The following is a 109,038-nucleotide window of genomic DNA, read 5'->3' on the forward strand; positions in this document are numbered from 1 at the left end:
GACTAGCTAAATGTGATAGATACCCTATATCTAAAAAGTTAATTGAGGGAACCAAATAAAAGTTGTATGAGAATAGAAGACTAAAGCTATACAAAGGGAGCATCACCTTCATTTTAAATTTAATTTAATGGGGTCATAGGGATACTTTGCTGTTTGATCAGATTGGAATAAAGCAAAGTTCTCAAATCAAAGTAAAGGCTTCTTAAAACATATCCCATGTGTGCAAGGAAGATGCAGTTACATTTTCCCTTTTCTTTCTGATAATAACAACTCTGAAAGAATGAAAAAGAAAAGAGACCCAAACAAAAGAAGAAAGAGAAATACAGTAAAAGGAGTAGGAAAAGCTTTTGGATAAGGAAGAGTATCTTGCAAATTTCCATCAATTCATTGTGATTGTCATTTGATTGCTAGACAAAGCTATTACTTCATTAGGTAGTAATTGAATCGATCGATCAATCATATTGCTGAGTTGGTTTTGGATTAGTCGTGGTTAACACAAGCACAATAACAAAATCATCCACAGTACCTAATAGTTGTAATTTTTATATTGTTTATGCCCAAGATGTCTATCAAAAGCTAATCGTTGAGTTCAATTAGATTCAAAAATTATTTCTTTCGGCCCAATAAGGAAATTACAACTAATGACCTTGAAAATTAGTGGTCTTGAATTTTTTACCATCCTTTATCTTTGAGTAACTTTCAAATAAGTCAAATTAACTTATAATTTTCATAATCAGACAGTGGGATCAAAAGTTTAAGATCACTCACCAGGTATAAATCACACCTAAATCAAATTTGTCTTAATATTTGATTTACCTGTTATTGAATCATGATTCAAATATTTAGTCTTTGAATGGGCGTGGGATGCTAGAATTCCACATCAATTTTCTTGATTATGGCCTGGTGGAATTAATTAGTGAAGAAACCGGCGGGAGTAATTTGTAGAGCCGCTTTAATTTGGGAAAGATTCACATGAAGTAGTTGATCATTTGCTAGCATTAATTCTCTAACCACCAATGTAACTTAAAAATTTATCTGCACATTAAAACTTTCAATCCGTTAGTAACTTGACAAATATAAAAACTGGTAACCATTTCAAAACGATGGACTGAAAAATGGTTTGTTTTGTCTGCCACTACATGCAAGTCGCAACATACTTTAATTTGTTTTGACTTTTGCCATGTTTTTTCTACATATTACGTTGAAAAATAAAACATCGGCTGTCATTTCAAAATACTAATGGAAACTATTTTATTTCCATAGTCAATATATATATATTAGTCCCAATTTATGTGGTCGATACATTTTTTTGTTTCTTGAGTCTCTTCTAAAAAAAGAATGCCATTTTTCTATATTTTAAAATAATATTAACTTTAAAATTTTACGTTTAACCTTAATGGGGTTTTGCACCACAAACTTCAAAGTCTTTAACTTTTTCTTAAATTTTATGATTAGTCAAATTATGTTATATAAATTGGGACGAAAAAAAGTAATTTCTTTATCTTCAAGCGACATAGCTAGGAGAATGTAGTTTTTTTTTCATATATTTTTTAATAAATGGAGCAAAAACAAAAAATAGTAATTAAAAATATAGACGATATCCTATTGGCCCTAACAGTAGATTGAAAAACATGACCATAAGTTGTAACAAATTTACGTAAGCACTCATGTATATATACATAAATAAATAAGAAACTCTTTTATTCGGAAGAAGAAGATGATCATCAGGGAGGGATCGGATATATGATAAATAATTTATAGATTCAGCCGAATTTAATAGTTTTGATACAAATGATGTATTTCTGTTGAAAAGTCCACGTAATATATATAAATAATTTATAGCTCGAAATCTAATAAATTGTCATATTTTAAAATTCAGAAACTATAAACTAAAAAATTTCCAATCTGACTTTGGGTGATCCATCTAATGGCCATGCACATTAGGGCAATTTTGTTAGGGTTTTGCCCGATTTTCTTTCTTTGTTGAAGTTTTTTTTTTTTTCTTAAAGAAAAGTCAAAGTATTACCATAAATGCTTGAACTTTTTCTGAAAGGAAAATATAATTTTCTTCCATATTTGGTTTATTCTTTCCTTAGAGGAAAAGTTTAGAGATCTATAAATTGAAGATCCCTATTCTCATAGCATAACACAATAGCATCCACAATGTAGACATTTAAGAGTTTTGTTTATGGAGAGATTTTCTCTCTACAGTTTCTATGATTTTGATTAGTTTTTATTATATAGGTCAATTGGTCATATCATATAATAATATATTTCTTTTAGTATAGTTTTATGTGTCGTCTAATTTATCAACCATATGATTTGTAAATTATAAACTTCCGCATGACGCCCGATCCCAACAGCCATTTAGGGGGTCCACTATATATCACAATTTCTTCGTATATACTATATATTTATATAAATTGCTGACCCTTAACTACCCTATCGAAGATGGCAATTTCTCACTATGTTACGTTATTTTTCTTATTAAATCATTCATTTGAGTTCTGCGGTTGATTAACTCACACGTAAGAACTTCTCATCTAGTAGTGATTGAGTTATGAAAATATGGCCAAATATATTCACCCTTGTCAATTTAGTTCCCAAGATACATCACTTTGTGTACAAATCTTGATCTTAAATTAAGCTTCAAATTTGGGGTGTGGTTAAGGTGGTCATAGAGGGAAATTAAGTATAGATTTTGCTTAATTAGTTTGATCCAATATTGGACTATTAACTTGTTCTTCAGTAAAGATATATACCAACCGATAAAATATAGACGGTTTTAGTGATGGTCACATTTGTAAAATATGAATCATCATTTGGTAGGTATACTTAACACAATCCCAACTTTTTCTTTTAAATCTCAATAAAGAGAGAAATTATTCAGAAAATTCCTACAAAGATTCACATTGCCATGTGCTGCTTATAATTGGAAAAAAAAAATCATCAAGAGAGCTAGGATCTGTAGGAACAAATCTATCATTGAAAATTAAATAATATACGAGAGATATAACAATCAAAGCCTAATATGATTAATAAGAAGTAGGTTTCGGAAAATATGGATCCTCGAGAAATCAATTGCTTGAATATTTAGTAGTTATTTAATGTGACCATATTAGATAGATAACCAGCCTAGATTAATAGGGACATCAAAAAAGCAACTCAACAAAATGATATTTTATCCAGGACAAACGCAAACTTTTTGGATATATATATATAACAAATATAATAACAATGATTACATAAAAGATCAATTAATTAAGGGTGTGTCCAATGGTCAATCAAAGTGATAATTAATTAGTGTGGTACATATCATGCCTTGTGGTTCAAATGTCAGCAGAAATAAAATAATTATGAATCGAATTGTTTAATATCACGATTTGATATAAACTAACAATTAATGATATATAGTAAATAATAGTGTGCTCCCTTAAAAAAAAATTAGATCTGAATAAAAAGAGACATATTATTTACATAATTAAATAATAAACGTGTGTTATCTATATCATGTCTTGTGGTTCAATGATATTTTTTATGACTAAAACATAAAGCACGTAGACATTACATACATATAAATTTTGTTTACAAGACACATGCTCTAGATTAACCAAGCATGTTTCTATGCATGGGTGACAAACTGGTAATTAAACAAAATAATATGGTAACAAAGTGAGGTGAAAACTTGGCATTGGCAGCTACTATATATTTCTAATACTAATGTCTCCAGTCTTCATATGAGAAATATTTTGAATTGAAACAATAATTTGTAGCTAACTGATCTTGACCAAATTTGAATATATTTACTCATGAAACCAAGCTTGATTTTGGTGAAGAGAATTATGATACAACATGTGGATCGATGTGACCTTATTAAACTTAGTTGTTTGACTGAGTTATTATTTTGAGAATTAAGCAGTATTAGGAAGAACAACTTTTTTAATATTTAAGATATAGTTGAAAACAATTTTCAATTTTAATCTTGAATTTTTAAAATGATATGAGTAATTATTTTGAAAGGATTTTTGTGTGCTAAAACGATAGCTCAAATAGTCGGGAGTACTTATATTTGTCGAGAGATCGGTGAAAATAGATATTGACCTTTGTAATTTTTTGAAAGTTGAAATAAGAAACAATTATGTTAAAAAAAAGAGAATGAAATTTAATTTCACATCATTTTCAGTTATTTTACAATAACAATATACTCCCTCCGTCCACTTTTAATTGTCATGTTTTCCTTTCTTAGAGTCAAACGATAAGAATTTTGACTAACATTTTACGATTATTTTTTCATCCTATTGATATGCAAAAATTGCAATTTATTGTACTTTCGTATCGTTTTTGAATATCTAAATTTGTTGTTTGATATATCGAATTGATATAATTTAATTTCACTTTGAAAAAATAGTCAAATTGACTTTTGAAAAGCGCAACATGACAATTAAAAGTGGACGGAGGGAGTACCTAATATAATTTTACAAAGCGGAGTGTGAAGTTGCTAAAGTACTAGTGTAAGTAGGTAGAACTTATCCCAAATGTAGATTTGTTATTTTTAGTAGACTCAAAAAATTGTAATAGAAGTACGAAAGCAACAAATATTAATATAATAACAATGCAAATGGGCTCTCCCTACTTTCTATTTTTTAACTTAAAAGTCACTTAAATTAACCTTAAAAAAAAATACTTTTTAAAAGAGAAAAATTATTGAAATACACGTCTTATGTTTTCCTTATTTCTAATATACCATCTATTTCTAAGAACCTCTAAAATCCCTTATTTTTCTCCTAATTCTAAGCTAGTTTTTAATGTATTCGAGCTACATATTATGTATGCAATTTGTTTTACTTTTTCAGGAATTATTGTAATTACAAATTAAATAGGGATAAATTGTAATTTCATATTAAAACTATGTGATTTCTAAAATTTATACATTTAAAAGTTACTTTTTTAAATCAATACAAACAGACTCTTAATCTAAGTTTCTAGACCCAATGCCAATAAATATGAAGTTTGGGCCGTCATTCTGAAGTTGGGCCTTGATAATCTCGATTTAGACTTGTAGGGATGAGGCATGAAATTCAATATCTGCAATTTTCAATTTCAATCAAACAGGTCTTAACTTGATTATAAAGCGGTTAAATACTTGTATAAATTTTAGGAATCACATAGTTTTAATATGAAATTACAATCTATCCCTATTTAGTTTGTAATTACATTAATCCCTGAAAAAGTAAAACAAACCGGATACATAATATGTAGCTCGGATACATTAAAAACTAGTTCGAATACATTATAAAACTATATTAGAATTAGGAGAGAAATAAGGGATTTTAGAAATAGAAGGGAATATTATAAATAAGGGAAACATACGATGTGTATTTCAGTAATTTTTCCAATACTTCATAACCGACAGAGTTTGTAGCCCAAATAGAGCCCAACCTAGCGATTTCTTGTCATGGGCTAAGAAAATACCCATGAAAACAAAATAATTATAAACATATACCCCTTTATATTTATACCCCACTAAATAATTACACTATTTATCTCAACTAATTTCGTTAACTTATACTAAATCAGTGTGTATATATATATTGTATTAGTATCATTAAGGTTAATAATTTCGCTTAATTGATGTTAAATCAATAAATATATATTGTATTGGTATCATTAAGACTGATAATTTAGTTTAACTAATACTAAATCAGTATATATAAATTGTATTGGTGTCATCAATGATACTATAAGAGTATATGTGTATTTTTGTGGTATCATCAAGGTTTCTTGTTAATAAATTACTCATTAATCAATGATACTAATATATATATATATATATTATTGTAGTAGAAATAATAAAATTGTTACCAAATGGTATCTCTATTAAAGGATGATATAAAAAAAGAATAAATATAATATGTGAGAAAAAAATAAAAGAGAAAATAAAAATAATAAATAAGAAAAGAACAAAAGTAATTTTTTTTTAAATATAGAAAGAAAGAAGAAAAAAATAAGAAGATAAATTAACCAAAAGAAAAGAAGAAGAAACAAATAATAAAAATATTATCAAATGGTATATATAATAAATGATAATATGAAAACAATGAAAAAGAATAAAAGAGAAAATAAAAATAATTAACAAGAAAGAACAAAGGTAATTGATGATAAGATGAAAACAATAGATGAGAAAAAAGAATAAAAATAATTAATAATAGGATAAAAGTTTTGAATTGGGCCTAAATTTTAAAAGGTTAAGACGAAATTGGACCTAATTTTAAGGGCTTAAAGGAAAATTGTGACTTTATTAAACTTAGTGAATTAATTAATTCCTTTCAAATATCACATAGTACCTACATTTTAAGAATTAAATTGAAAACAATTTTCAACTTAATTTTGAAATAATTTTTGTGAGCTCAAACAATAGTTGAAATGGGGAGAGTACTAATATTTGTTGGGAAGCGGATGGACATAAATATTGAGTTTTATATATATATTTTTGAAAGTTTGAAACAAGAAATATTATGTTAAAAGGAGTGAAATTAAATCTCACACCATTTTTAGTTAAATTACAATAACAATGTCTAACATAGTTCTACAAAATGGATTGTGAAGTTGTTAGATTACTAGCTAGTGTATGTAAACCTTATTTGAATTAACAAATAATAACATAAAATAAAATGACCAGAAATTACACGGGTATATGACAATTATTACTAGTAAATCTAGTATAGACGAATAAAAGATAATACACATATTTGTTATTTATTTTTTGATATTGTTAAAATTAGTAATAGGAACAAATTATTTGAATTAAACATTTTATTATGCTCAAATCTTTTAATTTTTTGGGGAGGTACAATTTATTTCTTAAATGGAAATAACTTTACCACTCTGTTTGGATCATTGTTACTCATTGTTTCATAATGTACTGTATTGTATTGTACTGTATGATAGATACAATGTTTGGTTAGACTGTATTGTTTGTTGTTGTTTAATAACATTTTTATTGTTTGATTTGACTGTATTGTAATTTAAAAATTTACTAAAATGTCCTTAATTATTTTAAATACTAAATTTATCAGTAATTACTAATAAAATAACAAAACTATCCGTCAATCATGCATATTCTTTTATGTGATATGAAAATAACATAAAATTATATCATAAATTATAATTATATTATCAAAAATTATTATCACGTTTGTATCTAGATTGATTTAATTAAAAGTTGATAAAATTAAAAAAATTATATTCAATTCTAAAAATTATCACATACCGCAATAATTAAGAAATTTTGAAAAATGATGAAAAGGTGAGAAGATATTGCTTTGTACAAATTAACTAATTAATCTATTTATTCGTTCACCAATTGTAACTCTAAATCGTTAACTATAAATTTTAGTTCGTTCACAAATTGTTAAATCGATTATCCATATCAACTTACAACAATGTAGATGTATAACTATGTATATCACTTGATTCATAACTGAGATTATACTGATAATAATATCGATAATATATGCTATAAATCTTCATAACAAAACAAATAATTCAAATAATCCGTAGCTTAAAATGCATAGTAAAATAATTGTCAAAACTAAAATATTCATATGTTTATAAAATAAAAAATACTTGAAATTTAATAAATTAATCTAAATAATCACGTGCTAGCATCATGGTCAATAAAAGAGACTTGCGTTCTTCCTGTGGACATTCCATCAATGTGCGACGCATATTTGCATCTTGACAAATAAATATATAAGCCTTTGAGTTCATATGAGATTCCAATTTAAGATAAGCATGCATGTTCTATGCAAAAAAACAAAACAAGATAATAATTAAATTTATAATTATTATGCAAACAATAAAAACTATCAACTTAAACCATTGTGGTGTAGCCTAAAAAGTAGTTGAAAAGATTGGTTGTGACAGATAATGAGTCTGGGAAAAGCACGACACAATAATAATCAACGTAAAAAAGATTATGAACAAAAATTAAGTACTTGTAACTTTTGTATTTGTGTAATGTAAAAATCTGCAAAAATAAACATATAAAACAATATGTTGAAAGAGACAAAAGTATAGAAAAAAGGGAAGAACGTATGCTAAAAAAAAAAAAAAAAAAAGAGGAAGAACGACGATCAAACCTAATAGGAACAAAACAACATTGTAGTTGTTGGGTAGGAGATTTGATTGGGATTAAATAATATAGGGTAAAGGGTTAGTATTATGAAATATTAAGGATATGATTGGAAAAAGAAATCAAGTAACAATGTAAACACACCAAATCGGTTGTTTCATAAAATGGGGGTTTTCATTGTTACGTAACAACGAAATTTAACAATACAATACAATACAATACATTTTTAAGTATCAATCAAAACAAACATCGTATGTATTGTAACAATACAATACAATACAATACAATGGGTAACAACGATCCAAACATAGTGTTAGGGGTTCTTTGGAGTTAATTCTAGGATAATTTTTGAGTGGTTTTTTTATCCATTATTTGGTTGCAAAGGCTATGATAACTTATTCAAGGATTATCAATTAATCTTGGGATAAGTTATCCCTCACTGACCACTGGGGTGGAATAGTAATTTCAAAATAACTTATCCTGGAATAGAGTACGTAAAATAACAAAGATATCCCCTTAAACTCTATTTTATGCACCACTTTTATATTCATGTATATTAACATAATTGTTAGCAACATTTATAATAACATTCACAATCTTAATTATTCGTGGTTTTTATGATAATGTATTTTTCTATTAACGAAAATACATTTTATAAATAAATTTTTTATTTATGAATATATTATAAGTTAAATTTATTTGCCTAAATCTCATGTTTATTTATATTTTGATTTCTCTTAAAATATCCACCCAACTACTAAATTGCATATTTTTAATTAAATAGTTCATTACTCACTTAAATATTATATTTATATATCAATTAAAATGTTGATGATTTTAATAATAAAATTTCTTTTACTTTAATTAATAAACTTAAAATGAAAGCTTTATTTTTAAGCTAAATAAGATGAAAATTTTATTTTAAAGCTAAATAAGATGAAAATTTTATTTTTAAGCTAAATAAGATGGAAATTTTATTTTTAAGTTAAAAAAGATGAAAGTTTAATTTAAGAAATGCATGACGCAATCATGAAACTACACACACAAAAATATTTAAGTTAAATAAGATGAAAGTTTAATTTTAAGTAAAAAAATAAAATAAAATAAACTAAATAAGGTGAAATATTTTTGTAAGCAAAGAATTTTTTCTTAAAAATTATGTAATGAATATAAGTTTAAATATGACAAACTAAACGAGTAACAAAAACTAATCTTAACCTATCTAATCTCAGCCTAACTATTCCGGTACGTATAATTTAGCCATCATAACTGAGGGGTCGTTTGGTTTGAATACAAGTTATGATGAGATTAGTTATGCTGAGATTAATTATGCTGGGATAAGTTATGCTGAGATAGTTTTTTATTGATTGTTTGGTTTGTTGTATTAAAACTAATATGCATGACATACTTTTTAAGAATAAGTTATTTGTTTACAAAAATACCTTTCATCTTATTTAGGCTTTTTATATGTATTTTTTATGGAGCTTTATTTATTCACTTTTAAAAATAAATTACGTGAATATGTTTAAATTTGTATTTCATATGAATTGAAATAGGCCCGTGGGAAGCCTCTCCTCTTCACTATCATAAGTAAAATATTAATTAAAAACAAATCAATCATAATTTGAAGTAAAAACTGTATCAAAATAACCAAAAATATTGGATCAAAACTCCAAAAATGCTAAAAAAAAAGCAATAAAGTGACCAAAATACACCAAACCAGCTGCAAAAACTGCACTAAAACAGCTAAAACTGGACAAAATTTGCATAAAAATAACCACAAAAATTGAACCAAATCTGAATTCAGATAGCAGCAAAAAATCCACCAAATCAGTAACAAAAACCGCATTAAAACGTCTATTAAGACTTGAAAAAAAAATAACAGCAAAAATTCCAAAAAATTGATCAAAATTGCACTAAAACACCTGCCAAAACTAGAGCAAGCAGCTATAAATTTGTGTTAAGATTATTTCTTATTGAGTGTTTGGTTTGTTGTATTAAAACAATATATATTGCATAAATTTTAAGAACAAGTTGTTTGTTTACAAAATTACCCTTCGTTTTATTTAGTTAATATTTTCTTTTCAAACTTTAAATATTTATTTTTAAAAGTAAAACATTTATTTTATTTAGCTTAAATATTTTTGTTTATGCATTCTCATGGTAAGTATCATATGTATTTAAAAATATAACTTTTTTCTTATTTAGCTTAAAAATAGAATTTCCCTTTTAAGTTTTATTAAAGTGAAAGAAGATTTATGGGTAATCAAAATATAAATAAACATAAGAATTAGTCAAATAAATTCATAAATAAAAATTATATTTATATAGTGTAATTTTTTAATAGAAAAATATAAATAATTATCCTAAAAATAAGAAGTAATGAATATTAGTATACATGATATAAAAATAATGTAAATATACATAAATGTGAAAAATGATGTATACAGACGGTTTAAAGGGATATAGTTGTCATTTTCCTATTTTATCCCGAGATAAATTATCCCGGGATTACTATACCATCAAATGGGAGGAATAACTTATCACGATACTAATTCTTAATCCTGAATAAGTTATCCCAAACTTTTCAACCAAACAAGAAAATAAAGGATACTTAAAAATATGTCAGGATTAACTCTCCTATCCATCACACCAAACGACCCCTCAGAGTATAACATAACCCATCCCTCAAAAGTTTTCAAAGCAAAATCGCCGTTCAGTTGTTTCTCCCTAACAGAAGAGTGAGAGTATGGCGGACGAAGCGGAAGACGGTATATTGGCATATCTCAAAGACAACGATGAGATTTCAAATTCTGCGAAATTTGCTCAAGATTTTGGTTTTGGCCATGACGAGATCGTCAATGTCATACGCAGACTCCATGGATTTCGATTTGTGGATGCTCAGGTACTTTGTTCGTCTTCTACTAGTTGAACTTTCATTTCTATTCCGTCCGATTTGCCTCTTTTGGTTAGATGCAGCTAGGGATGCTTGTTTGACTCATGATAAACTTCAAATTTGAGGTTTTTCTCTATGCCGTAGATGTGTTATCTTGAGAAGTGAGTTTTAGGCTAAAATCATCACTCAAGTATAGCCTAAACTTAGAGTACATCCTCTTATAGTATAATTGTGCACAAAAAAACATCCTTCAACTATCCCAAAACTTTCATAAACATACTGTTAAAAACAAACAGAAATAAATGACTTCCCCCAAATCCCCATATATTGTACGATATTTTTATTGATATTTCTATTGTTGTTTTTCTTATGTTTTGCCAAAAGTTTGTTGTTTACTAGCGGTTTACCAATTTTTCTATTGTACTGCTGTTTGTTTTTGCTGTTTCATTCTAGTTTGGTGCTGTTTTGCTGATTATATACTGGTTTATCAATTTTTCTGTTGTTTTTTCTATTGTGTTGTTGGTTTTTGCTAGTTTGGTACTATTTTGCTGATTTTTTTTTTGCTGTTTTTGTACTGATTTACCAGTTTTAAATCGTTTTATCAGTTTTTTTCCATTTTTTTAGTTGCCTTGATGTTTTCTTGTGTGTGTGCTTTTTGTGCAAGTTTTGGTCCTATTTTTCAGATGAAATATTAGTTTTTTTGCTGGTTTTAAGTGTTAAAATGCTCAAGGTGGAAAAAAGAAGAAAAAATAAATGTTTTTAGGCAACTCAGAGTACTTTCATTGCGCTTCACTAACGTACAAGATACATTTAATACGAAAAATTCATAGCAAGACTAATACAACATAAAACAACTACTTTTCTACAATTTCATATTCTCATCTTCTCTCTTTTCAAAGTGAGACCAATCCTCCCTCTTGTAGGCTTACTTCTTTTTCAGACGCAATGTAGTTCTATGGGCGTTGTTTATCATTTCTCAACTAGGCACATTAGGCTAGTCTCGCTTCCTCTTTGCTCTCATAAGAGAATGAATTTGTATCACAGGCATTCTAAGAGTTGGTAATATGCCCTCCCTGGAAGTGGGTTGTGCCATTTTCTTGGTGTAGAAAAGTATGGAGTCATTTCTGTGTAACTAGGAATAATAGAGAAATTGTAAATGTCAACAATGTTGCGCATGAGAAGTGTTAATTCTATTGATTTTATCCCGTTACTTTGGTACCTCTGCATAATACGATATCTAGAAACAGAAATTCTGAATTTTCTTTATCATTGCATTGAAGTCTCTATGGATGACACTCTTAATTATAAGCACCTTATCGACTGTTGAGAAATCATGTTTCTAGCGGCACCTCGCACAACTAAGCAAAAATCTCTCTTTAGGCCAACATGCTTGGTGTATTTCTTATTAACATGAGCCTTATTGTCTCATATAAATGCATCTTCATTGCTAATTTCTTCTCCAACTTGCGTCTCAAGAGGTCTCAAGAATTTCCAACCACTGCGCATCTTTTTAAATTATCGAGTGCTATTAGCTTCTTCCGAAAACATGAGTGTAATGATCAGTTATATGAGCAGTTAATTCCAACCCTCGGTTAGGGACACATTGCTGAAGGATAGACTGAAAGTGGGACAATTGGAGAAGATTATTTTTCTGCACAAAAGCATGAAAGAAAGTCCGAACTATGATGTGTGCTATTGTTTATGAAGATGAAGAAATCAATCTATAGCATATGGAGATTTGGGGGGAGTCATGTGCTTAGCACATGTATTTATTTCTGTAAGTTGTTTAACAGTAGTTATCAGAAAGGATGTTTAGGCATGTTTTGGGATAGTTGAAGGATGTTTTTTGTTCACAATTATACTATAAGGATGTACTCTAAGATTGGGTTATACTTGAGGGATGATTTTAGCCTAAAACTCTTGCAACACTTGATTGCAATGGGGGAATGAATGAATAGATAAGACGCTTGCGGATTTTCCCGCAGAGTCAGAGAACTTGATTGATGATGTTTTGGTAGATCACACCCCATTACGTATTATGTGGACTGCATGGCTGGAGAGAAACAAAATATGTTCTCTGAGGGAAAGATAGATCATATTTCTTTTGTAAAGCATAGGCTTTACATAATTTATTCTTTTAGGACAGGTTTTATAAGGTAGAAATATGATTTGTGTTCAAGGTTTTATGGAAGACATGAGGATGTAGTGGAGAAACTGTAATTTTCAGCTAGTTTTTACTCTACGCAGTACCCTACTGGTACTGATTTTGATAAAAAATTCTTTCTGTCTTTTTATATAAAAACATCTGTACAAATTATTGGGAACTAGCTTGAACGAATGTGAAACAATATTTGAATTTGTTGAATTGTGCAGGACATTAGGAGAGAGAGATGGGTGCTTACTGAAGAGGGGAAAACTTATGCTGCTGTAGGTTCTCCAGAATTTCAACTTTTCTCAACAGTGCCACCGGAGGGAATTGCGCGGGAAGAGTTGCAGGTAGCAGCGTATTTGGATTTTAGTGTTTTTACTAAGTTCTTTTTTCATGCGCTATTTCAGATTGCTTTTACATCAAACATTACAAAATTCTTTAATTTGTGAGCTCTCTTTTGACTAATTGCCTATCTGGATGCAGAAAAAATTGGATCCTGCAGTTTATAAAATTGGTTGCCAGCAAGCTATAAAGAACAAGTGGGTGGAGATGGCAAAGACACATGTTTCAAGGAAGGTACAGTAGGCAGTTGCCTAGGAGTATAGTTTTGTTGCTTTTATTTTATTTTATTTTATCGGCTGTGTACTTCTGCTCATTCTCCTCTGTATGTCTAATATATCATTCTTTGTTATGACCACAGTTTTTTAATTGATGAAAAACTGCACCTTCTCCCAATCCTTGCCTAAAACAAAATTTTATAACCTTTGGTACCAAAAGATTATTCCCTTGTTAAGCTTGCTTCTTTGTTGCTTGATCGTCCCTCATTTGGAGTTGCTTATCTCTGCCTCTCAATCACCAAACTCGTCCCGCGTAATTCATTTTGATAGCTAGTAGTAGTATTCCTGTCTTTGCAACTTTAATTTTGTTTCCAACCTCACTCTACTTAAGTTTTTAACACTATCACAATCGACTTTCTTCTCCTATCCCTTCTACTTGAGCTTGTAAGTGCAAAAATATATCTATACAACCATCATGAAGATTAGGACCCAAGTGTCTCCAATACTTTTGAGAGCAAAAGATGTGGAAATCTATGAGTAGCGACCCTTTCGCTGAAAGGTCTTTTTCGTGACCCTCATGCCTCACAAATCACAATGACTATGAAGGTCTGAAAAAGCCTTTATTACTTGCTTAGTACCAGTTCTTTAGCTATAATAACGTGTCATTTCTAGCCTATATTCAGCATTATTAAACAGTAATTGTCCCTCAACTTCCCTTGTGGTGTTTCCAGGATTTTTCTGTTGCTCCTTCTATGTTTTGTTGTTGCTTATTATTTGCCATCTACTTCAGTTTATAGCACGGGGCCTTCTTTTGTTTTACTGTTTCCTTTCCTTATCCATAAATGTTGAATGAGGTTTTTGAGAACTATAATGTAGAGGCAGCAAGGGAAGGTGACATCAACATGTGCTTATTGTAATACTTCTTACAGGGCTATCTTTTAGTCTATTTGTTGACTTCGTGTAGGTCCAACATGCTGATGACATAGTTAAAAATTTGCTGTTGCGGATACAAAATGATGAGGTATATAGTTTGTAGCCAGTGGTTATCTTATTCCCCAACCCTTCACTTTTTGCTCACCTTTCATCTTTACTAATAGCTCTCCTCCCACACAGGAAATTAGTTATGGTTTTGTAGCTAGTTGACTATTATATTAATCAATTTGACTGTAACAAAGCATTGCTTTGCAGGCTGTCAATCAGGAGGATATTGATGCTCTAAAGCGAAGAAAACTAATAATTCAGCAGTAATTATCTATCCTTTAATATCCTTTCTCCAGCACTTGACGTTTACAAGATGTAATCTTACAATTATCCTAATACGTGTTCAAATGCTGGTTCTTAAATATGTTTCTCACTGCTTCTCTTTCTAGGGTTTGGAAAGGAAATTCCGTAAGAAAAGGTCCAGAATATGCCCCAAAAAGGAAAAGAGCAGCGACTGATCTCACTCGGGAAAATTTACAGAGGTAACTTTCTGACTCATTTGGAAAGAAAAAACTGTTAGTTCCTCATAAAAGATAGCTAGGTCATTCAGTTATGCGCACAGCTCCGGGTTAAATTATTGGAAAAACTAGTATTTTGGAATGTGACGGTAGCTTTATGATAATGCCTGAATAGGGAATTTGTATCAATTGCCAAGGCAGTTTGAGCATATTTTTCAGTCCTCGGTTTTGAACTATAAATTGAAGAGTTGGTAAATGCTCTATAATTTAATCAAACGCCAAAAATTGATGGAGTTTGACATTGTTTTTGAGAAGTCCCTACGTGTGGATCTCCAGGAAAGTGTACTTTTTTAGCTTTTTCTTCAGATTTGGACTCTAGCACTTATGCTTCAGAGTTTTGACTGTCCCGGAGTTTCACATGTAGGATTTTCAAACTCCAAGAGAATGTGCTTGAGCTTTTTTGTGTTTTAGCTTTTGGAGTATTTTACTTCCACATTTCTACCAGTTTTCAGATGTGGTCTATTTTTCAATTACTAGTCAAAAAAGTGGTCAGCACTTGCTATTTTTATGTTAAAAAAAAAAAAAAACAAATTCATGGGCCGGGTAAATGGGAGAAGTTGCAATATGCAGTTTTCACAGATGGTTTCGGAGTATTCAATATTTATTTCATACAAATTCACGTGTTTGAATAATTAATCTGTAGGGATCCACTAATTCCATGATGGACGAAGCATTTAGTTTATTTTCTAATCAACATATGTTGCTTGTTCTTTTGAAGGGGTGACTGGAAAGAATTGGAATTTAAAGAGTACAACTTCAGTGCTAAAGGTCTGCCAGTTGAAGGCGGCCATCTTCATCCATTGCTCAAGGCATGTTTTGGTTCCCTTTTTCATTATTGATTGTTGTTGTGGCCTTAAATTGATTTTTTTTTTCTGTTAGCTAACTGAGGCCAAATTGCCTTCGCTCAGTTGATTAAATCTTACCATCTTGTTGCAGGTTAGGCGGCAGGTACAGACGATTTTTCTTAATATGGGGTATGACTAAATGACCTTTTCTCATGTCTATATATGGAGGCTGTATAAATGCATGTGTGTAGATGAATGCGTCTATATATAGTTAGTTATTTATTTGGAAATTCTCTGTAGTGGACTGTAAGTGCAAAATTTCATTTGAATTGTGCAGGTTTGAGGAGATGCCAACAAATAATTATGTCGAAAGCAGGTAAGCTATTATTTATTTTGTTAGTCTTTTCCCCAGTCATAAATACAAGTGAGCCCTTCATAATTGATGGAACATCTTCCCAAAGTAAAAAGTTGTTAGGCTATATGAAATAACTGAACTAGGAAAATGGTGCATCTCCTTGTCTTTTTACTTTTATCTGAATAATTGGAGGGGACATTTTCTTTGCATGGCTTTTAGTTAAGAGGTTGATATGTAAATTTCTTGAATCAAATCCTACTTTATCCTCCATTGAAGATACATGTCTTGGCTGTTGTCATTTTACTTGCTAAAGTTCCTACTTCCTAGTAACAGTTTCAAAGTACCTCTTCTGTAAACCAATTTACTAAATACTATTTTTTCATGTTGAACATTCATGAGCTTCTGATGGTAAACAATCAAATTTATTGAAGATGGATGGTAAAATATAACTATTCAATATTCATGAGCTTTCAAGCTCAAACTGATGGCAAACCATACATTTCACAATGTAATCCATTTAGAAGTCCTCTCTGGTGTATAGCTAATGGTGATTTGTGCACTCTTAGTAACAATTGTTAGGATTAGTATTTGTTTTAATTCTTGTCAAAGAAGTATATTTCAATGTGGCTGGTTATAATTTGCAGTTTTTGGAACTTCGATGCACTTTTCCAGCCCCAACAGCACCCTGCCCGTGATTCACATGATACTTTCTTTTTGAAAGGTTAGTTTGACTTTATATTTTATCTGCCTCATCTGAGTTTCTTCTAATGAATTGTTTGTTTGAATTATAGTGCCTTCCTCTACAAAGATGCTGCCAGAAGATTATGTTGAGCGGGTAAAAGAAATTCATGAATCTGGTGGTTACCAATCTAGGGGGTATGGTATTCAATGTCACTCACACCTGTCAAAGTTTTGACATTTCTATACTCAGTATTTAACAGTTCTTCTTGCTTAGATATGGGTATGATTGGAAAAGAGAGGAAGCGAACAAGAATCTTTTGCGGACACACACTACTGCTGTTTCGTCAAGAATGTTGTATGCATTAGCTCAGGTCTAAATGGTTCACCATATCCAGAATCATAGTTTCATATATTGATTTTACTTCGTGCATTTTAAATCTGTGCTATACATTATTGCAGAAGCCATTCGCCCCCAAGAAATACTATTCTATTGATCGTGTTTTCAGAAATGAAGCAGTTGATCGGACACATCTTGCTGAATTTCATCAGATAGAAGGTTGCTATATAGTTATACAAATTTCGTGTCATTCATGTTTTCCTGTTCCTTGATATATATTTTTCTTCTGTTGTTCTTCTATTTTACCAAACCTTTAGCTCAGAGAGACACTGGTCCTTGAAGTGCCAGCAAAACTGATTTATCATCCCAAGTCCCAACTACTGGTTGAATTCCTCATAGTAGAATTATAATGAGCTGTGCTTTAGATACTTTATGAACATTGGCTTGGTTTCTGTTTTAGGTTGGAAAAGTAGGGAACACTGAGAGTATTTCTGTTGCTTACTATGACAGCACATTATCAAAGAGCCAATACCCCTCTTGACATATGACAATTAGGGTGCAGTTTGGTTCACATACTAATTATACAAGGATCGATACATGAATAATAATGCAAAAATTGTTATATGGTGAATAATAATTACGTGGATTGTTTTGTAGAGATTGTCTACTTTAAGGGGCCTTTAGATATGCTTATTCCATTTTTTCATGCATAAATTTTCGCATGAGTGGTGTTAGCAAAGTATAGTTCGATACAGACTAAACACTGTATTAGTTATCCACTAGTTCTATACTGAAAACCAAATGTTGTGTTTGTTATACAAAGCTTAAATTAGCAATTCAGAGTTTTATGCCGTAAACCAAATGTTACACACTTTCCTTTAACTCAAAAGACTTCTCTATACTATTTATTCTGTACTGTAGGTGATTACAACGCCAATATGTGGCTTTAGATTCTATTCGTTTCATAGCTCTTAGGTGATAGGTACTACTTGTGTTAAACTCTGTGTTAGGTAGTAGTGTAGGTAAATCTTATTCTTTCTTTGCATTTTAATTCTGTTAACAGTTTCATGAACATATTGTCATGGTTTCTTATTCCAGGTTTAATATGTGATCGTGGACTTACTCTTGGTGACCTAATTGGTGTTCTTCATGACTTCTTTTCTCGTCTAGGTGACCAACTAACACTGCTTGTATTCTTGCTTATTTTCTATTTTTAGTACATCAATGTCTGCTCAAGTCTTGGTCTCATAGAAAAGATAAAGCTTGCATTGATATCACGTCCAACTCATTTACACGAGCTCTTAATTTTGAGAGGGCTAATTAGTGGTTTACTTTTCTTTTTCTAATTACAGGAATGTCCAAGCTTCGGTTCAAACCTGCTTATAATCCTTATACTGAGCCTAGCATGGAAATTTTCAGGTTGTAGTAGTATCTTTGACGTGAATGCACAATTGTTCAACTCGGCATTAATTTCATAACCTTTTCGTTTTGTCAGCTACCATGAAGGCTTTAAGAAATGGGTGGAAGTTGGAAATTCTGGTATGTTTAGGCCTGAAATGCTTCTTCCTATGGGTCTGCCAGAAGATGTTCGGGTTATTGCCTGGGGCCTTTCCCTTGAGAGGTATACGATCTGTTAGCAGCAAGATGTTCTTATTTATAAATCAAAATTAACTTCCTTTACCTATGTTGCTGGGCGGTATTGATATAACTGGGAGTTGTTCGCATGTTTGACCTTATTAGTTAATAAACCTGTAAGGAGAACTGATAACCATAGTAAAGCCACACTAGTGTGCATTATTTTCTTCTCTCAAAGTTTAATGTGTACCTGTGAAGCATCTATCTTGTGCAAACATGCGATAATTAAAATGCTAAAGGTTTGAACCCTGGATCATCATGCTTTTTTAGTAGCAAATTGGAGAGATTTGTGGGCATAACAGAAGTAGGTCCCAAGAGTAGTAAAAGGTATTAGTTTGTTTTTGATGTCACTCAAAATTGTTAACTGCTGAAAAGTTGAAATCCTCAACGACTTGGGTTCGCTCTCATGCAATGCTTGCAATAGTTGCTGAACTGATTATTGCAATTCTTGCTATTGACAGAGATTGTAAGTCTTCTGGCTTAGTGTAGCTGTAGTTATTTGCAGGACTTTGAAATGTGACCAAGATAGAAAAGAGGATTAGGGTGCCTGACACATGATAAACTTCAAAAGAGGTGAAGAATTATTGCCTCAAGATGTTATCTTTGTAAAGAGGCTATAGAAACCAACAATCACCTATCACCTGTTCCTCCACTGCGAAGTAACAACACAAGTATGGGCTCTATTCACCAATTTAGCTAGCCTAAATGGGATTATGCCAAAACATACAGCAGACCTACTAAGTTGTTGGGTCAGAAGGGGAGGTAGTAAGAGCCAGAGAAGGTGGTGGAGAACAATACCTGCTTGTATCTAGTGGATCATTTGGAAGGAGAGAAATCAGAGAATTTTTGTAGGGAAAGAATGCATTATAGAGAAGATTAAGTGGAAAGTAATTACCACTTTAGGTTTTTGGTGTAAAGAAATGAACATAGAAGAAGAAATTCAACTAGTGTATTTCATAGGAGCTTTGTAAGTAGTCTTGTTTTCTTTTTTTGTTGTTGTTTTATGTAACTAACACTTTTGGAGGTGGCCAACATAGCCCTTAATGCCGAGGAATACAAAGTTATCAGTTTCTAAAAAAAAGTAAAGAGGATTAAGGGGGTGGGGAGGGAGGGAGAGAGAGAAGGGACTATGGGTTGGTAGTTAATGTGACCTGAGTAGCTGATTGTGGTTGAATTATCACAAGGGAGGGGAGCAGAGGGTAGATATGGTCTCTTTATTGGTTTAGATTGCACTGTGGGTTAATCTGTTGACAAGAATGTATCATGAATCTGTAATTCGAAATACCTGGGGTGTGGTGTAAAATCTATATTGGGCATTTCATGTAATGAAATTATGTTCACATGTTTCGTTGAAGCTTATTTTGCTTGTCTTCGTGCACCAGGCCCACCATGATTCTCTACGGAATTGACAACATCAGAGATCTTTTTGGTCCCAAGGTATAATTGCACTTCAATAATTAACTGTGGTACAGTTTCTCAGCGATGTCAATGTTTGACCTTGTTCTTTTTTCTTTTTGCAGGTGGATCTAGGTCTCATCAAAAGAAATCCAATATGCCGTCTTGGCCTTTAGTAATACAGCATTCTTCACTTGTGGTTCCATTTTATCACATGTGTTGGACACTCTTTATGGTTGAGATAAGATTTTTCGGCTGGGCAATGACGTTGAGATCATTTCTTTACAATGGGAGGATTCTTGCTGGTATTGATCGTAGATGTTTTTTGTTGATACAAATGTGAGGATTAAATATCAGATGGGTGGCGCTGTATTCAAGTTTTTTTATGTTATAACTAGATTTGTGCTCATATAATCCCTTCAATACTTGTTTTGGGTATCTAAGGACAGGTTGATAGGAGGAGTTGCTCCCTTCTTGAATCAATGACTATACTCTAGTCTCTAATGAGTCAAATATATATTTCCCAAAGTCTTCTATTTTAAATGCATTCAAGTTCTCTTAGAATTCTCTGCGTCATAATGAATTGGGATAATAAACCCATTTGTTCCTGTCTAGACAATGTCGACTTCTTGAAATTTATAATATGAAGATATAATTTGCAACTATAACTTTTCCTATATTTTTTATTAAGAGACATTGGAATCTTCATTATTGTCTCATTACTTCTAAGTTACTTCATTATTTTAAATTAATTTGATTACTTTCAAGGTAAAACACTAACTGTAAAATAACTTTTGAAAAATAAAACAATTTGGTAACTTACAAAGACTTACCTATATCTGAGTGACGTTCGTTCATGTCTAGAGAATTTGTTACTAGGAGGAAATGGATTAAAACCATTCACTCACAGAATAGAAGAAAATAAACTGGTAAAGATCTCATACGTAATTTTTTAATCCTCTTATGTTTAAAATAAAGATCTCTTACAAGAAAAATTAATTCAGACTTGTAACGCTTATGAAAGAGGAAAAGTTTGCTTGCTTTGACGCAATAATTTAAGTTAATGGCTCTCTTGTATCACCTGCTACCAGCTTAGGATATATTTAAGATACTTGAATATGTACACACTCGCCCAAACTGGTTTGCTTCCAAGTGAACACGAACGGATGGAGTATTCATGGGTTATGGACATTGGGCATAAGTTCTGGAGTGATACATCATCCTACTAAAAGGAGCTGAAATAATATATAATTGTCACGCTAAATACTCTTCAGGAAGTTCAAAAAGCAACCAAAAACAATAAACACAACACAGGAATAAAAGTTCACACCATCAACCCAAATTCAGCTTCAGCTGTAAGTTTACCAGTACAACAATACATCAGTAATATATACCGCCCACAGCTAACACTCGTTCACCTTGAGCGGGTTTACGCATCCAGTCATGCCTGAAGTATCAGTATCTTGATCGTCTCCTACTGCAATATCAGTCAGCTCATGTAAGCCAATCTAGCACATCAAAACCAAAAGGCAAAACACACGATCGGAACTCACCGAGGTGAACGAGACCGGGAAATGGAACGAGAAAGAGAGCGTGAACTAGAGTGAGAATGCGAAGGCGAATGTGAGCAAGAGCGAGTGCGCGACCGTGAGCCAGACCTTGAACGTGAGCGATATCTACGAGAACTCCTTTCTCTGCTGGGACTCCGGCTACGTCGATGCCTTCATCCATTTTACAGAAAAGAAATATGATTAGAAAGTCAACCAACTTTTTCTTTACAAAAACCGAAGAGAAGAATATACACTGCTAAATATTGTTCAATTTGAGTGCAGAACTATTCACGATATAGCCTGAGAAAGAAAAAGATTAGTACATAACAGATAATGGTTAGTAGGGGAGCATAAGATGAACTCTTGCTTAACAGAGCCAAGGTGACAGCGGAACTTCAATTTTTTCTTCTAAAGACATTTTCTGTTAGTTGGCAATGTTAGAAGCTTCTTTGGTGCCAGAAACTGAGTTATAGGAGACTAGCAAATATCCTCAAGTGTTAATATGGCTGCTTCAGAAGAGGAACCAAACGCTGCAGAAGGATTCAAGAAGTCTTCTGACTAGGGTGCCAAATGGGAAGGTTAAACGGGTTGAGTAATTGAACTGATCTACCTGAAGCATCCATATTTTTGCTTGGGCCAAAGTGGGCTAGCTCAGTATAGAGTAGCAACGGGTCATAACTCAACTCGTCCAACTCGAATCATAAACAGAAAACTACATCCATGCCCATGTATCGACAGAAACTGCAGAACAATGCAGCAAACACTCTACAACTATCTAACCACATACTTTGATCTGCATTCCCCCAAGAATGCAAGCATAAGCAGTAATGTTGTCTCGCACTTCCTTGACATTTCCTCTATCCCACTATACATAACATTAAGTTATTAGGATCGATAAATTTTTTCTTGATTAGAAAAGAATCTCAACTGATACACCCAACTGCACCGGTACAAGTTTTTCAAACATTTGTAGTACTACTACTAATTATAGAATGTCATTTTCCAGCACATTACTGTAATTTTTAAAACCATTAATTTTGTTCTAAAAGAATATGGAAATTAGTGGCCTATTCACACTACATCTAGGAGTCCATCAACAAATGAAACAAGGGAGTAATTTTTCTCCGTCTGAACTAAAGGAATTCCGTAACTTAAGCAGTATTTTTCTCCGTCTGCACTATAGGAATTCCTCAATTTAAGCAGTCTCAAATAAAATCAACTCTCTACTTATCATTTTTTTCGAGTTTGTTATGAGCTCAAATGTGACTTCTCCATCAGACAACAACAAATGCATTTTAAAAGAAAAACAAACAAATGCCAACTCCCTTTTCAGTCCATTACTTCGACTGCAACCCCACCACCCAAAAGAAAAGGAAAAAAGAAAAAAAATAGACTCACATAACTGGACCAATTTTTAAATGGCATCACTCCTCGTCCAATTTTAAGCCAGCTCTATTAAAGGTTACATGTTCCCAACAGACGGAAAACACATCCTCAATATCACAAAATCCATGCAGAACAAACACAGTTTGTTCTGGATTGGTCTTCTGCTAAGTAGGTTAGGGCTCTCAACTCTGATATTGAGGGATCAAGGGCAGCTTTGATTTCAGAACTCTTTGACAAAAGTTTCACCAAAAGCAAAACTCATGAGAGATGGAGATGCAGATGAAGACTAAAGGCTGAAAGGAGCTGTGCATGCATGCTTGCTGCAAGGAACAGAAGTGAACCAACAACTGAAGATAGCTTTGGTTTGATGGTAGTTTAATCTTGTTTTAAGTCAACCCTTAGTACCGAATTATTTGAAAAGTCAATATGAGCTCAACCCATTTTATTTCATCTACTCTTTTTATTAATCCCACACCAAACCACCGAAACTACAATAGGTTAGCGGGAAAGAAAATTGCAAAAGTTCCCTACGTGAATAGGCGAACAAACTTTCTAGACAGGAACGACGGCCTCTAGTTCACTAGCATGCATCTTGTAGATAGGCATCAGTCAATTTCTAATCAAGAAATTCAGAAATCCCTTACATTAAGGAAGAAACAAGGAGAAAAGGTAAGGAACATTAGATCATCAACTCCGGCGGACAATGTTTACTTCTGACAAATTCAACTCTCCTACACATCAAAAACAGTATAACAAAATGGCTGAGTATTAGTACCTTCGAGGGGAACGGCTGTAACTTCTACTACGGCTTCGGCGACGATACCGGCTTACTCGGCTTGTCTCTGCCAGCTTTTCAAGCCTCTGTTTCTCTTGTTCTCTTTTCTTGGCAGTTTCAATAGCTGTATCTTTCTTGACTGCAAAAGACATCAGTTAGGTAAAATGAACAACCCAATGTATGCAAACATGCATGCAACAATATGACCCACATAATCATACAAAAAGAAGAGACATGATATCTTTTCATCAAAATAAAATGAAGAGACTTGAAGTCCTCATTCTTGTTATATTGCTGCATGCAGCACATTATAGAAGACAAACAGTTCACTCCTGAGATGCACATGAAGTAATTTTTACTTTGTTTGTTCAATTGTTTGCTCATAATCCGCTTAAGTCTCTCCTGAGGTGTTTCCTTCTTTTCACCCTGCTGTTTAGAGAGGCTTGAACTACTAGTTGTCTTGTTTAACTTTGATAGTGCTGAGGACGCACTGCCAAGACCAAAAAAAAAGGAGGACAAATTAGTAACTGGCTTGTTTTTTAAGGAGACTCATACACAAGCACAAACAAATATGTGGGGGAGGGAAGAACAAACAGTCAAATAAACAGAAAGTGGAAGGGTGTTAGAGATGCACCTTATTGGTGTTTTCAACATTTGGCCACTCTTATCCTTATCAATAGATACCCCAGATGCAGGATCTACATGGAGGGCCTCAAGAATACGACCAGTTGATGGCCTGCAGAAAAGTGAGATTTTAAACAAGAAATGTTTCATGTTATCATGCAAACTGAACAGCATCAAGTAAGGTCAATTCAGTGAAAATGAGCTTCGGAATGGAGACTTGCTCCCTCTTCCCCTTGACAGTTATTCGAACAGGTGTAAATGGTGAGATATATTCTAAACCACACTAAGTTCCTCAGCTAACAAATGGATGAAAAGCTGCAGCAGAGAAAAGACTGTCCAATCTAGCTTTGCAAGAATTAAAGGTCAAGTGCTCCGACCGGCTTAATGGATCAGTTCGAGGTGGAGGAGATGGTGGTGGAGAATATCCTTCAACTTTAGGCTTGTTCTCATCATCTGCGCCACCAAATTCAGTAATATACTCTATCTTCGGCGTTCTCTCTTTGCCTTGGTAAATATCATCAGATTTTCCTCCACGTTCGTAGCGCCTTGAATGGGGAGGAGAGTATGAGAGAGACCTTGACTTGGATCTGCAGATGGAAAAATGATTAAACTAACGTTGGGCAGACCACTGGCCATTTAAAAGTGCATAAATAAAATACAAAAGATAAGAAACCTTCTGGAACGTGAATAAGCTTCATATGTCGGACTTCGTCGAGATTCACTGCATAAGAGATAGAGAAAACAGAGTGAGCGAACAAGTCAAACAACTGGGATTTTAACCTGACTTTAAGCATACTAAGTGTGATAGATGCAAAAGAACTAGAGTACCGATAGGGATCATGATGGAGAACTCTACTCCCAGTAATACGGGCAGCTTCTCTTTCCCTCTCCCTTTCTAGTTGAGAAGCCTTTCTTCTCTCTTTGCGACTCAGCTTCCTCTGCAAAGGCATGATTAGTCTGATAGCATACCTAAAATTTAGCAACAATTAAGTCTGCATTTAGCCAACTTACTATTGCAGGATCTCCCTTGATAACTTCTCTTTGCCTCCTTTCTTCCTCCTTGGCCTTTTTGTCCATGTAGACAAGCCATCCATACCTTTTCACACCATAATCTTTGGCAATTGACTCCATCACTTCATCGTTGCTATCATCACTGTTAAAATCTTCTTCTTCCTCATCATCATCGTCATCTTCATCTTCTTCTTCACCATCTGAAAAGTGAGCTTCATCTTTCCCCTCTCCATCATATGAGAAACCCACTTGTGAATACGACCCCTTGCTCACTGGAGGCTGAGAAAGCTGAGGTCTGCAATACCGAGAATTTTAGAAAGCAACAACTGCCTAGCAAACTAGACTATATAATGTAAAAACCCGGTTGAGAAGTGTTATATCATAGACCACCAAGAAAACCCACAAAAAAATAACAAGTTTTAATTAATCGCAACACACTCGGAGCTGAAGCCATTCAAGACACTAAATATTACCAGTACAACTCTGTACTATCTAATCATCTCTATAGTGAACATTTAATTAAGGATCAAAAATGATAATACCCATCCAGAGAAGTATATTTTTGCCTTCACATTACAAAAGCTGATAGAAAGTGAAAAAAATAAAATAATAATAGTTGTGAAAGATAGTAAAAACCATACATTATAATAAAGGAAATGTTACACATGAAAATGATGAATATTAGACATCTAGGTAGTAGAATACAAGAATGTTCTATTTACTTTTTATAGAGTGATTTTCTTTACTAGGAATATTAATAACAAACAAAGCAGAAGTAAGTTCTTCAATTTTTTAATAAGCTAAATAATTTTATTAAAGATGGGGAAACCCCATATCCTACAAAAAAGTAGCGAACCTACATCAAGATATAGTTCTCTAGAAAAGAAACTCAAACTTCTATACAGATAGGAATAATAAGCTAAATAATTTATTAAAGATGGGGAAACCCCATATACTACAAAAAAGTAGAGAACCTACATCAAGATATAGTTCTCTACAAAAGAAACTCAAACTTCTATACAAATAGGAATCTCATAGGTGCACCAAAACAAGACACAAGAGGCTAATCTTCAATGGTACAAAATCATTGTCAACCCCTTCAAACACTCTGCTATTTCTCTCTTTTACCACAGGGGGCCCTAATGGAGCAACACCCCATCGACCCACCCCCTCAAGTATTCTTTTCCTCTTTCTAAAGGCCAAACTGTGCAACTCTTCCTTCAAAGAGTTCTTTAATACCTTTGAGTTATGAGTGATTATCAACTCAAACAAAAAAAGGAGTGATTATGAACTAATTAAATATTAAGCACTAGTTGCTACATTGTAGACACAACTTAAAAGCAAACAAAATTCACAACGCTACAAAAAATCAGTAATGCAATGATCAACAAGTTTGAATCAAATAATTGGACCTAAATAGACTTCACTTTGGGCCAAGGCAATGAAGAATATTTTACACTTAAGAAAACTCTCACATTTTCTTCTTCCTTCTCTTATTTTATTGATCTTCGGCTCTTTGCAGAGTAGGGAGAGTGAACAAATGGCAAAAGACCTAAAGTGGAAAATAAGGACAGAAAATAGAAACCTGTCAGAGCCAAGAAGTGCAGTGGTCTTAGCCTCCATCTCCTGATTAACATGTTGCATACCCTCTTCATCTTTAACTGTCAATACATAGTGTTAACTTGGCAGAGAACGGTGTCCCCAAAAAATACATAGAATTATTTTGTAAAAGCCTAATAAGAAAGAAATATCCTATAATGAATAGCAAAATGTAAGGATAGTCAAAAAAACAAAAAAGTACCGACATCCTCTACGCCGATGCTTAATTAAATCCCGATAACGCTGAAAATTAACAAACTCTTCTAGTTCTTCCTCTTCCTCTGTTCTTTCTGGGGCTCGACGATGTCGGGAACTAGCATCACGAATAAAATCAAGAAGAGCACGACCATCAAATCTGTAGGATAATAGTCAAAACGTCAATTATATGAAAAGCAAAATCTCCTATGACAATCAGTATTCTATCATTGTAAGAGTTGTGAAGTGACCTGTCGATCAAAATGTCTTGTTTCCCATTCCAAGGTATCCTGATACACATATAAAGAAATAAGCACTTAAAAAAATATGAAACCATTGTCAGCATGTAAATTTTATCCAAGTCAGAAAGAGAATGATAAGAATCACCACATAAATCTTAACTAGTTTCAAATGTTCTGATGACTTTGGATCAGTAAACACCGAACCTTAGGAAATCATGATACTAAAATTCCTCAGCACAATAACAATACTTTTAGGATGATTGATTTCATCAGGGAGAAAGGGGAGACATATAGAAGTATAATATCAAACAATGTGAGCTTGAAAACAAGATGGTGGTATTATGACTTGCCTACTAATATCCTTATTTATTAGACTACTGCTTTTACCGTAGGCCTGGACATTTCAACTCTTGAAAGCAATGAAACTAAGATGGTGATTCCAATAAAATCATTACATGAGCCAGTGAAATGCGAAAAAAAATGTATTCAGAAATTTACCAAACAAATTCTTTAAAAAAACATGAAGTTAAGAACCTAAATTGTAAACAACAAACAAGTATAAAGAAGTAAAAATGTCAGTTCACTGCAAACATGCATCCTTGTGTAGTTAATGTCGTCTGTTTTCTATACAATAATTGAATAATCAATATCTACCATGTTTCATTGTATTGTACTTGTTGGTTCTTGCATTCCAATTGTATGAAACTTTCCATATTGAAGCATCTCAAAATATTCCACTAATAATAAAATTCAGTATCAACAGAGTGAAGCCCTAGAATTACAAAACCATGAAAAGAAGATCATACATGCCCTGCTGATCCTCGGTGGCTTGATAAAGAGCGTCGTCGCGGTAGATACGACAGCGAGAGCCGATGGCTTGAATGGATTGCTGAGGATCGCCACGGCGTTTAGCGAGATAGATGGCCCGTCTTTGAGCTCTCTTACGAGCAGCGTCCATCATATCGTGGACTTTCTTCTCCGACCTCCGAGCTTCGTGCCACATCTTTCTCTTTCTTCTTCGGTCCCAATTTGCAGGTGAAGAATCAGAATTCGAAACCCTAACTTTCTTGCCCTGCGATTAATAACGCTCTCAATTTTAGGAAACTTATAATATGTGTGGGTGATTATCGCCTGCTCCTTTCCGTTCTTATTTTGTTTGTCGCGGTGAAATTACGCAAAAGGCCACCCAAAAGTTAACTGCGAGAGAATAGCTTATTTGCCCTTCTATTAATTTTGATTTTTTTATAATATATGACTCAAAATGCATCTAATGTTTTGATTAATTAAAATATATTTTTAATTGAATTATTTTTTAAAAATGTATAACTCTTAAATATAGGATGGATTAATAAAATTGATTTTGTAAAAAATTGAATTGGAAAGGGAATGTGACGGTTCTTCGTGATTTGTTGGTTTAAGATTGAGATTTGTTCTTGCATTTTTGCCAAATTGGTGGCTTTTTATAGGATGTAGGAACAAACATTCTAGCAGAAAGTCAAATTTTGATTTCAAACCTCTAATAAAAAAACTCTTTATATATATATATATAGTAATTCATCAAATGTTTCATCAGTCCAACAATAATTGTTCACTATTAATTTGACACATATTTTAAAAAACAACAAAAAAATAGGAGTACTATTACTACATTATCCTTTGAATATATTAAAAATGGGAAGTGCTAAATGGCCAGAATTTGGTCAGAAAATTTAAAAACCTATAATATTTTTAAAATTTTAAAATAAACTGATATTTTTTCCATTATTTAGTTAAAATGTATTAAAGTTAAAAGGATAAAAATATTTTAAAAGGCAAAATAACATATATAAAATATCATTCCAGCCAAATTTTCTAGCCAAAAGGATTCTTCCATTAAAAATTTAATGTTTTGAAAAATGTATTAAATGTTGAATCTATATATATAATAGGAGTGATAGCGCATACGTGTCAACACCACAAAAAACAAGCTTTTTAATTAATTAAAGATTATTATTTAAATGTAATAGGATTAAATAATAAATTACTAATTATTTATTTAAAAGTGTGATTATTAATTTTAAAATGTAAAAATTAAAAAGAAAAAAAAAAGAAATGCACCACGTTAGTAGTACAGAATTTGAAGGACAATTTCAATTAAAATTATTAATTACATGTAATAGAATTAAATAATAAATTACTAAATTTTAAAATAAAATAAAATTTTAAAAATTTATGGCAATTTATTAATTTTAAAATTCAATCAAAAAAAATCACCACGATAGACATTTGAGAATTCTAAGGAATAAGTTAGCATCATAAAAAAAACAGAATTTGCAAAATTAATATAAAATCTGAATTTGTAATACGAAGAATAACAGTTTAAAGTAATATTTAAATAATAATAATAATAATAATAATAATAATAATCTATTATTTATTTAAAAATATACACACAAAAACAATTACTAATTCACTTTAGAGCAGTTTTTACCGCTTTACTCTTATTTATTAGCCAACAAGGCTAGGGACGAACACTGCATTGTTAAATTGTACAAAAGGTAACATTGCTGGTACTTTTAGTTTAATCTATTGTTACACATGTAGTGCAACACTACTCTTTACCAAACCCTTTCCTCCTTTACTTTAGTGACACATGGATTCCACCTTCTTTACTCCATTGATTTCCACTAGCTTCCATTTCTTCTTTCTTCCAATGCTAAACAATGGAAGAGACACTAATGTTTCGACTTCCACGGCTCTGGTAATTATGAAGAAGAAGACTGGTGTTCAACATTAAACCGATCATTTAGGACACCAGTAAATTCATCTTTTCTTGGTTGTCACAGGTATAGTCTTTTCTTCGTCTTTTTCCCCCTTTGGCGCTGAAAATTTTCCCCACCAAATCATGTATGTTCTAATTTTGATGCCATGTTGTTGGATTAAAGTAAATGTTGCTATAGAATGTAGTTTTATAAAACTCCATTTTGAGTTTTCCATAGAAAAATAGCTTAACCTAATCTTATTTGAGGCTTTCTAAAAATCATGAGTTAGTTTTATATTGCTTATTTGATTTTGATTTTTACTGTGGCTAATAAATGACCTCTATAGAAAATATGCAAAAAATTGTCAAGAACACAATTCATGTGATACAGCTTAATGAAATTGATTGAATTAGGACACTTAATCAAGAGAGAAAAACATCCAAACAAATCAGGCAGTACTTTTGTCTTTTCACCAAACTATTAAGGATCTGACTTTTGCAAATTAATGATTATATTATTTTTACTTCTCAAAAAATTGAATGATAGACGGATGCTTTGTGTTTTCTGTTTGTACTAGCATGTTATTGGCCTTCAAGTTTAGAGGTCGGGTTTCCTCTGCACGTCACTTATTTGATGAAATTTCCTTTAAACTTTGAAGAAATATAAAAGTCAATTGATTCGAACTATATACATAACATGTTCTTTACCTAAAACTACTTCCAACCAACGTAGTCAACAAGTCAGGTGGAACCCCAGAAGTTCAAGGTAATAATTTGTTGAATACGACTTCTTCTTTGTGGCTACTACTTTCTACACTCATGTATGTTTTTGCACTTCTCTCTAAATTCTAAGGTGAAGAGTCTCTCAAAACTTGTTGCGGAGAAATACTAGATTTTGAAATTACATTTCATTAAATCATTTCACTCACTTCATTATTAGGAATTTGAGTTTGTTTCATCCTTAGCCATTTTCCACTTTAATTTACATTTCGTTTAGGTGATACACCTTCTCAGCACATACATATAGAGATCCTGTGATTTGATCCATATGACAGATGAAAAGAATCAGAGGAAGACTCAATAGAACCATTGGCATAGCCTCGACTATCTAAAAAGTGAAAAGTGATCTACACTCTAGCTTCTCTCATTCCATTTCTTATTATTGCTTTGCTTTTTAGTGCTTAAATAAGTTTATTTGTTTTCCAACACGGGGGTAGTAAGTGTTTTTTCCTATAGAGAGATTTTTTCTCTTTACTAGAGCCAAGACTGTATGATGAGAGAAAGACTCAAGTCAAAATAATCGCATTGTTTCTATACCTTATCTCAAGTTACCCCTTAGTGCGGGTATGGGGCACTTTGTCAGAAATAGTTCATTTAGCAAGAAGTCATATTGCTTGAAGGCACACACAACACATACAAGAAGAGTTCGAGTGTGAAAGCATTTACTATGTACTTGCTAAACACTTAAGTAGCAAATAATGTATTTGATCTCTTTAGTTTGACAATTGAGACTTCATTTTTACGTTGAGCAGTAGAATCTCATTTTTTTTGTAACTTTTAATTTCTTAGTAGGTTCTGCATTACTTATGTACTTGCTAGCATTTGGATTGTCCTTATTCTATTGTCGTATAAATAAGAAAGAAAAACCATGTTTTCTTAGTGAGTTGAAGTAGACTTGCCCTAGGTGTCAATAAATTGAGATTATTCATTTCTATGCTTATTTATGATGTATAATTACTTATAATATTCTCTTTGTAGTGTAAATCTGCAGATGATAAGAGTTAATAGAATCATTCAATGCATATCAAAATTCTCTTAATTTTGCTTCTAAATCCTACATTTATGCTCTGAACCCTTAGCCTGGTTATCAAAATTAATTTGGAAACTATAGTTGGCTAATATCATTGACGTTCTATATTGAGTTTGAATTCTTCCTTTTATTCCTATTGACCATTCTAAAACATATTGTTCTTTCTCTTTCGATATGCATGTATGAAAGTTTCAAGACGAGTGATGGACAGATGTGTCTCATTTTTCCAGGTTCATTGTAGTAAGTATGTTATTTCTTTGACGTGGAAGCTGGATAAATGTTGTTAATATGCACTCATGTGTTTTTCTTTTACCTGAAATCTGGATAAATGTTGCTTATGTTTCCTCCTGTTTTGGGTGTCTCTTTTTTCATTAAGTTGTATATTTTTCCCATTTGGTTACACAATGTGGGACATGAATATTCTAATGTTGTTGTTTTGCTTGCATTTTGAAGCTACTGAGGTATGTGAATTCAAAATTTTGTGGGTCGGCGTTTTCCTATGCTTGGATCACCTTTTTTTGTGTGCTTTAGTTTCCTTCTAAACATGTTTAACGAAATTGTGAATCACAGAAAAAACATGTTAGCCATGAACAAATATGGGCTTTAAAGAGACAACAAGCAATTTGTTTTGAATATGTCACGGTATTGCAGTAATCACATCCATGATAAGTCTGAATTAGCTATATCAACAAAAAATTATAATCTAAATTAAACAGTAGGGATTCTGCCCATTTGGGACTAAAGAAAGGCTTCAGAACAATTTCTTTGGTGTATTTTCTTTTAAGTTCTCATAGTTCTACACTTCTATACCTACTTTATCAAGCAATGAATGTAAACAGTCAACTACAGTTTTTTCCTTTTATTTAGTATTTGACAAATTCGTTATAAAATGCCTTATATGAAATCTTCAAAAAATTGTGCTTGACAATGTATTAAAGAAAGAACAAAGAAACTCTGGAAATTCAAGCAATCATATAACAAATGAGGTGCTCTTTTGAGATGCCAAATGTATTATTGAAACCATTTACCAATTAAAGTTTCTCCTGAGATGTCTAGATGTCCAAGAGATAACATGTATTCTATCTCTGAACTCATAACGATGAAAATTTAAGTTCTTAGAATAGCTAGCTTGGAGGGTTCTATGCCAATTTTATCAGTTGGAACCAAAATAGCCGGTGACTAGAATCTATAATTCAAAAGAGAATTACTTTCTCTATTTCTAGCATATATTTTTTGTTTAGAATTCGATTATGTAGTTAACAGTAAGGGGTAGAAGGGAGAAATTCAATATTTAAATAAAAATGTACTTTAGTATCAATGGCAATTCTGCTAATTTTATGGGGCTATTGATTTTCACGGGTGACATATGTATGAAATGTCATTGCCGTTAATGGATTTCTCCGAGGAACTGATCACATGTAAGTGCAATCCATAGCCCTCTCAAGTCAAGTATGAGGGCTTACTTATAGAGTTGATTCAAAACTTAAACTAAGGTTGACAAAGGTAGTAGTTGCTACTATATATTTACAATGGTAGGTTCATGAGCCTATTGATTATGTTTAATGAAGCTAACTGATTTGTAGCTGATAAATCATTTGTATAAGTACATATTGAGGAATATGTTGTTGTAAAGCTAATATAGATTGTATGAATATAATTTTAAAAACATACTAGTATAATCTTTATTTGTTAAATAAGTTATTCTTAGACCCTATAGAGAATGCCGAGAATTTGAGTAGAGAGGGCCATGACTTCTCAATACAAACATATAGTGCCTTAATTTTTTAATATTTTTAATTTGATAATTATCTATGCATGTGTTTGTGGATAAACATCTATTTATCTTTTGGACACATTTTATTAAAATTATCCGGAGACCTGAAATACAAAGTTAACTAGATTCACACTATTTCAGGTTAGGGAACAATGTACTGAGTGGTATCTTCTTGCACAATGAAATACTTTCTTAAGTAAAACATTCTATCAAGATTTTATTCTTTTCCTGACTTTTGAATTGATAAGCTTGAAATATAATGTAACTTAGACTTTCGTCTTTCCTTGCAATTCTAACTTATGATGATATGTACGTTTAGAGTATTGTGTTATCTAAATTCTCTGCAAATTATTTTACTAGAAAAACATGTTTTAGGGCACAAAGTGGAGAATAAAACAAATATATTAAAAATTAGTTCAAAGAATAGGAAATACTTTTATGTAAGTCTTAACGTAGGAGAGAGCACAATAAGCGCATGTAGCTCAGCGAATAAAGTGTCTCTTTCATAAGCAGAAAGTCATAGATTCGACCCCTCATTAACGTGTTAACCTTAGCTCTTTTTTCCTAAAAACAAATACATAAGAGAGAACAACGAATGAAATTTAGAGGAAACCACCCCTTCTTCTTCTTCTATTAAAAAAAAAGGTAGTCTTTCCTTGGTAAATAGTGTCTTGAAGTGAAGCGAAGGCATTTGAAGAAAAGAAATGATGAAAAGAACTTGAGGGAACTTTTGGTGAGTCGTTAGCTCATTGAGTTTTCTTCTATATATTTTTTTTACCTGTCATAGAAATAGTTTTTACCATTGTGTGGTGATTTCGTTTGTCAATTGATTTTAAAGCGCCTCTTTATAAAATAGTTGGTTGACGTTTGCCCTACTTTCCAGAGATAACATAAGCTCTTCTTTTGTTGCCAAGGTGCATTTCTGCAAAGAAGTGACAACTAAAGAACTAATGTTATGTTAATAGAAAGAGAGATGTGGCCAGTTTGATTTAGCAACAGGCAAAGACAATTCGGTTGCTAGCTATGGAGTTGTTTTAGGGGCCTGAAGCACTTTTCTGTCGGCGAGTGCAATTTGTGCTACACTAACAATCCACAAGGAGCCAATTAAAGTAGGAGCCTCTCACATGATGACATGATACAGTCTACAGGTAAGTTACCAAATGTGCGTAAAATAATTGTAGGTGCAACAACAAATAAAAGTGAAAAAAATACTAATAGTAGCCGTCGGACTAATTTGCAGCGAATTTGAAAAATGCTTATAATTGTGAGTGCTCTTTTTCTTTACTAAAAAAATTAGGATAAGAAGTTGAACATAATTTTATATTACTGTATCGACTCTTAAATAGAGAAAGTGAATCACTTTAGCATGAGCTGCAAATGTTTTCTTCGCAATCAGGTACTTTTTTAATTCCATTTTGTATCTTACAACATTAGACATTTTCCTCAATATAAAGTGATAAAACTTACTTTTTTTAAGCTTGAACTTCAGGTGTGATTTCTATTGTATCTATTTTGCTTTTCTTTAATTTATTTATTTTCTTATACTTTTTAATCATAGATATGGTATGTAATGGTTTAATATCGTCCTAGAGCTTTATGATATGTCAAACTGACTAGAGAAAGGAATTGTGCATGGCAGGAGTGAGACTATATTTGAAGCAGTTTAGTCAGAAAATTTGAGAGGGAGTTTAACTACTTGGTTGAACTTGATCTTAGAATTATGTATCATGATGCTTATGAGTAAAAATAAAAAAGATAGTAAGGGATTCAAGTTCTCACTAAATGAATCCTTATCCATTCACAAGATTTTCATGAGTTGTGTAGTGAGATGTATGCTCTACTTAAAGATGGGAGAGCACCATTTTACTCAAAAAATGGAACCCTTTAAGCATCAACGTTTAGGCATATATATAGCTTCTCTATAGAAGGAGAAAAGAAAAGGAACTTCATAGTAGTACTGCACCAAGCCTAATGATCAATTGATAAACTTCATAGTAGTTTTTCTATATATTGCCTTAATTGTGGCCAATATGACTGGCTTAATGATGGTCTTATCTCAACTAATGACTCTGATTAACATTGTAGTACTACACTATGAATTCAAATCTTGAAACATATTCATAGAAGAGGTCATCAAAAGCTGAACTAGAGTCTGATGCACAATCTTATGAACAACATTTGTTGATGTTATTCCTTACCACAATGGACTCGTAGCAAATGGACTTGTCCAACATTTTAAACAACATATTTCAGCTGTGTTTGTATCATCAGCCTCACCCTGGCGCATATGTTGAATAGTTATTTTATGCACTTTTTTAGAAGTAGTTCAACTCTTTTACCTGAGTTGAGTTTAAGATCTGAGGATTAGATGAGCCATTTTTTAGGCAATTTATGGTGTTATTTTGTTTTAATTAACTTAAGGATGTCTATATTATCTTTGAAGGTGTTCTCTTGTGTAAACTAAGCGACCACACTTTTGTATCAATATAGCCAATGACGCTAACTGTTGTGTATCATCAAGCATTTACTACTTTAAAAAGAGCAATTTTCACATATAGCAAACATAAAATTTATATTTGTATGTTATAACAAAATTTGCATAATTGCATTCCATAGCAAACATAAATATGTATATTTCGCTATACATATACAAAAGAAAGCAATTGTATAATCTGTTTTGGTATACATATACAAAAAGATCAATTGTATAAAGTGAGAGAGGCGAGTGAGCGAGCGAGATCTGGGAGAGGGGCGAGGGGAACGAAAATATATGTATATATACAATTTTCACGCATTTTATACATTTGCGTTTTTGTATAAAGTGAGAGATGCGAGTGAGAGAGCGAGATCTGGGGGAGAGTGACGAGCGAGATCTGGGAGAGGGAAGAGAGAGGAACGAAAATATATGTATATATATAATTTTCTCTCGCTTTATACAAACACAAACACATTTTATACAATTTGCGTTTTTTGTATAAAGTGAGAGAGGCGAGTGAGAGAGCGAGATCTGGGAGAGGGGATAGAGAGGAACGAAAATATATGTATATATACAATTTTCTCTCGCTTTATACAAACAAAAATGTACTTTATACACTTGCATTTGTATAAAAACAAGAGAGGCGAGGGAGAGAATGAGAGTGACGAGCGAGATTCACTAGGAGAGAGGTGAAATAGCAACAGTTTGCTATGAGGTACAATTAAATCAAACTATATTTATAGCATTTAATTTGAATTAATAGTTTGCTATTATATATAATTTTCCCCTTTAAAAATGTAACATGTTGGGCCCGTGTTCAGCACGGGCTATTCCCCCCTAGTTTAAAAAAAAAAACCAACTAAGACCATCTCCAACCCACCTCTATTTTACTCTCCATTTTCTATATTTGGAGAGTAAAATAGAGAATGGGCACTCCAAATCAACCTCTATGCTTCAAATTTAGAGAGTTGAATAGTAGTTCTCCAAATTTGGAGAACTACTATTTACACTCTCTATTTCACTTTTTCATTATTTTATTATTAATTCTATTACTTTCTAATTAACAAATTATTTTACATATAATTCCATTAATTAAATATCTAATATTCATAATTCTTTTTTAAATGTAATATAATATTTTTTAAAAATATTATTTAATATATACTATTTTAATTACAAATTAATAGTATTTTAATTTTTTTTCTAATTTTCGTGAATAATAAAATTTTATTTTATTGTTAATTTTTATTCTAAAGAATACGCAAAATTAAAATGGCAAGATGAAAAAAATTATTTAAAAATACAATACATGATATGATAATTTAAATACAAGATAACAATACAATACATAACATAATAATTTAAATACAAGATAACAATACAATATAATCCATAACATAATAATTTAAATACAAGATAAAATACAATACATAACATAATAATTAATTGATCACAACAATAATTTAGTAATCTGGTGGTCATTTCCAAATTTATCTCTATTCGAAAAAAATTAGGATATTATTCCGAGAATTATTGCGATACACAGGTGTCGGGCAATACGCAGGTCGTAGTGGATCACCAACAATTATTCTTGAAGTTGTTGCTGATTATGACCTTTGGATATGGCATGCTTATTTTGGTTTGCCTGACACCAATAACGATATTAATGTTTTAGAGTCATCACATTTATTTTTCAATCTTGCTAGCGGTATTGCGCCTCCCACCCATTATGTTATTCAAGGAAAAGAATATGATATGGGTTATTACTTAGATGATGGATATATCCTAAATGGTCTACAATTGTTCAAACTATTCGTGATCCTCATTCGCAAAAGAAAAAATATTTCGCGATGAAACAAGAATCATGCCGAAAAGATGTTGAACGTGCATTCAGAGTTTTGCAATCACGTTTTGCAATTATTGCAGGACTGTCACGTTTTTGGAGAAAAGAAGTGCTACATGATATAATGACTACATGTATTATACTGCACAACATGATAATTGAGGATGAATGTGATCTCAATGCACCAATTCAAGATGTCGTTGAGGCTCCAACTCCAATTATAGAAATGGTGATAGATGAAAATCTCCGATTTGAACAATTTTTAGCTAGACATAAAAAAATTAATGACAAAAATACTCATTTTGAACTCCGTAATGCATTAATAGAGTATTTATGGGAGCAACATACGTAATAATTTTGAATATTGAGTGTTTATGTAATTGTATGTCACTTTTATTTGAATTTGTCCCCTAATTTATGTATTATATTATATTTTCTTGCAATTTATGTTATTTAATACATTAGAATAAAATATAATTTCATATCACATTAAAAATTATATAAAATAACTATTTGGGAAAAAAGAAATAAATGATTTATATTATGAAATAAGAAAATAAGAATGAAATAAAAAAAAAATATAATATTAAGGAGAGAGAAAAAGTTTTTTTTTTAGAAAGTAAAATAGAGAATTGGCTTGGAGTTTATTGTCTGAAAAAATAAAAAAAATTATATTTAGAGAGTAAAATAGAAAATTGGGTTGGAGATGCCCTAACTGCTGCATTTCTCCACTAACTCCACTTCATGCAACCCCACATCCTTTTATTGAAAATTTAAAATTCAAATTTTAGTAACCGCATGACCCACACATTTATTATTTAATGCAAATGAATGGGTTGCTTTCTCTTCTTTCTTCATTCCTAATTCCTCTCAATCTGTAACATGAAGTTGTTTGCTCTCCTTTAGTACTTCTTAACTGAGAAAAGTGTGTCTCTTGATACTAATTTCATCAGCAAATTATCAACAACAACATGCGGCAAGTTACTAAATTTGTTTTGCTAAAGTTAATTCTATCGAATGTAATAACTTGGTAGATTTTTAATTCACCAATCTTTACATACCAGAAGTAGTATATATATCTCGAATTTCTATTATTGAAAATAGTATTGTTATAAATTATATTGAATATATTATTGTTGTATTATTGAAAATAATGTTCTTTAATTGTATAAATTCAGTTTAGCATTAGTCGACATGTTCAATATGGACATGGTTACTTATCTTTTCGCATTTTCATAATTTTGTAGAACAAATGGTGGTACTTTGTTATTTGTGGGTTAGTATATAAATCATTCTATATACAGAAGGTAGTTGAAATAACTCAATGCCATTTTGATAGTCTTTCAGATTTAGCTTTGCATCGGAAATTAAAGATCAACAAACTTGCAAGTTGGTAGTAAGTATTTTCTCAAAATAGTGGCTTATCATTTCTTCTTTCCTTGAAAAGATACAACATGCTATTTTTATTTACTGTTCAAGTTTAATGAAGTTCTTTATATTTAATTGCTTCTATGAGATACTTGCTAATATTTTTGATCCTATGCTTTGATAGTTACAATATAATGGACATAGTTGATTATTTTTTTTGTTATTTATTTATGTATTTTAGTAGCTAATTATTATTCATCATCCGGGCATTGGATAATTCATTCAAAGTATGTTCATCTTGAACTAATTAAGTAACATGCCATAATTATATCATATTTCGTTATTCATGAAAATATATAGGCTAATTTGATTTGATCATCACTAACATATGTAAATTATGGCTAAATCATGTTGTTTACTCTTATTTGCATTATACTCTCTTATAAAATTAATATTGGAGTACATTTTAATAGTTTAGATTTCTTGAATGTGATAGGTATTATTATATTATACTATGTATTTCATTTTGGGTGAAGAAAATATATATTTATTGAAAAATTCTACTTAATATTTGTTTGTGTGTGTGTTTGTTTCTATAGTATAAGCAACATTTTCTTTGAAAATAATTACAAAATTGCATTTGCAAAAAAAAAAAAAAAAAAAAAAGACACATGAGGTAGTTAATATAGGCATTTAAAAAAAAACAAATTTATCAGTTTTAAAATTTAAAATTTAAAAATTATTAATAATTATTTGCAATTCAACATATAAAATTGAGATCAGAAGTAGTTACAACTTACTAATTTAAAATGAAAAGAATTATAAAATTAGATTTCATTTACCATTTAAAAACAAAACAGAAATTCAAATCAATTTTAAAATTTAAAATAAATAAACATGAAAGCATTTATGAAAACTATACACGTGTATATTAGAAAATAGTAGAAGTATTTAATTAATCTAAAATGTGATATGAAAAATAAAGTTGTATATTTCTTATAGAGAAATTAAGAGATGGTGGATTATTATGTTGTTTTATCTTTATGTTTGTATATATGTTATTGTCTTTTATTTATCTATTTTTTTGTAAATATGCATGACTTTGTAATTTAATTTATTGTGTTATTTTTTTTTTTCAAAAATCTAACGGATAAAATAATTGAGAAGATGCTTCAGGAACAAGTAAAACAGTTTAAGTCAACTTTAAATCCATAATTTTTGTTATATTTTCTATTAAATAATAATAATTATTATTATTATTGAGAGAAAATTTACAACTTTATAATTTTGAATTTTAAATTTGATTTTACAATTTTAAATTGAGGTAGATTAATTAGTTTGATAATCTATGTTGGAAAAAAATAAAAAAAAAATCTAGATCCAAATCAAATTTATTTGTTTCAGTTAAAAAAATCACAAAATATATCATTAATTTAATGTGTTCAATCAAATAATTTAAGGATTCGTATTATCATTTTAAAAATATTACTAATTGCATGATAATTTTTATTAGTTATTTAAAATTTAAAACATTATATTATATTTTAAAACAGTCGTGCAACGCGCAGACACGTATACTAATGATATTTAATAGGAAGGGTAAGACGCAAAAGGATATAATCTCTTGATTTCTCAAATTGGACAAATATTATTGGACAATAATTTTTTTGGTGAAGATGAACAGAAGAAGTATATCAACACAGTCTTGTACATAAGATACATGTCACAAGTCCTTGACACCACTCACGAAATTATTTAAGAACAATATACAAAAATTGAATTAAAGACATTTCATAAATTCTTCCCGACTTAATTATTTTTGAGTAAGTTTATTTTTCATTGAAATTCAATATGATTATAGTTCCTCGAACTATTAAACAAGTACACATACATAAATCCGTGTCTGCATATGTGTCCATCCAATTAAATCTTAAAAGCCATTAATTAATTAGAACCACAAATCGCTATTCCTCTATTTTTTTTGTCCTTAAACTTCAATAACTCCAATTTTTACTTGTTTTGTCAACATATGGAAAATGTATATATATACAAAAAAAAAGGCTAAAAAGACAATTGTTAGTAACAATTAACAACTTTGTATTACTTCCAAGTGTATAGGAAAAAATGTAATGTATGATTATAGATAACAATAAAATGATTATAAAGTACATATCTTTTCCTTTAACATTATAGAGTAACAATAAAAGTTGTTATGTTGTTAATTGTGATATATAAAAGTTGTACCTATCCTAATTGTCTTTCAATATTTGATATTAGTTGTTGAACTATCATGAACTCCACAATGTCCACCCACCCGAGTAATAATTTATTTTTATAATTGAATAATCTTAAAAACATGCACTAAAGTTATATCTTAATTATCACACACAATTTCTCATATTAAATATTACATGAATCTTCTTTTAATAAAAAATACTAATGTAAAAAAAATATTGTCGCACCTAATAATGAACAAATTTACCCCTTATGCGTCATTAACTGGTGTTTTGAGTATTGATATTATATTATAACAATATATCAAGTAATTATACAAAAAGAATTTAGAAAGAATAAAACATATACAAACCTTATTTCTATGGTCTTATCTTATGTAAGATGAATAAACTATTTTTGAGCATTGATATTATATTATTTGTGTTAATTAATTATTATTGAATGTATATACTTAATCCATTCTAAATTAATATCTTTTTGTTACATAGTACTTTTTTATTTATACTAACTGAATTGTTTAGACTTTTTTCATAATGCAAAGTAAATGAATTGTTTGAAATTCAAGAGAATTAGTGAGCGTTTTTTTCATTTCATATCTTCTCTTCTTTTAATAAGACTGTTAATTACTTTACATTTCTATAAAAATAAAATTTTAAAATAATCAAATTAAATAATAGTATTGAAAAGTACCTTTCATTTATGCTTTTAAATATTTTTCTTGATGCTATTCTAATAATTGTCCCGTTTGAAAATTAAGAGATAAATTACTTTTTTCTATCTATTTTATTTTTGTTATTAAATATTATTTAATATCTAATCTTCTAAAGTATTAGGTTTAATATATCCAAAGGAAAATATAGTAATATTATTTGTATTATTTATCATTTCTTAAGATTTGTGCTAAATCAATACTGAACATATATTATTGGACAGAGGAAGTAGTAAAATTGATACTTTCCAAGTTTACAAGAGACTTAGGGGTCGTTTGGTAGGCTGCATTAGAAGAAATAGTTCATGGATTATGTAATGTATTATTTAGTACTATGTTTGGTATGAATTTTGGCCTATGGATTAGTTATACCTCCTACATGGTCTTATAGGATATATTACTAATACCTTATATTTGGAGGTATTAGTAATACATTGATATAATACCATGGGATAAGTCTATGTAAAGACAAAAATATCCCTCAAATCATTTTGTTTATTTTCTTGATTTTATGATTTATATTTGTACTAGTAAATTTATTTAAATAAATTAGCTTACAAATTATCTAGAGAGAGATGTTTGTTACTAAATAAATCCAATACAAATTTGAAATGTTAGTTGTTTATTTGTGACCTTAATTAAACATATATATATATATATATATATATATATATTAAAAAATTACATACATATTAAAACTACAACTTTCAATTTTTATGTGTAAATGTAGATGGTTTATTCAATTTTACCATTGTTGATCGTCTTTTTGATTTTACAAGTAGATGGTTTATCTTTTTAAAATTTAAAAATGACATTTTGTGAGTGATCAATTTATTAAGATGACAATTATTTATCCTCAAATAATTCAAGTGGAAAAAAATAGCAAACATGATAACAAAATTGTTCTTTTCATAGCTAGTTCGAAGGCCATAAAAAAATAATATTGTCCGGCAATTATCTATCTTGACCTAATTACATAATAATTCAAGTGTATAATTAGAAAGAAGCTTTTTATAGAGTTTTAATCCAAATACAAGATGAGGTGGGAAACAATGAACCAAACATTTGATAAAAATAAATTCTGCACTACTAATCTCTGTATTACTAGTCCCTGCGTTACTAATCTTTGTACCAAACGACCCTTAGTGGTAACTTTGACAAAATCAAGGGACTAATTAAAGAAAAACACCATTATGAGTTGGACCAACCAATACCTATCGTGCAAGGCCCACAAGCCGATGTCATGTGGGTCCATTTTTTTTCCCCTCTCCTAATATAAATTCTTTTTTTCAAGCCCATTTGAATCACAATAACCTACACGCCCGAGCCATCGGAGCTCCCCTCCACCCTCTCAAAGGGGTTGGGTTGGTAGGGCCTTTTCCATGTCACACCCCACCGCAGCTCCGCTATCAAGACCACCGCTCTCACCACCCTCGTCGGCGGCTATGTCTCCCTTGTACAAACAGAAATCTTGGTCACCGGACACGTTTCGCGATGAGGCGTGGCAGCGGCGGAAGGGTACCCATGGAAGCTGCCTCAAACGGCGAAGCAAGAGCGTTACCGATGAGGACCTTGATGAGATTAAGGCTTGTATCGAATTAGGGTTTGGATTTGACTCGCCAGAAATGGATCAACGATTGTCTGATACTTTTCCGGCCTATGACATGTTTTACGCCGTGAATAAACAATACACCGACACCCTTTCAAAGACTTCGTCAGTATCATCGGTCATCTCCGATTGCGAGTCAACCCTTCCTCCCGTTAGTCCCCACACCATTGTCAATCCAGGTAAATCTTCAAAACCTCTGTTTTTTTCCTTCATTATTTTCAAATCATATTAATCACGCCTCAATTTTAATATTAGAATGTTCCATTACAATTCAACTTTCGTAAATTCAAGTAATTCGTCTAATAAAGTTACTTTTCGATTACAGAAAATTTCTAAGTTTGTTAATGTTCTTTATTGAGTTGAATAGGTATGCATAATTTTAGTTTTGCGTATACTCCTTTAACAAGATTGTTAATAAGAAATAGAAATTTGAACGTATGGTTGCTAATATTTGAAAAAAAATGAATGTAGGAGATAATCCACAGGCAGTGAAGACAAGGTTGCGGCAATGGGCACAGGTGGTTGCTTGTGTGGTGCGTCAATCTTCGTATTAATGGATGCTGTAAGCTGCATATATTGAATGAATGAATAGGAAGATGATGGTAATTTGTTGTGTACCAGTACTGTTGTTTTTCGGGCATTGAAGCAAAAAGGATTAACTCATACTTAATTTGAAAAACTAATTATAGTTAAGATTGATTCAACTTATTCAATCTTGGCAACTAGTATTCTGTTGATATGATTTTTATTAATATGATGATTGTGTTGCAACCACAAATACAACTGGTCCATCCCCAACAAACTCTTGTTAATTAATTGCTAGTAGCCTTGTTTGTTGATACATCCTCCAGCAAGTGGGATATGACTGTGTCTTTCTCACTTTTCTCTTTGGAATGCTTTGTTTTTTTCCTAGATTGTCTTTTGCACTAAGAAAATATCAAAAGTTGTTTCTTTAGCTGATTTGTTATACAATAGCGTCTTATTGAGTTTAAAGAAAGGGTGTGATAATTACCAAGCGTTCTCGGTTCTCTTTGCATTGATGCTTATAAGTTACTACATCTCAATTCTTCTTTTTGTTGAGGGACCTTGCTTTCTGGGTTTTTGATATTCTTCAAGCTTTTCCTCTGTACTATGCAAATATTTGATATATGCTTTTCATGATAAGCAAAGTGCTTACTTTAATACGTACAATCAATTTAAGCTTAGTTCAATTAGTATATTACTTTGACATTATGTGTTGCTGCATTTCCGTGGGAGAGTTTTTTCGACTCATAAAAACCTTATTTTAAGGTTACAATGAGCTGGTGTTTAAGAGATTATTGTGAGAATAACAGTTATCTTTTCAATTGCGAGCGTGGTGAATTCTTTTTTCATGTACTCTGACTTTGGAAATGCTTCACTCATGTAAATGTATGAGGATAAAGTAGCAGAATCAGGAATTTATATAAGAGGATTTAGAAGAACAATAGGTTGACACACATGGGATCAAGATATGTGACCTAAAGTAAAATTTGAATCCATTTTGCCATTTCACTAGACCTTTTTCATTATAGCATTAGGAGATTATATATAAATTATAACAAAAGAAATTTATTTTTACTCCCTTTGCCCATTACTCTAAATTTTCAACGACCCTTTGCTCTAACTTAGATCTGCCATTGATGTCATTAGATGACAGGCCTATATAACAAGGGAAATGAACGTTTATATAGTTGATCCGTTTTTAATGTTTTGGTATTGAGTCAAAAGTAAGTTATCCCGCAAATGTTGTTTAATAGATCAAAATACAATATAAATTGAGTGATTTTGTTGTTATAAAAATATGATAAGTTATTTATCACATAATTTCACGTCGAAAGACCATTTGAGAAGTTTGCCAAATTTAAAACTATCAATGTTTAATATCCCCGACGTGCTAACTTTTTTCAAACATCGTATATACAGTGATATTTTTTTCATTTAACAGTTATTTTTAAAAAATAAAATAATGAATCAATGATATACAAACTTGCTTTAAGTGGAGAGAGAGGCTAAGAACTCTTCATATCGTTTTCAAAATGTCTGCGCAAGATCATTAACTATCAAGAGCATACGTAGATTTAAGATTTTAATTCTCTGAGTTTTTGGAAGTCTGTTTCAACAACTAAGTCCATCACTTTGTTTTTGTTATAGGTTCATAGTTCAATATTTTCAGCAATTCAATAGATTTTACGTAAGATAAATTCAGGTTGACTAAAAGCTATATATGGTTCAAATGAATTTTACATTCTTCTTCTAGATTTATGTATATATGGTATCTGTAAATATATGTATACCAAAGAAATATGGTCGCCACCTTTGCTCCAATTATAAGGCCCGATCAAGCAAAATAATCGTTATTTCATGACCAATGTGTATGTGCTAAGGGATATTGAGTGGTTAAATTTTCAAAATGTCAACATTTTAGTTTGTTATGTATTTGATTTATGTATTTTTTATTTGATTGATTTTCAAGATTACAATTATTTAGAAAGGAGAAAATCAAGGAAGATAATATTTTAAAAAAAAGGAACATATCACTTAAAATTCTCATCAGTTACAATTTCAAAAAAAAATTCCTTTTACATTCGATTGGATAAACTTTCCTTTTTATTATGTTTTCATTATAATTGTATACCAATAATTTTTACATTTTATGTGCTCACTTTACCATTCAAAATAAATTAATTTTTTTTACTTGCAGTGAAAACTATAAATTATATTTTAGTGGTCAAAACTGTATTACATGACTGTCAAATATATTTTTCTTTTATTTGTATTGCAAAAAATTACTAATTGTATCTCAATATAATCTAATCATTACATATAAATATGATTTATGAAAAGATACAAGATTCTGAAAAAAAAATAGCATACATGGTGAAAATAATACAATCTGTTGAGGAAGGATATAATATTCTAAAAAAATAAATACAAATTGACTATGAAAGAAATAGGGATACAAGATTCTGGAAAACAAATAGCATACATAGTGAAAATAATACAATATGTTGAGGAAGGATACAATATTCTAAAAAAAATTACAAATTGACTGTTAAAAAATAGGATACATCTATGTTTAAGAAATACAAATTCCTTTGACATACCTATTTAAATGACTACAAACTAAAAAAGAAATACAATGTTCTTAATAAAAATACAAATGATGAGTAAAAGAAAAATAATTGACAAACAAAAATTAATATGAATACTATTTTGGTATGAATACAATTTTGCAACCTTCTTCTTTGACTCTCTCTTTCTTCTTCGTCTGCTATGTTCCTTTTTTCCGATTTTTTTCACCAAATCCAAATCTGAATCTGTATTCACTTGTGCATAAGTAACCTTATAAGCAAAATTCAAAATTATTAAATATGAATATATAAAAAAATCAAACAATATATTATATATTAATGCTAATGTAGATTACTACAAATTACAATCTACTAAATCTCAAATATGAAAATAAAATCACAAAAAAATTGAACAATAGTGTTGAAAAGACTAAAAATCTGAAATGCATAAATATTTGATGAGTATGTTAACAAACTCACATAAAAATAAAAAAAAATGATGGAAAAACCATAATGCATACAATCCAAAATTCAACATAATTTGTGATTTTGAAAACAAAATCTCATGAAATCTCGTAAAATAAATGATGATTTCGAAAATACCTTTATCAATTGAGAGATTTCTTGAATTAATTGATAGATCTGAACAAATTGGTATGAACTTGAATGATTAGTTCTTCTTCAACAATGAGGGACAAAATAATTGTGAAAATTTGATGAAAGAGAAAAAAATGAGAAAACATGAATGATTGGGACAATGGTGAAAACTGAAAAATTGATGAAAGAGAAAAATTTAAAAACATGAAAGATGGAAAATAAATTTAAGAGATTAACTACTATCCACTGACGGTGAACAAGAAAATTATACAATCAACTCATTTTTAGAAATACTTATTTTTCTTTTTAGTTTAATTAATATATTTTCACATTTAATGATTAATGATTTTTTTTTTCTTTCTTTTATTAAAACACGTTGAGATTTATCATCTTTCTCCCTCTCTTTCCTACCTTTCTCATCTATGTCTTTGGATCTTCTTCTATCAATATCAAAATATTATGCAAAATTGCAGAAATGGTGTGTCTATTTTTCCAAGTTTAAGATTACTACATTTAATTTTTGGGATTTATCCAATTTACTGAAAAGTTCTAAAAAGCATTCTCTAAAAATCATTGTTACCACAAAACATAAAATTCTTCATACATTGGAACAAGAAAAAAATTTCTTTGAAATAACATTGAAATATTTTTTATACAATCGACTTTGAGTATTTACTAATTTAGATTCTGAAAAAGAAAAATAATAATGAGTAAAAATTTATCATCTTTTTATCTCAAATTGCTTCAATTTTGTATGTCAATTGCTTTAATGGTGTTGACGGAGAATGAGTGTGAAAATAATAAGGATAAATAAAGTATGAAAGAATCCTTCTTACTTTTGATAAGTCAAGTAAGAATTCCTAACAAACTCATATAATTAATTTAGAGTTCAAGTTACCATATAACACTCTTTTTATTATTTTTTAATAAAAGGACATAAATGTTTTTGAACTATCGTAAATGGTATGTATATATCCTTCGCTATACTTTTACGTTGTTAGTACCCTTACTGTCCAAATTTTGGTGCATATATACCCTTTATACTAACGGTGATACACGTGTCTTAATCCTATCAGGCGACCCGATATTTAATAAATTTCTACCCAAAAAAAAAAACACCCGATTCATTGAAAATCCACCCAAATAAAAAACACCCACACCCAAACAAAACAAAATCAGTGGAAGTTGTCAAAATTTAACGTTTCCCCTAAACTAATCTCGACAATCTATGTAATTATTGATCAACTCCATCAACCATTTCTTCTTTCCCAAATCTCTTAAAACCTTAGCTACATATTCATCAATCTCAAATCTAGAACCCCATCCATTCTTTTTCATCAATTCATAAACCCTAACAGTAGATTCCACATGTTCACCTTCAACCAACACCCTCACCAACCTTACCAGCGACTTATCATCACATTCAATCGTCCCCACTTTCTCCAAATTACAAATCAATTCATCGATATGTTCAACAAAACCCTCCGGGTCAAAGCTAAGACCATATCAGCATAAAGCCCCAAATCAGGGACATCATATTCCAATTGAACGGCTGGTAATACTTTGAGGGCCAAATCGCAAAGGTTTTGTCGTAGAAGTTCTTTGTAGGCTGCAATTAGATCTGTTTTGATGAGACAATTTGAGGTTTTTGAGTCTTGAGCTTCGATTTGGGAAGGGTCAGTTCTTTGAGCTCGTTTTAGAGCTTGAATCGCTTGGATTGCGACGATGCTTGATTGGCCTTTGACTACAGGAATTTCACTTGAGAATGAGAATGATTTTTAGGGATGAAGATTTGGGAAAGGATGCTACTAAACAAGTCTCTTGATTTGACATTAAGTGAATTAATTGGGGGGTTTTGGGTTATATTAATTTGGGTGGATTTTTTAATAATTTGGGTGGGTTTTTTCAAATTTTGGATTGAATTTTAACAAAGAATGAATCGACGGTTAAGATTGAGACACGTGTATCACCGTTAGTATAAAGGGTATATATGCACCAAAATTTGGACGGTAAGGGCACTAACATCCTAAAAGTATAATGAAGGGTATACACATACAGTTTACGATAATTTGAGAGTATATTTGTCCCTTTTCCCATATTAATATTATGTGATTTTATTTTTAAAAAAAATTGATATGTATTTCTAAAAATGAAATGATAGTGTAATTTTCTTTTCCACCGTCAGTGAATATAAGCTAATCTCTAAATTTAATGGTATTAAAGCCTAAGAAGAAGTGTAAATGGATAGTGGATGTATTTCATGTTGGACTGTTTTGAGAAATAAAAGAAAAGGCAAATAATAGTATTTGGATACAAATTATTTTCTAAAATATTGACATTTTGACATTTTAAATAATTTTTTTACAATGTAGATATTTTTACTAATTAAGTTAGGGATTATGACTAGTTTGCTAATTTTTCTTATTTCGTTCCCTTTCGGACTCTATATACTTTTATTTGTCACGTTTCATTTATTGTGAGTTAATTGTATGAACTTTGACCAATATTTTAAGATGTATTTTTTCATCGTATTGATATAATGAGGATTGCAACTTAAAGTATCTTTTATATAATTTTCTAAAATCAAAATTTTAAATATTAAATTAATCTAATTTAATTCAGCTCCAAAAATTAATTAAATTGACTCTCATAGAGCAAAACGTGACAAATAAAAATAATTGAAAAAGTATATTTTTACGTGACCAAGTTAAACATATGTCTATACTTACAATTGAGGTCTTTTCTCTTTGTTAGGAAATTAAAACTTTTGACTGTTGACTAGAAAAAAAGAAGAGGTGAGTCCTGATTCTAGATAATATATAATTGCCTCTTTAATTACTTCCTTAATTTGCATATAGTATATACATGTGATTTTAGTGAAAATGATATGTATGTATATTCGTACGTACTCCTTCGCTTTATATTAGATGGTGATTTTACTAAATATAGTCTTCTCCTATTAGCTTAGCACCTTGTTAAATCAAGAGATTATTAGTTAATTTTTTTAAATATTATTCTTACAATTAATTCTTTTTGAAAGTATTCACATTTATTTGTAAAAAAAAATTTAAAAATATTTTTAGGCGTGAATTAGTAAAATATATTTTTTATTTATAATTTTTAAAATATTATACAAAGTAATAAGTGATCAACTAATATGAAACGACGAGAATAGTAAACCGTACATATAGTGTCGGCAAGTTTGGCTTACCACGTGTGAAACGTTTACTCTGAAAAAAGATTTTTTGAATAAATATCTTAAAGTTAATGAGTAAAATAAGTCCATAACCTCTAATGAAAACCATGGTAATTGCCTGAAAAATGTTACACATTTTTAAGGCCTAAGTTTATTTGGTGGTCAAATTTACGAAAAGTAAATTCTTTATTCTACAAATTAAAAGTGGATCAGAAACATATTGACGTAATTTAAATCATTGAAGAAATGCTAGGTTTTAATGACTATAGTATTATTATAATTTAGATATAACTATCAACTTGCACGTACGTGTTTTATATATATATATATATATTATGGCCGACTGAAAGGTTAATATTTTAATTAAACAACTAGAGAAGTGATAGGACGTAGTTTTCCGGCTTACCAAATCAAAGTTGTAATGCTAACGCAATATAAGGGCGTTTTGGGAATTAAACATAAAATGTAATCTCATGCAAATGGTTGATTAATTTGGTAAACCAAACAAACTAAAAAAAGTTAAAATTAAAAAAAAAATCTTCTTTATATTGGGAGGCATTAACATTTTATTGATGTGACGCCAAAGTATACTTACAAAGTGGAGTACTATATAAATGTTCATCAGTTGGTACAGTAATTTGAGGCTCAACAAGAACTAATTTGGTATTTTCTCCAACATTTCTGGTTAATTTATGTACCAACAAACTATAAAACCAAGACATAAATGGAACAATTTTTCATCACGATTTTATATCGTATTATCGTTATATAAATTTGAATGAAATTAAATTGATTCAACATCTTTAATATATATATATATATTTTGCAAGCTCTCATAATATAGTAAAAATAAATGCGTGAATCAAAAGCTTTTTTTTAACCGAGTCTGTAGTTACAATATGACGTAATCACATAGAAAAAAAAAGGTAATACAAGGGAATTTATACTGATAGAGCTGTTTGGTCTCCAAATTGACCAGGAATAACAATCAGTGTGAGATATGATTTATCTTTAATAATACCCTAATAAATAGTATAGAATTAAAAACTATTGAAAAAACAAACTGAAGAGTTTAATACTGCGTGTAAAGCTTGACGAAACTAACCTACTGAATTCAACAAGTCTTCATTCTTAACTTGTGAATTTTCCAATTGTGGCGTTCAAACACAACTTATTAAATAACACCCATTTTGTAAGAAAAAAATAGTGAGTTTAATTTGTTCAACTTCTAAAAAAATTTATAACGACAATTATTTTTTTTAAAAATAGGACCAAGAAATGGTTAATAGAGGCTATTTTTGCATTTCAATATTTATTGATTCAACTAATTTGAATTCGTGTCCAATAAACTCAAAAAAAAAGAGATATTATACACTTGTATCAAAAAAGTTATTTCATTTTCAAATTCAAACTTATAGAATAGAATAATCAATGGAGTGTTTGGTTTGTCGAATTTGACTTTCCCTTCATCACCAATTCCACCACATTCTTCTATCTCTATGGCTTGGCATATTTTGAATCAACCCGAAATGTGAATCGAAATTCGAACTTTTGAGAAATTTGATTTGAATTTTTGGATTATAGATTGAGGGTGTGTTTGGTACGAAGGAAAATATTTTTCGGAAAGTATTTTCCAATTTTCTCATGTTTGATTGGGTAAAATGTTTTCCAAATCAACTCATTTTCCTTAAATTTAAGGAAAATGACTTCCCTTCAAATATTAAGGAAAATATTTTCCAAAACTCTCCTCCAACTTCAAATTACAATTCTTTTGTTGAAAAAAAATATCAATTTAAAGCTTTTTAAAAAATATATATTTTCAACTTCAATTTTTAATTTTTTTACCCCACCCTCAACCCCTAACACCCCCCGACAAAAAAAAAATTAAGTTTATTTTTTAAAAAATATCTCCAATTTCAAATTTTTATTTTCATCTCACCCCACCCCTACCCTCGACCCTCGACCCCCTCCCCCCGCCAACCCCCCACTCCCCCAAAAAAAAATTTAAAAATTAAAGTTTGTTTCTAAAAATATATTTTCAAATTCTTATTTTTCATTCCACCCCATCCCCCCAAAAAAAAATTAAAATTTGTTTTTAAAAATATTTCAAATTTCAAATTTTTATTTTTTCACCCCAACTCGCGACTCCCACCCCCCTATCAACCCCCCTATCCGCGATCCCCCATCAGTCCCCCACCCCTTTCAAAAAAAATTTAAGTTTGTTTTTAAAAAATATTTTTAAATTTTTATTTTTTTACCCCATCCCCACCCCTACCCGCGACACTCCCCATCAGCCCCCACCCCCCACCCACTCAAAAAAAATTTAAGTTTGTCTTTAGAAAATATTTTCAATTTCAAATTTTTATTTTTTCACCCCACTCCACCACTCCAAAAAAAAAATCTAAGTTTGTTTTTAAAAATATTTTCAATTTCAAATTTTTTATTTTTTTACCCCCATCTCACCCTTACCCCCCCTCCCCACCCCACCCTCCCTAAAAAAAATAAGTTTATTTTTTAAAAATATTTTCAGTTTAAATTCAAAAATTATTTTCTACTCTCTAGTAAAAATAAAAGGTATTTTCTCAAAAATATTTTCATGCATAAATAAAACACTTAAAAATATTTTTCAAAAAATATTTTCTACTCACCAACCAAACATGAAAAAATAAATCTAAAATCTACTTATTTTCTAGGAAAACATTTTCCTTCGTACCAAACACACCCTGAATTTCGGATGATCTAGAAATGATAGTGGGATATTACTTTTTGGATATTATAACATTGGCGGTGTTGCCTTACCCAATCAAATCCCAGTGTACAACTTATTAGTTGCCTCTTTATTAGATTTCTTTGTTTGAATGATTGATTTGTATGGGCAGAGTGAGTAGCTAGTTAGCTAGGGTCACTTTCACATAAACAAATTTTGTATGAAAACACATTTTTTGAACATGTAATAACCCATATATATCGCCTACTTGCTCGATGATTGATCAGTCCATGTGGCACATCTCTTTTATTTTTAATTTAATTTTGTAGAGCAATTGGAAAAACACTTTAATTTTGAACACTCCTAGTTTTTTCCTTTTCAATTATCACTTGGACTGTTGGACTTGGCATAAACAACTTTATGTTTTTTAATAATCTCTTTCGATGCTTTTACTCATATATTTTGAAATTTGTATGTTTCGTATGAAACAATAATTAATATGAGTATTTTTTTATAATATTTTTATTAATTAATATATAATTTTAGATTTTTAAAAATAATTTAGAAAATAATTAATTAGTGTTAAAGATAAAATAGGAGAAAAGCATTTTTATATGCTAAAAGTGATAAATAAAAGCGAAAATTATTTCTAAAATAGTAGACAATCAAAAATAAATTGAGGAAGTACTTCTACACCATCAAATTAGTTAAGGGATATGATTATCTAGTCATTTACTCACTTGTTTTTAGTTTTATATCTTTCTTTTGTAAGAGATCTGAAAAATTATCAGCTTTAATTTTTCTTTAATAAGAAATCTGTAAAAATTATTTGTATTCATGTAAATGGATAATCAATTCCTCGTTGATGAGCTAAGATACCTACAACTATAAGTAATTTTCATGACAATTTTGATATAATGTCTTTTAAAAAAAAATAAAATTAGAGTAAATAATCTGGTATAACATGTTTCATTTTGACTAATTTAAATATTCTTGTAGGCTGTAGCATTATATTACCTACATTCCTACGGCAAGGAAATTAAACCATCATATTGGGAAATATAGGTGGGGGATATATACGACTTGTCAAAATTAAAGTAAGGAATATATACTTAGACATCTCTTTTAATTTCTTCTTTTGTCGTTTTCTTAGAAACAACACAAAAAGAAACGTAAAGGTTGAATAAGGAGTTGTTAATTAGTTAACCAAATAAGTAAGCTTTGATTTGCAATAATTATGTGGTAGGATATTCTTGCCTTCATAGTTCTTGGCTTAAAGTCTTTACAGTACAAGTTTAGTGAATGCAACTTAAACCTAACACTCATTAATTACGAGGACATGCATGAAATTTTCTAGTACTTCTTAAAGGGTTATATAATTTTCCTTTTCTTTAGACTACTTCCTAACTACACTATTAAGAGATTAATTAGAAGCATATACGTAAGCGGCAGGAAATTAAACGGTTTCTATTTTATTAATTAGTCTTGTTCTTTAAACAATAACGTCATCATGACTGCATGTTTTACTACAACTCAAACCTCTATATATTAAAAATAAATTCACTATTATTATTTCTATATAATGTAATTAAAGGTCGAGAAAAAACTATCACATTTATACAGGAAAATAAGATTGTACTTTTTTTTGGAAAATTTCGAACGTACATAATTGTAAAATTTGTATAAAGTCTTTTTTGTTTTATTTTATTTCGACCAGACAATGAAAATGAAATCATTTAATTGGTACACCCATAAATCAAATTGACTAACTTTCCAAAATATAGTTCACATTTTTTTTTGATAATTTTATTTATCGAGTGATTTTACTAAACTTTATTCACTACGATAATAAAGCTAAAAATTTATTTTAAAAAAAAACATATTTAAACTGAAGTTCGTTGTATCTGATTCTTTTAGGAATCGTTGATTAACCCCAGTCCTGTGGTCATTCTCTTAGCCCACTCCTACAATTACTATTATTGTTATTTATTATCATAAAAATAAAATAGAACAAATATAGTGTTTCTATTTAATTTAAGAAAATAGTCTAAATTAAACTACAACTCCACCTCTTAATTTTTAAACATATCTAGTATAGATTTTTACTGGATTTCTAGCTAGATATCTTCACTAATCACTAACATGTCCTAATTGTAGCAGCAGGCATTTGTCAATTGTCATAATGTTGTGGTGAGGGTAAGTACGCAATAATAGTATATAATCTGTAGCAAGATAAATAATAATATTTCTTTCACATAACAAAAAAATTGTCCTTAAAGTCGATGCCTTTTAATAAACTTCTAAATTGGCGGCCAACCATCGTCATTATTTTTCAAAAGTACCGTAACCTATCCAAAGATTAAACAGAAAGTCTCACATTACGCACTAAGCTCCCTCTTCCTTCTACAACAACTACATAATTCCTCCAATTCTAACACGTGTAACATTTTCGTCAAAATAATGCCAAGCATGCACATTATGGAATGATATAGTGGATATTATTACATATAAAGAGAGAGGGGGGCGGACCTACATAAATAGGTTAGGATACACGTGCACTTGTTAACTTAAAAAAAAATCATTTATATATGTGTATATCTATTTTGAGAAACTGACAAAAACTAAATATAAGTTACAGTGCACCCATGAAAAGTAGATAGTGGCACTTTGTCCTGCTGGTGTGGCAAAAGAATCCCCCCTCCCGACCCACTTCCTTCTAGAACAAATCCACCATGACAATTGAAAGTTTCACTAATACTAAGTTAAGTTAATATTAGTGTACTCGAAATTTTCAAATTCTGAGTTCACCTCTCTATATAAAAGTGAATCCAAAGGAGGTCATATAATCACCAAAAATAAAATAATATAGAAAGATAAATATGTTTATTATAAATATACGGAAAAAATTATCTTTCTAATTGTAAAATAAAAATGAAATTGGGTATGTATACGAATGTATACGTATGTTATTGTTAATGTTTTTATAGAGAGAAATAAGAAGAATTGAGAATGCCCAAGGAAAGAAAGAAAAGAAAAAAGTCATTAAGCGTGCACATGGCCGACTCAACAACATTGGGGGCCTAAAGCGAAATTCAAGAGAGGGTCCCTAATATTTTTTTTTTCATCATGTAACTTTTATTTAAAATTTAATTTTCTAGCTATTTTAGATGCGAAATCATTAGGTACTGTTTTATAATCGATTTGTGTCAATAATTCATTTTCAAATGATAATATAGCTAATTGATTCAATCTCTTGTGGGCTATTGATCTTAAAGAAGATTTAATCAATTTTAATTTCGAAAAAACTTATTTTGAATGAGGCAATGGTTACAGGAATTGTTAACATTATTTTATAAGCAATATGTGTATTTGAAAAAGAATCAAGTCTTTTTATTTGATTGAGTATTTTCATTAGATCATTATCTTCTATTTGTATTATTTCTCTTCACACTTTAAATTTTAAAAAATAAATCTAAACCATCAATATCTGAATAACTATTACGTGTTAAAGAAAGTTCAAGGTTAAGACAATATTTTTTTTAAATTCTCATCATCTAGTGATCTCAATATTTTACCATTAAATGAGAAATCAAAAATATTTTCATATGCTTCAATTGGTCCAAATCTATTTTGAAGTGAAAAAAATAGTTTGATCTACTCTACATATATAAAGCAATCAACTCTAAAAGATTTTTCAAGGGACTTTGTGATTTCGCTATCCATATTTTCATCAAATTATTTCTTACGAAATTCAGGTTTATTTTCATCTCATATGCAATTTCCTTGGTAAAAATCATAACATTCATCGTACATATAATTTATTTTTTTAAAAAATAGAATCTCCAAAATATATAAGGCCCCAAACGATGACTTTAATGACTTAGGAGTTAAGACGGCCTGAGCGTGCAAGCAAATTGGAGTTTGTTAGGTGAGAAAGGAGAAAACTCTATCCACTTGCCAAGTTATAATATTGTCAAAATTTGAATCATACAAAAAAAAAAAAATAGACACTATTTTAAGATTAGTTTGAAAATCCATGACCCAAAAAGATAAACAAAAAAAAAAAAACTAACTTTACCAATTGAAGAATATGAATATGCACCACCTAATTAATTGAATTAAAATTAAACACAAAACACTTATCTATCAATTGTTGGTATCTATCAATTTATTATAGAAAACTTCAATAAAAAAATTAAAATCCATCCTTCACCCACTATTTCCTTCTAGTGCATTTCATTATTTTAATTTTAATTAAAGGAAATAAAAAAAAGGAGGTGACCTGTCACTATGCGACAAAAGCGTGTATTTTCTAAACAATGGGCCCTGCCTTATTAGACTTTGTTCCTCTTCGAAAAGTCTTCTAAATATTTCTAGAACCTCTTAGTAGATTAAATTTGCTATTCTCATTCTTTTTCTCTCTTCCATTTTCAACATTTTTTGTCCATTAAAGTTTTCAAACTTGAAGAAGAGAGAGAGAGAGAGAGAAAAGGCTGAAAATTCAACTTTTAGAGAAAGAAAAGATAGTTATGGTCGTGTTGTTCTTGGTGAAGATTGGCGAAGTTGTAGCCAATGGAAGATTCTAAGATAATCATCAATCGTCCTAAAAATAATATTGTTCATTCTCTAGTCTTTCTTTTCGGTTTCTATTGTTGGGGTTGGGAATTCCTCACTGCCCTTTTGCTTTTCAGTTACTGCTTCTTCTAATTTCCTCTTCTTTTTTTTCCTAATAGAATCTTGTCAATTAATTATTCAAATCCCCAAAGGGTTTTTTTTTTTAAAAATTTGATAGATTTAGAGAAAGAGGGGATGTCGCAAAGAATAGCGCCGGCGCCGTTTCTGTTGAAGACATATCAGTTGGTGGATGATGCGGCAACTGACGATGTGATATCTTGGAATGAAATTGGCACAACGTTTGTGGTGTGGAAAACTGCTGAATTTGCAAAGGATTTGCTGCCCAAATACTTCAAGCACAATAATTTCTCCAGCTTCGTTCGACAGCTTAACACCTATGTACGTCTCTTTTAAATTCTTTCTATTCTTTTGATTTGGTCTTTTAAACAATTACAATTTCTTAGGTTTAGAGTTTAGACAATTCGTAGATAGTTACTCCCAAAATATGTGATGCTTTTAACTTATAATTTTGTTTCAAAATAAGTTATGTTTCACATCAACTATATATTAAGGACGATTTTTTTAATGTTACTTCTATTTAAATAATAACAAAGATAGTTTAACTTCTCTTCTGAAAAAAGAATGACATATTTTTATATTTAAGTGTTCGTTTTATCATTAATGAAATAACTATAACCACACAAACATTCACTCATGATTTAATTTTAAATCATAAGTTTTTAAAAAGCTTGCTTTCAAAAATTGTATCTATATCACATGTATTAAGACAGGTAGGCTATATTTTTTTTAAAATTTTATGTCAAAGTTAACTAAATTACAGAATGGATGGTAGATATGACATATTTTCTATGGTATTTTTATTATGAATAAAGTAAAATTATATTTCATTTTTTTAATTTAGTAATGAATAAAAGATAGTTTCGTATGCTTTCGGGAAGGTTCGAGAAATCTTCTCCGCAGGACGTGAAGTCAATTATCTTATTCTGTAACACATCAAATATTTTCTTTATTTATTTTCCCTTCCTCTCTCTTAGGAATAAAGAAAGATGTTATATTATGCCACCCTCTCGAGGACATAAAGAGCCATATCCTCCCTCTCTTTCATCTCGTGTCTATACTTCAATTATTTTTTAAAATTTTAACAGTAATATTTAACTTTATTGAGTTGAAAATATATTTTGTATATATTAGTTTGATATGAATTTCCGAGAACGAAAAGATCTAACAATCTTTGTACTTGTATGAATTTGTATCGTGCACCTTTCTATCAATTGAACCCTTTCACGTGGTCCTTGGTGATAAGGAAAGATGTAGAAACAGTGCAGTGAATTATCGTTTGGGGATTTTGGATGTCATTTTCCAAAGAAGGTGACAAAAGTCCAATTGGAAACGTGGATTGTATGTGTGTTCCCCATCACAATGTTCTCCGCCTAGTGACCTTGTCCTACTCGTAGCTGGAATTTAGAAATTTATAAATAATGATTCTTTTCATAAAGTTGTAATTTTACAAATTAAATTCATTCTCAAATACTATTTTCTAATTTTTAAAATTATTTTTTTCCCCAACCAAGTATTATTCTTAAATTTTCTAATATCCGCGGGGGAAAAAAAGGTGAATCTTCCTAACAACCCATTTCTAATTGGGCATAACATGACAAAACTATGAAAGAAAAATGTTGTTGGTCAATTTTAGCTGCATAAGTTGGCTTATTAAAGTTATATTCACATCTTCCTAAAGTAATTTAAGTACTCTATTTTTTTTTTAGGCCTTTTGATAGCTGTCTTTTACCTAGTCTAATCCTCTAGAAGCCAAAAGAATACTAGTAATTATGGTTTTAAATTGTTAATAATAAAAAAATTAGAAAAGAGAATAGAGAACTGACTATTGGAATTATACCAAAAAAGCTATTGTTACGGTTTCCCTAAGTACCGGAAAACAATGATTAATGAACTTTTACCCGGTGTTTAATGGAGTGAATATATAGATTTGTTAACCATGGTTAAGTTATGTTATTGCATATTTATACACATGGCATGCGTTTATTGATTTGTTGTTAATATCTGGTATGTGAGTTTTTACCCTCGCTTGGTGCCCACATGCACACATCAAATCCATGTTAAGAAGTGTTAGGTGAAGAGCAACATCTAGTATTACCAAGATAGTTAAGATTATCTATAACATTAGTTGTGGCTATTTCTTTGTCACCAAAAAGTTTGTGCTCATTTTTTCGGCATCCCTTTTCAATGCAGGGTTTTCGAAAGATTGTGCCTGACAAATGGGAATTCGCCAATGAGAACTTCAAAAGAGGACAGAAGGAGCTCCTCACAGCAATACGCCGTCGGAAGACCGTGACATCAACCCCAGCTGGTGGAAAGTCTGTGGCAGCCGGGACTTCAGCATCTCCGGACAATTCCGGGGATGACATAGGTTCAAGTTCAACCTCGTCCCCGGACTCCAAGAACCCGGGATCCGTGGACACCCCGGGAAAGTCGTCCCAGTTCACGGACTTGTCGGATGAGAATGAGAAGCTAAAGAAAGACAACCAGATGCTGAGCTCAGAGCTGGTGCAGGCGAAGAAACAATGCAACGAGTTGGTTGCCTTTTTGAGCCAGTATGTGAAGGTTGCACCCGATATGATCAACCGTATCATGAGCCAAGGAACCCCATCGGGGTCCAGCCTTGAAGAGTTGGTCAAGGAGGTTGGTGGTGTTAAAGATTTAGAAGAACAGGGTAGTTATAATGACAACGATGATAAAGAAGACGATGACGAAAAGGGTGATACTCTGAAACTATTCGGTGTGTTGCTGAAAGAAAAGAAGAAGAAAAGGGGTCCGGATGAGAATATTGATACTTGTGGGGGACGTGGTAAAATGATGAAAACTACTGTGGACTACAATGGTCCTTGGATGAAAATGTCTTCGGCGGCCGGAGAAAGCAGCAAGGTTTGTAACTGAGGTGAAGTTGATGAATGTGTTTTGAGGTTGGAGCAGAGTAAATTAGCTTCTCCCTTTTGATTTAGTAATTTCCTTTGGATTTACAAGTTTGATGTTTATGAATAAAATAAATAGAGAATTTAATTAGTATGAGTAGTAGAGGGGTTAGATTACTGCTAAGAGTAGTAACCCCAACCCCCAACTAGAAATCATATATATTACACATATATACAAAATACTATCAAGTCAGATGCAACTGCTGCAGCCCTCAAGTTTGCTTTGTCTAGTCGAAACTCATCATAATAATAATCGTTCTTGATTTGTGACTTTGGTTTGATATGTATATGCATTTTATCATTATGTTCAGTGTGAAGCATTTTATTTGAGCCGGATGTTTTTTTGAAAAGAGCTTTTTATGTTTTCATAAGACAAGATTGTGTACACATAATTTACTTGTGATATTATATATGCATGATAAGTTTTGTTGTTTTTGTATTTTGTTTGAAGCATAAGTCTTGTCATGGTCTTAATTAATATCATGATATGTGGTGAGGTCGAAATTTGACTTTTTTAGTGTGCAACTGTAGGTTGATTTCATTATAGATAATATGTTCAACTGCTATTGTGGTATCCTGTACTACTCAGACTAATATGTTCAAATGCTTTTCATATATTTGACTTATTCTCTAAACTATTTTCTTCCTGTTACATGTGTGTTTGATGCTTCTTGAAGCTAGGGTTGTCCAGGTATATAGTAGGTTTGATCAAGTTTTTTATTTTGTTTTGATTCAGGTGATGCGAGTCGACTCAATATGATGTTTTTAAAAAATATAAATTAAAGAAAAATTTACGCTTAACATGTGTGTAGCTTAAAATAGTTTTTAAACTTGTAGTTTAGACACTGTAATATTATGTGGCATCAAAACTTTCTATTAAATTTTTTTAATATTGAAATCAAGACTTCCAAATTACAACATAGAAATGTCTAATTCTTCACGGAACATAGAAATAAGTAAATAATTTTGGAAAAAATACATAACTACACATCATTTTTTACCCTATTTTCTATTATTCCCTACCATTTTAAAAAATTACAAAAATCCCTCTTCTTCATAATTTCTCTAACTTCTCCGGATACATCACTATAAACTGTCACCACTAAATTTTTTACTTATTTTAGTAACCAAAAATGGACTTACTATTCTTTATTATTAGGTATATATAACCATGTAAGCCCATATATTTTTCTCCTTGTCTTTTCCTTCATCCTCCTCTGTTTCTCTGTCGCCTTCCTTTGATCTTTTTCTCATTTTTTTCCATTATCAAGCCCTTGATTGTTAGATTTATTTTGAGTTGTTTAGAGTAAGATTGAGCTAATGTCCATTGAAATCCGTTATTGAAGAGTGTTAAAGCTTAAATTTTAAAATTCGATCTATCTCTCAACTCGCAAACATGAATCGTATCGAAGTAAAATATCAAAAAGCTCGAAACATTGAGATCAAGATGAGCTCATATCTCACATTTAGGTCTGTTTAGAGAATAATTTAAAAAAAAATACTTAATTCGTTGAAGAAATGAATTGTTGCAATGTATACCTCTTATATACACTATTTATACAATTTACCTACACCTCAATCAAGATTTTTATTCAAATATTATTCAATATAATTAATTAATACAGTTATATTTTTTTATTATACATTGGAAACTAATCTAATCTAGCGGGTGGATCTTTTAAATTTTTTTTAGCCAGCTGGCTAAATTAGCAAGAAACCAAGAAAATCCTACTCGTACTCAAAATAAATAGTGGTGGCCCATTGGGCGTAACCCGGATCTTCAAGTATTTCCTTCTCTCCAATTAAAATATCAAACGCTCTTCTTCTCTCAGCGTCTCTTCTGTTTGCATTACATCTGACAAAGGAGACAACAGATACAGATTTCCCAATATAAATTATGGTAAATCTTCTTTATAATTTCTATTTCAAAAAATAAAATATGATTTTTTCCCCTCCATTGATGTCATGTTTTATTAATCACAAATATTAGATCATCTTCATGCGTTTGCAAAGTGGGCATATTTTATGCAATTTAATATTCTCTATGTTTGCTGATTAAAAACAAAACCCCCAAAATATATAAAATTATGAAAAACTAGATGAATCAATGTCAATTACTCATTTAGAAGGGAAGATAGGAAATATTTTTAATGTCCTTCGACTGAGATAATTTGATGATTATTGATTTTGTTTTTAGGATTTTTGGGTGCAAATATCTGTTTATTTATATTTTGCTTGTTATTGACCAAGAACATCTTTTGATCAGTTTATGTTGACCAAAATCTGACTTATCCTGGTCAATTTTCTTACTATAGTGAAGATATTTTCTTATGAGATTATGACTTGGAAATTTATGATTCAGAAAACTGTCCCTACTGTGACACAACAATGCGGAATTTTGCTGATTGCTATATTAATTTTGTTGATCTCATTAGTTAGAGACTCTTTTGGCAAAGGTTTACACATCTGCTTTCTTTTCTTTATGTCGCTTTCCCTATCTTTGGTTAGGGTCAACGTAATTCGATTAAACCGCTTGGATTTTTTTTCCCTGATGGTCAACGTATCACCTATTCTTCCCACATTTTGACTTGTCTTTCTTCTGACTTTTTTTAGTAGATAAGATTAGGATGAAAGGTTTCTTTTCTCTTCTCTTCACTGGCTTGCTCTTTCAAATGAAATTTTGGCTGGCAGTAGTACAATTGGGAGAGCCTGGGGAGAAATAGTTTAGTTGTAAGATTGTAACACATGATTTGTGGGTTAGGCACACGTCTCAGATTTGAACTCTTTAACATTAAAAAAAAAACTGAGTAGTATTTAAGGGAGATATATCTTTTAGAGTTTACCCTAAGATGGTTTATTTAGATGGAGAGCTTTATGCTATGGCTGATTACACGAGCAATATTATTGTAAATTGATGGATGAATTCGTGGAAGATGCCAATGTGTTAAACTATGTTGTGGTTTTACCTGTAGATCTTATGATTTTTCATGTATTATTACACATTTCAAATGAAAGTACAATCTCATTTCATATTTTTGTCTTTTTACTTGGGAACAAACTGTATTTTGCCTACCTGTGTATCTATCTTATCATCAGGCAAGCGTAAGTAGAAAGATCTCAAGAAAGGAGACTAGAAACCGTCACCCTGGGTTGACGCAGCAAAAAAGGCAAGAGATCAAAGAAGCATTCGAGCTCTTTGACACCGATGGCTCTGGTATGGAAGTGTTTCTATCCTAATACATATTTTTGCCTGTGTTTAACAGATTTTTGTACGCGTTCTCTTAAATGTAGTATTTTTTTCCTAACTCCTACTGTTCAGGAACTATTGATGCCAGTGAGCTGAATGTTGCTATGAGGTTTGGTAACTTCTTTTCTGAAGTTAAATCAATCTAATTAGTTCTTTTACACAGTTATGTAACTTCTATTGCAGGGCCCTTGGATTTGAAATGACAGAGGAGGTAATTTTTCAATCCCATTGAATCCTTCTAGTTTACGTCTTCTTCTGGATCATGATTAATAATGTTACGTACATGTCCAACGGACCTTTTGTTTTCAGCAAGTTGAGCAGATGATTGCTGATGTTGACAAGGATGGTAGTGGTGCAATCGATTTCGATGAATTTGTACACATGATGACTGCCAAAATAGGGGAGAGGGACACTAAAGAGGATCTCGCGAAAGCATTTAACATACTAGACCAAGATAAAAATGTAAGTTGTCCACAGAGTTTTGAATCGTGCTCCACCAATCCCTTGGGAATTTCTCGGCTATAGAAAGTATGTAAGGCCTTATAATAATCTATCTTGAGAATGCAGGGGAAAATATCTGCTGCTGACATTCAGCAAATTGCCAAGGAGTTGGGAGAAAATTTCAGCGCAAAAGAAATACAAGAGATGATAGAGGCAGCAGATCGTGATCGTAAGTTCATTTCTCTCATGCCCCTACATTCTTCCTTAAATTTATCGTTTCCAGTTGGATGAATCCATTTTTAAAGTATACTTTGGGTCATCTTTATACGAGCAACTTTCACATATAGCAAATATAAAAAATCATATTTGTATGTTATAACTATAGTTTGTATAATGGTGCAGCTATGAAGCATCAGATTGTATAACTCGCTGGCAGGAGCTTCAGATTTGTATACATTTGTATATAAATCGCTGGCAGCTTCTCGGTTGTATAAATCGTTGGCAGCCTCTCAATTAAATTTTATGTGTTTGTATATCTGCATAAAATTTGAATTTGTATACAATTAAATCGAAATAAAACATTTGTATATCAAATCTCTCTCTTGCTTTATACAACACAAATTATACATTGTAATTTGTATAATCTGTGTTTGTATTAAGCGAGAAAGAGAGAGGCAAAAGAGAACTGGCAGGGGAAGATCTGTATTTGTATAATTATAAGTGTATAGGACAAAAATATATGTATTCATATTTGTATATACAGTTTTCTCTCGCTTTATACAAACACAAACATATTTTATAAATTTGTGTTTGTATAAAAGCGAGAGAGGCGAGGGAAAGACTGCGAGAGTGGCAAGTGAGAAACCTAGGGAGAGAGGCGAATGACAACTGTTTGCTACGGGCTACAATTAAATCAAACTATGGTTATAACATTTAATTTGAATTAATAGTTTGCTATTTTATACAAATTTTCCTTTTTATACAGGTGATGGAGAAGTAAGTGCGGAAGAGTTTATGAGGATCATGAGGAAAACCAGCTTCGCAAACTAGTAGTACAAAATCATATTTGTGAAGTTAAAAAAGCTTCTTTTTTTTCTTCTTTTTTTTACAAGTTGCTTGTCATTCTCTTTTTCACTTATCATATCTCTGTCTGCTCTGTCTTGTATTGTATATATATATATACACACACATTTATAAACAGGCTATTTTTTCCCACTGAATGAATGAAAGAAAACAAGTATTACTATTGAAACTTAAAGGGAGTGTTATCCTTGCATTTGCACAGCTACATTTTTGTACATAAAATTGATGATACATAAAAGAAGTTCTTAATGTGATGAACAAACAATGCAGAAGAAAGATATGCACGGCAAGTATAGCCAGATTAAGAAGAGTTTGAGTTAAAACTTAAAAGTGCAATTAGACGTGATTGCCAGCTTTATACAATTTAGATTTCTAAAAATAAAATTTCAAGAGAAGAGTATGATATATGAGATATTACATTTTAAATAACCAAAGTAGGATTATTTTAATAGAGAACGGTTACCGAACTACTATGTGATAAAAGGTAGTAACAGGATATTAAACAAAGTCAAATACAAATTCTACGATGTAGTTATAAGGCCATCAACATTATAATACTGGAAAGAAACCACATGATTCTAAGGTATTTTTAACGGTATTATACTTGTTTAGTTTGTGCCTCAGAAAAGTATGCTTCAAAAATATTCTATCCGGTAAATATCATTATTATAAATATCAGATAAAACATGCAAATAGAGGCGAACCCAAAGATGAGAGGAGCAGTAGATTGAGATTCGATATACGTTCATTTCTCAAGGTATATAAATATATATACCAGATACAAAAGTCCGCATCCAATAGATATTACTTTATTTATTTTAATTTATGTGACACATAAAATTAGGAGAATTACTAAATTTTTAAACATTTTTTGTTGTTAATTATTTTTATAATATTTTTAACGTACTTTTCATACAACATTTGTGGCACATGTGATATTTTCTTTATTATTGTAATTTATAATACTTTTAACGTAATTTTCAAATAATATAAGTTATTAACTCTGTCACAACTTATGCAACACATGTGATATTTTGAAGTCAACCAAATTTTTAGTATGTTTATTTTTTAAGTATTTTAAGTTTTAATTATTATGACTTATAGTGCTCTTAATTAACATAATTTTTAAATAATATATGTTATTTTCTGTTTCCAAATTTATGTTGCACAAGTGAAATTTTGAAAGTTAAGCAAATTTTTAATATGTTTTTAAATATTTTAAGTTGTGATCTATAGTACTTTTTAACTTAATTTTCGAATAATCTATGTTACTCATTCTATCCCAACTTAAAATTTTGTACTCAACCAAATTTTTAGTACGTTTTTCAAATATTTTAAGTTGTTAATTATTGTGATCTTAATGTAATTTTCAAATAATATATGTTACTTCCTCAGTCCCATGTATGCAGGTGAACTTTCGAGTTGACCAAATTTTTAATATGTAAGTTGATTTTTAGTATTATTTTTGAAAATACATAACATATAAAAAAGAAAAAGGACAAATAAATTAAAATGGATAAAATATTAAATAAAATATAAATAAAGAAAGTTGAAGGATCGGAGAAGGGTAAACGGTCAATTGACTGGCTGACCTTAGGCTCCTCAACATTGGCTTCTAATATATAGTAAATTTTTTCAAAGTTAACTAGTGCGCATGTACTCAAATCATTCCACATAAATTCGTCTCTGTTTCAAAATAAAATTAATCCTGGTATATAAAAAGAAATATTAAATATATACATAACATTTATAAATTGAGTCGTATAACAGTAACCTCTGTTAGTTAAAGTTGAGAGGCTTTTAGGCCTCCTTCCAGAACCTTCGAGGATTAGATCTGTCGTAATTCCTAAATACGAGAATGTTGCATTATCAAATGCATATATGCATACAAGAATCACAATGTACTCTGAGTTTTATGAAATACAGCGGACTGAACTTTTACGTGGCCAAAAACGCCGTCAGATGGAGGCACAAATGGCATACAGACTGACTCACCGCGTGTGCACGCAGTTATTGATTCAGCAGTATACACAGCCAATCAAAATTAAATCGATCGACTATTTTAGTATAGATATAGAGTTTGTCTTATATACATTATTATTATTATTTTAGTATAAAAAAAAATCATATTCTCCATCGGGATACGTTTGCCTTCCAGAACCTTCGATGATAACATGTTCTAATTCCTACATAAGAGGCTGTTGCGGTGTCAAGTGCGTATTTGCCATAAAATGTAGTTTGAAATTTATGAAAGAGCCACGACAACTCAGCACAGCGGACTGAACTTCCTCAGTGTTACGCCGTCAGATGGTGCACAAATGGCATACAGACTGACTCACAGCGTGTGCATGCACTTAGTGATTCAGCACCTTACATAGCCAACCAAAACTAAATCAAAATAGAGTTTGCCTAATATTAAACATTATTATTACCAGGAGTACTTAAAATTAATATTACTATTCCTGGTTGGAAATTTTTTCATAATTTAAAAAAGTTTAAACAAATAAATTATTACTTAGGACTTTTTTTCGTATTTATCCTTCAGATAATGAAGTTTTTTATTACTTTTTTTTTAAATAGACTAATTTAAAATTAATTAAAGGAGTAATAAAAATAATAAAAAATATATTTTATTTATGTCTAAATTTTTTATTTAAAGACTATATCATGCCCCCAACAATTTAATTAATCTAAAATTTACTAGAAATATAAAGTTCAATTTTTGGATGCTTTTGTAAAGCTCCTAAAGTTCTAAGTTCTTTCCAAAACCTACGAAGATATTTTTTTTAGTAACTATAGAATGTACGAATTTGCTTTGCTGCTAAGTGGAAAGATCCATTTGCTCATTAATTACGTGGCATATATATAAGTCAACCTCGTGTGCATTCAGTGTTCCAGCTCACCCCACCCCAGCCACATATCCATAAACGAAATCTATAAATAAGCTATCAACTTATCCATGTCAACTCATTACTACTACAGCAAATTTCTTATTTTTTGGGGAAAAAAAAAAAAGAATGGGTAGTATTTTCTGTCAAGATTGTCAACTTCGAGAGAATCAATGTTATACACACAAGCTGACTCAAAACCAAGAATATGACTACATGGTGTCAGCTCTCCGACATGTTGTCTCCGGCGCCGGCGATGCTGCTCAGCTTTTGTTGGAAGTTCAAAATGCGAGTGGTGGTTCAGCCACGTCAGCTAATTTAATGCCACGTAGGAGCATTGATGTGAAGTTAGAGAAGGGTAAGAAGAGGAGAAGGAGAAATACGAAGAAGGAATTTAGGGGAGTTAGACAAAGACCATGGGGAAAATGGGCCGCAGAGATACGTGACCCGCACCGAGCCCAACGAGTTTGGCTCGGTACTTTTATTACTGCCGAAGATGCTGCTAGAGCTTATGACAAAAAAGCTATAGAATTTAGAGGTGAAAAGGCGAAAACCAACTTTCCTATCACAGAATATGCTGCTGCTGCCATTAATGACGAGATTAACAAGTTGCCAACTGTAGTAATGGAAGAAGAGAGAGAATTATTAGTACAAGTCCTTCATGGTGAAAATAGTAGTAGTAGTATGCAAAATGGTGATGACGACGACTTTTGGGAGACATTAGAAGATGATGGACTTGTAAAGCGGATCACACAAGATATGTTCTTCTGATCCTCTATTCGGCTTAATTAGTTTTTTTGTCTGAAAATATCTTTATTCTTTGGTTTGTTTGTCGTTTTCTTCAACTTCTTTTGAGTGGCTACTGAGGAGTGGTAGGAAATATCTTGTACTAGTGTTGAGTAATAATAATAATGTACTCAAGTGTTAAGAGACTGCAATCATATATATACAAATATATAGTTTATATATTAAATATTATGCGTTAAATACATAAAATAACTTTTTTATGATTCGAGGTTATCTGATAAAATTTGATGATTATTTGTCGGATAAAAGAATTTATTACCCTTGTTTCTTAAAAAAAAAATATACATATTCTATAGAGATGCCCCCATCGGTTTTTTTCTTAATTTCCTAAATTTGCCTGACTATAACATAGTGTTCTTTATAACAATAACATGCTTTAAAAATATTAATCAATTAGCTAGATGTCATCATAGAACTTTATTCTATCTCATCTCCTTCAACAAATAACCCTTGATAGAGGCTTTTACGTTTTCCTTCCAGAACCTTCGAGGATGACATGTTCTACTTCCTAAATACGAGAATGTTGCGGTGTCAACTGCATATTTGCCTACGAACTTTTTTTTTTTGGTTTCTCACCTGGTGTTCGGAGTCCACATTAGAGCTCCGATTAATTCAAATTGCCCTCTTCAGGTCCATTCGGGGGTGGCGCTCCCAACAAGATTTTCTTCATATCTAAGGCTTGAATCCAATACTTCTGATTAAGGGTGATGCACTCCCACCAGTGAACCACAACTCATGTTGGTCATATTTGCCTACGAACTGCTAATTAAGAATCACAAATTAGTCTGATTTTTATGAAAGAGCCACGTCAACTCAGCACAACGGACTGAACTTCCTAGGTGTTACGTGGCCCAGCAAAGCCGTCAAATGGAGGCACAGATGGCATAAAGTATGGCTCACCACGTGTGGATGCAATTAGTGATTCAGTAGCTTGCCCAGCCAACTGAAGTCCATAACTAAATCGAGTATTTAAGTACCCTCTGTCTTATAGCATTATATTATGTCTGTATTAATTGATTATCTTAGTTTAAAATAATGTCTAATATTAGTTGTTCACCTTATTAGATCAAGAAAAAAATTAATTAAAAGTTTCATATATTACCCTTACAATAAATATTTTTTAAAGTGTTCACATTTATTTGTAAAATTCTCAAGAAGTTTATTAAGATGTAAAAAATTATCTTCTTATGTGTGATTCTTTACTATGTGTGTACAAAAGAAAATGATCAACTAATATGGAATAAAGGGAGTATTATAATACTTAAAATTAATTTAAAATCCAAATTACAACTCCCTCTATGTTAAATAAATTGTTTGAAAAAAATTTCAAAGTTAAAAAATAAGTGAATTATTGATTTTTCTTTTTTTATTTATCTTTCATTTAATGAGATTTTTTAACTATTTCATATTTTTTAAGATTATAATTTAAAAAATATATATTTAAAAAAACAACATATATCTAAAATATTTTTCTTAATAGAGTACACAATAATTCATTTAATATGTAGCAGAGGGCAGCTGAGGGAATAGTACTTTTTTTTGGGGTTAGTATTAGAAATATAGAGCAATTCGGAGTAGTAGTTATCTCCGAATGAAGGAAGCTTCTATATATAGAAAGTCCTAAGTTCTTTCTAGAACTTACGAATTTAGTGACTACAGAACCTACGAATATGTCACATGGGCCAATTTTTCGCAAAATAGCCACGTGGAGTAATCAGAGTTGCTCATTACGTAGCCTACATATGAGTTAACTTGGTGTGCAGTATGTGTACCAGCTCACTCCACTGAAGCCACATATACCCAAAACAAAATCAATAAATGAGCAGACAGTAGTTCTCTGATCCTACACTATATTTTACTCTCTAAATATAAAATATTTTATTTTTTGGATAATCAACTCCAATTTAATTTTCTATTTTACTCTCTAAAAAAGAATTTTTCTCTCTCTTTTAATATTATATTATTATTTCTATTTCATTCTTATTTCATAATATAAATACTTTATTTCTTTTTCCCAATAATTACTTTATATAATTTTCATGTTATATAAAATTTTATTTTTTCAATTTTTTTGTTTAATATAAAATTATGTTTTATTCTAAATTTTTAAATAACATAAATTGTAAGAAAATATTATATAATATACAAATTAATGGACAAATTTAAATAAAAGTGAAACACAATTACATACACTCAATTTTCAAAATTATTACGTTGCTCCCATAAATGCTCTATTAATGCATTACGGAGTTCAAAATGAACATTTTGTCCTTAATTTTTTTTTATGTCTAGCTAAAAATTGTTCAAACCGGAGATTTTCATCTACCACCATTTCTGTCGTTGGAGTTGGAGTCTCTACGACATCTTGAATTGGTGCATTAAGTTCATATTCATCCTCAATTATCATGTTGGACAGTATAATACATGTAGTCATTATATCATGTAGCACTTTCCTTCTCCAAAAACGTGACGACCCTGCTATAATTGCAAAACGTGATTGCAAAATTCCGAATGCACGTTCAACATCTTTTCGGCATGATTCTTGTTTCATTGGAAATTAATTATTATGTTATGTATTGTATTGTATTTTATCTTGTATTTAAATTATTATGTCATGTATTGTTTTGTTATCTTGTATTTAAATTATCATATTATGTATTGTATTTTTGAATTAAATTTTTCATCTTATCATTTTAATTTTGTGTATTCTTTATAGTGAAAATTAATAGTAAAATCAAATTATATTATTGACGAAAATTAGAAAAAATTAAAATACTATTTATTCGGGATGAAAGTAGTATATATTAAATAATATGTTCTTAAAAATATTATATTACATTTAAAAATAGTTATGAATATTAGATATTTAATTAATGACATTATTTATAAAATAATATGTTAATTAGAAAGTAATAAAAATAATAATAAAATATTTAAAAAGTGAAATAGAGTGTGAATAGTAGTTCTCTAAACTATTATTCACCTCTCTAAATATGAAGAATAGAGAGTGATATTGAGATGGATTGGAGATTTGGAGTGCGCATTCTCTATTTTACTCTCCAAATATAGAGAATTAGGAGTAAAATAGAGGTAAATTGTAGATAGTCTTATATATCCATGTCAAATCATTAACAACTACAAATAAATTCAGCTTATTTTAGAAAAAAAAATGAATAGATTCCGTCAAGATTCTCTACTTCAAGAAAATGACTGTTATACCCTCGCACACAATTTGACTGAAAATCAAAAACTTTACTACATGGTGTCAGCACTCCGACATGTTGTCTCTGGCGTCGGCGACGGCCGAGCGGACGGCGAAGCTGCTCAGCATTTGTTGGAAGTTCAAAATGCTAGTGGTGGTTCAGCCACGTCAGCTAATTCGATGCCACGTAGGAGCGGCATTAATGTGGAGTTGGGGAAGGGGAAGAAGAGGAGAAGGAGGAATACGAAAAAGGAATATAGGGGAGTGAGACAAAGACCATGGGGAACGAGTTTGGTTGGGTATTGAGCAACTTTCACATATAGCAAATACAAAAATTATATTTGTATGTTATAAGTATAGTTTGCATAATTGGGCTCAATAACAAATATAAATATGTATATTTCGCTATACATATACAAAAGAAAGCAGTTGTATATAATCTGTTTCTGTTTCAGTATACATATACAAAAGATCAATTGTATAATCTATATTTGTATAAATGGAGAAAGAGAGAAAGACAAAAGAAAACTGGGCAGAGAAATATGTGTATTGTATAATTATAACTGTATTGGACGAAGATATATGTATTTGCATGTGTATATACAATTTTCTCTCGCTTTATACTAACATAAACACAATTTATACATTTATGTTTGTATAAGCGAGAGAGGTGAGGGAGAGACTGGCGAGCGAGATCTGGGAGAGTGACGAGCGAGATCTGGGAGAGGGGAACGAAAATATACGTATATATACAATTTTCTCTCATTTTATACATTTGTGTTTGTATAAAAGCGAGAAGACGAGAGATAGAACGAGAGTGGCGAGCGAGATTTACCATGAGAGAGGTGAAATAACAACAGTTTGTTATGGGGTACAATTAAATCAAACTATGTTTATAACATTTAATTTAAATTAATAGTTTACTATTATATACAATTTTCCCTACTTTCATTACCGCCGTCAAATGGTGCACCTATTTTGAGACATATGTGATGATTATTTTCTTTTACATTTTTCCTTATTCTTCATCTTTTATCTCTTTTGGTGGTTGTTTTTTTTGTCTTCTGTAGTCTGATTTTGCAGGAGAGATCTATGATGAAGATTGTTAGATATTTTTGTGCAGTTCGATTTTATAAGGTAAAACTATTTGATGCTCCTAATATAGTGATCACTTTTTCTCTGTTGCAATTATACATTCAATATTATTATTTTTAAATTCATGATAATATGAATCATGAATATTTTTAGAAAAAATTAAAATTGTTTGATTTTTTCTCTTTGCTTCTTTTTGTAGTTTATAAAGATTATTTTTTTCTTTATATTGTTGTTTTTGGAGCATTAGATTATGTTATGTTGATAACAAAATTCTTCCTTTATTTTTAACTCATAATTAAATGTTCTTTAAAGGTTTTTATTTGATTAGTTAACTTCATTTTTATATATTTTTTTGTTGTTATCGTATGGTTGACTTATTTTGTTTTCATGTCAGGATATTTTTGAAAATAGTAGCTGAAAAGAAAATCAACACATACATGTATGCTACTCAATAAAACATGTATATATAATTTTGTAGTCATGTAAATCCATTTTAATAATTATTATGATGGATCATGAGAATGTAAAGTTAATTCATAGTTTTTAAAATATTGTGTAATTTATAAAAAAAATGTGTATTGATATGGGAACTTTGAAGTTTTCATATTTTTATTTTTTTATTTTTTATTAATATTAATATTGGATGTTCTCAAGTTTTTGAGATTTTCAGAGATCACTATTACAATCTGTTTGATCAAAAATTAAAATACAAAAGTATTTGTTTAGGATAAAAATGATTTAGTAAATTCATTCTCTCTCAATCTACTTTCTTCTTATTTATCTTTCTATTTTCTCTTCTTTTTTTTTGACAATTTTTCTGTTTATTTATTACTTATTATTGTACAAAAATAAATGTATCAGTTACTGCTCCTCCATTAATTCATATTTTTTAATATAAAAATTTAAGTGTCTTTATTTTCCATACCTTAGTGACTTTTGGTGATCATAACTCCTAAATTATATTAATAATCATGTTCATGATATCATTTGCTAATTCATATTATTGTCCTATAAATAGAGGCATTATAAAAATAATTATAAAAAAATGATCGAATATTATATATTAAAAACAAAAAAATAATTTCCTTAACTCTTTTTTTTTTAGAAATTTTTTAAATTCCATCATTTAATTTTCTCAATAACAAGTTTATGTTAAAAGTGTTAAAAAGGATCATATATATAAATTAATTTTCTTTTTAACAACATAAATGGGGTGTAAATAAGGATACTAAGAATCATATCTTTTTCTTTTTTCTTTTTATCAAAATAAATGTGTATATATGATTAATGTGTTAATAAATTTATTATTATTGAAAGTAGTTTCTTTTATTTTTTCTACATTAAAGAATGACTTATCCTTTGGAGAGTTATTACTCCAATTTATTTTTATTTTTATATCATTTATACAAAAAGAACGTCATGTAATTTATGATCGAATAGATTTAATAGTGTCAACTAAAGCTTTTCATATCAACGTTTATAGTTTCACCTGTTTTTATTAGTATGGAATTTTTTTTTGTGAAGAAGTAATATCAATGTCGTATTTTAATGTGTGTTTCTCTCTTTTATTATTAATAGTGAAATTAATTCTTTAAAAATATGTTAAAGTTATTTTATAACCACGCAAAGCGCGTTCAAATACACTAGTTTAAAAATATAAAGTTCGATTTTTGGATGCTTTGTTACCTTCGAATGTAAAGCTCCTAATGTTCTATTTTCTTTCCAAAAAAAACGTACGAAGATATTTTTTTTAGTAACTATAGAACGTGCGAATATGCTTTGCTGTTTCGTGGTAAGACCCGGTTGCCTGTTTTGACTGTAAATAAAACAGATTTGCTCATTAAGTCAACCTCGTGTGCATTCAGTGATCCAAAAGTCAAAAGGAAATTTATAAATAAGCTCACAACTTATCATTACTGCTACAACAAATTTCAGGAGTATTACTTCTTATTTTAGGGGTAAAAAGGAAGAATGACTACTATTTTCTGTCAAGAGAATGAATGTTATACCCTCGCACACAAACTGACTCAAGACCAAGAAAATTACGACATGGTGTCAGCTCTCCGACATGTTGTCTCCGGTACCGGCGATGGTAGGGTGAACGATGAAGCTGCTCAGCTTTTGTTGGAAGTTCAAAATGCATTTAGTGGTTTGCCACGTAGGAGCAACATTGATGTGGATTTAGAGAGGGGGAAGAAGAGGAGGAGAAATACAAAGAAGGAATTTAGGGGGGTTAGACAAAGACCATGGGGAAAATGGGCCGCTGAGATACGTGACCCGCATAAAGCCCAACAACTTTGGCTTGGTACTTTTGTTACCGCTGAAGATGCTGCTAGAGCTTATGACAAAAAGGCTATAGAATTTAGAGGTGAAAAGGCTATAACCAACTTTCCTATTACAGAATATGCTGATGAGTTTAACAAGTCGCCAACTGTAGTAATGGAAGAATTAATACAAGTCATTAATGGTGTTGAGGTGGCTGTTAATGGTGAAAATAGTATGCAAAATGGTGATGAGGACGACGACTTTTGGGAGACGTTAGAAGATGATGGACTTGTCAAGCGGATCAATATGTTCTTCTGATCCTCTCTCTATTTTTGGGTCTGAAAATATCTTTATTCTTTGGTTTGTCTGACGTCGTTTTCTTCAACTTTTTTTAAGTGGCTACTAAGGAGTGGCAGGAAATATCTTGTATTATTGAGTAATAATGTACTCAAGTGTTAAAGAGGCTGCAATCAAATCATATATAGAGTTTATATATTAAATATTATGCGTTAAATACATAAAAAAGCTTTTTCTATGATTCGAGGTTAAAATTTGATAATTAATCATTTTGAGCTTGTCAAATTAGTGACACTATAATATATTTTATTTTATTTCAAGAGATAATGATATACTTATCATTTTAAAATCCTAAATTTGCGTGACTATAGCATAGTGTTCTTTATAACAATAACATACTTTAAAAATATTAATCAATTAGATGTCATCATAAAACTTTATTCTATCTCGTCTCCTTCAATAAGTAACCCTTGATAAAGGCTTTCCTTCCAGAACCTTCGAGGATGACATGTTCTACTTCCTAAATACGAGAATGTTGCGGTGTCAACTGCATATTTGCCTACGAACTACTACTAATTAAGAATCACAATTTAGTCTGATTTTTATGAAAGAGACACGTCAACTCAGCACAACAGACTGAACTTCCTAGGTGTTACGTGGCCCAGCAAAGCCGTCAAATGGAGGCATAGATGGCATAAAGTCTGGCTCACCACGTGTGGATGCAATTAGTGATTCAGCAGCTTACCCAGCCAACCGAAGTCCGTAACTAAATCGAGTATTTAAGTATACCCTCTGTCAGCTCTATATTATTGATTGATTATCGTACTAAAACTAATTGTTTGTTCACCTCATTAGATAAAAAAACATTAATTAAAATTTTCATGTATTATTCTTACAATTATTTTTCTTAAAAAAATATTCACGTTTATTTGTAAAATTTCAAAGAAGTTTTTTAAGATGTAAATTAGTAAATTAATCTTCTTATTTATGATTCTTTAATATGTGTATAAAGAAAATGATCAACTAATTAATATGGAATGGAGGAGTATTATAATACTTAAAATTGATTTAAAGTCCAAATTACAACTCCCTTCATTTAAAGTTCAAAAATAAGTGAATTATTAATTTTTATTTTCTTATTTACCCTTCATTTAATGAGATTTTTTAAAATTATAATTTTAAAAAATATATTTGGAAAAAGTAACATATATCTGAAATATTTTTCTAATAGAGTACACAATAATTCAATTAATATGGAGCAGAGGGCTGAGGGAATAGTACTTTTTTTTGGGGTTAAAATTAAGGAATTGTACTTAGAATCACTATTTATAAAATTTATTATTAGAAATATAGTCCAATTCGGAGTAGTAGTTACCTCCGAATGAAGGAAGCTTCCATCTATATATAGGAAGTCCTACGTTCTTTCCAGAACTTACGAAAGATATTTTTTTTAAGTAACTACAGAACCTACGAATATGTCAGATGGGCCAATTTTTCCCAAAATAGCCACGTGTAGTAATCAGAGTTGCTCATTACGTGGCCTACATATGAGTTAACTTGGTGTGCAGTAAGCGTTCCAGCTCACCCCACCGCAGCCACATATACCCAAAACGAAATCTATAAATAAGCACACAACTACAACAAATTTCAGCTTATTTTATTTCAGAAAAAGATTCTATCAAGATTCAAGAAAATGACTGTTATACCCTCGCACAAAATTTGACTGAAAATCAACAACTTTACTACATGTTGTCAGCTCTCCGACATGTTGTCTCCGGCGACGGCGACGGTGAAGCTGCTCAGCTTTTGTTGGAAGTTCAAAATGGTAGTGGTGGTTCATCCACGTCAGGTAATTCAATGCCACGTAGGAGTATTAATAATGTGGAGTTGGGGAAGGGGAAAAAGAGGAGAAGGAGGAATACGAAAAAGGAATTTAGGGGATGGGGAAAATGGGCCGCAGAGATACGTGACCCGCACCGAGCACAACGAGTTTGGCTTGGTACTTTCATTACTGCGGAAGATGGTGCTAGAGCTTACGATAAAAAAGCAATAGAATTTAGAGGTGAAAAGGCTAAAACCAACTTTCCTATTACGGAATATGCTAGCTGCTACTGCGGTTAATGATGAGATTAACAAGTTGACAACTGTAGTAATGGAAGAAGAGAAAGAATTATTAGTATAAGTCCTTAATGGTGAAAATAGTAGTAGTAAAATGGTGATCATGACGACGACTTTTGGGAGACGTTAGAAGATGATATATAGACTTGTCAAATGGATCACACAAGATATGTTTCTCTGTATGAAATTATCTTTATTTCTTTGGGTTGTTTTTTCGTTTCCTTCAACTTCATTTGCGTGGCTACCAAGGAGTGGTAGGCAATATCTTGTACACTCTAGTATTTAGTAATGTACTCAAGTGTTAAAAGAGGGTGCAATCATATTATTATATTTAAAAAAATAATATAATCTAATTTGATTACTTGGTACAAATTTTAAGAATATTTTTTGAAAAAATTCTAATGGTTTTAAATACACAAAAGTACTTTTCTAGCTATTTATCAAGTTTATGCGATATGACTACTATATATATATAGAATATTTTTTGAAAAAATTCTAATGGTTTTAAATACACAAAAGTACTTTTCTAGCTATTTATCAAGTTTATGCGATATGACTACTATATATATATATATATATATATATACTAGTAAAATTACCATTTAATATGACGAAATTTATAAAATAATACTTAAAACTATTAGTCATTAAAACTAAAACATTATATTATCTTACATACAAGATTATATAGTAACAAACATTAATAATGTAGTGAAAAATGAAAATTATTACATCTTATCATTTATCATTAATAACATAAGCATAAATTAATGACTGTAAAAATACATACCAGGATCTGTAACATAAGCAATGGTGTTAGTGAGCCACACAACAGGAGCAAAGTACACAAATATTTAATTGTGAAGAAGAAGAAGAAGTGATTCAGAATTTTCGTTGTTTTAAAATGAGAGGAAAATCATCTATTTATAGACAACAAAGCGTAGTACAAACAAATGTTTAGTGTGCCTAATAAAAAATGTTACAACTATTTGGAAAAGTTGTAACCCTTCGAAAAGGTCACAACCTTTCATAAAAGTTATAGTTTTTCATAAAAGTCGAAACTCTTCATTAAAGTTGCAACTTTTCATAAAAATCATAACTTTTCATAAATGTCACAACTTTTCATGAAAGGGAAAGGCTAGTTTTAGAAATAATTAATAAATTAAAAGGGAATTATGGTTTGTGATGGCGCCACGTAGACGGGCCTAAGGTTCTCTTTATATATATATACTTATTTATACACGCTATCTTAGATTAAAATTTTAATATTATTTTAATCTAACACCTAAAATTTGTAAAGTTAATAATATTTATGTGTATTCACTTAATATATAATTTGATAATTTACTATCGAAAAAATGCATACATATAACTAGGGGTGTTTACGATTTGAAAAAAAAGTCGATCCAAATAAAAAAATAAACCAAATCGATTAAATAAATTGCTTTTATTTGGGTTGGGTTTTATTTGGTTCTAGATTTTTAAAAATAGATAATATTTGGTATGACTATGGTTTTGTTTTAAAAAATTGAAGAAATAATCGAGCCGAACAGACAAATTATATACATACATTTTATTATTACACATACATAATATATTGTTTTATAAACAATTTTAACGATCTAATATATGTTTTCATCAAAATTTATTTAGAAATTTACGTATGACACCAAAATGCCCAAGGTGAGAACATTTATCGTATTCGTTTCATGTATATGAGTTTCTATGACAATTGTGGGATTGAAAATGTCATTTTTTCTTCCTTACAAGCTAAAATATTGAATTTTGAAGCTTTATTATAGTAAATTTAGGGTATGTTTGGAAAGTCACAAGGTAATTGGAATTGGTATAATTACTAGGGTAGTAATTACCAACCTAATAATTACACAGTCTAGTAATTACACTGACCTATTTGGTTGCCACAGTACTGTAATTACTAATGTCTTGTTTGGATCGCACAATATAATTACACATGTAGTGTTTGGATGCACAATTGCAATCATAAAATTATATTAAATTTTAAAAATTAAAATTAATTATTTAAAATTTATACTAGACAAATAAGAAACTTTATAAATGATATTAAATTAAATATTTAGGATATATATTCTTTTTTGAAAATATATTAATTAATAAACATATGTTCTTAACTAATATTATGAAAAAATTATTGATTTATATTTTTTCAAATTAATATATTTCAATTGAATTGATCATAAAAACTAAAAGTATGAAGTTTCTACGAACATACTGAAATGCATGTTTGATAAAACGATTAATATATAAATAAAATGTCATAAATTATTAAATGTTCGACAAAAAGATAATCTATCAAGTGTAATTAAAAAATGACTTGCAATGTGAATTCAATATTACTAAAACAAATGAAACTAAAAATATAACATAAGTTATAAATTCAAAACAAAAAACTTAACATAATACTCTTATAGCAAATTTCAACATAGCATACATAAATATGATTTATTTTATTTATTTTTTAAAAAAAGAAAACGTAAGTCTATAACCTTACTTAACAATGAATTCTATTTTAATTTAAAATTAGAATACTAATAAAATTATGTTAATGAGAAAAAATAAGCATGGCATAAAGAAATAGATAATACGAAAAAAATACATAGAATCACGTGAAGTAAGGTTGAGAACGAGAAGAAAATAAAATATAATAATATAAAATAAAAAATAAACTTTTAGAAAATTTTAGAATAATAAAAATAAAAATAGAACATAAAATAATAGAAGTAAAAAAAATTAAAAAAAAAGAAAAGAAAAAAAAGTAATCAACTGGTAATTACACCATGTAATTACCAGCAATTCACAACCTCTATCTGTGAATTGTAGAGTGTAATTACCCCCTGCCAATTACACCAATTACCTGCTGATCAAGTAATTACATGTCCAACTAAACATGACAGACAGTGTAATTACACCAAATTCAATTACCAGGGAGTCCTTCCAAACATGCCCTTAGTGATCAAAAGTCTTGTAATGTTAGTCATTCTAACTTTTGTTTTTGTTTTGAATGGATTGTTGACACCTTTTTTCAGGTTTTGAATGAATTGTCTATTTTATTTTTGTGTATGGTTATAACTGAATAACCAATTCAAACTGAATCGAAACGGATAACAATTAAAGTGATAAATGTATATTATATTTGGTTTGGTTGGGTTTGATTTTGATAATTTTATAACAGATTAAGTTGATTTTGGTTGTGATTTTTTATTTTGGTTTTGACCGATAGCCAATCAAACCAACCCGTGAACACCCCTACATATAACTTACTTTAGATAAATAGCTTACTACCACACAAAAATATATAAACTTATTTTAGATTAAAATTTTAAATTTTATTCCACACCACATAAAATTAGCAATGCTAATAATATTTGTTGATATTCATTTTACACTTAATGAGATAATTTACTAATATCATACAAATCCATATATTAGATATAACTTATTTTTGATTAAAATTTAAAATTATTTTAATCAATACCTATTTAAAATTTACAGTGTTAACAATATTTATAGGTACTTAATTGATACTCGGGGTGAGATGATTTTCTACCATTTATCTATTTTCTTATATTAGATAGAATGTTAAAAAATATTTACAATGTTAGTTAAAAAATAAAGAGGGTTCTTAGCTCGGTAATGTGACGCTCTGTAAAATTAAGATGACGTCCATTTATCTATTTCTTATTTTAGAATGTTAAAGAACGTCTACAATATTAGTTTTTTTGAAAAGAAAAAAAAGATCCTTAACTCGGTGATTTGATGCTCTTTGAAATTAAAATGGTCATTTATTTATTTTCCTATTTTAGAATGTTAAAAACATTTACAATATTGATTAAAAAATAAAAGAGGATCCTTACCCCGGTGATGTGACGCTTTTTAAAATTAAGATGACCATTTATTTATTTTCTTATTCTTAAAATGTTAAAAAACAATTACAATATTAGTTAAAAAAGAAAAGGGGATTCTTAGCCTAGTGATGTTGCATTTTTTGAAATTAAAATGACCATTTATCTATTTTCTTATTTAAGAATGTTATAAATATTTTACAATATTAGTTAAAAAAGAAAAAGAAGATCCTCAGCCCAGTAATTAAGATGACCTATTATCTATTTTCTTATTTTAGAATATTAAAAAACATTTACTATATTAGATTTTATTTTATTTTTTAAAAAAAATGAGGAACCTTAGCCTGGTGATGTTAAGATGACCATTGATTTTTTATTTTATTTTAGAATGTTAAAAAATAAAGAGGATTCTTAATTCGGTAATGTGATGTTCTCTGAAATTAAGATAACCGTTTATCTAATTTCTTATTTTAGGATGTTAAAATATATTTTTAAATATTAGTTAAAAAGGAAAAGAGGATCCTTAGCTTGATGATGTGGCACTCTTTGAAATTAAGATGACTATTTATCTATTTCCTTATTATAGAATGTTAAAAAACATTTATAATATTAGATTTTTTTCATTTGAAATTAAGATGACCATTCATTTATTTTCTTATTTTAGAATGTTGAAAAACATTAACAATATCAGTTAAAAAAGAAAAGAGGATCCTTATTATGTGGTGCTATTTAAAATTAAGATGACTATTCATCTATTTTCTTATTTTAGAATGTTAAAAGATATTTATAATATTAGTTAAAAAAGAAAAGCTCAAAAGTCACCATCTTAATTTGTTGAAGAGTACATGAACCATCCCATTTACATTCAGATTCACTTCAAAAGGTCATTTTACTGCCCGATAAAACGTTGAAGAAACAATATTCTCCACAAACAACAACAGAAAATACAAAATCTCTGGTATCTTATCAATTTCTTTGACAAACTTCATTCGTTATTATTTGTTGTGTTATCAAACTAAACATTCAATGTTTTTGTCTTTCTTTATTTATTTTTTTATTTTTTGTCTTTATACTACAATCCTCATTTTATAATTTGTGGAAGCTCTAGAGAAATAAAACGAGCTCAAATGTGGATCAAAGTTGATGCAAAATGACTCATATATTAAACCTTAATTATTATTTTTTGAATTGTGATATATTAATTGTTATTGTGTTAATGAAAAAAATTGAACAATCATTCTCACCTCAATGTGTTTTTCAATTTTTTTTCTTGACCATATAAGTGAACCAAAATATATATTATCATTGATGTGGACCCTATATACGATAATAAGAAATATTATAATAATTTTAGGGTGAAAATCATTTCATCCTCCATTTTTGTTTTTAGAATCAAACTCCCTCCTCAATTTTGAATAATAATCAACTTTCTCCTTTATTTTATGTATTATCTTACCCTTGTTATATCACATATATGTAATACCTCTTGATAAATATATATATATTTTGTGAATTTTCACAAAATTGATATTATTTTTATTATCGTTATTTCAATATAATATGCATTAAGTGTGTGTATATGTATGTATGCATATATTTTTGTCTTATTCCACTCTCTTACTCTCTAAGGTTCATAATATTCCCTTTTTGATATGACACCTCTTTAAAATATAATTAAAGGTGTATTTTACTAAACTAACATTATTAATAATGCTTTGAAACTTTAAATTTGACTATTACTATTATTACTTTATGCAGTTATTTAATACTAAAGATAGAAATAAAAGAATATCAAAAAATTCTTTTGATTTCATAATTGGACAACTAACTAAAATAACTATTCATGAAATGAGAGTCAAGTGATATAAATGGTAGAGATATTTTCTATTGCCTATATAAATAAATAAGTTTTGATTGACAATGATGGAGTATTACATAAATTATAATTAAAATCTAACTAAATACAAACTTTAAGAATTTGACCTTAATTAAATTAATTTTTTTGTATCTCCTACATCGAAATGTATTTGTATGGTTATTAATATTTGCTATTTTCAATTGTATAAATAAATATTAGGGTTTTAATTATTATAAATAAAACTAATTTTATCATTATACTAATTTACTTCATTATAGGATATCCTTAGCTTATATATTTAATCAATATTTCTCATTTTTTTCGTTTAAAAAAATAATGTTTATGCTTTTACGAAAAAATTGTTACGTGAATTAAAATAAACAAAAAAAATTATAAATTCTAAAGAAGTAAAAAAAAGTTGATAATAAAAGGGTGTAATATACATTTTAACATTTTAATTAGGAAGAAGGGAGAAGTTTGATAATTGTTCAAAGTTTAGGGTGGGGAGGGGGGAAGGGGGGGATGATTTGAAAGCAAAGTTGGTGGGGAAAATAATTTTCACTCATAATTACTATATTCAAATATTCTTCCTATTCACATGTAATTCAATTCATTAATGTAATAATTCTTAATTAATTGCTTTGGGAAAGCAATTTTAACAAATTATAAATTTTAATAAATGTGTATATCAAATTAAATTAATGGCAAGTGAATCTTATAAATATTTGACAAGAGAGTCAACAAATCATTAATTACTAGATTACAAGTAAGAGCTATAAATAGAAGTCCCCCATTACTATTTTTTCTCACCTCATCACTCATCAAAAATACTAATCTTGCTTCTTCTTTCAAATTAATAAAACACATATGGCTTCATCATCAGGATCTGACAATGCTTCAACTGAGAAAAGGTCTTCAAAGGATAAAAAGAATGTAAGTTTTTCTAATTAGATTATCTATCTATATAAAAATTGCTAAGTTGCTCGGATTTTTCATTTTTTGTGTATCCGTGTCGATACAATGTGGTGTGGGTGTGGGATCCGTACCCTTTCTGGTCAACCAATTTTGAATACTTTAACCAAATTCGAGGGAGAAATTTTCTACAGATATAATAATTTGTGTAATTAAAATAAAATTTAAGGTGAAATTGAAGAAAATAGAATATGTTTGTATATATAAATCTCTATTGTCACTCTCTTTCCTTTTATCTTCTTCCAAGATTCTCCTATTGATCATTATTTTCTCCTAGAATTTTTCACATAACATTTCATAATATAAATTATAACTCTCTGCACTTGTATCCACACACAAATCTGTATCCCCAAATCTTAAAATTTAGGTCATAGAGGATCCAACTTCTAGATCCGCACTTGTATCGGATACTCAAACCCGAGTCCGAGTAACTTAAGTATAAAGTTAACTTTGCTTTCATTTTGTGTTTTCAATTAATTCAAATATATGCAAATCAATTATTTGTATTTTCTTGTATGATGATATGATTGTTTTTATTTCTTTGGACATATGAAGAACAAGAGAGGCACTTCTTCGTTCAATCCCAATCGCACTGAGAATGATTTTGTTCCTCCTGTTTTTTCAAGTGATGTCATTCCTCATCCTGCAAGTGACACCGTTATTACAGGTAGCATTGACATCAGAATTAATGCGACTCCATTTTTATATTCTTTATTTATTGGGCTTAAAATTATTATTTATAACTGAGTCTTTAAAATATAAATGCAGGATTTGGCACCATAAAATTGACTGACTCAATGTGCTTGGTTGTTGATCTACCCATACATGGAGCTCAATTACATCCTACTCACAAGGATGGATCTACCGATGATCAAGTACAGAAGGGCGATTCAAATGAGGTTTTGAAGGAAAAGGCAGCACAAGGAAAAGAGATTGTTGCAAAGCAACAAAAGGAAGCACAAGTAGAAGATAAGATCCTATTCATGGCTAAGCGATTGCGTTATGTGTTTGGTGATGGATCACGCACATACACTCCACGTAAACGGTTGTGTGATGTGTTTGGTGATGGATCACGCAGATCAGCAGTTGGAGAACCCATTCCAATTAAGAGACCAACTAAAATAGGCAATGTTGCGTACAACGAAAAAGATCAGGTGCCTACAGAAAATGACATTCATCCACATCATCAAATCTTGATTGGGAATGAGATGCAGTCCAATCCAAATTCATCAAACTCTAGTAAGAAAAAATACACACATGCACAATTATATATATATATATATTCAAAATCATAACTTTTTATTTATTAAGTTCAATATACTTATTTATAACAAAGTTTTTTAAAATATTAATACAGGATCTCCTGGAATACGATTGACAGTTGATCTGCCCATAGGTGGAGCTCAACTACATCCTCATCTAGTGTCTAACAAGGACATATCTACTAATGATCAAGCGCAAAAGGCTGAACGAGAGAAGATTTTGGAGGAAAAAGCAAAAAAAGAGGAAGAACAAGAAAAAGAGGTTGCTCTTGCGACTGTTGCTATTGCAAAACAACAAAAGAAAGCAGAAATAAAAGAGAACATTCGGGGATCTCCTGGAATACGATTGACCGTTGATCTTCCCATAGGTGGAGCTCAATTACAACCTCCTCTAGTATCTAACAAGGATATATCTACTAATGATCAAGCCCAAAAGGGAAAACGAGAGAAGATTTTGGAAGAAAAAGCAAAAAATGAGGCAGCACAAAAAAAGGATGTAACACAAGAAAAAGAGGTTGCTCTTGTAGTTGTTGCTATTGCAAAACAACAAAAGAAAGCAGAAATAAAAGAGAACATCCAGGGATCTCCTGGAATACGATTGGCCGCTGATCTGCCCATAGGTGGAGCTCAATTACAACCTCCTCTAGTGTCTAACAAGGAAATATCTACTAATGATCAAAGGCAAAAGGGAAAGCGAGAGAAGATTTTGGAGGAAAAAGCAAAAAAGGAGGCAGCACAAAAAAAGGATGCAGCACAAGAAAAAGAGGTTGCTCTTGCACCTGTTGCTATTGCAAAACAACAAAAGAAAGCAGAAATAAAAGAGAACATCCGGGGATCTCCTGGAATACGATTGACTGTTGATCTGCCCATAGGTGGAGCTCAATTACAACTTCCTCTAGTGTCTAACAAGGAAATATCTACTAATGATCAAGCACAAAAGGGTGAGCGAGAGAAGATTTTGCAGGAAAAAGCAAAAAAGGAGGCAGCACAAAAAAAGGATGCAGCACAAGAAAAAGAGGTTGCTCTTGCAGCTGTTGCTATTGCAAAACAACAAAAGAAAGCAGAAATAAAAGAGAACATCCGGGGATCTCCTGGAATACGATTGACTGTTGATCTGCCCATAGGTGGAGCTCAATTACAACTTCCTCTAGTGTCTAACAAGGAAATATCTACTAATGATCAAGCACAAAAGGGTGAGCGAGAGAAGATTTTGCAGGAAAAAGCAAAAAAGGAGGCAGCACAAAAAAAGGATGCAACACAAGAAAAAGAGGTTGCTCTTGCAACTGTTGCTATTGCAAAACAACAAAAAAAGGCAGAAATAGAAGAGAACATCCGGATTATGGCTAAGCGGTTACGTTATGTGTTTGGTGATGGATCACGCACATACACTCCACGTAAGCGGTTGTGTGATGTGTTTGGTGAGGGATCACGCAAATCAGGGCCAATTAAAACGGTCAACACTACTTACAATGAGAAAGATCAGACGTCTACACAAAAAGACACTCTCCCACCTCAAACCTTATATGGGAATAGGGTGCACTCCGATCAAAATTCATATTATTCTAGTAAGAAAAGATTCTAAATCATAACTCATTTTATTTATTGAATTTATAATACTTATTTATAACTAAGATTTTAAAATATAAATACAGGAATTTCCCCAATAAGGTTGACCGTTGATCTGCCTATATCTTCTCCAATGACTACAACACCACAAGGAAGAGAGGTTGTTGTTGCTGTTCCTGTAACACTAGAGGAGGGTGTTGGGGACAATATTGCAATACAACAACAACAAGCAAAAGCAGGAAGAGCTATACGTGATGATGTGGTTCCTGTAGTGAATTGTCGTCGTCCGGATCTCAACTTTCATCCACCAGAAGAAGATAATGAAGATTATTACTCTTAGTCGAAAGTTGAACAATTTAATTTATGTATGTGTTGACAGTGTTTAACTATCGGCCATTACTATACTTTTTAAGTTTTTGTTATATTTTGTTTTATAGATATTTTTCACAATGTTTTTTTGTTTGTTTGTTTTAGTTGCTAGTTTCATATAAAGTTGCCCCCTTCGGTTTTTTTCATAATTTCAAAAGCAATGTTATATTCACGTGACTGTAGCATAGTGTTCTTAAAACCAACAACATGCTTTAAAAATATTACTGTAGCAATGTAGATGTCATCGTATATAATTTTATTCTATCCCACCATGCATCTCCCTCAACAAACAACCGGTAATAGAGGCTTTTACGTTTTCCCTCCAGAACCTTCGAGGATGACATGTTTCTACTTTTTTCCTAAATAAAAACAAGAATGTTACACTGTCAACTTCCTCAGTTTTACATGCACAAATGGCATAAAGGCTGGCTCACCACGTGTGCATGCAACTAGTGATTCAGCACCTTACAGAGCCTTCAGCCAACCAAAACAAAATTAATTTAAAATTCAACTAGTTCAAAATTCAAAAAAATTATTAAAATAATTTTATATTTATCTTCCAAGTTCTTAATTATTTTATAAAAATAATTAAAATGATAACATTAAATGATAAATATTTTATTTATGTCTAAAATATACATATTTTTTAAGAAAGATACCCAACAATCCAATTAATATGGAGTATAGGCAAAAGGAAACAGTAATAAAAATTAATTTTAGAAAAGAAATATAAAGTCCAATTTTTGGATGCTAAGCTACCTCCTATATATAGAAATTAGAAAGTTCCTAAGTTCTTTATAGAACCTACGAAGATGCTTTGCTGTCGAGAGGAAAAAGTGTTTGACTCTTTGACTTTTAAAGAAATCACATGGGCAAATAGCCACATCAAGTAATTATTAGAGTTGTTCATTACGTGGCCTACAATAAGTCAACCTAGTGTGATGCTGTGTTCCAGCTCACCCCACCTCAAAAGTCAAAACAGAATCTATAAATACGCACACAACTTATGTAGGTCAATCATTAACAACTCCGTACAACAAATTTCTGGTGAATTTCTTACAGTATTTTATAAGAAAAAAAAAAGAATGAGTATTTTGTGTCAACTTCAAGAGAATCAATGTTATACCCTCGCACACAAACCAACAACTTTACTACATGTTGTCTCCGGCGCAGGCGATAGTTGGAAGATGATGGACTTGTCAGTTCCTCTCTTCCTTTAAATCCTCTTAATTAGGTTTATGTATATATTTTTTCTTTGGGTTGTTTCTCCTTTACTTCAATTTCTTTTGAGTGGCTCTAAGGAGTACTGGTAGGAAATATCTTGTACTACTCAAGTGTTGAGCTTGTAATCATATTATATAGTGAGTAGTATAATATGATTACACTCTCTCTTCTTAATAGAAAAAATAATTATATATATATACTCTCTTCTATAACTACTTAATAGTATAATATGATTACACCTCTCTTCTTAATAGAAAATAAAATAAAATAAATGAGTGTCTTCTTTTTATTATCAATAGATTTTTTAATTTAACATTTTATAAGGTAAGTTTAAAATCTGGACTAAATATATTTTTAATTTAAGATTATAAAATTAAATTATTATTTTTAAAATTATGTATTTAATTAAATTAAAATACTTAAATTGGGATGGATAGAGTAGAGGTGGGCTTTCGGTATTCTTATGTGATTCATTTATTGGTAGTTAAAAGTAGATATCAAATACAATTTATAAATTTCGGTTCGATAATTCAGTAATCGATAAATCTAACTTCGGCAGGGTATTTGGTAATACCATAATAAAGTTGTACCCAATTGTAGTACAAAGTTAATATTATTGCTCCAATTGTTTTTATTTTTCTATGTAGAGGCCCGATATAATAGAAGATCAAAGAAGATTGTCAAGAAAAACATATTGATACAACTAAAAGACATGCATTTGGGTTGTTTATGTTTAGTCTTTAATTTTAACTTTCTCTTTGGACTTGTTCTAATGAGCAATGGGCCTATTGAGATATGGTTTTCATTAAGTAAATAATTCGGTATTCATGAAATATCGAATATCAAATGATATTCATGTCTCATACCAAATATAAAATCTGAATACCATTATTCTAAAATTTTACTTTTGAATGTCATATCAAATAGCGAATTAATTACCGAATTACCAAAAAATTCAATTTGATTCAATAATTCAATTTTTGATATTTTATACTCAGAGAGATACTATCTTTGTACAAACAAGAAAAGAATCGAAGGCGGCGTAGATTCTCTTCTTTTAGAGAAAATGTAAAATCTATTATAAAATTTAGCTATACCAACAATAATAAAAGATTTCTAAATATTTTTTATATTTGATTGAACACGTGAAAAATTTAAAACATAAGTTGACTATGCGTAAAAGACGTAAAAGAACTTTTCTAGTGAATTGACTCAACTTTGCGTAGGAAGGTCTCAATTTTTTAATAAAGTGTCTCAGATTAATACATTTAGCATTCATGCCTTTATGGCCCTTTGAAAACTACTACAAAATCATATTGTGAAGTTTGAATAAAAAACACTTTTTGACTTTTGAAATTGGTTGTCATTTAGTCAACTTAAGAAGAATTCTATTGAAGTTGGAATGAATTGGATAGTGATGCTTCAGTGCAAATAATTTAGACTTAAATATCTTCAAGAAAATAGTAGGATATAGATAAGATAATGCATACAAAATTAAAATAGAATGATTGAAACGAAGAATTGTTATCAAAGTGTAACGTCATAAAATAATATTAACCAAAACTAAATGCAATTTATCGAATAATAATACTACGATCAACATTATATATATAATATAAATGAGCGAAATGTTCGATCAACCAACATTAACATTATATCCTATATAATGTTACCGTTTCAAATACATGAATAGCGTGGATATTTAATTAAGACCACATAATTATAAAATAATTTCTTTATTTCAAAATAAATGACATTTTTAATTTAGACCTTCTAAAGGAAAGAAAAAAATGATGTTACTTCATGTCTTAAAATTAACAAGTTATTTTGAAAGGAAAAAAGTAATACTTCTTGATGACGTATGGTAGAAGCTTCCAAGTTCCATCTGCGGTTCCGTCTGGAACCTTCGATAATTACATGTCCTAATTCTAGGAATACGAGAATGTTGCGGTGTCAAGTGCATATTTGACATGTTACTGAGTTTTTTCTAAAGAAAGACCACGTTAATTCTGCTGATGTCAAACCTCAACGTGACACTTCCTTGGGCTCAGCAGATTGGAGACACAAGTGGCATAAAGATGGCTAACCGCTCGCACACCCAACCAAAATAAAATATTTCTACTACTATATAATATAAAATATAATATATAACTTGTCTTACCTTTAACATTCTATGTATAAAAGTTATTATTCATGTACAGACATCTTTAAGATATGTAAAACCTTTTTATACTAAAAATTAGTAATTAAGAGTTTATATATACTCTTACTTGTCCAATATTTATTTGATATACTCGTAAGGATCATTTAGTAAATAATGCATATATTATTTTTATGTATTAGTAAAATTATTTTAAATATAATTAACAAATAAAAGTAAGTTGGAATAGTACACTTTTAAGTACTCCTTGCAAATACAAATTAAAAAATAATTTTGAATTAATTAAGTTACTTAGTACTTAAGATGAGCATGTATATACAAATTTTTTTTAAAAATAGAATGTTCCGTAGATACCTCCGAATGAAGGAAGCTCTTAAATATAGAAGGTTCCAAATGCATATTTTAATTTAGAAGCTACGAATACTACATATTTCTTTTATTAGAAAGAATGGTTTGCTGTTAAGTGTAAAGAGGCTTTCGTCACATGGACCAATTCTTCCAAAAATAGGCACGTCATTAAAGAGAGTTGAATGCAATGATTTAATACTTATACGTGGCCTACACCAAAGTCAACCTCGTGTCTGACTAGTGTTCCAGCTCACCCCAAAACAAAATATTATTTCTATATATACTAGTCTTATAAATACGCCCACACTCCTCTTTCATTTAACAACAACAAATTTCATTTTCTATTTTCTAGACAGGGAAAGAATGCATAGTTTATGTGAAGAGAGTAAATGTACTTTTACTCACAAACTGACTCATCAACAAGAATCTCACTACATGGTGTCAGCTCTCAAACATGTTTTCTCAGGCGCCGCCGCTGATGGTCGGGCGGACGGAGAAGCTGCTAAGCTTTTGTGGGAAGTTCAAAATGCAGCCACGTCAGATAATTCAATGCCACGTAGGACTATTAATGTGGACGACTCTGTTACTCTGGAAAGCGGGAAGAAGAAGAGGAGGAGGAGGAATACGAAGAAGGAATTTAGGGGAGTGAGACAAAGGCCATGGGGAAAATGGGCCGCGGAAATACGTGACCCGCATAAAGCCCAACGACTTTGGCTTGGTACTTTTATTACTGCCGAAGATGCTGCTAGAGCTTATGACATAAAAGCCGTAGAATTTAGAGGTCGAAAGGCCAAAACCAACTTTCCTATCACAGAATATATTGATGATGACAACACTACTTCCCCAATGGTGATAGTGGAAGATGGCCAAAATGGTAATGAAGTTGCAGTGGCTACTGATCATTATAACAATGGTGAAAACAGTATGGATATTGGTGATGACTTTTGGGCCACATTGGAAGATGATAGGCTTGTCAAATTTATCACACAGGATACGCCCCTCTGATTCTTAAATTTCTACTTTTATGGTTTTTGTCTTATCTGAAAAATATCTTCTTCTTCTTTTGCAGGTTTTTTTTTTTGTTGTTGTTTTCTTCTCTTTCTTTGACTACTTTACTCTTAGGTGGCTAGTACGGAGTGGTAGCAAATACTATCTTCTTGTTTAAGTATTTTGTACTAAAGTGTTAAGGTTGCAATCATTTATTTTCGTCCAAAAAAAATATAAAATGAGTGAAGTTAGTTCCCTCGAAAAGTCATCCAACTTGTCAACATTTTACAATTTGCCTACTAAATTTACTTTAATTGATAAAATAATTCAACTATATATTATTATGTTTTTCAAAAATCTATTAAACTATCATTCTCTTCATGCCATATTAAAGTCTATTTTTCTTAATAATAAATATACTTTTCTAATTCATACTCATGATATCTATTTAACACAATTTATATTTATCAGATCTAATGAAGTTTTGATGATAGACAGGAGAAGTTGTCCTCATCTAAACATTACTACAAGATGGGTTTAATCTTACATGGTATTTGTGATCAACCGAACTTTCACGTACGAGTATAAAAGCGCAAATCGTACGTTTCGATATATACTGAGAGCTAAAGGCTGAACTCAAGCAAATAAGCAAGAGTATATTTGAGAAGAAGTTCTGACTTGTTGTCTAATACGATTGAAGAACTTGTTTCATACTTGATGGTTTTTGGGTCTAGAATTCTTGTATTAGGTGATGATCGAGTTGTACTATTTCAGCTTTTTAAAAGCAACTGCGTAGCTAGGGATAAACAAAATAGGAAAACTTGGCTTCAAGTTAAGGGTATTATAACTTGAAGAGGGAAGCAACAATCTGTTAAGGTTGTTGCATATAGTTAGTTCCTAGGTTGCAACTCTTGTAATTTAAATATTATTGAGGCTCACTTATTTTAGTGAATTTGGGGGAAAATCCTACAGAGGTGTAGGTCGTGGTTTTTTTCACCCTTGTGAGCCGGGTGTTTTTCCACGTAAAAAGAACTGTCTTTTTTAAAGCACTTCACAAAGTAAAGTAACCCAGTCATCACTTAGGCGAAAATAAGTATAACCCAATTCACTCCATCTTAAGTTAATTAGGACGCATAATATCATTACGTTACTTCCAAACCTGACTAAGAAGATCCAATGATAAATGTTGAAAAAAAAAGTATATCTCGACCTTCTCAAGATGATAAAATTGTTATCAAAAACTATTTCTCCAACCCAATTTGCTAAATGTGCTAATTCAAAACGCAAAAACCTCTGTTAAGGTTGGCGATCGTCTTATGGTAGAAGAAATAACGAGTGTTTGATTGCTACTTAATCCATTATTAATTATCAGTTGAATTGGTTGTGTTTCAGTTGGCATGCTGTTTTATAAAAAAATTTAAAAAAAGATGTAATGGAAGTAACCAAACTAGCTTATGTGTGTTTCAAATTTCAATCCAAGTTAGTTCTAGTACAACTCAACAATTTCACTTAATACTCATTTTGGTAATTGCGAGGACGCTTAATGTTTAATTTAAAGAAGCATGTCAAAACTAGCAGGTGACATTGTTTGAGTTGACACACGTTTTAAAAAAAAGGAGATTGGTGATATTTGTGACAAAAAAAATACTCCTTGACCATTTGCATTACTATAAATCATTTTATTTGGATACAAAGAGATTTTCTCAAGTTAAATTGTTCATAATTACAAAAAACATGACTTTCTTTTTGGAACAATTGAGACATGAGCAATAGACTCGCCATACCCAGAAACCTGAGATGCGCAATCTCAGATTGCATTGCTCTTAAATGCAGAAAAATCATTTTTCATTTAACAACACTTACCAGAGTTAAAATAGTGAAACTGTCCCCTAATAGAGAAACTTTAAGACAAAAAATTTAATAAAAGAAACTGCAGCAACAAAACAGTACTAAGAGAACTCCTAGTCCCTGCATGAATCACTTGTCGAGTACTGTTGATCTAGTCGAGCAGGCATCCAACCACTTAGTTATCATACAGTGACGATGACTGAGTAAAATTCCAAACATTCATTTTCCACTTCCAGTTTCCAGGCTAGCTAACACAAGCTGTTGGAAAGCAAAACAAGAGCATTCTACTAATGTTAACAAATAGCTTGTTCCTTTAGTTCTGGTAGTTAACAAATACCAACAAGGGACTAAATCAAAGAATAGAAGCCAAAGCAATAAGCAGTTGACGAAAATTTTGCAGATAACAGCCGGGCACAAGGTTTAATTTCAAATCTCAGCAGCCAAACCACAACTTAGTAAATCCATATTCCGGACAAAATTGAGAGGATCACTATAATCACCAACCAATTATCTAAAGTCCAAATTAAGTTATTTTCAGAGGCCATAAATGCAAGAAGGTACCAAAACTAGCTTGATTGTCCCACTGACATAATACTCATAACAGATCTTTCCTTACCTATCAAGATCTCTAAGCAACCATGTGGTTTTCTCCTCCCGTGGTTTTTGTCCCACCAAGGGTTTGCTTAGCCACGTATATTTGTTTCACCTTAGTAGATGGAACCACACCCAAGGACTGATTTCTGCCATGGAAACCCATTCTGCGATGGGACCAATCATTTCCAGCCATATTTCTCTGAGACATTCCACCACCCCTGTGATAGTTGTAGCCTGCAGAGGTATTCTTCTGCTGGGTGTGCGTTTTGAAACCACTGACACCTTGATCTTTACCACTGTTGCTGACGCCATTTCTGAGAGCATCAATTTTGCCAGCATCTGCATTAGCACATCCAGAGGAGCTTTGACTGGCCAGACTCTGAGCAGAACCACCAGTAGCCCCCAACTTGGAGGAATCTCCAAGACCAATTTCAACAGGAAACTGAGCTGCATTGGCAACTGTCGCAACGGTAAAACTGGGGGTACCATCAGAGGATTCTGGAGGATGAGATTCCAAGAACCTATTGGTATTCAATGACTTATCAATCGAATGACCGTGCCCAAATTTAGGAGGCAATACACCTTCAGCTTGCTGTTGCAAGGGGTGAGAAATGGGAACAGAATGAAGAGGCGATGCAGGGACATGAGACCAGCGAGCTTGGACTGGCATTTCAGGTGAAGACTGAGTTGAAACCAAAAGCAAAGTAAAATGTTATATGAGAGAACTGCTTGCACTAATAGATCATATAACAAAAATCTAAGGCATTACAGAGTCTATATTCTTAGAAATTAATCAATAAGTTCAACACAAGATGAAAGAAATGAAGACAATTATGACTATTTCAAAATCAAAAAGAAGTGAGCAACTAAAATAGACAAGTATACTCCACTACGATGGGGTGAAATATTCTACAAGCCCTTTTTTTTGTTAACATCAATGATGGTATGGCATTCCTTACCTGGAAAGGAGACACATCAAACATGGCCAGAGGAGAAGCTATGGGCATAATTGGTGAAGCAGGACCAAGGTGCTGGACGGTAGCAGGCATATTCGATAAATTTCGCTGAGAACCAGCCATATTTACATTATTCATATCCGCCTCAGTGATGCCCATTGGGGAGGATGAGGGTGTGTGCTTCCAATCAGGCTGCTTTCCAGAAGGTAAATAAGTGGTACCCATAAAGCTTAATCCAACCTGGCCATACTGTCCAACTGGAGCAAAATGATTATAGACCACCATGTGTGGCGGACCTTGAACTCCAGGGATACCTCCCGGTGGGCTTATGAAAGGGCCAGTGAACCCTGCTGGATGACCGTAGAATGAGTCTAGCGTAGAATGGCATTGTTGCCATGCACCAAGTGGACCTGAGCTAGACACGGTAGCTTTCTGTGACTGTGATTGGGAGCCAGCCGACTCCTTATGTGGACCGAAGGCAAAAATAGGACCGCCCAACACGGGATTCATCTCATAGAAAGGAAAATGTGACGGCGGGCCACCAGGAAAATGAGATAGGATTTGGTTCGAAGAATTCTGGGGACTTGGTAGGGGCGGCCACAATGATATCGGAGGAGTCTCAACATTGAGATCAGCAGGAAGAGATACACTAAGAGACTCTTCTGCCCGTGAATGGCTGCTCAATTGCTGATCACCTGCCATAACACAGACTGATTAATACAGGCAACTGTCAGAACCATCAGATGATAAACAAAGCACATTTGGGCATTGCAAATTCTGTACCTTCAAAAGTTTTAGCTTCTGAAATAGCAGAGCCACGTCCATTCCCGACAATTTCATCACTGCTGATAGCTGCTACAGCAACAGCAGAAGCAGCTGCTTCTGCTTCAGCCTCAGAATCTTGTACATTTAGACATGGATCATTTGCACGTTTATCTTTCTCAAAGAAAAGGGTACAATCACTTTCATCTGGAGAAATATTACGGGAAATTTGTACTTCAGATCGATTAGACCCTGGAGCTCCAATCCCATGTGAAACAACACGACTACTAGTATGAAGGACGGTTGGGGATGTAACAGCACCTGGTAAGCGGAGGGATTAGATTATACGTATAAAATAATCATAACTTGAGATACATACATATGAGATGACAAGGCAGGTTACCAAATTGAATTTTTTCACCAGCAAGCAAGGAGTTGATTGGACTTGCAGCAGAAGAAAAAGATTTGTCCTTTGTTAAGATGGATGATGATGGTAAGATGGGCTCAGTGACTGCACTACTGTGAGCTCCAACAGAAGCTGCATGTGCTTCAAACCTAGCAGGGCTCATAGCCTCTTCAAGTTGGCTCTGTGACAAGGCCATAACCTATGCCAAAGTGAGTCAGAAAATTTCTCGGAGCCAACAATTACAGGAACAATGAACCATAAAGTATAGAGATCTCATAGTCAACAATCTAATAAACAAACGGCCAACGAACAACAGCGCTACCAATAACTAAGGGTTAAATTGTCAATATCCAGTATCATTTATAAAAACACGGATAACATAATCCAGTCACAAAATAAAACATTACCTAGCTGATGTTCAAGAAAGAAATTGTGTTGGAATTTTGGCTCAGATATGAAGTATTTTTTTAATACTATATTGATAATCTGGAAAAGATTAGTCACACCATTTTTAGGTTTGAAAGAGGAAAAAATCAATAATCAATAAAGTGATAGCAGAGGGATAAACAAGGAAGCAAAATATCACAGTGGAAACTTTTGGGAGTATAGGTGCCCAATGGAACTACGTTGTTTACAATCAAGTTAGCAAATCCAGCATCAAACTTTTTGTAGCACATTCAATCAGAATACAATTTAACAACAGAAATGACAGTGATCTAACTGGAAGCCGTCTAACATGGCTGCATAAAACATCACAGTTATTGAGAGGTACAACACCTGACAAAAGAGAATACCTGTTGATTGATCTGTCCACTACCCCAAGAGTTTAGAGGTGATGATGTAACATTCTCTGTATTTTTCTTGCTCTCAAACACCAAGCCTGGCTCAAGGTCATCTCCACCAGCAGACACACCGCCACCTGAGGTAGTTTGGTGGGACCTGTAGAAGTAAACAAACAACATCCGCATAAGCATTTCAGGAGGTCAAGAGGTTCTTTGGCTATATTTTGCTTCTAGAGAACACATACTTGGCTGTATGAAATTGTTTATCAGCCTGAGATCCATTGCTCCCTGCAGGCGTTCCAATTGGAGCCAGTGGCTGTGACGCCACAGCAGTAAATCCAGTGGACACGTCCTTATAAGCAGATCCTTGTGCCTCTGAAGCAATAATATCTGAATAGTTACTCTTATTTGATATTTCTCCACCCACAGATGCCGAGATTTTATTTGGGCTAGTTGAAATTGCAGTACTCTGTCTGGTTGTCCGAGGTTTGCGTGGAGGCTGAGAACATGATTAAAAAAAGTTAACAAATAACATCGCATAAATACCTTAGAAACATGGGTGGTAAGTCGTGATACCTTAGAAACACGGGATTTCGCCTTGATTTCTTTTTCTCTTTGTTCTCGCCGATCATTCAGCATTTGCCTCTTAGACCTGACCTCAATAAAGTCATCTTCATCGCTGGGTGCTTCTATGCCAGGCTGTTTAAAAACACGTACAACACCACTTTGCAATGGAGCATCAACATCCTCCACAGATATGTTCCTTTTTAGATCTCCCTCGTCAGTGTGGGAAATATTCTGATTTTTGTGCAGTGATGCCCTTCCGTCATCCTTGCTTGGCTTGATACTAGAGTCAACCTCCTGAGAATCAACATTTGCTGACTTAGAATCTAACTCCACATTTTGCTTCAGTAGCTTACTAGAAAAGGATCCTCTCTTTGATCCACTTCTTGCCAGAACCGCTGTGGCACCTCTCCCACCGTGATTTAACTTATCACCATGACCAGAGTCATTAGAAAAACCACTGCTGGATGATTGCCTACTATCTGAATTTTCGCGGATTCGAAATTCAGTTCGCTGAACTGTCCGACGAGGTCGTCTTTGAAATCTACTCGACTCAGAATAAGGACCATCAGAAGTTGGGAAAGATGACCTCGAATTAGAACCTTTTACAGCATACGTGAATCTTTTCCCCTTGTTGCTGTATGATTGGCCTTGAGCCCTGCCCCCGGCAGAATTTCTCTCATTAGAAACTGACTGAATTGATGGCAGCGCAGAGGACGGGTTGCCATCAGATCCATTCTCCTTAGATGGCTGCACATGCCTAACTGCATTATTCAAGCCCTTAGCTTCAACTTGGATATCTAACTCCGAGATAAGTTTTCTACCACTAGCATCAGCAATCCCCGCAATGTTGGCTGTAAGAGCTTTGCTTACTGCACTTCCTTGTACTGCCTTACTGTCATGAGGTCTCACTAGAAAACCATGTCCCTGATTTGCTGAAAGAGATTGAACATTGACTTTCACCAGACTAGAAGTAGAAGCATCTTGAGAAAGTTGGGGAGGCATAGAACATCCGGAGTTTTGATTGGTATTGTAATGAGCCTGCACATTGGGCTGACCAAAAGACATCGACTGAGCAGTGATTGGCAGAATCCCTTGTGAGACAGTAGATGAATACCTGAGCTGACCAAATTGGAAGATAGGAGGCTGTGATGGATGTATATGAGTAAGGGATGGACCAACTGGTGGATGGAGATGAAGAGGCATTTGAATGGAACCAATTTGGATGGCTGGTACCGGAGAAGGTATCAAAGAAGGACCAGAAAACAGACCAAACTGAAGCTTAACAGGCAAATCAGGTTGACTAGAAGAAGCTAAACTTGACACACTAGTCTGACCAACAGAAGATGGGGAGCCAACAGATGAGAAAGTTTGCAGAGCACATAGGCTAGGGCCACAATAAGCATCAATACCATCCAATAGGTGTGACGCTGCTGAAGTGTGAGGTTCAGTTCTCAGTCTAAACTCAGATTCTTGCATAGTTTTTTCAGCTTCCTGGACCCTGTTAGAAGAGCTATCCAAACTTGCCCCAGGGGTCCCTTGACCAGGATGAAGGCATTTTTCATCAACTTGAACCCTATTTATAGATCCACCTTCAGAGGTTTCAGGTCTATCAAATACACTTTCTTCATTCCGTGAGTTCCTCTCGAAATCATCACTAGGTATTGCAACTTCTACACCATCATCAAAACCAAGAACCAAATTATCTAAATTATGAGATGATTCTCCCTCACCTAATTGCAGATCTTCAAATTCTTGGTTCAGGTCAAGATTCTCATCATCAACTTCACGCACTTCATCCTCTTCCCTATAACCATCATCATCCTCATCATACTCTTCTTGCTGCTGTAATTCACCATTATCTTCCACATTCCAGTCTTCATCCTCCATGGCTGAGAGAGAGCTGGAAGCCATCTTCATGGCATCCTTTGCAGAATTATCATTTAAGAGAGTGCATTCATATCCAGAGAGACTTGCATTTTTACCTTCTGCCGCGACAGATTCTGAAGGAGAATCACCAGATTCATCCAACTCATCATGAGAGAGATGAGGAGGAGAGTTTGGGGGGCTTGTGACCGATAGAGAAGACTGTGAATCACATCTTGGGGTCATATCTTTATTCAATTTTGTGTCTTCTGCAATAGCGTTCTCTTGCTGGGAAGCAACCAGTTCAGATGGATGGCCACCAAGATAGCCTGTCTGCCTAGTAGATTCACCTCCCCGAGGATGAGGATAATGGCTTTCATTGTCAACAAGGTTTGATGAACCAGAGTGATCATTCATACCCCTGAAAGTTTTCTGCATAGTAGAGAGTGAAGGTGGAGGAAGTACCCGTGGCTGTCTCACAGCATACCTTGACTTACCATAGGAATAAGGTTCATCCGCTTCAGAATTTTGATATAGCCGATCTGGGTAAGGGAAGCGAGCATTGCCACGAGAACGAGTTTGCCCCCAACCAATATCACCATACTTATCTGCAAGATTATCATTAAATTCTGTGTCCATGTCCCTGTTCCTGATGTATGGATCAGCATCCATAGAAACGTTCCACCTATGCTCTTTCCGATGGCCAAATTCATCTGTATATCCTTCTCGTCCACCTTTGGCATAATTCCCAGAAGCCAAATATCCAGCTGCACTTGATAAATCTTTCCGGGGGGCTGCTCTGCCTCCAGCAGATACATCCCTTCTTGGACTATGATGATCAATATCTTGGTCTCGTAGATGCATTGATGAGCTGCTTCCATTCTCAAATACATCCCCTCTCCATGAATTAATAGGTCTTCCTCTGTCTGGAAAATTTGTGAAACTCTCTCGAGAGGAGTAGTGCTGGGAACTTACATCAGAAGATCTGCTTAAGATGGCTGTGTCAAAAGATGCTGAAGTTGTTAACCGTTCCACCATTCTTTCACTCTCATCCCAATTATCCACATCAGATGCCCCTGAAATATCTATTTCCTTACTCATGGCAGATATTTTCTCATCAGTAGTGACAATTAAGGTATCAGTTTTTGTCACTTCAGTCTGCCTTTTGGCTATCTTGGCCTCCAATTCCAAAAGCTTTTGTTTAGCAGCCTGCTTCCTTCTTTCTTCCTCCATGAAGATCCTCCTTTTCTCTTCCTCTCTCGCAATTCTCTGCTCTTCAGCTCTTCTTACTGCATCAAGGCGCTCTTGCTCTGCCCTCCAAGCAGTATCTCGTGCTTCTTTTTCCAACTTTAGCCGACGTTCTTCCTCTTCTCTAATCAGTCTCTGTCTCTCCTCTTCCTCCCTTCGAGATTGCTCCAATGCTCTTTCTTGTTCTTCCATAACTCGTTGTCGCTCAAGCTCTTGCATCTTTTGAACTCGCTCCAATTCAGCCTCGAAGGATTCTCTGACAGGGTCATAGAAATCAGTCTGCTTAACCACATCCTTTTTTCTCTTGATCACCCCAGCAAGTCCTCCAGAAAAGAGGTCCCTTTCATCAAAAACTGCAGATTCAAAGTCTTTCAGGTATGGATCTTCTCTGTATGGCCTTTCACCCCTTGAAACATGTTTATCCCTGCCCACATTCAGACCAGGGTCACCCAGAGGCAGTGATTTCCCAACAGATGAGAACAAAGATTTTGACCCAGCGTTGTTCTGAAATCCATCACGCCTGTATCTGCTGGACAGTTCACTGCCAAGGCGATCTTGACTCATGCGCTCAACCCCTCGACTGTTGGATGATTCATTTGCATGATTCCAGCGTTGTTTGCCTTCGGTAACAAGACCCATGTCCTTCCTTCCATATGAATAATCCTGATTTCCAGTAAAACTTCCATCACGAGCAGTGTCCCCAAACTGTGGCGGAACATATTTGTTATCTTTCCCTAAATCCTTGTTAACAACAGATCCACCCGAGCTAACAGCATTTCTGTCGTTTGCAATGTATGGAACATTACCATCTCTAGAATGAATTGAGTTCCTCCATGTGCTTGTTTCCCTACCTTCTCTACTAGGTGTTCTCAGATCCCTGCTATAGCTGTCACCTCTCTGGTCAGTGGAAAACCCATTCCCAGGTAGGGTCTCTCTAGGAGCCCTCCTTTCATATTGGTTATGAACAGCTTTATGGGGTAAAACACTAGTTCGAGGCATATCAAAATCCCTATCCCAATAGTTATCAACTTTTGAAATACCAGTATCTCTGGCCCTATCTGCAAATCCGTGTCCAGTGTCACGTTCATCATCAGCCCAATCAAATCTGGGATTCAACTGCACTAATGGAAGTGGCCCTGGAAAGAAATCTTCCTGCTTCCGAGGTTGATCCACCCTGCGAGCACTGCTCAAACCATGACTTTCATACCCATTTTCTGCCAGGCCATTTCCAGTAGCATGACGTGAAAAGTGCCCATGGGGACGCATATCAACCACCGAACTCATACTGTAACTGTCTCTTTGTTCATCAGATGACCCTTCACCAGATACCTGCTTCTGCTTTTGGCTCAAACTATCCTTTTGTTTGTTTGTCTGTCCAGAAGAGACAGGCAACGCAGCTTGAAGGGAAGGAAAATCCTCACCTCTCAAAACTGAGACTTTCTCAACTGTCAAAGGAAATGATTTTGCAGGACCAGTAACTGTAGCTCCATTTCCACTTACACGAGCTGAAGGGGGCATATAGGATCCACTAACCTGATTGACGCCATCAATACCATGCCCAGTATGATCCAAACCATCAACAACCTGACCATCAGTATGTACATCTTTATCTTGCAATGCAACAGCAGCAGGCTTAGTCCAACCCATACCAGAAGATGATGGCCTCGGCCCATTTCCTTGACCACCACCTCCTGATGTCCCACCACCGGATCCTGATAAATCAAATTTCTCATGCTCTTTCCTCAATGAAGGCAAATTCAAGGGGGGTGGAACAGATAATTTCGGCCCAATTTTCTGAGTACTCCGATGCCGTGACAGAACAACCATTCCTCCACCTCCGCTACCAGACCGCCCACGGCCGACACCGGCGGCTGGGCCATAAGAACCACTATAAGATTTATTATCATGATGAGAAGACTGTCCATATGATTTATTCAAATTCACAGAGACGAATTTGCTCCCAACACCGCCATGATTGGCCATATCAGAAACCCACAACGCATCAAAAGTATGTATAACAGTGTTTTCTCTTGCCCCAAAAGATGTTTATCGGCCACAATATCTCACTGAAAAATTGATCCAATAAGAAAACAAAAACCCTAGGTACCCACTCCGACCTAAATCAAGACCGAAAAAAATGATAGTAACAGTTTAATGGGGATAAATTTATTATTACAGGTAACAAATCGATTAGAACAGGTATTGAACAGTATTAGTGGCTAGATTAGGGTTTGGATGCAAAGCGGGTCAGAAACGGGTCGTTGGATCAGATGAAATGAACAGGTAGGCAGGCGTACGATAATGAGCTTACCTCCGACGGCGTAATATAAATGACGGCGATGTTTAACGTGCGCCGCATCTAGAGATATAGAGAGAGGGAGAGAGTGAATGACGTTAGAGAAGCCCTACTGCTCTAGTCGTCGGGCAATAGAGAGATCACTTCTCTTCGTTTCTTTTTTTTTTTAGAGAGAGAAAATTGGGGTGAAACAACGACCGAAACATTAAGGGTTATCGTTTTCTCATTTTCTTTTCTTCCCCAAATTTATCATCTAATTGCATATCTATCCACAATATTTATTCGATTTCCTCAATGTCGGCCCTCCACTCCTTACTTTGGCCATTTTGGCACAATTAGTATTTATATCGTTTCATTCATTTTTCAAACTAATAATAGTTGGATATATCTAATTTATTTTGGTATGCATATATTATATACTATCATTTATATATTATTGTCGGAGAAATTTAATGTGGCAATTTTTTTGGTTAAATATAAATCACGATATTTTTAATTGAAAATTTTAAAAAAAAATATTATAATCAGATTTTAATTAAAACAAGATGAACAATATAGTACAAATATTAATAGCAAATATCCCAATTTAACTTCATTTGATGTTATCACAATTTAAAATTGAATAATATACGAGTGTAGTGGAAATTTATTCATTTTCTCTTATTTTATAAGTGAGAGTAGGGGTGTTCATGATTTTGGTAAACACCTATCAGAATTGAAAAAATGAATCAATCCGATTAAATGAATCGATTTTATTTGATTTTGATTTTGGTTTGGGTTTAGACTTTTAAAAACCAACAGTCTTTGATTTGGTTTGATTTTGTTCAAAAAAACAAAGAAATAACTGAACCGGTAACTCGTATACTTATATTTTATTATTATACATGCATAATATATTATTTTTTAGAACAGTTTAAAATATCTTATGTTTTCAACAAACTTTATTTATAATTTGGTTATGAAAGAAAAACATTCAAGACGAAAATATTTATCTTATTGATTTTATGTATATGAGTGTCTCACAATTCAACTAACTGCTGTATTGTAATTTTCTTATCAGTGAAAAGCCATGCCACCTACATTTTGCAATATGATTGGAGCCAATTTCGGTTACTGCAGCAAGCATGTCCATAACAAATCGCTTTCATTTTGCCTATGTAAATAAAATTTACATACTTATGTTATAAAACTTGGCTCCCACACCTAATATATATAATTTTGATTGTGCCACACTTGTTATATACTTAATATACAATCTTCATATATGTACCTTACTTGAAATGTTGGACCCGTGCTGGCACGGGCCATCTATTTCTAGTAATTATAGATATGAGACTATTTCTTTCTACTTAGGACCATTTCCCCCCTCCCTTCGCCCCAGTACTTAGGATCATTTGGCACGGGCCATCTATTTCTAGTAATTATAGATATGAGACTATTTCTTTCTACTTAGGACCATTTCCCCCCTCCCTTCGCCCCCAGTACTTAGGACCATTTAACTTACATAAATGAGGTTATTTTTTTCTATTTAGGACTATTTATAATTAACTTATAGAAACGAGGCTATTTCTTTCTTATTTAGAACCATTTAATTGCTTTAAATTAGAATATTTGAGTCAAAAAAGATGTGAATGATCTATGGATATAGTGCAAATATTATTACTGATAAAACTTAGAAGAAACTTTCTAATACTTATACTCATTATTATTAATGCATGTATATATATATATATATATATTCATACTTCACATTATATTATATTAAATAATTCGTATAAAGAAGTTTTGTTAATATTACTTATACACAATCTAAGAATAACAACAAAAACGTTACATTTGTTGTTGTGAACCAAGCTAACTCTATAAAGGCCTATGAGTTAGAAGTGGTGAATGAGATTGGGCCAAGTAAAATGTTTAAGTGTTTTATTTGGGATCTAGGCCCAATTAGCATTTGGTTAAAAGGAAGAATGAGTTTGAAAGAAGGGTTTATGCATATTGAAGAAAATGTTTGTCATCTCTTCTTCTTCTAGAGTCTAAGTTTTCATATTCGTTCTTATCTCTATCTTTAGTTACTTGTTATTTCAATATTTTCATTGTTAATCGGTAGTTTGATTATTGTAGTTAAAATCTTAAAGTTATAATAGTGTTCCAATGCTATTATTAATATAGCGAGGATTTCGATTTGTTACATTGGTGCTTTCATTTTCGTACTCTAGTGGAAGTGGTGATATTGGAACGATTCTGTGGCACCGGCAATCCAGAGGGCTGGCTTTTTCGGGCGGAGCAGTACTTCACCTTCCTTGGCTTTGACGAGAAGTATTGGTTACCTCTTCCTTCATTTTATATTGATGGTGAAGCTCTAACCTGGTTCAATTGGTTGTTTCACAACAAGATATTTTTTGATTGGAAGCATTTCAAGGATAGATTCGCCCAGCATTTTCGACAACAAACCAATAGAGAAGTGTTGGAGCGTCTAGCTAATTCTCTACAATCATCTACCTCAGCCTATGACACTGGAAGCTCACAAACGGACCATGTGTTCGATAAATTGCCAGTGAAGTATAAATTTGTAGAGTCTGTGGCATTGATTACTAAAAATGATGTTGAAGTTGAACCATTTGAAGAAATTGAGACTCCACAAATTGGGAATGCAAACTCAGTAAAGGCCAATTTGGTACATGAACCTTCTTTTATTACCGAAGATCAAGTGTTCGATGAAATTTCCCACACAATAGTGAGTTATAACATTCATGGTCTAAAAAGCTATTTTTGCATGAGGTTGAACGTTCTGTAACTACAGTAGACAAGGTGTACAATGATAGCTTCAACAACGAAATGAAGTTACCTCTTACAGTGTTGCATGATACGGACGGATCAAATAGTGATGAGAAGGAAAATTCACACGATAATATAGCGTTGTTTGAAAAATCTCCTTCACTGCATACATCTGGTTTGTTGGTTGTGTTTGCTTGCCAAGGTACTGTGATATCAAATGCAAGGTCTCGACTTGTTGAAATTGACTATCCATTTGCTGATATTATATGGCTTCGCACAGTTCCCTGTTGGCATGATTCTCTTGAAGAATTTCATTGGGCTGACCAAGTTGAAGTGTTGTTTTGCCTTGATTTTCGCCACCCAAATGCAATTGATTGATACTGGGTAGGAGTGCAATCTTTTGATATTTTTGTTGTTTGGTATAGGTGCGCAGGATATACGACAGTCTGGCTTTGTCTCTAGGGAGTGCCATTTTTTTGGGTTGAATAACGGGGTCAAGCACAATTTCTTCTAGTGTATACACTCTACACTTACTGTGATACATGACGAGGTAGATAGTGACCTATTGATTGGCAAAAGTATAACAATATCTTTTCAGGGCAAAAAGATTGTTGAAGTTCTAAGTCTTGATAACTTTTTTCTGGGGAATGTGGTTTCCATTCTAACAAGTGCGATGCATTATGTTGACGTATATCTTGAAGCTGACAATAGAAAAGTTGTTAAGGAATTCGACGGTCAACATAAGTTGAGTCCATTTCTATTGGCTCCTGCTGCTAATTTTCTGACTGTAACCATTCCAGCGATGTCAGTGGATCCTTGTGTCTGGGATCTAGGAATACGTTTCAAGTTCAGGGCTCTAACAAGTTATACAGTATACAACGCGAAGGAACTACTATTTCTAAGGTGTACTGTCAGGTTTTTCCTAATTGCCTATTCAAACTTTACGAGTAGAGTATGGGATCCTGGACAATCACGGTGTGTAAACTCCTACTTGTCCAATGAGTGCTTCATTGTCTATAACTGCATTTTGTTCACTTGTCCGTCGATTGCATATACACTAGTCTTACATAAGTATTACTATGATATAAAACATGAGGTTTTGGCAGCTAACTTCAAGCACACATTAGTTTTGCACCTTTACTATATAATTATGCTTGCTACCATGTTACTGGAGTGCAAAGTAATAGTATTAGGGAGTGGATATAAGGTAAAGTTTCAGGTTGAGCACCCTTCTGCAGGTAACATTTATGGGGTCCTTGAGATGGTAGAATGGGCTACACACCA

General features: G+C 31.6%; 9 protein-coding genes and 3 pseudogenes across 11 annotated transcripts; 8 read left to right on the forward strand and 4 right to left on the reverse strand.

Moving 5' to 3' along the window:
* Positions 1–10,815: 10,815 nt before the first annotated feature.
* Positions 10,816–21,014, forward strand: LOC125822297 (phenylalanine--tRNA ligase alpha subunit, cytoplasmic-like). Its single transcript, XM_049501685.1, has 18 exons — positions 10,816–11,039; positions 13,404–13,526; positions 13,663–13,755; positions 14,701–14,757; positions 14,925–14,980; positions 15,107–15,199; positions 15,954–16,044; positions 16,172–16,209; positions 16,358–16,396; positions 17,020–17,096; positions 17,167–17,251; positions 17,331–17,427; positions 17,516–17,612; positions 18,492–18,563; positions 18,746–18,812; positions 18,889–19,014; positions 20,411–20,465; positions 20,549–21,014. Exons 1-18 carry the CDS (start codon positions 10,884–10,886, stop codon positions 20,597–20,599), a joined length of 1,473 nt encoding a protein of 490 aa, XP_049357642.1. The 5' UTR covers positions 10,816–10,883; the 3' UTR covers positions 20,600–21,014.
* LOC125822839 (sialyltransferase-like protein 1) lies at positions 12,069–13,060 on the reverse strand (annotated as a pseudogene).
* Positions 21,015–21,668: 654 nt separating the features above from the next.
* On the reverse strand, positions 21,669–28,925 carry LOC125821953 (uncharacterized). Of its 2 annotated transcripts, none has more exons than XM_049501306.1 (13): positions 28,612–28,925; positions 27,815–27,853; positions 27,575–27,723; positions 27,355–27,430; positions 25,770–26,064; positions 25,587–25,696; positions 25,432–25,479; positions 25,136–25,345; positions 24,769–24,870; positions 24,494–24,624; positions 24,135–24,273; positions 21,977–22,144; positions 21,669–21,900 (listed from the first exon to the last, which is right to left on the reverse strand). In XM_049501306.1, the coding sequence occupies exons 1-13, from the start codon at positions 28,806–28,808 to the stop codon at positions 21,879–21,881; spliced, it is 1,686 nt and encodes a 561-aa protein (XP_049357263.1). In that variant the 5' UTR covers positions 28,809–28,925; the 3' UTR covers positions 21,669–21,878. The 2 variants fall into 2 exon arrangements, with proteins under 2 accessions (XP_049357263.1, XP_049357264.1); XM_049501307.1 differs by having other exon boundaries at positions 21,669–21,897; positions 28,612–28,862.
* A 15,128-nt stretch (positions 28,926–44,053) lies between these two features.
* LOC125822548 (uncharacterized) lies at positions 44,054–45,094 on the forward strand. The gene is made up of 2 exons (XM_049501957.1): positions 44,054–44,548; positions 44,841–45,094. The coding sequence occupies exons 1-2, from the start codon at positions 44,143–44,145 to the stop codon at positions 44,921–44,923; spliced, it is 489 nt and encodes a 162-aa protein (XP_049357914.1). The 5' UTR covers positions 44,054–44,142; the 3' UTR covers positions 44,924–45,094.
* Positions 45,095–49,096: 4,002 nt separating this feature from the next.
* Positions 49,097–51,390, reverse strand: LOC125822072 (protein THYLAKOID ASSEMBLY 8, chloroplastic-like; annotated as a pseudogene).
* Positions 51,391–58,304: 6,914 nt separating this feature from the next.
* LOC125822207 (heat shock factor protein HSF24) lies at positions 58,305–61,896 on the forward strand. Its single transcript, XM_049501589.1, has 2 exons — positions 58,305–58,974; positions 60,847–61,896. The coding sequence occupies exons 1-2, from the start codon at positions 58,771–58,773 to the stop codon at positions 61,549–61,551; spliced, it is 909 nt and encodes a 302-aa protein (XP_049357546.1). The 5' UTR covers positions 58,305–58,770; the 3' UTR covers positions 61,552–61,896.
* A 1,563-nt stretch (positions 61,897–63,459) lies between these two features.
* LOC125822209 (caltractin) lies at positions 63,460–66,342 on the forward strand. The gene is made up of 7 exons (XM_049501590.1): positions 63,460–63,486; positions 64,683–64,800; positions 64,906–64,942; positions 65,017–65,044; positions 65,143–65,295; positions 65,401–65,503; positions 66,260–66,342. Exons 1-7 carry the CDS (start codon positions 63,484–63,486, stop codon positions 66,322–66,324), a joined length of 507 nt encoding a protein of 168 aa, XP_049357547.1. The 5' UTR covers positions 63,460–63,483; the 3' UTR covers positions 66,325–66,342.
* Positions 66,343–69,374: 3,032 nt separating this feature from the next.
* Positions 69,375–70,167, forward strand: LOC125822073 (ethylene-responsive transcription factor ERF071-like). Its single transcript, XM_049501442.1, has one exon. The coding sequence runs from the start codon at positions 69,375–69,377 to the stop codon at positions 70,014–70,016; it is 642 nt and encodes a 213-aa protein (XP_049357399.1). The 3' UTR covers positions 70,017–70,167.
* Positions 70,168–73,221: 3,054 nt separating this feature from the next.
* LOC125822074 (ethylene-responsive transcription factor ERF109-like) lies at positions 73,222–76,932 on the forward strand. Its single transcript, XM_049501443.1, has 2 exons — positions 73,222–73,518; positions 76,570–76,932. The coding sequence occupies exons 1-2, from the start codon at positions 73,222–73,224 to the stop codon at positions 76,930–76,932; spliced, it is 660 nt and encodes a 219-aa protein (XP_049357400.1).
* Positions 76,933–78,386: 1,454 nt separating this feature from the next.
* Positions 78,387–79,315, forward strand: LOC125822076 (ethylene-responsive transcription factor ERF109-like; annotated as a pseudogene).
* A 13,718-nt stretch (positions 79,316–93,033) lies between these two features.
* Positions 93,034–93,675, forward strand: LOC125822077 (ethylene-responsive transcription factor ERF071-like). Its single transcript, XM_049501444.1, has one exon. The coding sequence runs from the start codon at positions 93,034–93,036 to the stop codon at positions 93,673–93,675; it is 642 nt and encodes a 213-aa protein (XP_049357401.1).
* Positions 93,676–95,857: 2,182 nt separating this feature from the next.
* On the reverse strand, positions 95,858–105,141 carry LOC125822599 (uncharacterized). Of its 2 annotated transcripts, none has more exons than XM_049502014.1 (7): positions 99,582–105,141; positions 99,251–99,504; positions 99,018–99,162; positions 98,221–98,404; positions 97,839–98,138; positions 97,059–97,750; positions 95,858–96,781 (listed from the first exon to the last, which is right to left on the reverse strand). In XM_049502014.1, the coding sequence occupies exons 1-7, from the start codon at positions 104,664–104,666 to the stop codon at positions 96,134–96,136; spliced, it is 7,308 nt and encodes a 2,435-aa protein (XP_049357971.1). In that variant the 5' UTR covers positions 104,667–105,141; the 3' UTR covers positions 95,858–96,133. The 2 variants fall into 2 exon arrangements, with proteins under 2 accessions (XP_049357971.1, XP_049357970.1); XM_049502013.1 differs by having other exon boundaries at positions 98,221–98,422.
* Between the last annotated feature and the right edge of the window lie 3,897 nt (positions 105,142–109,038).

This window comes from Solanum verrucosum, unplaced genomic scaffold (assembly GCF_900185275.1).
Source record: "Solanum verrucosum unplaced genomic scaffold, falcon-dt-bn FXZP01000103.1, whole genome shotgun sequence".
Classification (NCBI taxonomy): domain Eukaryota; kingdom Viridiplantae; phylum Streptophyta; class Magnoliopsida; order Solanales; family Solanaceae; genus Solanum; species Solanum verrucosum.

Bases quoted from the DNA above. Each gene is read 5' to 3' on its own strand.
- LOC125822297 (XM_049501685.1), top strand. From the start codon at position 10,884: ATGGCGGACGAAGCGGAAGACGGTATATTGGCATATCTCAAAGACAAC. The intron at 13,527-13,662 runs GTAGCAGCGTAT...ATCTGGATGCAG, and splicing joins TTGCGCGGGAAGAGTTGCAG to AAAAAATTGGATCCTGCAGT. The intron at 16,045-16,171 runs GCATGTTTTGGT...ATCTTGTTGCAG, and splicing joins ATCTTCATCCATTGCTCAAG to GTTAGGCGGCAGGTACAGAC.
- LOC125821953 (XM_049501306.1), bottom strand. From the start codon at position 28,808: ATGTGGCACGAAGCTCGGAGGTCGGAGAAGAAAGTCCACGATATGATG. The intron at 26,065-27,354 runs GTTTCTATTTTC...TCGGTATTGCAG, and splicing joins GCACTTCTTGGCTCTGACAG to ACCTCAGCTTTCTCAGCCTC. The intron at 21,901-21,976 runs GTGAGTTCCGAT...CTGATATTGCAG, and splicing joins TCCCGGTCTCGTTCACCTCG to TAGGAGACGATCAAGATACT.
- LOC125822548 (XM_049501957.1), top strand. From the start codon at position 44,143: ATGTCACACCCCACCGCAGCTCCGCTATCAAGACCACCGCTCTCACCA. The intron at 44,549-44,840 runs GTAAATCTTCAA...AAATGAATGTAG, and splicing joins CCACACCATTGTCAATCCAG to GAGATAATCCACAGGCAGTG.
- LOC125822207 (XM_049501589.1), top strand. From the start codon at position 58,771: ATGTCGCAAAGAATAGCGCCGGCGCCGTTTCTGTTGAAGACATATCAG. The intron at 58,975-60,846 runs GTACGTCTCTTT...TTTTCAATGCAG, and splicing joins TTCGACAGCTTAACACCTAT to GGTTTTCGAAAGATTGTGCC.
- LOC125822209 (XM_049501590.1), top strand. The intron at 64,801-64,905 runs GTATGGAAGTGT...CCTACTGTTCAG, and splicing joins CTTTGACACCGATGGCTCTG to GAACTATTGATGCCAGTGAG. The intron at 65,296-65,400 runs GTAAGTTGTCCA...TTGAGAATGCAG, and splicing joins TACTAGACCAAGATAAAAAT to GGGAAAATATCTGCTGCTGA.
- LOC125822073 (XM_049501442.1), top strand. From the start codon at position 69,375: ATGGGTAGTATTTTCTGTCAAGATTGTCAACTTCGAGAGAATCAATGT.
- LOC125822074 (XM_049501443.1), top strand. From the start codon at position 73,222: ATGAATAGATTCCGTCAAGATTCTCTACTTCAAGAAAATGACTGTTAT. The intron at 73,519-76,569 runs GTGAGACAAAGA...AATACAAAGAAG, and splicing joins CGAAAAAGGAATATAGGGGA to GAATTTAGGGGGGTTAGACA.
- LOC125822077 (XM_049501444.1), top strand. From the start codon at position 93,034: ATGCATAGTTTATGTGAAGAGAGTAAATGTACTTTTACTCACAAACTG.
- LOC125822599 (XM_049502013.1), bottom strand. From the start codon at position 104,666: ATGGCCAATCATGGCGGTGTTGGGAGCAAATTCGTCTCTGTGAATTTG. The intron at 98,423-99,017 runs GTATTCTCTTTT...ACTTTGGCATAG, and splicing joins GTGGACAGATCAATCAACAG to GTTATGGCCTTGTCACAGAG. The intron at 97,751-97,838 runs GTACAGAATTTG...GTGTTATGGCAG, and splicing joins AGAAGCTAAAACTTTTGAAG to GTGATCAGCAATTGAGCAGC.